Here is a 144179-nt window from a genome sequence, read left to right as displayed (position 1 = left end):
GGGAGCTCGTGTCGGCCGAGCTGCATGCAGCTCCGGCCGGGACAAGCGTGCATTTCACGACTGACCTCTGGACCAGTGTCAGTGGGATGCACGCTTCTTTCCTGGCCCTCACTGCCCACTAGTGGGGACCGGAGAGTGAGGGGACCTCCGCGGGCGATGCTTCCGGGTCCGGCGCGGCTCCCGCTGCACTACGGCACAGGTGGGCCGTCCTGCACGTGGAGACGATGGACACGAGGCACACCGCGGAGGAGGTGGTGGCCGTACTCGACCGCCAGATAGAGGAGTGGATTGGCGGGTGTCCACACCTCTCCCGCGGCTTCATTGTCACCGACAATGGAGCCAACGTTACCGCCGTTGTCGAGACAGTCATGGACTGTGTGAACATACGGTGTATGGCACACACGCTCCATCTGACCGTCAGGGACGCCCTTGGCCTTAAGGAGCTGAAGGCGTCCCAGGAGAAGGGGGCCCGCCCCATCCCAGCTGCTGTTGCTGCCACGGCCACGCTTGTGGATAAGTCCCGCAAGCTGGCCGCCCACTTCCACCGCAGCGAGAAGTCCAGGAGACTGCTTCGCCAGAAGCAGGATGACCTTGGCCTTCCTCGCCATCTCATCCCTACGGATGTGGAGACGCGGTGGAACTCCACCTTCCTCCTGTTCCAGCGCCTGTTGTAGCAGGAGAGAGCCCTTGTCGCCCTGGCAAGGGACGAGTCCTTGGATGTCTGCGACTTCTCGAACGCAGAGTGGAAGCAGATGTCCGAGGCGGTGTCGGCACTCGAGCCCTTCCAGCTTGCCACGAAGAGCTTGTGTGGCGACACCACTCCCTTGAGCCAGGCGCTGCCCACAGCTGTTGGTCTCGAGAAGCTGATGGGTGGACTCCATATCTCTCTGACCACGCCAGAGGGTCGTGCTCTGGCTGGGAGGCTGAGGTCTGGGGTTGACAAGCGGCTCGTTGATGTGCTGGGAGACAGGGAGGAGTATGTCCTCGCTTGTCTCTGTCACCCAGCCCTCAAGGGCAATGCCGTGAGTGCCGACGACTTGCCCAGGTGGAAGGGCATCCTGGTCGAGAAGGTTAGGGAGGAGGAGGCCACTAGGGCCCGCAGAGACCAGGGTGTTGGTGGTGGTGCGGGGGCAGCCCTCGCGGCCCAACCCGCACCCAGCAGCAGCATGGGCGGCCAGCCGGCATCAGCTTCCCCTTCCCCTCCCTCTTCCCAGTCCAGCAGCGCGCATCCCAGGCGGCGCCATCGCAGCAGCCATTTGCTACCGACTCGAGATCCGCCCAGTGGTTTCAGCGGTTCTGCTATGGCGCCATGCCTGGTATGCGGGAGGCTCGACCTGCCAGGCCCCCCTCCAGTGCTGAGCAATGCGTTGTGCAGTACTTGGAGGAGCCTGTGGAGGGAGACGGCGTGGACTGCGCACAGTTCTGGGCGAGCCGCCGCCAAGTCTGGCCGGACCTGGCGGTGGTGGCTGTGCGCCTCCTCTCCTGCCCCCCAACCAGTGTCCAGAGCGAGCGGGTGTTTTCACGTGCCGGGGACATGGTGACACCCTCTCGCTCCTGCTTGGACCCTGGTCTGGTGGAGCAGCTGGTCTTCCTTAAGGTGAACCTCCCCCTGTTGGGCTACCCCAAGCTGGAGTTTGAGCCGGGCGAGTGATTACCGTGGGTTGCCCCATGGTTGGTCACCTGCCTGGCTCGACCTCTGTGCTTATCCCTACCCTCCCCCCTTCCACCTCTAGCTGAGCTGACATGACAGATGCTGAGCCGTGCCAGCCAGTCGCAGCGTGTAGTGTGCCCACACAGAGATGCAGTTGTAGTAGTAGTTGTAGTGCTGCGACTGGCCAGATGTTTACAATGCGCACGCCCACCTAAAAAGAAACCCAATGCTGACCAGCACAGGCCCTTTATCTATCCACCTGTCAGCATTTGGGGACCTGGCGTGGGCACGGCACACCCCCCCAAAGTAGCACAGCCCACGGAGTACTAGACTTAGCGGCAGCGGCGGGTATACGTTCTAAAATGCAGTGTAGATATGTAAATACTGTATGTAAATAAACATGTAAATAATTTTTTCTTTAAAAACCCCATGTCAAAATCAAGCCTCAAAATTATGCAAAAGAAAGAAAAAAAGGTGACAAAGGGAGAACAAAATGATGAATGCCAAATGAATTGATTTTATTGAAAATGTTACCAGAAATCATGTGTGGGGGGCTTGGTTTACATGGAGAAAATGATTGGGTGATTTTTTCAAATGAAACGAATGAATTATTATCATCTTATGTTCATCTTGATTGTGGTCACTGTTGATGTTGGCTGATGGCAAAAAACCCAAAACCATCAGAATAGCAATGAACTGGCTGCCAACACAACATATTGATTGATAACTGTGCAGGGGGGGAATTGGGTCTGTGTGTGTGTGTGTGTGTGTGTGTGTGTGTGTGTGTGTGTGTGTGGTGCAGGCTCAGTCTGTCTCTTCCTGTTGTGTGTCTGTCTGTCTGTCTGTCTGTCTGTGTGAATGGATGCCTAGCACTGTCTCTGTGTGTGGATGCTTTCTGTGTGTAGTGTGGTGTGTGTCTGTCTACATGTTTTTTTTCCTCCCCCCCATGCCTCCCTCCATCCTTCCCCTCTCATCCTCTCCCCTTCCTCTTCACCACCTTCCATCCTCCCTCCCTTCCAGCCCACCACCGCCTCACCTGCCCCCAACCCCGGTCTGGCAGATGATGAGAGTCTGGTCTCTCCCACCGAAGCACACACGTGAGCACGTGTGTGCACAAATATGTGGCTGACCAACTCTGAGCCGGACCCTCCCCCCTTCAATCCCCTCTACATCCCTCTCCCCCTCCCCTTTCCTCCCCCCTGCCTCCCTGCCTCCCTCCCTGCCTCCCTCCCCCCTCCTAGGTAGCAGCGCACACATACACACACAAAACACCTGTGGTGGCAAACACCACCAGCACACATGCACTCACACTGGTGCCACCACCTCTGCCTTGGGCCTCTGTGTCCTTGAGCAGATATGTGGTGGTGGACCAGAGAAGCATTTCTTTCCAGCAAGGCAAAAGGCATGCACTCACTGCACACACACACACACACACACGAAGAGGTGAAAAGACGAGAAGAGGCAACTTCTAGAACCAGCAGCAGCAGGTGAGTGTCGTGTAATTGTGTTGCTTCCCAAGGCCACTGCCCATGCTCAATGCTCAGTCTGCTGAAACTAAAGAACTAGCTACAATCACCCTTCCTCACACGCAGCTCAGCTCAGCTCAGCTGCACAGCACACTGACTAACTAGACACTACAGCTGGTGGTAGAAAAAACAGAAGTCTAGATTCTAGAAGATGTCCTGGTGGATTTTAAACTTTCAAATCTGTGCTAGGATTGCCTCGCCCGCCTCCTCCTCCTCCTCCTCCTCCTCCTGCCTGTAATTGTGCCCTCTCCCCTTGCAGTTGCGCCGTCGTGATGGGTTGGTGATGTGCGTGCGCCGTCTACTTGTTAGCTCTCTCCTCCTCATGTTGGCTGGGCTTGCCAGGCACTTGCTGGCAGCAGCTGTTGGCTGTGTGCTAGGCTCAGGCTGTGGCACGCGTGACTGGACTGGGAATGTTATTGTAGCGGCAACACTGGTTGTGGTGGTAGCAGTAGTAGCTGTTGTTGTTGCTGGGCTGGTGGCTGCTGGCCTGTGCTGACTCTGCGCACTTGGTCTGGTCTGGTAATTTGGATGCAGATGTAGGGTGTGTGTGCATCATCCATGGGGAGCAGCAGAGCAGAGCAGAGCAGGTTGGCTGGCTTCTGTCTGTCGGGCCTAGTCAGTGGCAGGCACTGAGTGAGGCGGTGGTTTCTTTGGGCGTCACATCACCCATCATGCAGAGCGGCAGGTCTGCTGCTCTGCTGCTCCGCCTCCTGCTTCTTCTCTGTGTGTGCTGCTCTTGTGCTTAGTGTGCTTCTCCGCTGCTGCTGCTGTGCTGGCAGGCAGCACAGCAGTGGCCTTTTTGTTAGATCAGAGAGTGGGTGTTGTCTCTCTGAGTGTCCTCCTCTTACTTGCTTGGATAGGGGTGGTGGTAGTAGGTAGGCATTAAGATGGACTGACTAGGTGTTACGTGTTAGGGCGCCCAGAGAGAGGGGCCAAAAAGATGGGGTGGCAATTGTTGGGTTGCTCCTAGTATTATTGGTGAATTTTTGAAGAAAATTTTTTTTCCATTGGCTAGAATGGGGGTTTGGGGCTGCCCCAGACCCGCCTCTGTGGGGTGGCAGCACCGCCAAAGTGGGTCCGGGGCCATGGCAAAAATGCCCTCAGTCCCTCCCAGCAATCCCCGTAGAGATAGGAGTGATGGTTCTGTTGTTTTTCTGAGGTGTTCTGAGTGAGTGTGGATTCTGTGATAGCAAATGAGAGTGGATTCATGGTGTCTCATTGGAAATCTCATTAGCTATCATAGAATCTACACTCAGAACACCTCATAAAAACAACAGAACCATCACTCCTATCTCTACGGGGATTGCAGGGAGGGACTGAGGGCATTTTTGCCATGGCCCCGGACCCACTTTGGGGGTGCTGCCACCCCACAGAGGCGGGTCTGGGGCAGCCCCAAACCCCCATTCTAGCCAATGGAAAAAAAATTTTCTTCAAAAATTCACCAATAATACTAGGAGCAACCAATTGCCTTGGGATTTTTGGGGTGGAGGACACCCATGGGTGGCTACCACCCACCCCAGCTTTTTTTGCCCCTAAGGGCTCCACATTGTGAGTTATGGGCAAGAATTAATTTTTTTAAAAAAAATTTGTAAAAAATCAGAGGAAGGTCCAATCGACTTGAAATTTGGGTGGCTGGTAGAACACAATGTCCCCTTCAAAACCAGCCACTTTTTGTGATCCGAACTGGTTCGGTTCGGATCCGAACCGGTTCGAAACCGGACCGGACCGGGGGGGTGGTCCGGCAAAACCAAAACCGAACCTCCCCGGTCCGGTCCGGACCTGGTTTGGACCCGAACCGAACCGGGAGAACCGGTTTTATGCACATCCCTAAAAGTCTCTTGTACTTTGTGTTCCATCAGTAGAGTTGCACTAGGGCCAGTTGTGGGGCAGGTAGTCACAAAGTCATTGTTACTGTTTTCCCAGTGTGTGAATACAATTATTATTACACTGGCTGACATTCAGACTAATGAAGCACTGGTACAATGGCACAACTTTACTTTACTGCAGGAGAAGAACTGTTGCTTCTGAAGAGTTAACCCCTGCTAACTGGGCCAAGAGGCACTTTTTAAACATGGTGATTCTCTTTATTTAGTAGGGGAAGAGCAACCGGCCCTATCTATCCCCAGCACAACATCCCTCCAGTGGCTGTTGCTGGTGTTTCTCTTATGTTTCTTTTTTAGGCTGTGAGTCCTTTGGGAGCAGGGATCCATTTTGTTTGTTTGTTTGTTATTTCTCTATGTAAATCACTTTGGAAACGTTTGTTGAAAAGCGGTATATAAATATTTGTTGTTATTGTTGTTGATAAACCAACTCAGCTCCACCATTCATGCAGCAGGGTGTGGGGGAAAGGAAATGATAATAACATAAAAACATCCCTGCTGGATCAAGCCAAAGACCAAAGGGTGGTGGTTACTTTTTTTTTTTTTTTTTTTGCCCCAATATGCATCACTTTACCCTTGCTTATTTTGAACTGCATTTGCCAGTTTGTCACCCACTCACCCAGTTTGGAAAAATGCTTTTGGAATTCACAATCTGTATTGGATTTCATTCAATCCCCTTCTCCTCCTTCTCCTCCATCTCTTATTGCCTCCATGCAATGCTCTTGCCAGAGTTTATGTTCCTTCCTGTTCTCTTCATTTGGGCAGGACTTCCATTTTCTGAGAGAAATCTTCGTCCCTTTTATAGGTTCCCTGATTCTACATGTCAGCCACGCTGGCGTCCTCCTGAATTGAGCTGCTGTTATCATAGTTTTAAAGAAATTCCAAGCTTCCTGGATTGATTTAACCCTCCTAACATTTCTTTTCACCTTCCTTTTTGCCTGTCCCCTCATTTTTGAGAAATTTCCTCTTCTGAAGTCCAACAGATCTGTGTTGGGCTTCCTTGGCAATGCTACACTTGCACATAAGATAAATTGGATTATACTGTGGTCACTGATCCCCAATGGTTCTACAACTCTGACATCTTGCACCAGTTCCTGGACACTACTCAGGATTAAGTCTAAGGTAGCCTTCTCTCTGACTGGTTCCATGACCAACTGTTCTGAGGCAAAATGATTTAGCATATGCGCTGAGCCTCTTACCTGCCGTTGGTATGTGCTGTCTCTCTTACCATTATTTGACCTTTTTGACCAGCTGTCATGTGCTTCAATCTACTCTACTCCTGGTTCTACCCTGTGCCCTTCTGGTTTATCTGAAATGTTTGCACCATAAGGAATTTTGCTTGCTGAACCAGATACCACCCAGTTCCTGTCGGCAATCCCCCAAGTGTCATTTTAAAAGCTGCTCTGCAACCTTTTTTATTTTAACCACGAGCAGTCTGGTTGCATCTTGATTCAATAAGCCTTTTGCACAGACTTCACTTGCCCCAAAATGTATCCCAATTCTAATTCCCTGCCCCTAGCACCTCCATCCTATCCACCCATTGAGACCTCTTAGCACCGTCTGTCTCTCTGGCCCTGCACATGGAAGAGGTAGCACTTCAGAGACTGATACCCTGGGGGTCCTGGACTTCAATATGCTACCTAGCAGCCTAAATTGGGCTTTCAGGACCTCACGGCTGCATTTCACAACATTGTTGGTGCCGACACGCATCATGACATCTGACTCCTGTCAAGTACTAATAGCCTATCTAGATGCCACATGGCATCCGCAACTAGATACTTCTTTACCAGTAGAGATCCGAACCGGCTTGCTTCAAACTGGGACCAGTTTGGTTCCAACTCAGAATGTCTGAGGGCAGTCCAGTTCAACCCTGAACCTGTCGAGCCAAGCCTGCTCTACACTGAGCCTGGCTCAAACCAAGCCGGCTCACACACCCCTATTCTTCAAGTCTGCCATCTTGGCTTCGAGAGATCAAAGTTTTTCCCTGAGTGCCAGGAGCTCTTTGCAACACTGCTTCACCTCCCTGCACACTTCCCTACTAAACTCCACACAAAATTCCTTTGATATGTATTAGCAAACTCCTGTTCTCAAAGCTTTGGGTAGCAAAAATCCCCTGTTTTAAGCCTTGTCTTCTCAAGAGCTGCTTCCAAACTGAACCTCCTCTGGAGGTTCAGATGTTGACAAACTCCCTTTCCATTGGAAGTGCTCTGTAAAAATATATTGCAAGCATAGGTGCAGAGGGTTGCAGGATCACACCAGGTGGTTGAGACAGAAGTCAAGAGTTCAGAAATATAGAGTCTAGAAAGGGTCAGCGAAGCAGGTCCATCAGAGAACCAATCGGTTATTAAAGGCGACAAGGTCAGGAGTGGGCAAGAGGTCAGAACTGATGGTCCATCAGATCAGATGGTCAAAGTAGAGCCCGTAGTCAGAATCACATCAAGGGTCAGCCAGGTTGGAGAGTCAGTGACCAGTAGGAACAGACCGGAACCAAAGTCAGGAGACAGACTAGGAGTCACAACAGAAGCCAGGAGCTAGAGTAAAGACATGCACATCAGATTGAGAATCTTGATATTGAGGCAGTGAGTCCTCCTGATAGGAAGTCTCTTATCCTATTTCTGCCTGTAGAGGATCAAATGGCAGGCCTCCATGAGTGAGGTCAACAAAAAACTTGAAAGCTTGGAGAAGCTTCAATATATCAGATTCCCTCTGGAGGCAGTAGAGAGTGTGGGGTCTGGTGCCAGCATTTCTGACAGTCTCTGGAGGATTTGAAGCCCTCAGGGACATATTTTCAGGTGGCACAGAGTGCTTGCAGGGGAAGGGGAAGTTGTCAACCCCTGCTCCCATACAAGCACAAGTGCAGCATTAGTCTAGAACTCTTTAGAAGCACTGGTGACAATCTAGTGCATCTCCCAGAGGACTGCTGCTTCATTAGTCTGGATGTCAGCCCCTGAGCATGAGAGAGGAAGAAAATAAAAGCAAGGCATGTCATGTACTACACTTATTTCATTATTTGGTATAGAAATAGATATTGTGTGGCTGTCCAATGATGAAATAATTATATAGTTAGCATTCTCCTATACCACACCTCTGTCATGCCCTCGCCCATGGAGAGCAATGAGGAGGGGGAGACTGGCAAACCCCCAGCAGGCAAAGAGGCACCAGAAGGGGAGAGCTCAGTTGTTGGTCCGCATGAGGTAGTTGAGATGGGCCAAGGTGAAGGTTCAGGACAGGTAGGCCTGTCAGGAGCAGAAGAGACGAGGGGTGAAAGTCCAAACCCTGAGCCGGAGGACGATCAACCATTAACCCCCCAAGAGCAGAGATGTGCAAAACGCCAACAGCAGGTGCAGTGATTCAGAAGAAGTCAGCGCCTCCTGGGCAGGCAAGATAAGCACTGAAATCTCTAACAGCTGGCTGGGGGAGGTGAGCAATTAAGCCCAGGACTATAAATCAGCTGGGAGGCAATGAACAAGCGGCTGGGAGCAACATGTGGGTTGAGCTTGCTGCATACCAAGCCTTCTGCTAAATGGAATTCTCAGCTTTGTGGTGGAACTCTTGAGTCCCAGGCTTCCCCTACTTGTAACCTGATTCCTGAGTCGGGTACTGGACAGCTTCATCGGCTGCTGGAGGAGATTCATCACCGCCTTGATATCTCCTGTGGTGATGCCTTGGACCCTGGGCACAGGACATTTGGGGTCTGGTGAGCGACCTGGGTTGCGGGGGACTCACTGGACTAGGTACTCGGTAGTAATTTGTTATTTTGTGCTTCTTTACAGATGTGGAGCGACTCCCGAGCTACCAGCTTCTCTGATAGAGACCTGGGACCAGACTATGGACAGATAAGCTCGTGACAATCTCTCACCTTTATTTTTTAAAAATACCTGTTTTTATTTGAAGTGATGAAAGGGTTTCATTAACAAAAGACATCCCTCCTAGTGATAAAAACTATTTGCTGCACATCTTTATGATTGATTGATTTGATTTGATTTGATTTCTATACCGCCCTTCCAAAAATGGCTCAGGGCAGTTTACACAGAGAAATAATTAATAAATAAGATGGATCCCTGTCCCCAAAGGGCTCACAATCTAAAAAGAAACATAAGACAGACACCAGCAACAGTCACTGGAAGTCCTGTGCTGGGTCGATAGGGCCAGTTACTCTCCCCCTGCTAAATAAAGAGAATCACCACGTTAAATGGTGCCTCTTTGCCAAGTTAGCAGGGACTTGATCTTCCCACTTGATATGAATTACTAGAGCAGTCCAAAGAAAAGGAAAACAAGATCCCCAGGCAGTCCCTGACTACTCTATTCAACATTTCTGTAGAAGTCTTTATATGGGTTAACTTCCATGCAAATCTACTATGCACTTCCATGTGTATTTTATACTGTACTTTACAAAATACTGTATTTCGCAAAATAATGGTTTCTAATAATACTCAAGACAGTAGTTGAGTTGCAAAAAGTACTAGTTAATGATGCCAAGAGTTTATCCAACACTGCAATTGTCAGCAAAATGAATTGCTGCTTTGGTAACCCTCAATATTCTGTCCCACATGAGGTCAAAACAAATGCAGAAGTCTTTTTAAATCGTTTAAAAACTAAACAACAAGTATACTTTACTAATCCCATTTAGGTGTTAAATGTACTTCAAAGTAAGTCATAGAAACATCAACCTGGGGGAATTACCTTGTGCAGGACACCAAATTCAAAGAGCAAAATCAGCCCTTCATAAAGTATTATGCACAAAACAGCAACAAACGATAAAATAAAAATAAAAAAGCAGGAAAAACATTGGGGTCAGTAATTGTGATTTTTTTTTGTACAAACAAAATAAAATGAACAAGTGCACAGCAATTTCAATTACACATTCTATGCAATTAAGGTCCCAGCATATCAGAATATACACTAGCCTGATCCAGACATATGCTGTACTGTACAGATGTCTTTACATTTGTACATGTGTTTGTGTGGAAGACTGTACCTCTGTTCATTTTAAAAGTGAACCTGGATATAGGCCTTTCAAGAACATAGTACAAATAGGAAGTGTACTTGTGTTCTTGCATTCAACAGGAAGTGTGAGTGACCGTACCTGTGTACAGATCTGTACCTGTGTACATGGCACATGTGTTGTACAAGCATTGCACATAATGTGTGCATGGGTCTACGGTAATTTACAAAACATGACAAGGCAGTCAACACATAAAACACCACATGGCAACAGACTTCATAAGATTTGCAGGATACATGTTATATGGAGTTGTAAAAGGCTGAATAAAATCAATAGTTTATTAATTTTTGTCACTTCTTTGGGTCAGTTTTTATCTGCATATGCACTGCACACAGGATAGCTTGAAATAATTAATCTATTGATCACCTGTGTTTATATTTACCAATCAACCAAGCAACCAAGTTGGGTAGTTGTCTCACATCTAACTTTTTTATTGAATAATATCAAAACATCCAGAAATCACAGGGAAATGTTTCCTGTGTTAAAACATATATTTATTCTCCTTTTGAAGACGAGAGTATCGTTTTTTTGCCTGGAGTTATAGAAGCATTTTCCATTGTAATGTTCTTCTTCCTGTACCCAAAGCTTGCCACATATAATACTTACATAATTTATTGTTTTACATGAAGTATTTAAAGATTTTTAAAAAAACACTTAGTAACTGTTTATACCAAGCCAGACTAATTAAGAGACTCTGCCTGCCCACTTGGCTGATGTTGCACCTTACCTACTTTCTGCACCTCCTTGACTTAACTACTTTCTCCTTAACTACTTTCTGCAAGGCCTTGAACACACATGATCCATAGGAGCTCACCAGCTTATGTGCCATCCCTAGAACATGAGATTCCCAATTCCAGCCCCCAGAAACCCTGACACAGTTATATCATAGGCCAGGAGTTCTCAGACTTGAGTCCCCAGATGCAACTCCCATCAACCCCAACCAAGATGGCCTTTGATCATCATGACTGGAGATGATGGGAATTGAAGTCCATGAACATCTGGTGACCCATGTTTGAAAATGCCTGTTACAGGCACCTGCACCATATCAGCTGCTATTCTGATCCATCATGTTGAATATCTGTACAAGTTGCCTGAACTTTTGACATTTCATTTAAGCTGCTTTATCAATGTCAGATCCTTAGCGAAAACTGCTGTTGGATGTGGAACCATAGTTCATTGAATTAAATGGAACAAAAATCCTGCTGACTTCTGTGTACTTTGGATTAATGACCTGTTTGGGCAGGTGCTTGGAACCGAAGAAAAACAGCTGTTATAACCTTAAGATATATAGAAGAACTGGTCATTAAAAATGGCAGTGAAAAAAACTGAGTTAAGTAATGGACTTGAATAGAGCTTTTTGAAAAGGCATCCTTAACCATTCAACCCCATTGTGTAGAATTCCTTTCTTGGCAAAACAATGCATAGAGATAAAATATCAATTGTTCACTGAAGAGTGTTGGTTTACTTTATATGTGGTTCTTTGTGTGTGTGCATTTCTTCTTCTGAAAAATTGCTTCCTTTGTGTGCATGTGCATTTCATTTGAAATACTCAACAAAAAATCAAATACAAATGAATTTAGGCTAGTCAGGTGAACTAGTCAGGTGAATTCAGGCTCATCAGGGAACTCTAAATCCAGATGGGTAGATAGGAATGCCCATTGGTTGTAGATGGGTTCCATGTGAATGCACCCAAGGAGCAGTTTACATTTCTTGGTATGTAAACCAGGGAATATGAACTACCTCCACAGATGCATGGACTTGGAACCCATCTACAACCAGTGGGCATTCCTATCAACATCTCTGGGTTTAGAGTTCACTGGTTTAAATCTCACCCCTGCCATGAAATCACTAGGTAGCCTTAGGCAAGCTTCTCCCTCTCAGCCTCATCTTCAGCTCTTTAGATAGAATGCAAGGATAATAATAATACTCACCTTGCGGAATTGTTATAAGTATTCTGTCAAGGTCCAGAATGAATGAATAAATGAATGCATGAATAATACATAATAATCTCCTTCTCCACCACCACCAGGTTCACCAATTTATCTGATTCAACACTGGCTGACATTCTGCACAGCGCCCTGAGAATCCAAGAGCAAGTGCACACACTGATTCCGTGCTATTTCAAACCCTGCCTGCACTGCTATTTCGTGCAGAGAGGCTCCATGGCTGCTAAGGATGACATCATTGCTGTAGTGATAATTTCCCCATCATTCCCACTGGGAGAAACATCCTATAGTGAGGAAGAAATGCTTAGTAGTGCTAATATAACAGCTCCTTGGGTCTTGGCAAGACCCCGAGCTATGTTTTAGGCTTAGGTGGGGGAAATAGCTATTTTAAATGGCGCAGTCCACCTTCATAATAGTTTTGCTCACAGCTTTGGTTGCGGAAAGCACTGAATGGAGAGGTACTCCTGCAAACTAAGCAAAGAGGAACCTTTTTGAAGTGGTGATTCTCTTTACTTGGCAGGGGGAGAGCATCTGGCCCTATCCGTCCCCAGCACAGCATCCCTTCAGTGGCTGTTGCTGGTGTCTATCTTATGTTTCTTGTTTAGATTGTGAGTCCTTTGGGGACAGGGAGCCATTTTTATTTATTTAGATCTATGTAAACCACTTTGGGAACTTCTGTTGCTAAGTGGTATATAAATATTCATCGTATTCATAAAGTTCAAAATAAAATGAGGCTTGTTGGAGGGTTGAGGGGTACAGGGAGAGAGAAATAATGGTTATTAAGCAATGATATTCAACTGATATAGACTAAGAAGTTACAAAGACTAGGTTATGGCTCACAAGGAGTTGATTTGGCTTGAGTTTTCAAATTAGGTTCACTCAAGGCTGGCTAGAGAGAAACAAACAGATCTGGATTTTAGGAGAAAGGCAAGTAGTGTTTTAAGGACAGATTTTCACCTTCCAGGAGAAATGCTTTAAAAGCTTGAAGCTCAGTCTTTCCCAAGAGGCTTTTCTTCTCCAGGGCAGGAAGGCAGCAACAGGGATCCAGAGACCAGGCAGGGGTCCAAGAGCCAAAAGTCAATTTTTAAAAAATGAACGGGATCTTGCAGCCACGAGTGCTGGGCAGACCGGGTTAGGAAAAACCAGTATGGAGGTGTAGGTCAAGGCAGGACAAGATGGAAGCGCCAATGCCAAGATTTGGGGAAAGAATGTGGTTCCGAGGTACAGAGAAGGCACTGGTTACCCAGAAGACACACTGATTGATGGTGTCTGCACCAGTTATAGCCAAATTCTTGCCTGAGGGTGTTATGCTAAACACACTTTACAAAGGCAGACAAAACAGACAAAGCACAGGACGCACCATTGTGCTTTTCAAAAGTGAAGAGTAAACTTTTTCTTGGACAAAAGCTGCAGAAGGTCTTAAAGACCTCTGTTGTGCGAAATACAGTAAGGGGATCGGGGGATATCTCATGTCTTTTAGAATCTATAGAGGCGACTAACGTTTGCAAATAAGCTAGCTTCCTGTGCTCAGAGTGGGCCATCAACAAACCCGTTAGCAAAGATGATGCCTTCTACCTGCTCTATCAGCTCTTCCCGAGTAACTGATAACATGACTTAACCTTGTTCTGACAGCATAGAGGCTTTCTTTGAAAGAAAGATGCTTGATTCTGTCATATCTGCTTTGGCATTTCTCACCTGGAGGCAGCCAGGGAGAGATGCACAGAGATACCCTCTTTCCAGTCCTGAAGTAGAACCTTGACCTCAGAGCAATGATCCCAGGCAGCACACCGAGCGTTATGCCCTGTAAGTTAGCTAGAAGTGAATTAAAAATGGAGATCCCATGGCCTCATGAGCTCTTGAGCAATGCTGGTGGGCACTACATACAGCCCCGAAACTAGGCAGAGAGGTACTCTGGGGAGCCCCCAAACAGACTTTCTTTGTAACAGTAGATACATAACTTCTTTGCACTCACATACAGCATGGATTGGCTTTGGAATAACATGGAAAAGCACATGTACCCCGCTTCTGGATTGATGGGGCGCTCTGCAGAATGACAGTCAATGTCTTTATGAATGTTTGTAAGGGCGGGAACTTAATGGTGATATGAATATTATATATTGCTCTTTTGCCTCTTTTTGTCTTTGTTTTTGCCTGAAGGTCAAACAACACTTTATATTAAGTCCATTATTAAGGGATGTGTTTTATCCAGTAAATAGCTTTGTTGAAAAGTGGCATATAAATATTTTGTAGTAGTTGTTAACAAAATATTTATATACCACTTCTTTAGTAGCAGCAGCAGCAGCTACAGGGGCTTTGTGTGTACATTTGGTTCAAGCGCCTTGAACTGGATCAAGCTCCGCTTGATCCAGTTCACGACTGCAGCATGGGGGAATGATTTTTGGCCCTCACCATGGTCTCAATCTCTATTTGCCCTGGAAGGAAAGCTCCCATTGGCTCCACTAGAAGCTTTCCTCCAAGGTTAGCTGTAGTCATGGGGCCAGTCTGGACCAAGACTGTGGCAGGGGGTAAATAATCAAAGCCCTCTCCTTTTTGATGTGTTCCCAAATTGTAGTGAAATTGAGGCAGTTCACATGCCGGGTTAAAAACTGGGGCTTGGCATGGGGGCAGTGGTCGTATTGGGCTTGAACCTGACGCTTCACATGCGCAGCCTAGCCTAGGCTGCGTGTGTGAAGCGTCGGGGTCGAGCCCGATCCCAGCTCTGGCCCAATACCAAGCCCAAGTTTTTAACCCCGGCGTTCAGCCAAGGTTAAGAGAACCTATGGTTCACTTAACCTCAGCTAGTGACTGGGCGATCACCACTAGGTTAAATTACTTCCACCCGACCCACCACCATTTCTGGCAGTGAGCCTGGGGAAAGGAGAAGCTGTGCTGAGTGTGGTGGCTACTCTAATGAGAGCAGCCACTGTGCTCATGCCCAATGTACTCTGGGATGCAAGAGGGGGAAGTCCTCCCACTCCCAACATTTCCCTTCACCGCACCACTGCTCATGTGGGCACCATGGCATGGCAAAGCGAACACCACCACTTCTCATCTGTGGAGCAAAGCAGGTGAGCTCCTGCCTCCCCCCAGAGTGGGGAGCACATGGCTGAAGTGGTGTGCACAACCTCATTGACATTGAGCCTTTCTAAATGAGAGGGGGTTTTGCACCATGATCAGTAGGCTGGAGCATTTTATTTAATCTGGAGGGGGTGTGGGCTGAATACTCACTCCACATGCATGTGCCCTGTGTAATCCTGGCAGGTACTATCCCCCTCGCCACTGCCCTGGTCCCTAGCTTACCAAGGGGGAAGAGAGCAAGAGCAGTGGCGGCAGGAGTGCATCCTCATCAGGGGAAGAGGAGGAGGGAAGAAGAGAGAGAACATGCTTCGGGTGGCTGTGGCAGCAGTGGCTGAGGGACCAAGTGGAGTTATGCATTCGATTCAGCAAAAACGGTTTAAAAATAATAATTCACTTATAGCATGGATTTGGGGGCCATTTGTGACAGAAAAGCAAGTGTGTCCTATATTTGGGCCACAACCTCCATTGTAATAAGCATTGAAAATGTTTCAAATTGGCATTTAGAAGTGCTCTTTGTCAAGTTTATTATTGCTAATCAATAGCATCAGTCCACAAGAATCTTTCTCCTCATTCAGAGAGTATCACCTAACTCCCAGAAATATGTTTCCATCTGGATTAGCAGCATCTTTTTTTTAACCTTGTTCTTTCCCCCCACTCCATGACATTTAAAAGACTGAACATTATATCTCCACTATTCAGAAGGTACAAAACACTTTTTATGCAACCAACCCCCTCAAAAGTAAAAAATAATGAGGGAAACAAATCTAGTTAATGCATGAAAAAAGCCAGTAATGTTTTAAGCAAGGCAAAGATTTACCAACTAATATATATTTTATGTCAAACAATTTTGATTCTACCTGGAAGCGTCTTGTCAAAACAAAATCCCAATTTTATGGGATTTCACTGGATATGCTTATTAGTTTGGGTTATGATTGTGCTGGGAAGTCTATTAAACAACATATTTCTGACACTGATTTACAGTTAGAAGTTGCCAAAATCCCAAAAGGTGTTTACCTTGGAGATCAGCTTTTCAACACAAAACCCGCTACATACTTAAATAATATTTCTTTTTCCAAGTTCAGACGGGCACTATCTTTAGCTCGATTAAATGCGCTCCCTACAGCAGTGCTCCAAGGGAGGTTTAGGGGGGTTCCTTACGCATCCCGACTTTGCCCTTGCGGTTCAGGCGATATTGAGACTACTGAACATGTTATTTTACACTGTGACCTCTACAAGAATGATCGATTAACACTTATCTTGCCGTATCTTGTGATGTTTCCTGGTAATCCAGATGAGTCACTCTTAAAAATTTTATTGTCAAATTTTAATCATAAATACACCAACACAGTGGCTAAGTTTTGTTATATTTTATGCAAATTATGTTCTGTTGTGTGTGATAATGTTTCTGGTCAATGACCGAAGTAAAGTATGTTCTGTTCTATGTCAAAGTCGTCTTGGTCATTTTATGGACCCCTGCCTAGACCCTGGCCGCATTCACACATAAAGCAGAACTGCAGGTCCAATGGACCCATGGTTCTACTCTCTCCCCACTCTCCTGTCTGAATTTGGATGTAATGGAGAGCTCCCTCTCTGCATCAGCGAGACTGCAGAGAGGAGCAGGACTTGGCTGCCTGGACTTCCTTCTTGACTGAAGGACAGCCCCAGCAGCCAACAGCAGCCAGAGCAAGGAAGGAGATTCCTCCCAGTTGCAAAACAATCAGACTGTGGTGCTGTGTTTGGATGAAATGCTGGCACCGCAAAATTGGAGGTCAAGGTGGTGCAATTCACTGCAAACCAAAAGTAAAAATCAGAACCTGGGGAGGGAAATCATGAGTCCATTTCTCTTGTAATGGCACTTATCCACATTTGGACATTCAGAAATTGTAACCAGAGGCCGCTTCACCTCCAGTTTCATATGACATGTGAATGCAGCCATTGCCTTGTTCAAATTACAGGTGGAGGAGGAAACAGAGGAAACCCAGCCCCTTTACTTTTTGTGCTGCCCCCCTTAGCTACTGGGTCTTTAGAAGGCTACAGAGGGGCATGCTTTGGCTAAAAGCCAAATTGGGGAATATTCAGTGGTCAGCCCCCCCACACACACCAATTCCCTCATAATCTCAAATCTCAAATCTCTTTATTTCCTTCCCTCACAATTAAAGCACTGAATCCATGCTTGTTTTAATGCACTCTCTTTTTTAATAAAAAGTCCCTGGAAGTGAGGGAGAGGTGAGACCCTTTGAGACAGGAACCATTTTCTCATTTCTTTTGCTACCAAGAATCACGTGGGGGTTCTGTGGAAAGGTTAAAATTTGTTAAAAATCTCCAGCATGCCCATTTCTTTGGTGGGTTAGGTGGTATGCTGCACCCATCATGCCCTACCACACAACCCACCTTAGTGTCCCTAGGAGCTACCCATGGGGAATAATGGGCTGTTCCCAGCTTCCCCATTGTTCCCTATGGCTGAAACACTCAAAACATTTTGAGTTTGTTCCATCAAAACAACTGTCCCTGACCACTGTTTTGACTGAACATTTCAGCCATTTTGCATTTTGTTTTGAATTTGAAACAGAATTCAAAATCCATTTCGTGCACATCCCTAGATGCTAACCTTTCTCCTTTCGGCTTGATTTATACATTTAGTCATATTTATCGAAAAGAAGCATGTACTATTTGCTCAAAATGTAATTATGTGGTTGTCATGATATTGGTCATCAAAAATCCCTTTTTATAACATTTCTTTACTTTTCAAACATTGCCTCTAGGCTTCCAGCTGTCAGCATTCTCTAAATATTTTTATCCTAAATTAAAATACCCCAAACAATTTAGTCTTTCCTCATAGAGAAGGGGCCTCAATCCCTTGATCATCTAGTTGTCTTTTTCTGCCTTTTCTGCTGTAGTATCTTCCCTTAGGTAAGGTTGTTAGGCATACTCACAACCAGTCACTTTGTTGGCCTGACCTTGGGCTGGAAGGAACAGGAGAACTTGTGCGTGCTCTTGTCAAAACTTGTTTAAGAATTGCATCATTTTCTGCATTTGTCGAAGATGCTATTATCATGTCATCTGCTATCATGTGTATCCCCAATATATCACCAAAACACTCATAGTTTTTCTGCTGGAAAACTTCACTTGCGGATTTAATTCCAAAGGGTAGTCTATTAATATGGTAATGATCCCATGGAGTATTGAAATCACACAGTTCAGAAGACTCTTTATCAGGCTGGACCTGCCAATAACTATCTTTTCCATCTGAAATTGTAAAAAAACAACAACCACAACCCAGCTCTTTCCCACCAAATTCCTCTGCACATCTTCTATAGTTGGGATAGAAATATGTTGCCTTTTAATAGCCTTGTTCAAATCTCTAGGATCAAGACAAAGGAGAAGTGAGCCATCATTTCTTTTTTAGTTATGACAAGGCTACTGACCCATTCTGTTGGCTTTGTAACTTTAGAAATAATGCCTATCTTATTCAGATTGTCTAAAGTATCTTTAAGTTTGGGCAGTATGGTATATGGAATCTTCCAACACCCATGAATCACTGGTGGTACCTGAGGATTTACATAAATGTGACAAGATCCTGGGAACTAACCAAGCCCCTCAAAACCATCAGAGTATGTTTTCAACAGGTCATCCTTAGTGGCCACTATAGGAGTTACTTACTTCATGCACTTCCCTTACAAGATCAAGTACTATGCAGGCTTGCCTGCCTAATAAAGGTGGTTCATCATCTAATGTGATATAAAACATTGAATTAGGATCATGATAACCAGCCTTGTAACATGCTGTAATTGTGCCACTAGGCTTGATCCTGGATCCCCCAAAGGCCACTAGGATCACATCCATTGTACTCTCTGAACACTTGAAGGTTAAGAGGAGAATATATTTTCAGGTATGGTATTTGTTTTGGCTCCATTATCACGTTTACCTGACACAGTCACACCTGCTATGTCAATAGCAGTGAACCATGGTAGTTGGGAGTGCTTCCCAACTACAACCCTGTAGTTGGGGGTGCTGCTACCATACCCACAAACAGGGAATTTAAAAAAAAAATTCTTGTGGAGGTCACCTTGTACACATCTTTGCAAAATGATTTCGCCCATCACATTTGTAGAATGTAGCTCCAAAAACTGGACAAGCCCTAGGCTTATGCATGCCTCCACACCAGTTGCACAAATAATTCGCCATTGAAAACTTGAGGCTATTCACACGTATGTGCAAAACTGGGCTAAGGGAGCCCAGCCTGTTTTTGCACATGTGTGTAAACCACCAGGATCGGGCCTGATCCAGGTGGGTACATGGTGGCAAACCCACCTAAGCAGCCTCCCATTAAAATGAGGTTAAGGTAACGAGTGATCATGTGTCAGCAGCCGCAGCTAGCACACTGGGGGAGGGGAGGGGGATTCCAATAATGTACCGCCCCAGAGCTCTTCTAATCAATCATGAGAAGAGCTCCCCTGTCTCTTAAAGCTGTTTTCTTTACTGACGGCTTCCTTGCCTTCTGCAATAAAGCATTTCCTTCTGGCTTACTACATGCATGGGCATCGGAGTCTCGGTGGCCATCACAAGTGCTTGTGCACGAGTAAGAGCTTGAGCTCTGCAAATATCTATTGCTTGAGAGAGCACAAGATCTGAATGCTCTAACAATTTCCCTTCGTTTTGCAATCAGGAATACTGAAAACAAATTTATCGCTTATCATCAGGTCTTCTGAGGCTCCAAACTCACAATTTTGTGTTTTACTTCTTAACTGGGTAACAAAACTATCAGTTCAACATATTTGATCTGCCAGAATTGAACACTGGATTTTTCTTTGGCTCAGATAAGTTCTAATAGCTCTCAAGGCTTCTTCCAAGGTCTTTCTGGCAAAATCTACATAAACATTCTGCATATTGTTATATATTCCCAATGCCTTATCACCAATACAATGCAGAAGAACTGCAATCTTATACTTCTCGGGTTTATCCTCTGAATTAGTCAAAATCAGATACAGATGAAACTTTTGTTCCCATCTTCCCCAATTCCCCCCCATGTTGCCAGATTAACATAACTCATAAGGGGGCTTAAAACTTCCATTGTTATCATGTTTCTCCAAGTCTAGGCCTCCTGTGCAAAATACTCCAAGCTTGCTAAAGGTACAAGCAGAGACGCTCTTGAAGTCCAGGGCCTCCACACCCTCTAGGGGCCCCCAAATCATCTTTAGTCTGTCCTGGGTGATGTGGTTTGTGCCCTCAAGAACCTATATGTTTAAAAAATGATGCTTAATTTGCAGCGGGGTTGGGTGGGGGGGCTCCATAGGCCTTTAGGTCCTGGCTCCAAAATTACTTAGGTGCACCTCTGGCTGCAGGGCAGCCCACTTCTGACACCATGTAGTATCTTCCCTTAGGTAAGGTTGTTAGGCATACTCACAACCAGTTACTTTGTTGGCCTGATCTTGAGCCTGAAGGAGCAAGAGACAACATAAGTTCAGAAGACTTCTTTATTCAGGCAAGACTGCAACAAACTCTGGGCAGCTTGCATTTAGAAAACAGAAAGGTAAGCCACACCCAACCAAACACAACCTATTCTAAAAGAGGCAGGACATATATACTATACCCCACCCCACTGCATTTAGCTCAAATCAGTAAGGACAAGTGTGTGTGTGTGTGGGGGGGTGACTCGTTCTATGCTTCATGCTCCTTAACCATCTATTGTTCTATAAAAGTCATCTCATCCCATGACTGCTACATTTACTCAGGAGCATTTGGTGTGGGATTTTCACAAAAGCTTTTGGAATTCCAAATATACATATCTTCTAGTGAGGCCTAAAGTATATACCTTTTGGTAAGGAGGGCTGTTTAGTGACCAGCTGCATATTTTTGTTAGAAGACAGACAATTTCATTTGTGAGTTCTTTACACTTGGGTATATGCAGCTGAGAACATGCCATTTAACACCATGTCCTGGGCACCACTTAGGATAAAATCCAGGATTACCTCTGCTCTCATCAGTTCCCTGACCAATTCTTCCAAGGCACATTTATTTATTGTATCTAGATAGTTTGTCTCTTTGTCATAACCTGAACGTGCATTTAGCCCATCAGTGTGATGGTAAGTGAAGTCACCCGTTATTACAACACTTTCTTCTTTGTCTACCAGCCTGCATCTTTTTCCACCCTCAAGGTCACCCTCAGACTTTCGGTCAGGTGGGATGTTAGCATGATTCCACTATTGAATGATTATTCACACCAGATATTCCTACCTATAGCAACTTTCTGAAGTGTTCCTTCCTCCTAAGTCTTCTGGTTTATTGAACTCTATGCCACTGTTGACATTATAGTTAGAGCACATCCACTGTGCAGGTTCTTCAACTCTTGGTTCAACACACTCAGCCAAATGCCAGAAGCAAGTCTGCTGCATGAGTCAGGCTTACACATAGAGCACTGGCTGTGCAACATGTGGATTGGAGCCTCTGACAGATGAGGATTACAGAGCTTGGACCTATCAAATGAGCCATACCAGTCCTTAAAAAAAAAAAAGAAGCCATGCAGACATGCCATTACGGGCAGGAATTACCCATGTTTCATCACAATCAGTTCCAAATGAGTTTGCATGGAGAACAGTACTTGGCAGCTTACAGCCTTGAGTTGGAGTATGGAACCAGCTGTGACCATGCAGAAGTCTAAACTTTATGGCTTTTGACTTCAGCCAGCTAGAACTCGAATGCGAAGCATGCAATTAGAGCATAACGTGATTACAGTTTGTTATGGGGTGGCTAGCAAATAAAATGTATTATTAATTTTTTTTAAATGAATGCCATTTTTAAAGAAGTGCTTTACTGAACTGAAAAGAAAACATCTGCCCATGAATATGTTTTGTGGTTATTAATTGAAATCATCTTGCTTGCTTTCACTCAGCTATTACAATGCATCTCCGCTTTCATAATTGTCTTGGAAAGAAAAATGAATTCTGAAGTACACTTCCATTTTCCTGTTTCTGACAGTAGAAGTCTAGAGGACAGGCCTTGGAGAGGGAAGAAGATCGATTTTCATAACATAAGGCCAAAAATTAGCTGGTCCCTCCTGATCAGCAAAGGCCAAAGTTCAACTTGTCCCTAGCCTTTCCAAATGGATAAGGAAGTTGTTGTTAAGGCAATAGAAGTCAAGGATGGCCAGTGGGGGGCACCTTATTTTTCATGAGGTCTATACCTGCTTAGGATTTCTTCTTTAGGAACATTAAAAACACACCATGAGGTCATATAGCTCTAAACCCTCCCTTTTCATAATATATGCCTACTTACCTACAGATTGTGTTTATGAGTGCTGCCAGCCAAGACACTGGTCTTTGTTCATTGTTCACCTAACAATTATCTGTTGACATTGAAAAACTGATTTAAAAAGTAAAATATAAAACTGATAAAATTTAGGAACTCTAGGGGTAAGGTTGAAGGTACCAGAATTAAAATAAAGACAGTTAGATAACTTGCAGGATGCAACAGGCCTTTATTTGATTTTGTACAGGGGTTTGGGGTTTTTAAAAAAAAACTTTCATATTGAAGATCTTTGGTACATGAGTTTGGAAGAAATATATTTTCATTATTAGTGCTGGCTTGACTGGGACAAGTGTGTTTATGAAGGTAAGATAAGTTGTACTATGTGGCAATGATCCCAAGACTAGTTTCCTGCCATCTTTCAAGGTATACATATGAAACTAGTCTTGGTCCTCTTGCCTCAGACAGTATCCAGTGCCACAGAAGGAAGACTGGAGCCTACCAAGTAAGCGCATTCATCATTTTGGGAGGGCAGACAGGCCACCGGCTCTCACAGCTGAGGGGATGTGGCCTAGCCCATTGCCATGGTTGTGGAGATTCCAAGTGCTTCCCTGTCAAGCCTCAAATGTCTCCCCAAAGGCAGGAAGATAGCAGGAGACATGCAAGGCTTGCCACATTACTAACTGAGGCTGGGAAAGGAGCAGCTGAGAAGGACCGCAATTGCCAGAATCTGGCTGGTGACCTTGATGTCCTGAGGACACATGGGTGAGTGACCTTTGAATCTCCAAATATGCACCCATACATCATTTGAGTTTCATAATTTCACATGACTTAAGAGGATCAAAAGATACAGCTGTTTTTGATGTTAAAAGGTTCTGGAAGTGGAGGCAGGGAGAAGGAGGGAAAGACAGGTCCAGAGAAACCCAGAGCTGGAGGAATGTTTCTTCACCATACAAGCAGAGATGGAAAGAAGCTTGGACACTTCATAAGCTGCAGCATATGGCCCCCAAATGGTCATGCTCCCTGTGAGATTAACAGGGAATGGGACGAGACTGGAGGACCAGCAGACTGAAGAAACATCCCTGAGGAAATCAAATTAGAGGAGAAAAGTGGGGAGAGATAATGCCTGGAGGCTTAAGCAAAAAGAAAAATGAAACAAACCAATCCCAGAACTGAATGTCACAAATAAAGCTGAAAGAGTACAGGTGGATCTGTGGGCTTCCCTTCTCCCCTACTACTATGAATACCAAAACCTTGGATACCGAGGCATTAAGTCAATGGGAATGGGGCGGGGCAGTGGGGTTAGGTTCCAGGAAGCTGGACAAACGGGCAAAAATCAACAAAAAAACACTCCCACCCCAAAAGGAAAAAAGTGGTCTACCATCTCTGGCTGTCCAGGAATGCCCCACTCCCAAGTCCACCATTTTTCCATGAAAAAATGACAGAAAAAACATGTTTTTAAAATAAATGAGCCACAAAATTGTTCCTTTTCTTAAAATGGAGGCTAGAAATGACCTCTGAGGTCATTTTCAGACACCCTGACCCTGACATATGCCTAGGTTGCATGTCAATTACCCAACCACAGATACGCAAATCCGCAGATGTCAAATCCATGGATAGCGAGGTTCTGCTGTATCTGCAGTTACAGTGAGTCTGGTCTCTTTGTTGCTCTATATTCCCAGCCAGTATCCAGCCCTTTTGATATTGAGTTGCCCCCCTGGGTTGACACAAACCCTCACACTGCTAAACTGTCTCCTTTGAAAAGAGCATTGATGGTGCTGCATAAATATGCATTTTTCTGGCCATTTCCATGCTTATATCTAGATGACAATATATAGTCATAACTGGATATAGTGAGAAATGTCAGCACTGAAGGGGAAAAAAAAAACAATCAAAGCCAAATAGTAACCAGCAACAACTTCACAGGGAAGTTATTTTCATATTCTCAAACTATTTTTCTTCTCTCCCCCAACACAACCTTTTTGATGAGAAAATATTGTTGTAGAAATAAATGATAGAATTTTTTCCTAGCTCCCACATTTCTGTTTGTCTAACATTTTTTAAAGTTCCTATAATTAGTAAAAGTCAATAAGTACTCTCTGAGTAGTCTGATGAACAACTTTGATCCTGATTCATTCTATTTAACTAATTGAAAATTTAGCAACAGTTGATCCTTGCAACACTCATTCAGTGCTTGTCATAGCCACAGTACCTGAGAACTGTGAGAAAACATTAAATATCATTTGCCTAAGTTGCATAAAACAGAACAATATATGGAATTATTTCCAGGTCAGAGACACAACATGGAATTATAACAATAGTAAAGTAAAGTGTGCCGTCAAGTCGATTTCAGTAGGGGTGTGCAATTCGGTATTTTTGGTGTTTCGGTTCGGACCCGAACCGAAACACCCCTGTTCTGTTCTGTGCCCGAATTTTGCTCACCCGAATCGGTTCGGATTCGGATTTACCCGAATCCGAATCTGAATCGATTTGGGTAAGAAAACAGGGTCCTGGGGCCAAAAGAGTGGGGTGGTAGTGCCCAATGGGTGGAGGCTACCACCCCAATTTCAGGGGGATAGGGCAGAGGGCTGATTTTTTGGTGAATTTCTGAAGTTTACGCGTTTTTAAGGTTTTCCCCCATTAGGTAGAATGGGGGGTGGTCGGCACCCTATGTGCACTACACCACCACTCGCTATGGGCCACCCCAGCACCCCCCAAGTGCACTTATGGGGCTGCTGAAAGCTCCATTCTATTATAACTTATGAGGAAAAACCTTAAAGATGCGTAAACTTCAACAATTAACCAAAAATCAGCCCTCTGCCCAAATCCTTTGAAAAAAATTCAGGTAGCTTCCTTGCCCCTACCCGGCACTACCACCAACCCCACACCGCTCTAGGCCACCCCTTTCCCCCCGACGTGAAGCGATACACCCCCCATTATACTTAATGGGGGAAAACCTTAAAGACGCATAAACTTCAGAAATTCACCAAAAATCAGCCCTTTGCCCAATCCCTCTGCAATTGGGGTGGTAACCTCCACCCATTAGGCACTACCACCCCACCCCACTCTTTTGGCCCCAGGACCTTTTCAATTAAAGTAAAAGGAAAGCAATTTCTGCATTGAAATCAATGGAGGCAAAAAGGCGGGAAATTCAAAGAGACGTCAAACTGAAAACGGAAGGGGAAGAAGAAGACAAGGCTGGCACTTTTCTAGGGCACAAAAAAGAGAACCAAAACACCCAAAAAATTCGGACCTGGAACAGGGGTGATTTGTTTCGGGTCCGAAAATTATCGGGTCTCATCATGGGTGATTCGGTTCGGCTCCGAATCACCCGAAATTGGTCGTTTTGGGCACAGATCGTTCTGTGCCCGAAACGTTTTGCACATCCCTAGATTTCAGCCCTCTGGCTTTCTTTTGGTAGAATACACCAGGAGTTTACCATTGCCTCATCCTGCGCAGTATGAGATGATGCCTTTCAGCATCTTCCTATATCGCTGCTGCCCAATATAGGTGTTTCCCATAGTTTGGGAAACATACCAGCGGGGATTCAAAACTGGCAACCTTCTACTTGTTTGTCAAGCATTTCCCCACTGAACCATTTAAGGTGTTACCAAAATAATCACATAGGACAGGATCTACGATTTGCCACTATTTTCACTAAACAACAAAATAAAATATTTTAGATATCCGTCATCAGCATGTAGATGAAATTAAGTAAAAGTCAACGAGAAGGCTATCCATCTCATCAGGACTTCCATAGTCCAGTGTTTAAGATCTATGACATTTCCATGTAGCATCAAAAAACTGCCACTTATCTGACCAAACTAAAAAAAAAAACCATAAGAGATGGAATTCATTTCAAACCAGAAACTTTCCTATGAAGATGAAGATCTTGCTGGCTGCTATCATACAGCTGATACATCAGTGACACCCATTTCTGGAGGGAAATGACCTTAAAACAGTAGTACATATGCTGGTGACCTCCAGGCTTGACTACTGTAAAATACTCTACTTGGGGCTGCCTTTGTATATAGTTCAGAAACTACAACTGGTATAGAATGTGGCAGCCATGAGGGTCTTTAGTACAACATGAAGGGACCATATAACACCAATTCTGAAAGAATTGTACTGGCTGCCAATATATTTCTGAGTGAAATATAAAGTGCTGGTCATTACCTATAAAGACCTGAATGGCTTGGGTCCAGGGTACTTAAGAGACCGCCTTCATTGTAATAAACCCTGCCACCTGTTAAGATAATCTGGTAAGTTCCAGTTCCAGTTGCCACCAGCTCACCTTCTCTGTGGTTGTCTCAGGGCTTTGGAATGTACTCCCTGTCAAAATAAAAGCTCCTCCATCTCTGATTGCTTTTTAAAAAGACCCTTAAGACACACCTGTTTTCTCAGGCTTTTAATTACAATTAATTTAAAACTGTTTAATTGTTTATATCCTGTGAAATTGTATTAATTATTTCACTCTGTAAATTGTTTTTAATTGTTTTTATTCTGTGAAAGTATTTTAACTGTTTTTATTTTTATATTGTAATGTGGATTGTGTACACCGCCTAGAGATGAATATATCAGGTGGTATATAAATATGATAAACAAACAAATAATCCCATGTACCAAGAAAGTGGTCCAACAGTTTCTGGAGCTGACCAGCTACTGTTGTCAGTTTATCCCTAGCTTTTCCATTAAAGGTGCTCTCTTAGGGAACATGATAAGAACCAGCATGCCATTGCCTGGATCCTTGCTTTCGAAAGAGCCCTTAAGAAAAACAGGCACAGCCCTGTCTTGTATAAAGTGGCTCATCACTGTTCGTAGGGAAGGACTGTAGCTCAGTGGAAGCACATCTGTGTTGCATATAGAAGGTCCCAGGTTCAATCCTGGCATGTCCTGGAAATTTTTCACATGGGCTGCGTGTAAAGGTCCCAGGTAAGGCTGGGAAATACCCATCTGAAACCCTGAAGATTCATTGCCAGTCACTGCAGACAGCTAGATGAATGAATTGTATAAGGCAGCACCCTATGTAATTATCTAGTCTATACAGATGTTTTAGCAACAGGGTTACTATATTGTCACCAGACTTCAAGATACAAGAACATCCCATCTAAGCCAAAAACACCCACCCCAGAAAGGGGCATAATTTGCTCTAGAAAGAGAACATGATCAAGCCATTACTGTTCTGAAGCACTATCTATGGAGAAGCCCATTTACTCAGCTTATCTACACGGGCAAATCTGTTTGAAGGATTCTGCCCTTTGAGTTACCAAGTGTGACTTGATCCTGCAAATCTGTTGCTTCCATATCACATAGGTGGCAGCAGAGCTTATGCTTATGGTTCCGCTGCTACCTCTCAGATAGATTCCAGATAGTGTCAATTGGAAACTGTTGCTCTTCAAAATCTGAGCTTAAGTATGGTGTCTCTCAAGGTTCTGAACTTTCTCCAATGCTTTTTAACATCTACATGAAACCACTGGAAGAGATCATCAGGGGGTTTGGAGCTGGGTGTTACCAGTATGCTAATGACACCCAGATCTACTTCTTCATGTCAACTTCTTCAGGAGCCAGCATATCCTCCCTAAATGCCTGCCTGGAAGCAGTAATGGGCTGGATGAGGGAGAATAAATTGAAGCTGAATCCAGATAAGACGGAGGTACTTATTGTGCAGGGTCAGAACTCTAGAGATTATTTTGCTCTACCTGTTCTAGATGGGGTCACACTTCCCCAAAAGGAACAGGTTCGCAGTCTGGGAGTACTTCTGGATCCACACCTCTCGCTGGTTTCTCAGGTTGAGGCGGTGGCCAGGGGTGCTTTCTATCAGCTCCGGCTGATATGCCAGCTCCACCCGTTTCTCGAGATCTCAAAACAGTGGTACATTGGTTGGTAACCTCCAGACTGGACTTCTGTAATGCGCTCTACGTGGGGCTGCCTTTGTACGTATTCTGGAAGCTTCAGTTGGTTCAGAATGTGGCAGCCAGTTTGGTCTCTGGGTCATCTCGGAAAGACCATGTTACTCCTTTACTGATAGAGCTACACTGGCTGCCAATAGGCTTCTGGACAAAATACAAAGTGCTAGTTATAACTTATAAAGCCCTAAATGGTTTAGGCCCTGGGTATCTAACAGAGCGTCTTCTTCACTATGAGCCCCACCGCCCATTGAGGTCACCTGAGGAGGTCCATCTCCAGTTACCACCAACTCGTTTGGTGGCTACACAGAGGCGGGCCTTCTCGGTCACTGCCCTGAGATTGTAGAATGCACTCCCTGCTGGGTTGCAATCCTCCCCTATCTCTGGCAATTTTCAAAAAACACCTGAAAACCTATCTTTTTGCCCAAGCTTCCTCAGCTTCCTAAATTTTGGGGGTTTTAATCTCTGGTTTATTTTTAAATCATTAAATTGTTTTAAGTTTTTTGTATATGTTTTTAACTGGTTTTATGCTATTGTAAACTGCCCAGATATCAAAGTTTGGGGCGGTATACAAATTGGATAAATAAATAAATAAATAAATAAATACATACATACATACATACATAATGCTTTTTTCTTCTCCAAGCATGGGGATAGCACCTTTGGAGAGAGGAAGGACATATGATTTGCCATGGCTGTACACAACCCATACAGCTTGTAACCCACCACGCCAACACAATCCACAAATCACACATTGTGGCGTACCCCATTTTTACAATCCCAGGAAGGCAGAGGCAGCAAAACCCAGAATTTTATTGAACACTTGACACCATCATTGGTGGTCAATGGGCTGCATTTGGCATGGTAAGTGACCAGCTGTGCAGACCAACAACTAGGGATGTATATGAATGTTTGGGTGGGGCAGGGAGCGGTCCCTTTAAGCATGAGTGGAGAAGGTCTTTACCTGATCCTCTGCCACCTGGTCACTTTTCTGGGTGCGCCATTGCGCTGCTCAGAAGTCCGCATGCAACTGCAGGGCTTCACCCAGCAGCCTGAATGGAGCAGCAGGACACACATGACCATGTGAGGACTTCTGAAGGGCACAGTCCCATGCCCAGAAAAGTGGCAGGTCAGTGCAGGAGTGGGTAAAGACCTGCTTTACTCATGCTTAAAGGGACCACTCCCCACCCTGCTGAAATTATTCAGTGGGCCACACCAAATCGATTCATGTACATCCCTACCTACAAAACATACATTATAAAATAATTGGTCAATACACTACAGAATAACCAATTAGAAATATAGTTTATTTCCAGAAAGGCAGTAAACTCATGTGATCCAAATAGGTGAGAGGCCTATTCAAATACAGAAAGAATAAATCTGTATGTAATCATAGAGCAATTTGATGGTCATTGCTGTATAGTTCCTTACCAGAATTATGTTGTAGGATTACATCAACTCTCTTGCTTTTACCAGTTCAGTAAAAGGCTGTCCGTGGCACGGCTCTTCAGTTGAGTCAGCTGGAAGGGTTTCTGGAAACAACTGGTTAGAGTTGGATCTGTCCTGATACATCTTTTGTTTGCTTGATATTTAGGGTCAAGGCAGATGGTGACGTGTCCAGCTCTCTGCAGTTAAGAGCATCTGCATTCTAGCCCCTTTTGCTATTCAGTATCTTCCTTGCTTCTGTGTTTATTTATACCTTCAGATATTTGGATAAAGGCTTTTATGTTTGCCTTAGGACAGAGAGTAAATTGTTCCATCTTCATTATCAACAGTCCAAAGCAAAGATCTTTGAAGAAATTGTTCAGAAACATTTGCTAATCACTGTGCTCTTGCTGTCTGTACAGAAAATTGCTTCCAGACTGTTTTCCCCCCACATGCTTGTAAAACATTTCTCTTTATTGTGATTTCTCCTTATTGTGAAGGCAGATGCATTATACAATACCTGTTCTTTGAACACTGGGACTCACACAGGCCAGAGTACGTATCAGACAATGCCCTTGTTTCCCCCTTCTAAAGAAGTCACAAGTGGGGCACTCTAAATCAGGATCAAAGTGTGCAGTGATGGGGCTTTAACACTTTGCCACTTCCATGGTCCCAGTCTGGATTTGAACTCTCCATGGCTGCTGTTTGCCCTGGGAGGGAAGTTCCCATTGGCTTTCATTGGGACAAATAGAAACTATGGAGGGCCCAAAACAGATGAGGACTATAGAAGGAGCAACGTTCCCCCTTCCCCCACACCATGTCCTGATCTATATGCCCCCCCACCCCGCTATTGGGGGAAAGAAACAAGTTTACAACTGATAAATACATTCTTGCTGTAAAGTGTAGTTTGGCTCGACAGTTAAGAGTCCTCTTCTTGGAAGAACCCATATTACGTAATGCATTCCAAGCTGATGAAGGGCACAACTCCCAGAAAGTTCTCTTGTATGAATCTCAGGCTGCCAAGGAGCAACGAACTGGACCACCTGCAGAAATACAAAGGGAAGGCCACCTGGTCACAAACTGCCAAAACTTCCAGATCAGTGCTGGATGTTGGAGAGTGCCCCCAATGTTTTGCAAAGGGTAAGCGTTAAGCAATGATTTGTGATGATATATCTCAACACACATTACCTATAGCTAGCCAAACAGGAAAGGAGATTCATAAACCAACTTTCTCACCGATGTATAGTGTATGTGTGGTTAAATGTTCTTCGCAAAGACATAACAGTACTGACATATGAGAATCCAAAACTGTAATATATCCATTTGGAAATCTAATATTGGCAGCCCTTGGAAATATCAAGGGACATTCCAACATTTAAAGATTTTAGAATAAGGGAGTTGTAGTTGCAAAGGCAGATCTGGCTACAGTTACCCACGCCTTAGTCACATTATGGCTGGATTACTGTAACATGCTCTATGTGGGGATGCCCTTGAAAAATGTTTGGAAACTGCAGCTAGTGCAAAATGTGGCAGCTAGGATTTTATCTGGAGCTTCCTGCTGGGATCATAATACACCCATTTTGAAAGAGCTACATTGGCTGCCAATTTGTTTCCTGGTCCAATTCAAGATGTTGGTTTTGATCTTTAAAGCCCCTAATGGTTTGGGCCCTGGATATCTGAGGGACCGCCTGCTCCCAAGGGTTTCTATCCCCTTGACAAGGTCATTGGAGGGGGCTCTGCTCCATGTGACAACAATGAGGAAGACTCCACTGTCGTAGACGTGGGACAGGGCCTTCTCAGTTATTGCCCCTAAACTTAGCAATGCTCTCCCTTTGGGCATCCACTCCTCAGTCTCCATTACCATTTTTAGAAAGCAAGTGAAATCTTGGCTTTTAACCCAGACTTTTATATGAATATTGTTTTTGTTGCTGTTGCTCTGTATTTTATGATCTCATTACATATGTTTTTTAAAAAAACTTTTAATTAGATTTGTATTTTATATTCCAATTTAATATTTGTATTGTATAACTGTTTTATAGTTTTATACTGTTTAAATGTTTTGTAAAGCACCTTGAGATTGCTTTAATGAAAGGTGGTATAAAAATCTAACAACACACAAACAAACAAAGGCCATTTATATACAAAATTATTAGCCAATTGTCTTCCTTCACTAGTTCTAACGTACAGTAATTGGTCGGTTTTACCACAGTCTCTTTGTTCTATAATTTGTTTAACCATTTATGTCAAAATAGAGGGCCAGGGTTTTCCTAGATGCTGCTGATTACTGACTTGGTTGCTGCCAGTAATTGAATGCCTAATTCTCTATTCTCCATTAACACAATTGCTCTAATATCTCCAAACACAACAATTGATGGGTAGATTAGATCCCATCATTTCTATTATGCTATTAATTTCCTATGTCCAGAAGAAATCTATTTTTAACATCTCCAAAAATATGTATCATATCAGCTCTCATACTTGTACATTGCTTTTTCTTCTTCTGTGTGTTGTTTTTATGTGAAGGCTTCTCTTTATTGTTATGTGATCTTTTTAATTATTTTGTTGTATGTTGCCTTGGGTATCTTAAGATGGGAGGTCGCCACACACACCTTTTATAAATAAATAAATAAATAAAAACATCCATAATAATAGTGGAGAAGGAAATACTTAAATGAGAGGATTTTATTTCAAACAGGATAGACCACACAAATCTTAGACTCATGTATCCTCAAGTTACACTACACAAAACTGTGCAAAGCTTTGTTATAAAACACTAACCTAATTCTACTCTTCCTTGATGAAATATAAGAAACTGTTAGAACAAAACTCAGACCTCAAACACAAGACACTTTAGTTTTAACTAGCCTCAATACTTTAATTATAAACACAACTCCATGTTGTGGTCTCAGTTATGGGTTAGTTCTATTATTTCACAGGAAAAGCAATAAAAATGATTCCATACATCTGCCCGAAACTTCCCTTTGAGGTCCAAAGAGTATTTTCGCCAACACAGAACCTTTCTGCTGTCTCCAACATACTAGGTGGAAACATTTTGGATATGTTCTACAGTGTTAACAGTGCTAGCTTCACTTCCTCAACATTATATGAAACATACTTAAGGCTCTTCCTAAGAGGGTTCTGAAGACAGCTTTCAAAGAAGAATTGAAAAATGTTCCTTGATATAGATAAAAGGCCTGAGAAACTAGATGAAATGAGGAGCAATCATCAAGAAAGTTTCTTTCTGTCCTCCCAGCTTCTATCCAGGGGCATATCTAGGGTGGGGCAGGCAGGGCACGTGCCCTGGGCACCACTCTAAGGGTGTGTGTGTGTGCCATTTTTTAAAATTAAAAAAGGGCTGCCAAAAACAAAATGACCACTGCATATGCTCAAATGGCCTCTGTGAGGCCTTGCAGAGGTCATTTGAGCATGCGCGGTGGCCATTTTGTTATTAGCAGCCATTTAAAATTTTTTTTAAAAAAAATGGCCACTGCACATGCTCAAATGGTCCCTGCAAGGCCCTAGAGGCCAGCGCAGGGAGGGGTTTTGCAGACCCCCCACCCACAGCCTTTAGGAAGCCCCCCGAAGCGGCTACAGGTGTGTATATATATATATATATATATATATATATATATATATATATATATATATAAAAATAACTGTAAACATATTTAGTTTGGCACTATGTATAGAGAATCAGGGCTTGTGAATACTAAGCTGAAGCTGATGAACTAGGATTGTATTAATTTGCTCTTACTTTGTTTCTTGTGATAAGTGAGCTAAATATGATGTCTTAATAATATGGCTATTAATGGTGAGTTTGTCTTTGAATCAGTGTGAAATCCTTAGTATTAAGGCCCACTGGGAGTTTCTTGCTCTCTTTCTCTCATTTTAACTGTCTTTCTGAAAGACTAGAATATATTCCAAGCAGTGACACAGTTTTCTCTGCATATCCTTTAATTATTTTCAGAGTATCTGGGAAAGTCAAATTCTCCATTTATTTTTAAAACTTATGTAATAGTGATGCTACAATGCATAGTAGAGAATTAGACAGGCACTTCTGTTTAGTTTTCTAAGTACACCTCCACATAGTATTTGGGTATTTCATGAGCCCCAGCATACTGAAATGTGTAGTTTTCCAGCATTTTTTGGTCTGGCTACGTCCACTGCTAAATAGTTTTTGAAATATTAAAAGTTGACCGAGCTTGACTTGTATTTTTGAGCTGATATTATGGTAAAGTTATCTGAAAAATGGGTGTCAGATGTTTGGACAGGGGGCACAATTTCAGTGTTTTCCTTAGGCGCTATTTTCCCTAGATACGCCTCTGCTTCTATCTGATTTCCCAAAACATCAGGCCAAGGCCTATCTAGTTCATCCTGTTTCCCACATGAGGAAAAATCCTTGTTTCTTTGGGAAGGCCACAAGCAGGAGATGAAGGCACACCTTCATGGCAGAGCCATGGCTGAGGCCTGGCGGCGGCGCTGAAGCCGGGCAGGGGGAAGAGGCGGCGGGGGAAGCCAGCCGAGGCCTGGTGGCGCCGTCGGAGCCGGGCGGGGGGGAAATTTGGGGCCTTTGCCCGGCCGGGGAGACCGGCCGCGGCATGGAGGCTGCCAGCGGCGGCGACAGTTGGTGGTTGCGGGGCTGGACGCGGAGGCAAGTTGGGGGGGGGGGGAGTTGCTAGCGCCCATTATTTCAACGGGCCTGAAAACACTAGTAGGAACATAAGAAGCTTCCTTATACCGAATCAGAACATTGGTCCATCTAGCTCAGTATTGTCTACATAGAATGGCAGTGGATTCTCCAAGGTTAAAGGTAGGGGTCTCTCTCAGCCCTACCTTGGAGATGCCAGGGAGGGAACTTGGAGCCTTCTGCATACAAGCAGGCAGCTGCTTTCCCCAGAGAGGTCCCATCTCCTATGGGGAATATTTTACAGTGCTCACATGTAGTCTCTCATTCAAACACACACCAGGACAGACCCTACTTAGCACAGAGGACAATTCATGGTCGCTAGTACAAGACCATGAGGTTAAAAAGAAGAGTAAAAAAAAAAGACCATGAGGTTAAAAAAAGAGTAGCTTCAAAAGCATTTTTATTTATTATTATTAATTACATGTTCATCCTCCCCTTTCCCCAAGGTGCTCGGGACATGGTCCTCCCTGTCTTTACAACAATCCTATGAAGTAGATTAGGCTGGAAGATATGGTCACTCCACAAGTTTTGTGATTGTGTTAGGATTTGCCACCATGCCACCGCCAGTGTGGTGTTGGCTACCAGCCTGGGAATAGATTAAAAAATTTCTCTGCTGCATTGCTTTTTTATTTTTTTGTTGAATTCTGAGAAGAAATCTTATTTTCACCTCCTTGAGACCGAGAGTCACTGCCTGTCTGTGCCAGCAGCCCCCAGCAGCCCCAGCCACTGTGGCCACTGGCCACCTGGCCAGCCATCCCCCTTTCCCCTAGAGTTTACAGGCTTTTGCCCCAGCCCCCCACCCCGCAAAAAAATCTGAAGATTGAAGAAGGAGAAGAAGTCAAGAAGAAGATTGAAGAAGAAAGAGTAGACTCAGAAGTGGGCAACCAGACCACAGAAGTGGACAACTGGTGAAGCCCTAGACTGAGTGAGTGTCCTCCATACTCTCTCTCTCTCTCTCTCTCTCTCTCTCACACACACACACACCCCTCTGGAATTCTGTATTCTTGGGATTTTTCCTGTTTGAGAGAAGGTTTTGGGTTGCAATTGAATTTAAAAAGTTGTGTGTTCTTTAGTTTAGAAGTTGTTTAAACAGGGATTCTGCGTGGGAGTGATCCCTGTTAGCTAGTACTAGTAGGTGGTTAAGGGTAGCGTAGCCTTGTGTTTTTAAAAAACAATTATGTCTTTTTCCCCATTCCAAAGATTTTCTGGGGGGCATTTTTTAAAAACAAAAGCCTGTCCTCTTCATGCACTCTGCCCCATAACTTATATATTAATATTCTCTGCCCAGCAGCCTATTGTATCTTCCCTATTCAGTTCAATCCCTAGTTATAATTGTATCATTCTGTTATTGTATCTGTTCCCTTGGTGCTCCCCATCTGTTCCTTATTGTATCCTAGTTGCAATGTATATATACATGATGCAATTTAAATGCCTTGGATCATTTGTTGTTGTGCCTGTATTTTGGGGACCTCATGGATGGGCACAGGACAGGTGTTCTCTCTCTCTCTCTCTCTCTGGTCTTCTTTGCAATGGAGATTGGGTCATATTGTGACTTCTATCATCATCATTTTTATTCAAACTAGATTGCTTGCTTCTACAATAGGTTGTGTGGTGCCACAGGCACTGCTCTGTGGTAGAAATGTCAAAAAATGTGCCAAAAATTGTGTGTCATTGTTGTCATCATCACTCTTCTACTTGTGTAGGTGGGAGGTGGCCTAGACCTCGCTGTTCCACTGGCAGAATGTTGTTTTTTGCACCCTTCATTTCTTAACCCACTTTTATAGCCGGGTGCCACAGATGTTGCTGTGTCTCTGTTGCTTGTGGACAGAAAATGCTTGGGGGAGGGAGGGCAGGACACATTTGATGCTGTCGTTGGCCCTAGTCTTCTGCATCTGTGATATCATACTTATTTTGGAAACCTGGTTCTTTGCAAGGCACTGTTGTTGTTGATGTGTGCTGTTAATGTTCTTTGGGGCAAATTAGGGGCAGAAAGGGGGCTTTGAGGGCAGAAGTGTGGGGTGGGTGGTAGTGCCCCAATGGGTGCCTGCCACCACCCAGATTTCAAAGGAATTGGGCAAAGTGCTGATTTTTTTAGAAATTAATGAAGTTTGCATGTCTTAGAGGCAGATTTGGGGCAGAAAGGAGGCTTCAGGGGCAGAAGAGTGGGTTGGGTGGTAGTTCCCCAATGGGTGCCTGCCACCACCCAGATTACAAAGGAATTGGGCAAAGGGCTGATTTTTTTTAGGAATTAATGAAGCTTGCACATCTTTTAGAATTTTCCCTATAGGGAATAATGGAGGTTTCAGCAGCCCCATAACTCCACTTGGAGGGCACTGGAGTGACCCAGAGCAAGTGGCAGTGTAGTGCACATAGGGTGCCAACCACCCCCATAACCACAAGCCCATTGGGTACAGGTTTTGTTGTTTCTGGGGTGATCTGAGTGTAGATTCTCTGGTAGCATATGAGATTTTCAATGACAAACCATGAATCCACTCTCATCTGCTACCAAAGAATCTACACTCAGAACACCTCAGAAACAACAAAACCCAGTACCCCATGGGTTAGCAGCCCATGGGGGTGGTTGGCACCCTGTGCACTACACCACCACCCTCTCTGGGCCATCCCAGTGCCCCCCAAGTGGAATTATGGGGCTGCTGAAACCTTTATTATTCCCTATGGGGAACATTCTAAATGATGCGTAAACTTCAAAAATAATTTAAAAATCAGCTTTTTGCCCAATGCCCTTTAAATAATTCGGGTAGCTTCCTTGCCACCATTGGGCACTACCACCAACCACAATCCACTCTGGGCCACCCCTTTCCCCCTGACATGAAGTGATACATTTGTTGGAATGGGGTGGGATTGCACAACTCACCCACCGGGAGTGTGCATTCGCAATTCCCAGAATTCTATAGGCCACTCATACTTATTTTTTGTCATCACTTGAGAATCAGAGCCCTCGATTTCAATCACAGTACTTCAAGCAGGTGGAAGCGATGTGAGACTGAACAGCAATAATGGCATAACTTCATAGTGATTACAGCTTACATGAAGCTGCTTGGAAGCTTGCTTGTCTTGTAGAGTGCAGCATTAAGGCTGAAATCCCATCAAAACCATAGGGTTTGCCAATTCGTCAATACAAACTAGACTTGGAAAAGTTTATTTGCTGATGAATTAATTAGAAACAAAGAGAATACTTCAGAGAATTATTCTAGCCATTCTATTAAATGCATCGGAGAATATTCTTTTCCAAGTCTACTACAAACCTCTAGTTTTGTGACTTTCTCAGGAGCATGAAGTACATCTAATATGTTGCAAAACATACTAGATGAAAAAGGCCAATGACCAAATGACTCCAAATAATGACTGGCTGAATCAGTATAGAGAAATATCTCTCTATCTCTCTATCTCTATCTAGATCCTACAATACATATTTTTCTACTGACAGTTTCCACCACATAGTCAGCTGGTACAATGTTTTGACACATTTCACATGAAATGAAATTGTGGCAAGGTTGACGAAAGTGATTAAATCAATGGGTGGTTGTCTGTACATTGGAAAAGCCCTCAAAAGAGTCAGGGTGTTACAGTGGTGAACCTTTGCACACGTTAAGTAGGGGTGTGCACAGAACCAGCTGGCCGGGTTCAGTTCTAGTCTGAACCAGACCCAAACTGGACCGGGCCAGTTCAGTCCGGCACCCCCTCAAATCCCCTCCTGGTCCAGTGGTGGTGGTGGTTTGCAGACCAAATAGTTTTTTTGAAAATTAAAAGATTGTTTTCAACTTACCCCCTCTGGAGAGGCTTCTCCAAGTGGGGGGGGGGACTGTGGAGGTTCCCCTCCCCCCTCCAGGCTCTGTTATTGCAGCCATTGCCTGGTTCGGGCAGTCTGCAGCCCTTTCTGGGCCTTTCCCTCAGTGTGACGGCCATTTTGACCCAGGCCATGCTGGGGCCATTTGCGCATCTGCGGTGGCCTCCAAAATGGCCACTGCACCAGTAGGGGGAGGGGGAACCTCCACACACATCCCTCCACCTTGGAGAAGTCCCCTGGAGGGGGTTAGTTGAAAAAAAGTATTTATTAACTATTTGGTCTGTGAACCCCTTGAATGGCCAGGGTTGGTTTGGTCCAGGGTCAAGCCAAACCGGGGCTGGGTCGGCTAGACCCCTAACTGTCAAACCAAACTGGCTCGAAGTTGAACCAGTTCAGTTCTGAACCTGTTCACACACTGCTAATGTTAAGTAAAGATTAGCTATGGATTAACTGGATTTCTGATTTCATAATTTCATTTCTATAAATACATGAAATGGGATCTATTTATTGATCTATTTCAGAAGACAATAACAGCAACAATGAAAAATAACTGTACTTCACAGGGGGATGTGTGCATCACAGAAATGAGGTCTGTGTGTTTGCATGTGTCTATGTATGGGTTCGCACAACCACTGGCATGGCAGTAAGCTGGTAAAATGTTGGGAGATGAGAGCATGTACTCCTGGCAGGTATGACATCTGAATCCACTTAAGTCCAGGTCATGTGCCACATTACTTACATTTTACCAACTTCAAACTGACTTCTGTACCAGGAATTGAAGCCAATTAGACGTGGATATCCAATTCCATTTCCAATGACCAAGTGGATAAAATGTTGGTAACAGTGCATTAACTAGACTTTGAAAGATTCAGATGTCATGCCCACCAGGAGTGCACACTCTTGCATCCCAACATTTTTCTGTGATGTTACTTGCTCACTGCCATACCTGCAGTCATATGAACCTGCCCCCCTCCCACACACACACCTTTCAATGGCAGTCACAACAATGTATATAATTGTTCTCATTTGGGGACATTAAATGATACAAGACATCTATCTTCAAGGGGACAATAAACTCTTCCATATACTTCTTTCTCTGGACTGCCAAGGAGAGAGTAGCTGATAATAATAATAATAATAATCCAGAAGGCTCTATCATGTGGAAGAAAAGAGAAAGTGGCAGTCAGAGGTGTAGCAAAGTTGAAGTGGGCCCTGGGACAATAAATGAAGAAGAGACCCTGTGCCTCACCTTCTTCTCTTCCTCCTTCTGTCTTTGGTAAACTGTAAAGACATGGTGGAAAACAAAATATTCTTGGCATGTCCTTTCTGTTGCATCTGTGCAAGTAACATCACCCATTCCTTATTAGGGTTGCCAGGTCCAGATGATGAGAAAAGTTGATATTCATCACCAAAAGAGGACATTTTCCACCAAACATCTCCAAAAAGTCTTCTCTTTGCATAAAATTTGCAAATGTTTATTGGTATTATATGTGCATAGTTTGATTCAAATTGGAAAATTTGAGAATAAATACAGTTCATTGCTGTGAAGCTGATGCCCAGATAGGCTGTCTGCTCAGCTGCTGTCTAGGTGCAGAGTTCTCGAGGTCCTTGCTTTTTAACTGTTCAGTTCAATTAGCTTACCTTTTGGTCAGGTTCCCAATTTTCAACAATAGATTATATGGTGATTTCTCCATCTTTGCTCTCACATTTTACCAAATTTAGAATAGCTGGATGCCCTGAGAGTGACCCTCTGCCAGGGGAGCTACTGTTAAACTTTGATGCTAAATCAATTACTGCTGATTTGACTTATAGCCCGGCCTTTGAATTAGAGGTACGGCCCTACCAGATTAAATGGTCCGATAATCTGGGTAAGCAAATTAGTACACTTTTGAGTTCTCCAAATTTGGTGCATTCATGGACCTTGGTATTAACTAATGAATTGGACCCAAGTGTTTTATTACACTACCATGGTATCGTTCAGGCTTTTCAAGCCATTTTAACTAAGGTAAAGAACCAGGGCACTAATAAGGCCAATTTACACTCTAAACGTTTGTTTGACAGGGACTGCATGAATGCTAAAGATCAATTTATTTCTGCCTATCAGTTTTATAGGTCTGCTTCATCATCATCTTCCCTTGATTATGCCATTAAGCAAAAGAAATATTATAAACAGCTGGCAAAGCAAAAAGAAGAGAGGCTATACGAGCTGACAGGCAGCAATTGATAGTTGCTGCTAAATCCAAACATTCTTTGGTATTCTGGCACTTGATTGCCTCTCATCCCCATGGTTGTTTACTGAGATTGGATTATATGATTCCTTTGTCTGTATGGGAGGAACACTTTTCTCAGCTTTATAAGAAGGCTGAGGGCTTTGATTATATCCTGACGGATGATTTCAGACAGTTACCCCAGTGGTCCCCTGTGACCTGTGAGGAAATAGGTGCCTTAATTGCCCAATTAAAACCGGGCAGGGCTCCTGGATCTGACAATATTACGGCAGAAGTCCTTAATAACAATTTGGAATGGTGGACACCAATCCTGGCCTCCCTAGTCACATTTATTGATAGGACTGCTTGGGTTCCTAATGACTGGGGTGTGGCAATAACCATCCCCATTTATAAGAAGGGGGATCGTACGTTCTGGGCAAACTACCATCCTATTAGCCTGCTCAATATTATAGGCAAGTTATATGCTAGACACCTATTGAACAAACTACTAGATTGGTGTGATGACCATGGGATACTTAATGAGCAGCAATTTTATTTCCAGTCTGGCCGTTCTGTAGTAGATCCTGCTTTAGTTAACGTGATTTGGTTGCACAGTACAACTCTGACCCAGGGTGAGCCCTATACGCAGCTTTTGTGGACTTTAAGGTGGCCTCTGACATGATTCCTAGGGAAAACTATGGATCAGGCTTTCGAATTCGACAATAGACCGCCGCCTGTTGTGGCTGATAATAAGTCTACATAATAACTCACTAATAAGAGTCCGCTGTAGTAAATATGGCCATATTACCGTTTTAACTGTAAATTCATCTCCTGGTTAGGATACACAGTCCTAACCACACACACAGTCCTCTGGCCTCCTCCCCCATGGCTCCCCAACCCTAACCCAGCCTGCTCTCCCCAGCCAGGCCAGAAACTTCACCTCTTGGCTCAAGGCATGACAGCCAGCCTCTTTGCATGCAAGTGCTGTGGTGCAGGCACAGTCTCCAACTCACTTGCTTTTCTCTATGAATACAAACATTTATATATGGCTTTTCATCAGAAGGCTTCACAGTGGTTTTCAAAGAATTTTATTTTTAAAAGATGCTCCCCGGTCTCCAAATGGGCTCACAATCCAAAAAGAAATGCAAGGTAACACTAGCTTCATCCACTGAAGGAATGCTGCACTGGGGTTGGATAGGGCCAGTTGCTCTCTCCATGATAAATAGAAAAGATTCACCACTTTAAAAGCTGCCTTTTTACTCAGCTAGCAGGGGTAGTTGCTAATTGAATAAAGTTAGTTAGCTAATTGCTAACTGAGTAAAGTTTTATGGTTTAACAGGATAACTTTATTATGGGCCTGAGATCCGTCAGGCCGTTCACACAGACCTCAGAGCAACAACAATAGAGCAGATCCGCTAAGACAAGATACAGAACTTTCCTAAATCGTAAAGCATGGAATAGCACCACCTATTGTTCGGCAGTGTTACTCATACAATCATTACAGATAGCGAACTGTTAACTTCTCACTGCCGCCGCCACCACATGAAGGTAGGAAGCGGCACCTGTCAGGCCCACCCATCCGTGCTCCTGCATCATGTGGCTCTGCAACCTGCCACTGAAGCAGAAGCTCCCCTCTGGCTTCCACATTGGATGGATGGTCAGTAGGAAGGGGAAGAAGACAGAGGGAGAGGAGCTGTTCATGTGTCCTGAATGAACAAAATGTCCTAGTTGCTCCCCAGAACTTTGGGCACCACAACACATGCAAAAATGTTGCTTGGTTCCCAAAATATTCTCTATTCCCCCTAATTGGGGTGGGGGGTGGGAAACACCAGAAGGTTACTGTTTGGTCCTCCAAATAGTCACATGTCCTCTATAAAAGTTCCTAGTTGGCAACCCTACTCCCCATTCATAAGGACAAAGAGCAAGCTGTCAGGCAGCCAGTGGACATGCCTCCCCCACCTGACCTCAGGGGCTCAGGAACATTTGTTCCACCTTGTTCAATTATAGCTACACCCCTAGTGGCAGCCATTCCATTCCATTCTGAACACAACTTTCTTAAGCATCCAGTAACAATGTTACTCCACCTACTGGTGGGGAGGTTTGAAACTTCTTAAATCCGTCCTCCCAGTTCAGACCCATCCAAAGAGACTCTTTGTTCCTAGTTATGAGTGCTATGAGGATGGGTGAGGTAGGAGGGATGAAAAGTACTTGTTCCATCCTAATTTCTATTAAATAATGAATAACTTGCAGCTACAAACTATTTGTGTTTGTTTACTGAAGAATGCTAAAAGAGTCTGAAGCAAAAGTGACAAGGTTCAAACTGACCCACTGCCTGACCTCCTGTGAATCAAAATCCTAGGAACCTAGGAAGCTGCCAAATACCAAGTCAGACTATTGGTCCATCTAGCTCAGTGTTGTCTACATAGACTGGCAGGGGCTTCTCCAAGGTTACAGGCAGTAGTCTCTCTCAGCCCTATCTGGAGATGTCAGGGAGGGAAGCTGAAACCTTCTGCTCTTCCCAGAGCAGCCCCATCCCCTAAGGGAAATATCTTACAGTGATCACGTGTAATCCTTGCTTCAAACATTTCGAAGCAGCAGACATGGCAAGTGATCTGGATTTGAATCCCTGAAATTGCTGAGAAGTCATCACACTGTCAATGAACCAAATAGTGACACTTCTGAACAGGATTAGCATCTATTAGATGCTTGAAAAGCTAAGAGCACAAGTAATTATGCGCCTACAATGTCTCACCTGAATGCTTTGCCAATTATTGTTCTCAATAGGCAGTACAAAAGGAATATCAGCTCCCTGTAGCTCCTAAATTGATTCAAAGTTCATTTAAAATGGGTAAGTGATCTTCATTATGCTGCTGAAAGATTACTATGAGTAGCATGCTTTCTTTCACACAAACCCCTTGATTACAACTGTGTGCTTCAGTCAGTAATACTAAAAAGGGAATTGTTCTTAAATTCCACTTTAAGAATGTAAGGAACCTAATGAGTTTAAACCCTGGTTTTCCAGTCAGAAAAAGGAACTGGATAAGATTTAAAAGTATGAGTCAGTTATGAGTCTAAGAACTTACACTTCTCCTAAAAACTCTTCAGCTGTCTGTCTCTGCATTTGCACCTGGGTGAAGCCTGAGGGGACAGAGCATGGTACAAGTTTCAACACAGAGATGTCATAAGCCCACACATTTTATACAGGAAAGATAAGAATAGAGGAATGTTAAAGTAAAGTGTGCCGTGGAGTTGATATTGACTCCTGGTACCACAGGGCATTGTGGTTGTCTTTGGTAGAATACAGGAGGGGTTTACCATTGCCTCCTCCTGCACAGTATGAGACGGTGCCTTTCAGCATCTTCCTATATCGCTGCTTCCCGATATAGGTGTTTCACCAGTGGAGATTCAAACCAGCAACCTCTGGCTTGCTATTCAAGTCATTTCCTGCTGCACCATTAGGTACATGTGCTCATTTGACACCTGCAGCCCGATCCAATGAAAGTTTGCTCAAAAGTAAGTCACACTGAGTTCAAGGTATGCTCAGGATTGAGGCTGCTTACTGTAAGTGGGCTTCACTAGAGCTTTTGTATCACTTGAAAAGCCACATTATCATCACTATACAAAATATTTATACCACATAAAATACAGATCACAAAATCAAGGAACTTATGTATATTGGTGGTCACTGTTCTGTTTTATTAAAAATTGCTTGCTTGCTCAGAAGTTAGGTTTTGTTGGTTTCTACCACACTTCCACATATTCTTAAAATTGCTTGCATTTTTGCAGCTCAGATATAAAGCTAATGTATTAAACTATGACACAGACTATGTTAAATGCTTGTCTGATTTTTAAAAGGACAAAACATTTAATTATATGTGTCATAAAAACAACCCTTATTATTATCAGCATTTGCAGCTATAGTTTAGCCTAAGACTACAAATTTATTTTGTATTGTAAATCTGTATTTGGACTAATTTGAGAGATTACTTCCCTTCCCTTCCATTTTCTTGGGTTTCATCCTCTGCAAACATAAAAACTCTCCAGACATTTTTCTTCCAGTAAAGAAAAACATTCAGAGTTCTCAAGCCCTGTGACTAAATATGTGATTTTTGAAGAAAATGACATAAAGAAGGGGTAAAAAAAAAGGCATCAGACATCTGTACTTTTTCTGTAAAAGCACTTAGGATCCTGAACACATGCAAAAGAAATAAAGCAAAAGTGAAAAAGGGGGGCTGATAAAGTTTCTGGCTACAATACAGGAGACATATCATTACCATATGATCTACTGTGGGTGTCAGCCTGGATTCTGTTCATTGAGAGAAACCTTTCTTTTTTAACTGAGCTGTGGAATAGCAGAAGCAGGAGGGTTTTCTACCAAGTGACAGTCACTGAGCAGTAAGCTACCCCCTCCTCCTTTCCACACCTGCACAGTCCTCTGCCTGGGTCGAATATTTTAGTTTTATTGCATCTCAGCTCTGAGGGCGCCTGCTGCAAATCCCTGGATTAAAAGGTAATGGCTTTTGATAATTATCCTGAACTGTGCTACAGTACAGTAAAACTTCAGTAAAAGCTAGGAGTCTAAGGGGAAAGTATGTACCTATGGTTATATCTGCATTATTGAGAACATTCTCTAGGACTATGGATCTTTCTTAGCATGCCTTTTACATTTGAAACCTTTTGTTTGTCTTTTCATAAGTACTGGTATGTTCCTTAAAACGTTTTGCCGCTGAGTATAGTCTGTCGTAATGTAAAACTTGTGGCATGTGATGTTGTGAGAGGAAACAATGTCAAATCCTCATGTTTTAAGTTTTGGAGTTAGAAAACTTTGCTGGTAATTTTTTGACATTAAGGGTCAAAATGCCTTGCAGATATTTTCCTAACCATTTCAGAGTGGTGTATTAAATATGTAAACAGTGACTGCATAGTTAAGAAAGAGGATTCTTGACTGAAAGAACTGAAGGTAAACAAGCACAGCTATACTCTGGTAAAAGGCTACACACCATGTAAGCATACATTCATGTTGTTTTAAACTAAATAAATGTGCTTCCAAACCTTTGCATGGTCCCAGCAAAATGTATCATTTACCTCATCAGTTCTTCTTGAATGCCTGCTAATGTATCTGAAATGAAAATAAAGGCAAGAGATGAGTTGCTTGCTTTGAAGCTTTTTAAAGGTAATTTTGGATAGGCATGGGACAACCAGCTTTGTTTGGTAGTTTGCTCTTTTTCTTGAAATGCTCTTCTCCTTGTCTCCATTTCCCTCAAGGCAATATGAAGGATTGTACCTTACAAATCAGTTAAGCCAAACGCTCCAAGGTCTCTGGCTCAACTGATTTATGGATCAAGATGTCTGAGATGTATACTCTTGGATAGAAATACCACAGCATAATTCAGTATGAAATTAAAGCTCCCTTACTTAATCCCAAATAATCTAAATGCATTATTTCACAAGAAATGCTTCCCAATATGATTGGTAAATTTTGATGCTTGTTTTCTATATCTGTATTTACTGTATATCTTATAGCTGTTCTGTCTCAGTTTACACACCTTTGCCTATTGTGTGTGAGTTAATATGCTGAAATAACCACTTCAGCCTCATTTGCTTATTGTGATCAAGAAAAATTCTGTTCAGACTTCTAACCTAAAGCTAATATTGTGGAATATTATATTGACTAAAAAATATAGCAGTTACTGGAGGATGAGGCCCATTGCTGGTTAGCAGTCCCAGAGATCTTTACACATCTTGTACTGTCATCCTCAGCACCACACCTACCTGAAAAAAAAGTTCCCCTGAAATAAGTCAGAATGCTATTGTTCACTGGAGTATTATAAAAATGCCTTATATATTTCATGAGTTAAGGGATTTCAATAACATTTTGATAAATAACACAGTAAATCCTTAGCCTTCAAGCCATTAAAATGATGCTCCTCTTTACTACAGCAATACAAGAACACTGAGAAAAATAAATGGATGTAGCTCTTTGGTTGACACCGCTTTAAGATGACTTAATTAATTGCCATGTGTCAGTTGCACATTTCAGATTCATAATTTACTGAGTAATAGTTGGTTATTTGCCAACAAATATTACCTGTTATATAAAACCATTAACCGTTTCATTATAATCTTTTCCCCAAGGTACAAAACTGTTTTCACAGAATCAAAACATTTTAGCACTACAGGTGGAATAAAGGTCATATGAAACCATATTTCTGCCATGAATTATTAACCCGTTTACTTGGAAGAAAAAATAGGAGTCTATTAATATCATTTAGAGTTTGGGGTTTTGAATCCCTGGAACACTTGTTCACGCAATATCCCTCTATATTAGAATACATAATACATAATTAATCAATTCATTAGTATTAATAAAAGTATATGACAAGCTCTGAGACCAAGAGCCAGTCAGGTGTAGATAATTGAAGTTTGACCAAGAAGACCTTGGTTCAAGACCTTGGTCAGTGATGAAACTCAGTAGGCCAGTTACCATCTCACAGGGTTGAGGATAAAAGGTGAGGGGAGAACAATATATGTGTCTCCCAGAGGTTCTTGAAGGGTGAGCAAGGTGTTAGAATTATTATTTTTTTAAAAAAAATCCATAGCTTTGTTGTGTTGTACTTTAATTCTCATGCAATTGGAATCGAAGTGACTAATACCACCATGTTTACTTTGCCACTGCTTAGAATATAATAGTTAACTAGGGAACTGGATTTGTTTCTTTATTTGAAACGTTTCTGCTCCCCATCTCACTGTTCAAGGCAGGTCTCAAACATATAATAGTATAGAAGCACTGCTATAGCTAATTAGTGGCTTTGTCATCCTCATAATGTTGAGTTTCAAAGGTTATGCCATGTTGCATTCTGGGAGATACACTAGTCAATTAGGTATGCTGTATGGGGAGGCATAACTGACAATGATACATTGTCACAATGTTGCAACTCGTGGATTTTACGGTGTTTTGTTTCAAATGAAGTTACAATAGGCTTTACAATCAAGGTCTGACAAAGCAGGGTATGATGTCTACACGGCTGATTCATACATTACCACTACAGAATGGTTTCATGCCACAAGTTATACTGGCACAGCAGTGCCAGTATAAAGAAGAAGAGTGGTTTCAACGTTCTACTATAAGCCCTGAACATTCTATTGGTCATAAAATCAAAACCATCTGTGAAATCTACCTGACTGCATGCAGACATCAACTAGGGGTCAAGAGATACTACCCCTATTTGCCAACAGATAACATATCCTATACTCAAATGCCCCTTTAAAGGTTTTTTAAAATTCAAGCTTATGCTACAGGATAACCCTCTGTTGTTTTGTAAAAGATCAGTGCAGTATCTCCTGCATTATGAGCCCCTGACATTCCCATAATAATGGGTAAAATCAATGAAGGGCACTGAATGTCAATTTTGCTCACTGAGAGTTCTGCAGCCAGAGTTGGGAGGGGGAAATCTGGCAAGAGACTTCCTGGTTCTGAATGTAGCGGCCTGATGAGAGTTTAGGTGCACTCTGGCACTTCTGGAGCTAAACAGACATTCCCTTCCTTTCCTCTTGTGGACTTTTATATTTCCCTCCACTGGGGCAGCAGCAAGGGGCCTTGTCAGGGCATGCAAGGTGGGGCGTGGTGGCAAGTAAACCTAGGAGGGAATGTGAGGCAGCAGCAAGATGGCAGGGACCCTTGGAAGGTCACGCAAAGTGACGGCAGATGGCTTGTCAGCATGTACTTTCTACAGAGATGTGCTGCCTAGGAACATGAAGAGTCTACTTAGCCAGCATGGGTAAAAGCTATTAAGGCTCTCCACACAAGCAGTGTGGAGAACCGGAAGGGGTTTGGCAGGGAGAGCAGGCTTGACCCACTGTCTCCACAGACGAGCAGTAGCTCGTTGCTGGGTGGCCAGATGAGCGGCGGCTGTGGTCGGGTGCTCCCATGCCCAGCCGTAACTTGCTTGGGAGCTCCAGGGGGTCGGGGGTCGGGGAGCACCACCATGCAGCCCCCTGAGCCTCAGGAATGCACCGCCCAAGTGCGTGGTGCAGTCCCGGAGTCCCGCTCTCCTCTCCCCCCCACCCCGAGTGTGTCTAGCATGGCTGCAAGCAGCTGCGGCTGATGCACGATTATGAAAACAAGGCTTAATGGAGCACTTGCTCCATTAACCTCTTTTAGGGGGAGGGGCATTTAGGCTGTCTAGCCACCGTTGAACCACCAGGCCCGCCCACAAGCCTGGTGGTTCTCACAATCAATGGAAACTGGGCTTAGCCCGGTTTCCAGCAGTTGTGAGACTAGTCCTATTGTTAAACTTCCCTTTCCCACAGTCACAATCAGTAGTTTTCTCTTCAAAAAGCCTGCAAATTCAGTCATCCAGAAACCTTCAGTTTAAGATGAGAGTTAAGATGCCTTCAATTTTCATTCACATTCTAAAAAGCAAGGTGTCCATCTTAACTTCAGCACCATATAATCTGTAAAGACTGTATTGTCTCAAATAGCTCCACCTGCCCACACTTTGCCTTGGTCTTTCAGCTGTACATTGGGCTGAAGAGGGATGTATCCAGGCATAAATTCTACAAGTCCAGTTTCTCCAATTATTTGCTAGAGATTCCCCTGATGAATTTCTCTCTGATGCATCTTTACAGGGCACAGTGCTTCCCAAAAATGTCCAGTCAGAAATTCAAGAGGTCCCCAATTCAGCCATAACAACTTAGTACAGATATACCTGATGGTTTTCTGTTTGATGCATCTCTACAAGGCACAGTTCTTTACCCATGTTATGTAGTATAATAGGGCTTAGAGTCTTTACACATGAATCTTTACACAATCTTTACTTGTGACTAGCTCCCATTCCCTTACTCATGAGAACCTTGCAAGTAAACATTTAGCCTTACTTATGTGTAAGCCTTCCAGTCTTACGTGCCAGTAGTCCCTCAATGTTACTCATGAGTAGACTTGAATTTATTTGTGGGTAAGTTCAACCTTATTTGCAGGTACTCATCATATCCTTATTTATGAGAAGGCACCACATCTTATGTCGGAGTAGACCATAGTCTTTCTCATGAGCTGATCCCCAAACTTCCTTGTGAGTGGACAGTGCATCCTTGCTTGTGAGTAGCCCCTAACCTTTATGAGTAGGCCTTACCCTCACTTGTGAGCAGTTGCACTCAAGAAAGGCTGTAAGGTTTACTTCTAAGATTGCGGTTTTACTTACTGTGGTGTTTTTTGTTAACCCATTCCTTGATCCAGGCCAGCTTTTGAATTGGGCCTTAGTTACTTGTATTCTAGTCCTGGAATAGAGGAGTGGCTAACAAACAGCCAGCAGCAAGAGCACTAAAAAGCAGTCTGCACTTGCCTCTTTGTACAAAGTGTCTATTTTATTAAACTATTAATGTTCCTGATTCTACTCCACTGCCTTGACCTTGCATATCACAACTCTTTCTCTTGGATTCTACACTGTCAAGTAAGAGTGCAGTCTACTTGTGGGTGAAGGTGGGACTTTGCTAGTGAGTAAGGCTGTGTCCTTATTCACAAGTAGACAGTCAGCCTTACTCATGACTAGACCCTCAATGTTACCTGTGCATGTGGGGTCTACTAATGGGTAGTGGATGGTCTAAGAGATACAACAAAGAATGCAAATTTTCTCAGAATCAAGGTTGTGGATCCACTAACAAGTAAGAGCATAGGCTGTCCTTGCAAGTAAGGTGGGGGTGAGGTCTACTCATGTGTAAAGGTGTGGGTGCATGGAGTGTTATTTCTAAGGCAGCATAATATATGAGACTGTACGAAGTCTTCACAATTTATATGATGCAAAGGTTATGATAGGCATTTTAACTTGCCATTTCCATGCTTTTTAAAGCACGAATGAAAATTGAAACCATCTTAATTTATCATCTTAAACTAAGGTGACTGAATACTAATTATAAACAACAACTAACTGGATGACATAATTTCTATCCATACCAGTGCCATTCCGGCAAAGCTGGAGTGGCGAATACACTGTGCCATCCATTCATCTCATATGGTTTCTGTTTACAGATGTTACTGGCACAGGATAGGACCCAGACATCCACAGCAGCAACCCCACAATCATAACATATGACTTGGCCTTAAGTATACTGACAAGTAAACTTCGGTGGAGCCATATGGTTGAATATAACAAACCTACTAAAGTAAAACTGGAATGTTGAGCTTAAAGTTGATGTGTACTGATATATAAAATAGCAGAGATGGTCTAGTCTTTTTTGTTGGAGTTTAGTAGCATTTATGTTACTAGTATGCTTATGTTTAGTATGATGTTTAGTAGCTGCCCTTCAGGCCCCTCTTGGTGCACTTCTTGCATCACACAGCTTGAGAGATCTGAAAAGTCATGTCAAAGTCCTATGTCTCATCTAGATATAATAATCTCACTGCCTAGAGATTTCTGTATTAGGCGGTATATAAATTCAAGGGAGGGAGGGAGGGAGGACCCTTATTTGTATGGCTGCCCCATCATTATTATTAATTCTTGTAGATGTGCCTGTCCTGGATATGTGGGGATGTGTTCCGGCACTCAGTGGATTGGCTGGGCGGCAGATGTGCCGGACTGGCTGGGCAGCGGAGGCTTGCGTGCAGCAGGACTCAGGAGGCCGTTGAGCTTCTGCTAGGGGAAATGGTGGCAGGCTGGTGGGCCAGCGGCGGGACCAGCCATGGCAAGGAGAAGGAGGTGGTGGTGGTGGTGGTGGTGGCGGCGGCGGGCCCTGCATGGCCACTGGGGTCAGGAGGTGGCTAGGCCGCCAGGAAGAGGAAGAGGCAGTGGCAGGAGCAAACAGGCCGGCAAGCCAGCCAGAAACCATGAGTGGGGAGGGGGAGAAGTGGGCCAGGCGGGCGTCAGAGATGCCCGGGGGAGGAGAGTTATGGAGAAGGGGCTGAAGGGCGGGGAATAGTCTGGGAGAACTAGGGGCGTAGATGCTATGCACCCGGTCAGCTAGTAACAATTGTTCTCTTTATTTTTTTATAAAAATAAAGCAAAAAACAGTAAGATCATAAAACATATTCAAACTACAATAAGTTACAACTAAATACAAAGCAATAACATTTAAAACCATTTAAAGACATTTTAAAAGCCTGGGTGAATAAAAGGAATCCACAAAGTCTGGCAATTGGTTTAAAGGCCCCTTGTACTGTCATCTGCAGCCCATGGAAGATTGGACTTCACTGTCCAAGAACCAATATGAAAAGTAATCTTTTTTCTTTCTAATCTTATAATCTGTGCTTTAAGCAGCTGAATGTTTCTTTCACACAACTTTGCCAGTCTAGTGGCAGTTATATATTTTTTTTAAAAGAGGCCAGAAATATTATTATCATGTGTTTCGGAACTTCAGGTTAACCACCATAATAAAAAATGTGGGAATATGAGAATTGACCAAGAACTGGCAAATAGGAAATGTGGGTTTTTCCCCCCTTACTGTAGAATCTGAATACAGCTGCCTGCTACTAATAAATACAAGTAGAATCAGAGTTTCCAACCAGATGTGCTTATAATTGTCTCCATGTTCCTTTGTGAATCTATGGGCTTGTTCTCACAGCTGGCAGCTGGAAAGAAGGGGCATCCAGCCAGGCCTTTTGAGGTTTTCATGCTCCAAGAAATGGTCATGTGTCAGCAAACATCAAGCTATGATGATGGGGAAGTGATCATTTGCATCTTCCATCTGGGTAGGACAGCTTGGGAAGTGCTTCTCCTTCACCTTTGATACAGTGCTAGGTACATGGAACAGGACTGATCACCATCCTCTACCAGGATGTGCGAACTGGCTCAAATTTGAGCCGGTTCGCACTCAAACCAGTTCGGTTTGAACTGAGCCGGGAATACCAGTTTTGTGCACATCCCTGTTGTCTACCCAGATCATGGCTAGCAGCCAATTGCTTCCCCCTCCTCCTACCTCAATGTTTACTAATCCACAACCATTTATTGGGAGCATGCTTGGGGCTTGGAGCCTAGTTGCATGCTCCTTCTACTGTGATTTTGCTCTTGAGAACCAGGCCTTTGTTTAACAATGCTTACTGGTCTCCTGTATATATTATGTGACTGAAATGCTTTCTTTAAGATACTATTCCCTTATACTATAGTACTGACCCCCTGAAAACTGGTAGTTGTGTAAGAGATATGTGCCCCAGCACAATGTAACTAATGAGTAAATCTTTGGCTTCTAGATTCTTTGCTGCTTCCCTGGATACATGAACTAAACCATGAAGGTGGCTGTTTTCTTCCTTCTACTCCTGCCACACTGCTTGGCCAAACCATTCCATCAAAAAGGCCTGTTTGACTTTATGCTTGAAGATGAACCAGGTTCTGGTGTTGAGGATAAGCCAAGCTTTAGCCCAGGACCAGTATGTCCATTCCGCTGTCAGTGTCATCTTCGGGTTGTTCAATGTTCTGATTTAGGTAAGCTGAATGAAATGTTGCTTCATAAAATGCCTATGCTAGTCTACAATGAAAACTGAGTTATTTTAGGGCATTATCACTGACATAGCTGCTGAGTTCTCCTGTCATACTATAATTTAGCTGGTGCTGCTAAGTATCATAGTCTCTGTATAGTAATCTTCCTAAACTTTTAGTTGACAAGAATGAATTATACATAGGTCAAAATGGGTCCTTTGTGGTGGTAGACCATGAAAGAAACAGTGGTCATTGGCTTTCTAGCCATTTTATCCTGCCTGCCATTCAAGACCACAGGCATTTCTCTTTTAGGAAAAGTTAGTTTTCCACATTCTATAAATTATATACAGAAATGAACTAAATATGGTGGGGTCATACAGTCCAAAAGTTATTGAAGAACATTAGAGAAATTCTAAATTTTAGGTACCAAATTCAACTACTCATCATTACATCAAGTAGTGTGTACTCAACAGCACACTTTACCTTTAAGCCATTAAAGGCTTTATAGGTAATAACCAGCACTTTGTATTTTGCCCGGAAACCTATTGGTAGCCAGTGTAGTTCTTTTAAAACTGGAGTAACATGGTTTCTTCAGGATGTCCCAGAGACCAATCTAGCAGCAGCATTCTGCACCAATTGCAGTTTCTGGGATACATACAAAGGCAGCCCCATGTAGAGTGCATAGCAGTAGTCAAGCCTGGAGGTTACCAGCATATACACCACTGTTTTAAGCACCACTTCCAGGAAAGGATGCAATTGGCGAACCAGCCAAAGCTGATAGAAAGCACTCCTGGCCACCACCTCCACCTGAGGCATCAGAGAGAGGGTTGGGTCTAGAAGTACTCTCAAACTGTAAAGCTGTTCCTTCTGGATCAATGTAACCCCATCCAGAACCGGAAGATCTATCCCATTTTCCGAACTGCAGCTTCCTACAATGATCATCTCCAACTTGTTTGGATTCAGTCGCAGTTTGTTATCCCTCATCCAGCCCATTACTGCCTTGAGGCAGGCATTTAAGGAAATTATGCCATTGCCTGATGAAGTTGACATGGCGAAATAGATATGGGTGTCATCAGCATACTGATAACACCTTGCACCAAATCCCCTGATGATCTCTCCCAGTGGTTTCATGTAGGTGTTAGAAAGCATTGGAGACAAGATGGAGCCCTGAAGGACACCATACAAAAGCTCTCACTTCATAGAGCAACAGTCTCCAAGTGACACCTTCTGAAATCTGCTCAAGAGGTGTGAACGGAACCACTGCAAAGCACAGTCACCTACATCCAGTCCCCTACGTCCAGTCCCCTCAAGCAATCCACAAAGACACCGTGGTCAATTGTATCCTTTAAATTAAAATTCCTTTAAATAAGGAAGCATTCTACCTTGCCTCAGAGAAGCAATAATTATCTCAACCAGGCCCTCTCCCTGCTTGACGATATAAGCCATGTTGGACAATGGTCAAGAGAACAGGTGGTAGGATGCATGGTTCCAAGCAGCTTGTTCAAATCCTCAGGAGTTACAAATGGAAACAGATCCAATTTAACCACACAAGAGGAGTTGCTAGATGCCCCTGCTAAAGACTCTGCACCAACAGTGGAATCCAGCGCAGCTCAAATATAAGAGATTTTGTCCACAAAAAGCTCATTAAGAGCTTCATAGCAGCTATTGGATGGCTTCAAAGCTAGAAAAGCTCCAAAGCTTCAGCAGTTCTGCTGGACGCAAACCTGCAGATGCAACACACACAACAAATGATTGCTTCTTTTCTGCACATATTGCCAGAGTATAGATCTTCAATTGTGTTCTGTGCTGTCATCTATTGGATTCGAGTAGAGTCCTTCTCCATTTGCACTCTAGTAATCTATCTAGCAGCTTCAGCTCCCTTTACTTGGGTAACAAGTAAAGTCAAGGAAGCTATAAAGGGGAGAAATAATTCTTTCAGAAATTGGAAGTCCTGCCCAAATGAAGAGAACAGAAAGGAACATGAACTCTGGCAAAAGAAATGCAAGGAAACAATAAGGGAGCCAAAGAGGGAGTTAGAGGAACATTTAGCTACAAGTATCAAGGGGAATAACAAAAACTTATTTAAATACATCAGATGCAGGGAACCTGCAAGGGAGGCAGTTTTCAACTTGTTCATAAATGATCTAGAAGTTGGGGTAAGCAGCTAAGTGGCCAGATTTGCAGATGACACTAAACTATTTAGAGTAGTGAAATTCAAAACTGATTGTGATTTGCTCCAAAAGGATATCTCTGAACTGGGTGAGTGGCTGACAAAATGGCAAATGTGGTTCAATGTGAGCAAGTGTAAAGTGATGTATATTGGGGCAAAAATCCCCAACTTCACATATACAATGAAGGGGTCTGAGCTGTCAGTGACTGACCAGGAAAGAGATCTTGGGGTCAGCGCATTGAAAATGTTGATTCAGTGCATAGCAGCTGTGAAAAAGGCAAATTCAATGCTAGGAATAATTCGTAATGGGATTGAAAATAAAAAATGCTAATGTTATAATGCCTTATAAAAATCTGTGGTGAGGTCGCATTTGGAGTACTGCATGCAGTTCTGGTCACCATATATTAAGAAGGGTATTGTGGATCTGGAAAAAGTGCAGAAGAGGGCAACCAAGTTGATCAGGGGCTGGAACTCCTTCCTTATGAGGCAAGGCTACAGCATCTGGGGCTTTTTAGTTTGGAAATGGGGAGTCATGATAGAGGTGTATAAAATAATGCATGTAGTAGAACGAGTTGTCAAAGAGAAATTTTTCACCCTCTCTCACAACACTAGAACCAGAGGTCATCCCATGAAACTGAAGGCTGGGAATTTTAGGACCAACTTTGGTTTTAGGACCAAAGGAAGTAGGAACATAGGAACATAGGAAACTGCCATATACTGAGTCAGACCATTGTTCCATCTAGCTCGGTATTGTCTTCACAGACTGGCAGTGGCTTCTCCAAGGTTGCAGGCAGGAATCTCTCTCAGCCCTATCTTGGAGAAGCCAGGGAGGGAACTTGAAACCTTACTTTTCCACACAGCAAATAATCTATGGAGTTATCTGCCACAGGATGTGGTGATGGCCAGTAGCTTGGATGGCTTTAAAGGGGGCTTAGACATATTCATAGAGGACAAGTCTTTCAATAGCTACTAGTCTGGAGGCTATAGGCCACCTCTAGCCTCAGAGGCAAGATGCCTCTTAATACTAGTTGTGGGGGGGGGGCAATAGCCGGAGAGAGGGCCACCAGATGCCTGTGGGCTTCCCAAAGGCAACTGGTGGGCCACTGTGTGAAACAGGATGCTGGACTAGATGGACCTTGGGCCTGATCCAACAGGGCTGTTCTTATGTGTTTAGCACCTTAGTCTTTCCCCAACAGGCACATACACCAGTTTAGAAATTATATGAGTTGTTGAATTTCATGTATGATTCCCCCCCCCCCCCACCGACTAGTTAGTTCAGTGTATTACTGTGCCCTGGGTATGCCGGAACGTTTGCTGAATTATCCTATCATGTCACAGTATTTTTATTCCTTACATGGGGTAGGCATGTCTCTGAATCTTTGTAGCTGAGCTGTTTGAAGTCATCAACAATCTCCCCAAACTATAGCTAGGCCTGCTATTAATTTTCAGCTGGATGGATTAAGCATTCTGTACAATTGCAAGGTTCTATACAGCCACAATTTATACATTCCCATGGCTTTTTTGTTTTGCAATCTCCATTGTTATTGGAGACAGTTTGGAACCTTATATTGTAAAAACACTTTGAGAGCACAATGTGCACACCCCAGCTTAACTGGACAAAAAGTCACCTTCCAAAATGATACCTCTAGGGTTGTCACATGTCCAGGATTGTCCTGGAAAGTCCTGGAATTGGACATCCTTCTCAGAATATAGGGAATGTGTTGCCCTGGAGGTCAAAGAATTTGAGCAAGAAGACTGTCTTAATTAATTGCAGTTTTAATGTGTGCTTTTCTCTAAGCATTGTAGGGTTAATACTTAACAGCCTCATATTATTACCCTTTCTTTTACACCAGTGCTGTCAACTAGGGATGTGCACGGAACCGTTCAGCATTCCATTTTGGGAACTGAACCAGTTCCGGCAACAGGCATTCAAACCAGTTCAGAGAGGGTGGGGGTTGCTTTAAGGGTCAGGGAAGGTACTGCATACCTGTCAGCCCCCGCCCAATGCTTGCCTCCCACCAGTGCTCTTCCAAAAAGTGGATGTGCGGGGCTACAGCATACCACCTTGCAGCTGGGAGAAGCATCGTCATGCAAATGGTGCCTCTCAGCTGCAAGGAGGTATGATGCAGCCCCATGCTTCTGCTTTTTGGAAGGGCATCAGTGGGGGCAAAGCATTGGTGTGTGAGCTGGCCAGTAGGTAGCTCCTTCCCTGCCCATTAAAATAACCCCAACCTCCTGGGAATGCATGGAACCAGTTCCATGCACATCCCTACTATCAGCTGGCTAGGTTGGTTCTCTAAATATGTCTCAATAAACCCTTTCTCCTCTTTTCTGGGTCATCTCTAGAGCTAGTGAGGATGATACTGGACCTCTGGGTTTAGCTGTGAAGTAAATGGACAGAGAGAGCCAACTTCTACAGTGGCATTTTGTGGGGTCCTACTTCTTCCTACTTCTTGTGGGGTCCTTTGTGGGGTATTCCCTCTCATGGAAAGGGAAATCCCAGATGTTCAAGCTGGTTTCAGAAAAGGCCGAGGAACAAGAGACATCATTGCTGATGCATCCTGGACAACTGAGAAAGCCAAAGAATACCCCCAAAGAAGTCAATATGTGCTTTATTGACTACAGAAAAGCCTTCGATGGCATCAACAATGTTAAGTTGTGGAATATCTTTAGGGAAATTGGTGTCCCAAAACATCTCATTTTTCTCATGAGAAACCTATACACAGAACAGGAAGCCCCAGTCCAGACGGAACATAGTGAAACAGACTGTTTCCAGATTGGCAAAGGAGTAAGACAAGGCTATATACTTTCTCCTTCTTTATTCAATTTATATGCTGAACATATCCTGAGAGAATTTGGATTGGAAGAAGATGAGCATAGTTTTAAAGTTGGAAGAAGAAATATTAATAACCTGCGCTAGGCTGATGACACCACTCTGATAGCTGAGAATGCAGATGATCTGCAAGCTCTAGTAATGAAAGTAAAGGAGCACAGCGGGAAAAAATGGGACTATGACTAAATGTAAAAAAGACTAAACTAATGACAATGGGCACAGCAACCAGCCTCAGAATTTATAATGAAGACATGGAAGTGGTGGATAGCTTCTGCCTTTTAGGATCGACTATCAACAATAAAGGATCCAGCAGTCAAGAAATACGCTGCAGATTAGCAATTGGTAGGGTTGCAATGAAGGCCTTGGAAAGGATATTTAGATGCCATGACATGTCTATACCTACAAAGATTAGAATTGGTCAGACAGTGGTTTTCCCCATGACACTCTATGGATGCAAAAGCTGGACTTTGAAGAAGCAAGATAGAAAAAGCATTGACGCTTTTGAACTTTGGTGCTGGAGAAGACTTTTGAGGATACCATGGACAGCCAAGAAAACAAACAAATTGATCATAGAACAAATCAATCCAGAATTTTCACTTGAGGCACAAATGACCAGGCTCAAACTATCAGACTCTGAACATATTATGCAAAGACCCAGCTCCTTTGAGAAGTCCATAATGCTGGGGAAAGTTGAATGAAAAAGAAGAAGAGGACGACCAGCAGCAAGGTGGATGGACTCAATTATGACAACAATGAATGCACCACTGAGAGACCTTAAAGGCTAAGTTGAAGACAGATCATCCTGGAGAGAATATATCTATGTGGTCGCTAAGAGTCGACACCGACTTGATGGCACTTAATCATTTCTCTCTAGAACTCTCATTGCCTGATTTAGCATCTGCAGTCTTGTAAAGACCCCTCTCAGCCAACAGGATGTATCTCCTGTATGGAATAGCAGGAACAAATGTAAGGAGTAATATGCCTTAAAACATAACTGTTATTTGTTGTTACAACACAAATGATGAAGTTCTGTAGAAGCTCCACCTCCAGTTACTGCTCCCGTAGCTATATGAGCTCCTAACCCTCTCCTGTGCAAAGAATGCTATATGGAATAGTGCACAAAACAGCTGCCGAACTCCAAAGCTGAACATGTGCGTGCGTCATGTCTCCGTGATGTGCGGGCGGGCAGCCACACACACACACACACACGTCGCAGAGACGTGATGTGCACGCGCAACATGCGCACGCACAAAAGGCTTCCTGAAGCCTTTTGTAGCCGAGAGGGGGAAGGGGTGGCAGGGAGGTATCCTGCCGCCCCAATTACTAACTAAAAAATGCACGCCGGAGGGGGGAAAGCACACCCTCCCCCCACCCTTAAAGGAACCCCCACCCCAGTCCACTCGAACCGCGAACCACCCATGCTCGGACTGGTCTGAAGGCCTGTAGAATGGCCTCCAGACAGGTCCGTGCACATCACTAGAGCTGGGGAGCCCTCAGGAGCTTGGTGGCCTGGGTTCTTTGAACCCATCTTCTCAATTATAGCTTCACCCCTGTGCGTATCCTCAAAGCATTCACACTTCATTAGTTAAGATGTCAGCCCATGTCTGGGGCAGAAGGCAGATTTTGTTTTAACTGTGTCCCAGATCATGGCCGGAGGTAGGTTACTTCAACTTGGGCCCCTCCTCGGAGGACCCAAGCTGTTCCCCCACAGGCTATTGACTGCACATCCCCAGCTGCTGCCATCTTTTTTTAAAAGCTGCTGCCTTCTTTAAATAGGGTGGAGCATCCCACGCAGCCTTTCTCCAGTAGGGTGGAGCATCCCTCACAGCCCTTCACCAGCCTTTTTTGCTGTCCCCCAAGTGTTTTCCTTTTTCCCCACATCCTTCCCAATTTCCTGTGAACCCTCTTCAGACCTGCCCATCTCTGTCCACCCTCCAGTCCATCCCTCCAAGCCCTGTTCTCTCTTCTTCCCCCACCTCTGTCTCAGCACGGCCCCAGCCCCTGATGTGGAGCTGGCTGCATCATCATGCCACGCCAGCCTGCAATGTGCTGCTCAGGAGCCTGCTGAGCACCCCTCCTGCTCTGGCAGGCCCTTGCCACTTTCATTGCTCCTGCCATGGGTCGCTGGTGGCTGCTGGCCACTCTTCTCATCCAGCTCATCCACAGCCCCTCCAGGTAATGGGGCTCTCAGGGTGAGGGTTATCCCTACAACTTGTTTTAACATTAATACTTCTTTCATGAAAATGAAAGTGAAATTTAGGCATTTATCAAAGGCACTTGCTTGGCTTGGAGATCTACCAATATATGCCAAGCTTTTTTCAGAGAATTTTAGAATCTTAAGAATGTTCTTTAATTTAAACATCCGCATTTGCTGAATTTCTGATATTTAGCATAATATGTAAATGTTTTCTGCATATCAATTTCTGATTTTGGTCACAGCAGCACATAAATATATGGACAAACTTTAGCCATAGCCATCAAGGTCAACTGGTTGCTTATAAGCAAATTTAGAAAAGCTCCCAGGATCTTCTCAGCATTTTATTCATCTTGTACTTATGGCCGACCCTTTCCAGTATCTCTGCGTGTTTCTTTATCCCACTCCCTCTCACATGTTTTTAAAACATGAGTCAGGAAATGAAATGTTCAAAACCCCTAATCAGAGTTCTGTATCTGAGTGTTTGTTTCAGTCCAGTTATGGATGGGATATGCAATTTTCAGATCTTTAACAATTTGAAGGGACAAATATGCCTCTGTATGTGGAAAAAGACAACATCAAGTTTCACTGCTAAGCAATCTCAGAAACACTGCAGAGACAAGACAGTTCTCAGGCATACTAGTGGAGTTCAACAGGTATTTGGTTGGAGTTCCACTGAAGAATGATGCTCTTTTGGAAGTTCTAACCCAGTTCAGTAAGATACGGTTTTATAGAACTTGCATATGCTTTGCATTGCTCACATCCATAACTGATGCTTGATGCTATATCACAAGAGTGATTTAATAATGTCGTTAGAACTTCATCTTCTGCTGTTTTCCACACCAATGCTTTAAGCCAGTTGCTGGAAGCCCAGAAGTCTGGCTAACTTAACTCTGCTATGCTGTAACAACTTGAGTTGATTCTTATCCAGACTTCGTATTCCCTAGTGTACAAGGGTGGAACAAGATAACATTGGCATGTCCTTTCAAAAAGCTTGTTACTGTTTATATTATTTATGTTGAAATTCCCTCTGGACTGAATGCTTGAATGTGAAATATGCTTGATTAGTCTGTTTGCCTGGGATTGTGAGCCTATGTTAATATCTATCTAAATGTTTAGCAATTTGGGTGGAGGCTGATTTTCATTCTTGGTTTTATAGCTACAGTGTAGATTTTGTTTCCCCAAGCATTCTTGCTCTGAAATCACTTTTTATTGTGCAGACAACTTTTAATTCCATCACGTTAAAACAAAAGTATATAAAGTTATATTCTGGTACATTCTGTTCAAATATTTTTGTATGAAAGGTTCCAGACCATCAGACCTGATTGAATCCAAGTTTCAGTCATAGAAAAGATGTTTCGAGTGCATATGTGCACTAAAATGCAACAGAGCCTTTTATCTCCCCTTTCTTCAGTTATTATTAATGACTATGACCTTTCCAAAAGAGGAGGTACTGAATGAGCAGTAACATGATTTGTGGAACCCCAAGATGTCCCCAGAAATCATGGTTCAAACTAGAGGCAGGAGAAGGAAAGGGAGAAACAGCTGGAGACTGGTGGAAACCGAAATGAAGCCATACATGAGATAATTTCTTTCCTCATCTTGAGAAGAATGAATTATCTACATGTAGACAGATAACAGTTTATGGAAACTCTTCTTAACAGCTTATTGCAGCAAACAATAATTCTGCAAATATTATTGAAAGGACAAACAAATAAAACAGCTTGAATCTTAGTTGAGAGGGGTAAAGGGGGAAGAGGAAAAGAAAATATCTTGAAGCTTAAAATAACCGAAAGGAATGCATAACCTCACATCAGTCTAGGTTCCTTAGAGACCCAAGACATTTTTCTCCCTGATTCCTCACTTATGCTATTATATTTTCATGGAAGTACACTTTATTCTAGTAGCTTCCTTGAGATGAAGTTGGCTACCCTGGAATCCCTAACATGCCATAACATAATTGGTCAGCGTGGTTCCAGCCCATCTCAAAACAACCATCTGGTGCTCCCTGACATGCTTTATTGTTCCTGCTTCAATTTCACAGTTAATTACAAGGAATTAAGGCCTGGTTTAATGGGATATTTTTAAACTCACAATTCTAAAATGCTTTCTAAGAGCAAAACAATGAAGGCTTTTTCAAATTAATGGTCACATTTTAAAACTCTTGCAAGTTTGCCCTTATTTAATTGTATTCAATTTGCCTAGTTGCTTGCCTTATTATTTATTTATTTATTTATTTATTTATTTATTTGATTTATATACCACCCTTCCAAAATGGCTCAGGGCGGAAATCTCAGGGATGAAATCTCTGTATTTCATCATGATCCAGTGCTAACCAACTATAATTTTTGCTTATTTCTTTTATATCTGCTGGACTTGGTCTGAATATTTTTTTAAAAAATTAAGCCGTATTCTTCAGCAAATGACCTATATGGTAAATGATCTCTGTATAACAAATTATTATATATAAGCTGTTGAGGAATTGAGAAAATGACAAAGAAACTTGTACTTTGTTTCAGGACTCTCCCAGTAGGAATGTGCACAAAACTGGTTTTCCTGGTTTGGTTCGAGTCTGAACTGAACTCAAACCAAACTGGGCAATGCACGTTCGGTTTTGGCATCCTGAATGAGGGGCCCAGCTTGGCTCGAATTCACGCTGGTTTGAGCCCAGTTCAGGGGCACCAGGGGTTTTGTTTTGTTTTGTTTTGTTTTGTTTAAATGGTGGACTTACTGCCTCCTAGGCCTTGGGGGGTGCTGCTGGCAGCCGCCGGGGTGGTGGGGGTGGGGCTGAGACGGCCATGCAAATGGCTCATGTGCATATGTGGCAGCCTCCAAAATGGCCACCACAAGCTCAGAGAGGGTCACAATGGCCTGGAAATGGCCTGAAATGGCCAGGGAGACTAGGGGGAGGCCAGCAGAGGGAGGGAAACCGATGGAGACACCACCAACACCCCCCACAGCCGCCGCCAGCACCCCACGAGGCCTCAGAGGTGGTAAGTCCACCATTTTTAAAAAACCCAAACTGGCCCCAGCCCAGCCTGTAGGTTCAAAGGTGAACCAGCTCGAGGTCGAGCCAGATTGCACATCCCTATCTCCCAGTAGCCAACATATCTGATTTTGTTTCAAACACTTGTTCTTGTTCCATTGTATTTCTAGGCCAACACCCTAGCAGTGCATTTAGAACTAGCTTGGTGTGCTTTTCATGGGAGATTCCACAGTTGCCACCATAGAAAAGTCCCTGTCTCAAGTAGATTTTCTAAACTCTGAGAATAAAGAGAGTAAAAATACAATACATGTACTGGCCTAACATCATGACTAATGGGGCATGCATGCTTCTAACAAAAGTTCCCCTTCTTCTGAAGTGTGTGCACAGGAATGTGGACTGTTTGCTCCAGAAAAACTGTGGAAACACATCCCCGAGGGACACACAGAGCTCAGAACATGTTTCCACAGGTCAAAGAGCACTCCTGGGAGTGCAGCAAAAATAGTCACATACCTGTGCATGAATCCCTGCACTTCAGAAGCAGGGAGGCTAGTGCTGCATACATAATTTTGTTAGAAGCATATGCATACCATTAGTCAGGCTGTTGGTCACTATATGTATTTTACATTTACTTTCTTTATTTTCAAAGTTTAGAATATCTACTTGAAACAGGGCCTTTCTGTGGTGGTAACTGTGAGTTATGTCATGAAAGGCCCACCAAGCTAATTCTGCTGAAGTTTTCAGGAAGTGGTTGGTGGATTCCTGTCAGCTTGACTTGAAATCCATACTTTATTTAAGTTTCCCTGGAGAATGCGCAAAGATCTATGTAGGTGTTCAGGTTTTCTGAGAAAACCCCAAAACAAATGCAGGAAGAATGCCCTCCTCACTTTTCCAATCGTCACCCTCCTTCCCAAATGAAAAATCATATCTTTGATTTGGGGAAGGGCTCACTAGAGACAGAAAGATCTGCTAGTCTCTTCTTGATTTGAAATGATGCTCCTGAACATTTTAATTTCCTTTGGGTCCTCCTCACCACTAGTTATCCCCTCCCACTCCTCAAAGCTAAGATGTTTTATTTGGCAAGGCGGGAGGACAAGTTAATAGAGGGGATAAACTGCTCTATTTCAAGCCAAATCTGTAGATGTCTGGACCTGATTCAAAATGGGATGAAGGTAGAGGGGTTGAGTGATTTGGGGGGGTGGGGAATAGATTAGGTTTCCATTGGAAATGCTGTGCTGTGCCTGGAAGTGTAGTTTAAAGTTATTCCTCCTCCCCCCTGTTGCCACATCATTGGGGCTGCCTTTAAAGTTTCACATCAGCCCTGGCAGGTCCTATTTATCGACAGGAAACTGTGCAGCATGTTGGCCACTGGTTTTAAATGTGCACTTCTGAGATGTAAATTATACATACATTGTACTTCTTGTGTCATTACCTGCCTAAGTATGTATGCCCTGACTGGGTTTGAAAGGCAGGATAAAAAATTTTAAATAAGAAATAAATAATTAACCCTCGCTAAGTGAGTGAATGAATACTTTATCAGTCTTTGACCCAACAACACCAAAACAACACAGAACATATTATAAGTAAATAGTACAAATACATAATGTCAGAGTCTTCATAGTACTATTAAGTATAACGTACACCACCTCAAACCTAACCTTACATGTAGCTGCACATAATTTGGCCACAAACAGTGTTATGGGTGCATAGCAATCAGCTACAAGAAAAGAGGTGTATTCATCATCCATTCTGTGAGGCATATTGAATAAGAGAGGGAAAATAAGAGAAATACGAATATCTCCATAAAATAAGAGAAATAAAATAAGAGAAATACAAATATCTCCATAAAATGAACAATATAAAAGAACATGGGTCACAGACTCAATGGCCTGCCCACAGGGACATCTCCGGCTGCTAAAGGGAATGTTTTGATACCTGTGCAACTCTGCGGATAGAAGCGTACTAAACCGTGCAAGGGGGAAAGCCCTTCTCTGAGACAGAATAATTAGTCTCATTAGATAATGAGCTGGTCTAGGATAAATTGGAAAGTTATCAGGAAAATTTATTGCTGAGCAGTCCCAACTTGCTCTGCTTTTCAATGTCCACTATTTGTTGTTTTATAGGTCCTTTGGTAGCATTAAGTCTCAATGGCATTAAAATTTGAGATGAGAACTCGTGTTTGCCCAGCATATCATAAAGGCATTTATGCCAACTAGACTGAAAACCATCTTCCAGAACAAGGGGAGCTAGACCTTTTGGACACCCCCGCAAAGTGAACAAAGAGGCACCTTTTAAAGTGGTGATTCTCTTATATTTAGCAGGGGGAGAGGAAATGCCCCTATCCAGCCTCAGCACAGCATTCTTCCAGGGGTTGTTGCTGATGTCTATCTTATATTTATTTTTAAATTGTAAGCCCTTTGGGGCAGGGAACCAACTAACTTCATTATTTATTTTTATATATAAACCACTTTGAGCACTTTTGTTGTAAAAAGGCATATAAATCTCTCTAGTCATAGTAGTAAAGTGCATAGTTTAGTCATTGGGGAATATTGTGAACCTGGCCATGGGATTCTTAGGGTTTTGCTTTTTAAATAATGCCACTTTGCACAAATAGAATGTAATGCATGGCATCACTTTCCTGTAGAAACTGTATGAATCCCTTGTGGGTTGTGGTCATGGCAATAAACTCATTTTGTAGGGCACAGCACACATGGGGTGGAGGAAGCTGCTGCCAGCCAGGACTTTCTGTCACATGTGAATGTTGTGAAAAAAAGCACATAAGAGTTTCCTACACAGGAGCAACTTGAGGAAAAAATAGATGAACATGTCACAGGCTAAGGAAAAGGTCGGGGGTGACCAAGAGTTGATGAAAGGAGGGCCAACAAAATGGGCAGGCAAGTCAACTGTGTTCAATATCTTTTTAACATCTCCATGAATCCACTGGGAGAGATCATCAATAGATTTGGTGCTGGGTGTTATCAGTATGCTGATGACACCCAAATCTATTTCTCCATGTCAACATCATCAGTTTCAATTTCTGTTTTTTAATTTATTTTATTTTGTTGTAAACCTCCCAGAGACTGACGTTTGGGGCAGTGTACAAATATAATAAACAAACAAACAAACAAACAAAACAAATAAAAGAACAGGAGAGGTTATATTATATCGATTCACATTGCAGGCTGTTGGCTCTTCTTCTTTTATTTGACAGCTTTTCAGTGCTGGAGGACTGTGGATCATCAAGCCAAAGGGTCATGAGACTGCCAAGGTTGTGCCTCTAGTCCCTTGCCCTTATAAGAGTTCCATATTCCACCATCAAGGATAGGGAAAGTCTCAGCTAATGAAATGCTTCCTTTTTATGCATCTCCCAAAGATACAAGCACCCTCTCAGTGTCTGCATTTGGAAATCTTACAGGAACAACAAGACTATCAAAAGGCAGTAAGGGCAGGGTCTGTATTTGAACTCCACAAATTCATGCTGAACTATGATGGGTCAACATTGCCGTGGAGGGCAGGATTGCTTTGAATTTTGAGGGGACTCCCTCAATGAGTTGTTCGGGGCATTGCGGTGGGCGGCAAGCTGCAGTGCTGGAAACAAGTTTCATTTGGCTTGCTTCATCCCTGGTGGTGGCAGCAGTGTCTCCTGTGAGCTGTCTGTGGAGAGGTTCAGATGCCACCACTACTGCAGGAGCTGGGCAAGTCTAGGAACAATTTGGGTTAACTGGGTTATCATCTTTCCTCCATCATTTCCTGCAGTCCCATAGCTCTCTGACAGCCAACAATGGCAATGACTTGAAGCCTCTAATTAATCTAACTATTCAGACTAGACTTGAAATGTGATCCTTTTTGTAAGCACGAAGGAATTCTCTTTAAGGGGTTTGTTGCCAAGAAAAGAAAATATCCTTCCGTTAATCTCTGGACTTTACGACAATTAAATATAATGGTCTTTCAAAAGAGGCAGAGTCTGCTAGCATTTGCAAAATGGTGTTTTTGGATCTGTGGATTTTGGCAAAGACTTTTGTTAGCAAATGCCTGGTAGTGTGCATCTGCGCAGCAAATCAAGAAAATGGTTTGAGACCAGAAGTGGCCAAACTGTGGCCTGGGAGCCTTTCATAGTTCTTGGGCATTTTAAGTGTGTTTTTCTGGCACTTCAAGAGTAAGACATATGATTCCATCAATGTCCCCTCTCTCAGGTTTATATGACAAAGAGGAAATATGGAAGGGGAAATGACATGTAGGAGAAAGTGGCAGAAGTGGTGCTTGACTGAGAATTATTCCAGGAATTGTGAGCTAGATTAGGAAGATTAGGGATCTTTGGCATAGGGTTATAGGGTTTCTGGCCCTATAAAGATTTTTTTAGTGGGGCTCAAGGCCAGGAACTTCACTTACCCATGGTCTTGTTTTGTTAATCCTCATTTTCTATGCCCAAAATATAAAGTTCAGATTGTAGGTAAAAAAAATATCACCATTCCAGATCCCTTGCAAAGCATGCTTGCAAAGCACCACACACAGGCTGCTGGGAGCAGCACTGCAGCCGCTTGTGGTCTTTTGGAAAGCGAGCCCTGTGCCCGGAAAAGCAGTGGAGGAGCAGGTAAGGACCAGCAGTGGGGCAGTGGAGCAGCAGGTTCAAGAAACCAATCTCCACCCCACCCCCAGCTGCCTGAGCCGCTTCAGGCACATCCCTACTTTCCCCTTCCTTTCAGGTGTGAAGCTCAGGGAAGGAACTGCATAAGCATGACTACATTGCCAACTGTGGGGAAGGGATAGATGTTTAAAGCTGCTCCTCCCTGTTTTCATCTCAGTGAAATGCAAAGGAGCAGCTCAACAGCTTGCGGGGATATAGCAAATACAGGTCTGTCTAGCTGGTTACTTTTTATGGAGACAAGGTAAGATTCCACCCCGCCACCCACCCCGCGCCACTGCTAGCTGAGCTTTAAGTAAGGTGTTTTTCCCCTTCATCTGCTTCACACTGTTTAGAGATGCTGAGAAGATTTAGTAGATATGCAGGAACTGTATGAGAAAATTATTTCCTTGGGGAGAATTATGAAATGCAGAAAATTTTCATGTTGGAGAAATTTCTCCATAACTTCAGGTCAGCATGGCTGACATCATACCTGTGATCTATCCCACTGGTAGAATGTAGCAAAAGGATAATGAGGCATTATACTGGGATTACATAAACTGATCTCTTTAGGTTTACTGACATGAGGGAAATTGGGATGGAACTTCTTTTGGGCCATGGTAGCCTTGTGGTCCTCAAAGACTTAACAGCTGTGAGATGATGTGGCCAGGAATCCCCTTGATACTCACAAGGAGTTTGGCAGTAAAAAGCAAGGATAAGCCTACAGCTGGTGTAAGGCTTGCAGTCAGGGTAGGGTTGCCCAAACAATGATTACAGCAGAGTTCTTATATATCTAACTGAAGATCTGTTTCTTAATAAATACAATTATGGTGTAGAGGTAAGTGTAAGAGGTAAGACTAGAAATGGAAAGATTGATTTTAAATCCCTGTTGCATGAAGCTCATTGGATGACTCTGGTTCTGGGCCAGTTCTCAGTTCACAAAGTTGTTGTGAGGATAAACATAATCATGCAGATGACTCTGGTCTCCTTGGAGGAATAATGGTATATAAACATAAAAATAAGATAAATAAATATCTGCCTCATACCTTCATTCCAGTTGTAGAGACATTGTTTTTATTGGTTCACATATGTATGATTTTCCTCAAAGATTTGAAGGTCGCATTTGCGAGCCAAATCTTGAATATTGTTAAGAAACAGGCATTGATTTTCGATGTAGGAAACATTCGCATGAAGAAACTAAGAGTATGGGCGGGTACTCATGACCTGCCCTGTGTCACCTTACAGTGAACTGGGAGATTCATGCAGTGCACTCACTCTCAATTTCTGCTCATAAGAATTCAGAAATGTTGTGGCAATGTTGGTTTGACACCACACCAACCCAAAATGTAACCAGGATCAGTAATCTGCAACTTGATCTACAGTTGTCAATTCTGGTTACACGTTGGTTTGGCATGGAGTCAAACTGACATTGATGAAAATTCCTGGGTTCTTACAATAGGAAATTGGGAGTGCATGCACTGCAGAAATTTCCCATTTCCTACCATAGTGGAAAAGGAATAGAGAACCTGCCCTCCAGCTGTTTACACTAGAGGGACAAATGTTCTGCCGAGGGACCTGTGGTCTTGCAAAGTAATATGTGGCCCCTCTGTGCTATATGGATGTTTTGATCAGGCTGAAACCAGGATCACTGGAAAATAGAGGTTATACCAGTTTATACCATTTCATCTGGCTTGAGGTCAGACAAACATTTTCAAGTACTTTCTGCAAAGCAGACTTGCAAATTAATTCGCTATTGCTTATTTTACTATTAAAAAGCATTTTCAGCAACCTGAGCTTTGGAAATGATGTTAAAAAACATTAGAATCAAAGGTCTGATTGTAACACAAGGGTATGTCATGCCCAAGTACATTCAGCAAAAGATAAAATAAACAAAGGGACCAGGAAGCTTATATATCCAATGGCTCAGACTGAATCATCTATGCGAGCAATGAATATTGTACTATTCCAGGAAATCAGTCACTGCCATATGGCTTCCTGTTGCTGGATCCATTTTTTAATGTTTTAATTTGCTCAAATTCTAGTGGGGATTTGTTGGGAAATTGTCTGTGCAATAAGATCTATTGCAAAATAAGATTTTTTTTAAAAAGGAAACCTGTAGGGATGAGGTACTTAAACCTAAAACCTAAGTACTTAAACACGCATGTGTTTCCCAGTTTCTTAGACATTTCTAGGTGGTTCTGCAACAAGCAATCTATAGCATGTTGCTTTGAAAATAAGAACAAGGAGTGTATGCTTGATCTAGAAGCATGTAGAAGAGGTTTGCACAAAACTGGTTTGCCCAGTTCGGTTTGAGTCTGGACCGGAATAGAACTGAACCGAGCATGTTCGGTTTTGCTACCCCAAAACTAGAACCCTGGCTTGGCTTGAATTCAAGATGGTTGGGGGTTCTAAAGGTTAAAACAAATGTTAACTTATTGACAGGTTCAGCATCCTCCAGAGGGTGTTGCCACTGCTGTGGGAGAAGGGGTCTCTGAAGGCTCTCCTGCCCCTGCCAACCCCTCCCCAAAGGCCTCCACTCCCCCTGCATGTGTGGTGGCTTTCAAACTGACTGCTGCAAGCAGAAAGATGGCTGAAAAGGCCTGAAAATGGGCCTTGAAAATGGGCCTGAACAGCCAGAAAAAGACTCAGTGGAGGCTGGTGGGGGAGGGAGAACCTTCAGGCAATGGCAGCAACTCCAGTGGTAAGCTTTAAAAAATTAACCTTTAGAAATCTGAACTGGCCCTGAGCCAGCCCGGGGTAGGGGGCGGTCCAGCTTGAGCCAGTTCGCACATTCCTAGCATAGAAAACCAATGTAGGGATTTAAGGAGATCACATGGTTTATATGACATGAGAGATGAATTGTTTTGGTAGTAGAATACTGGATAGAAGTGTTGAAGAGAAAGGCCAGAGAAAAGAAGGTTGCAGTAGTCAAAATAAAAGATGACTAGAGCATGAACCAGAGTTTTTGTAATACGGACAAAGAGGAAGGCCGATATTTTTGCAGTTTCCCACTGAGGAATGGCATAATTTGTTGACAGACTGAATATGGTGAGCAAAGGAAAGGGAGGAATCAAAAGCCATTGATTGACTTCATCCCCAATCAGTGAGATGGATGGCATCAGTGGACTGGTTCTGACATCATGCAGAACGATGCTTAAAGTTTTATTCTGCACAGCATTCCTGAGACTCAGAAGTCTGCACTTCTCACCCATGTGAAATTTCAAAGAATCCTACTTCTGATTTAGATTAGAAACAAACCAAGATCTGTCATGGCATCCAGACTTATTGATCTTCATTTAATCTAATCAGCTTCCCTAAAATTGGTTTGAAGTGAGTTTCATATTTTGGTTTATATTAAGAGAGTTGGTTAGAAACCAAGATTGCTTGGTTAAGACCATAATAACATAAGAATAACCCTGCTGGATCAGGCCCAAGGCTAATCCAGTCAAGCATCCTGTTTCACATAGTGGCCCACCAGATGCCACTGGAAGCCACAGTCAGGAGTTGAGGGCATGCCCTCTCTCCTGCTGTTACTCCCCTGCAACTGGTACTCAGAGACATCCTGCCTTTGAGGCTGGAGGTGGCCTTTAGCCCTCCAGCTAGTAGCTGATGATAGAGCTCTTCTCCATGAAGTTATCCAAACCCCTCTTAAAGTCATCCAGGCTGTCGGCTGTCACCACATCTTGTGGCAGAGAATTCCATAAGTTGATTATGTGTTGTGTGAAAAAGTACTTCCATTTGCTGGTCCTAGATTTCCTGGCAATCAGTTTCATGGGATGACCCCTGGTTATGGTGTTATGTGAGAGGGAGAAGAATTTCTCTCTATCCACTTTCTCCACACCATGCATGCTTTTATAGACCTCTTATCATGTCTCCCTGCAGTCGTCTTTTTTCTAAACTATATAGCCCCAGGTGTTGTAGCCTAGCCTCATAAGAAAGGTGCTCTAGGTCCCGATCATCTTGGTTGCCCTCTTCTGCACCTTTTCCAGTTCTACAATGTCCTTCTTAAGATAAAGTGACCAGAACTGTACACAGTTCTCCAGTTGTGGCCGCACCATCATTTTGTATAAGGGCAGTTTTATTTTCAATCCCTTTCCTAATGATCCCTAGCATGGAATTGGCCTTTTTCACAGCTGCCGCATATTGAGTTGACATTTTCAACAAGCTGTCCATCGCAACCCCAAGATTGCTCTCCTGGTCAGTCACCAACGCCGACAGCTCAGATCCCATCAGCGCATATTTGAAGTTGGGGTTATTTTGTCCCAATGTGCATCACTTTACACTTGCCAACACTGAACCGCATTTGCCACTTTGTCGCCCACTCCCCCAGTTTGGAGAGATCCTTTTGAAGCTCCTCACAATCCGTTTGGGATTTCACTACCCAAAAGAGTTTGGTATCATCTCCAAATCTGGCCACCTCGCTGCTTACCCCTACTTCTAGATCATTTTTGAATAAATTAAAAAACACCGGTCCCAGTACAGATCCCTGGGGGACTCCACTTCTTACTTCCCTCCATTGTGAAAACCCTCCATTTATACCTACCCTCTGTTTCCTGTCTTTCAACCAGTTAGCAATCCACACATGTATTTGTTCAGACATTGTAACTGTTCTTGGTTTACTTTTAACAGATATGGTTTTAAAAATGAGTTTTAAGTTAATATTTTAACTGTTTTTATTTTGTGTTTTATGTTGTATTTTAAATAGGCTGAATTTTTGCTGTAAAGTGCCCTGAGCCACACTAGGATCGGTGGTATATAAATGTAATTAATTAAGGATTGATTGATTAGAAGTAGTTTTTTAGAGGTTCTCATGGCCAGGGGAGGCAGGAACATGCATTCCTGATACTCGGGAACGAAATTTGAATTGTGGTTATGTATGAAGTCTGAATTGGCCTGATAGGGATGGAGATGATGAATATATATCATTTATTTATTTTTTCTTATTTACTTACTTATTTTTACATTTATATCCCGCTCTTCCTCCAAGAAGCCCAGACAGAGTGGTGTACATGGTTATGTTTATCTTCACAACTTCTTGGTGAGGTAGGCTAGGCTGAGTTATATCTGACTGGCCCAGAGTCACCCAGTGAGTTTCATTGCTGAATGGGAATTTGAATTCTGGTCTCCCTGATGCTAGTCCAAAACTCTAATCACTACACCACACTGAGAGGAATGCTTAGAAAAAAATATGAGAAGTTCAGTCTTGGACAGATTTGCAAATATAAAAGAAGCAATTTCTAATCGGAACATCTTTCAGGGAATTAAACAAAAACTAAAGAAAGATAGAGAAAGATGTGGTGATTTTAAATTTTAATTCAACAAGCATGAAGCAGAGTGTTGGCACTCTTGACAGCTGGTGCACATCACCCTCCTTCATTTTGCTTCTGAACATCTTGCAGTGAAGTGGTCATCTTTACCACTTTTATCTTTACTTCATTGTCCAATTCCCTTCCTGCCTCTTACTGATATACCCTTGCTAACCGTGAGGGTTCCATTCTGGCAAAATCTCACTGTTGGCAAATTCACAATTGGCAAGCAATTGAAATAAATGGGAATCAGGGGATTATGGGAACTGTAGTCAAAAAAAGACCAAAAAATCAAAGAAACAATACCAACAAATTTGCCCCAAATCCCCCCAAAATAGATTAAAGGCATTTTTGAACAAAACCCCCCACTCAAAGTAACTTTAAATAGCAATAGCAATAGCACTTACATTTATATACCGCTTTATAGCCGGAGCTCTCTAAGCGGTTTACAATGATTTAGCATATTGCCCCCAACATTCTGGGTACTCATTTTACCGACCTCGGAAGGATGGAAGGCTGAGTCAACCTTGAGCCCCTGGTCAGGATTGAACTTGTAACCTTCTGGTTACAGGGCGGCAGTTTTACCACTGCGCCACCAGGGGCTCTTTAAATCTTTAAATCACCAGGGGCTCTTTAAATCATGAGGAGTTGGCAGGTCAGCAAGAGGAATGAGTAGATTGAAACTCTGAACCCCCCAAAATTGTGGAACTGTACCCCCATCACTAAAAAATCTTGCCAAACCATGGATATTTGGGTTGCTGTTGGCGAGACTGGTCACAATTTCCCAGTCGCAGGTACTCAAAAGTGTGATTGGGAAAACCGCTGTTGGTGAGGGTTAGCTATAGTTTCATCTTCATCTTCAAATAGTAATCCAGTTTATTTTCTTATCTAACATAAATTGTCAATTTCCTATAGTCTCCCCAATCTGTTCCCACTCCTGACTCCTGACTATTCATACTTTCCATGGACTTTTCCTGTGCAGATGATTACCACCAACTAGTCAGCTTGGCACCGACTAGCTTTTATGATTTGTCACCCAATACTGATGGAATGACTTTTTGTAGTCTACTTATTTGTATATTTTATAGATTGCTATACCAGTGGTGACTAGTGACAATCAGCTGAGGGAGCTGGACAAGCAGTACCTGTATTGCGCAGTCTCTCTTTCTACCCTGTCCTGGCTGCCTGTGTGGTTTTCCTTGTGCCCCAACCCCCAAGCCATGTGGGCTGGTCATTTGTGAATGTTCTTTCTCTTGTTTATGAGGGTTTTAATATCAACCACTTTGGTTAAATGTACTTTTAGAAAATTGCTTTAGAATTTTTTAAAATAAATACATACACACACTAAAGACTGGTGAAATATCATGTTGGGCAGTATGCATGTCTGCATAGTCCAAACCTATGCTCCATTTGATAGTCACATTGAATGTGGGGCAGGGGAGAATGTCCCTTGTAGAAAGGGTCACTAAAAACAAATTGTATGCTCTGGCCAGAAAAGAAGCTGACTGTAGATTATTATTATTATTTCTTGTTTACACAGTCAGACAGGTGTTATTGACTGGTTTGTTTTATCCAGACACCTAGTCCTTCCCAAGGACCTGGGATGGCTGAATTTATTATTATTATTATTACATTTATATCCCACTCTTCCTCCAAGGAGCCCAGAGCGGTGTACTACATACTTGAGTTTCTTTTTCACAACAACCCTGTGAAGTAGATTAGACTGAGAGAGAAGTGACTGGCCCAGAGTCACCCAGCTAGTTTCATGGCTGAATGGGGATTTGAACTCGGGTCTCCCCGGTCCTAGTCCAGCACTCTAACCACTACACCATACTGGCTCTCATGGTGTATCAAGCTATATCTTGTTAGATATAAAAGATTCACTCTAACTGTACATTATTAACAGCAGAGTCAGAATTTCAGATTCAACATCATGATTGATTATACAGTCAGGAAAAAGTATACACAATTGAAATGAAAAAATATTTTGTTAAACTGAGTTATAGCACAAAAGCAAACATGAAGGTAGCTGGTATTATTTAATGCTACATCATTTTAGTTCCATTGCTTCATCTGGGCTCCATATTAGCCCTCACACATGGTTGCACATATGTTTTTATTTTAAATGGCCTGATGTTCTGAACTTCAGGCCTTCAGAGAAAGGGGAGGAGGAGGGGGAGGAGGAGGAGGAGAGATATCTGTTCTTCAAAGAACCTTGACATCGTTTCAGTTTCAAAAAGAAATTGAGTGGAATTTGATTATGTAATGTCATTAGAAACCTTAGGTTTTTTACATCAATAATCTGAACATTTTAGAAATGATAAATATGAGAACATCGATATGTATAAAATGCCTGAATTTTAAAATTGTACTAGACATTTTCCTTAATCATATTCTGATGTTTTTTCTCATTATAATCAGTGATAATTTAGCTGTGGAAGATAATTTTGTGGAAGAAGGATACCAATGAAACAAGGCATGTTTTTGGTCTAACTGTACTGATTATATACAATTTGCTCTCTTCAGTATGACAAGAAATTGAATCCAAATATGACCTTCCTATTTGCTGAAGTCAGGCGAACATGGTATTTGGAAAGTTTACAAAAATCAGTCCCTGACCATCATCATGAGAGAATTACAGCTTAGGGTTTAACTGACTATACTGTAATTAGAACGCAGAGGATTTGAAATATGAACAAATGCATTTAAAACTTGACTTGACATTTTATGAAGGAGCTGTTTGTTTGAATAAGAGATAAAAGGAAAACTAAGAGGCCCTTGACCTTATGCAATAACTTGGGTGAAATGTAAAGGAGGATGGCTTCCTAATGCATTCACAATATGAGAATGGATACCATTCAAACTGCAATAGCAGGAACCATAATAATTAGAATTCCTTCTGTGGTTTGTAGAACTCATTGATGGGGCATGTTGTGAAGACAACGAAATTAAATGAAATAATAAGATTTAGAACAATTAATGGAGTACAGGACTATTAATAGTTAATCAAGGACATGAGGTAGCAAAAATAGGTAGCAAAAAAGGATTCCCTCTATTTTCACACTTGATGGTGTATCTACGTTTTCCTTGTCTATCTGAATAAGAAAGAAATACTGCATGAAGTAAATTAGAGGGAGAACTGGGGAGGGATCATTCTCAATCCAAATTCTCATTGAGGACCCTGACCATTATCAAAGACAGGATGCTGAGCTAGCAGCTGATCTCTTAACTCCACAGCTGATCTAATTTTATAGATCATAACTTTTAGCTATGAAGCTCAGAAATTAGCTGCTCTGCTATACAAATATGGATATTTCAAGCATATGTATTCTTTAGTATGTGAGACCATATTTTTCTTTTTCTTTATTTCCCCATCATAGGTCTGGAACAAGTTCCTAAGGATCTTCCCTCCGATACTACACTTCTTGACTTGCAGAATAATAAAATCACTGAAATAAAGGATGGGGATTTCAAGAACCTGAGGGATCTTCATGTAAGTTACAATGGAAATAGACATTCCATCTCAGTAGTCCCCAATATATATCACTGTTGTTCATATTTGTATGAAACATGGAGATTGACTTGGGAATAACATCTAACTTACTGCTGGTACTATAGAATTATTAAGTAGTAACAACAGTAGTATCTTATATTGCAGTTGCTTCCACAGCTACCACCTGATGAATTTAAAAAAAATGCTTTTAATAATCACCAAGTTTGTAAAATACAATCTAAAGGCTGGGGTTAAAAGGCAGGCTACCCACAAGGGAAGTTCCAGGATCAGGCTCAATCCTGGTGAGGATTACGGTGCTATCCCCCCTTCCCCCCGGGTATCCCTCAATGCACTGTGCTCATCGCAGGGTGCATTGTGGGTTATCCAGAGGCCAGGACACATCATCCTGGCCTCCAGAGATCCATGCTGCTTAGAGTAGCATGGATCATTTGTAAGCATGAGCCACATTCCCAACAGGATGTGCTGGATTCTCTGGGTGGGGGGAGGTGAATTGGACTGCCTCCACCCCCCCCCCCGGTCCTCCTGCACAGTTGTGTGAATAGCCTTAAAAGCTCCCACCTGAGCTCTGTGGAATAACTGTTTCTAATTATTATATCAAAAGCTTCAAGGGGCTGTTTGAAAAACAGACGTATATGACAATCCATTGCTCCTGATGTCTGTGAGAGCCAGAAAATGAGTGTTTAGGAATGAGTTCTTTAGGAATGCCTCAAAGGCAGTTTGATGGACAGGTTGGCACTGGGGAGAAGGGCAAAGCATCTAGACTGACTGCCCAGATGAAAAGCAACATATGTATACCTCATATAGAGCAGAGGCTTGATTATATTTTCCCATCCCTGCCAGGCTGCCACCATTGGTTTGCAATTTTTAAAGATCAACAAGAGCATTTTTCATAGCTGCCGCCCCTTCCCATCCCATAATTACTACTGGCCAAACCCTTTACTTGTAAAGGAAATTCCTTGCAAGATTCCCCTTTACAATTATGGTCCTTGAGCCCTCGAGCCAGCTTGTGAGCTGCCTCGGGGGGCTCAATGGCCGAACAGGACCAGAGGCAGCTCAATTGAGCCTGAGCTTCCTGGTTGAGTTCGAATTCAGCTTGAATTTGATCCAACCCAAGAAAACCGGTTCCGTGAACATCCCTAGTAAAGGCAGGAGGCTCCACAGACTCTATCTAGAAGAAGACAGAAATAGAGAGAAGACAAGATAAATATGGTGTTGTTGTGAAGATACAACAGTGTGTATGGACTATGGTATGGAGCAGGAGGGATAAATGTCCCTGGGCCACAGAGCACTCCCTTGGCCCCCTCACTACACAATTGGAATTTACACCTCTGCCACACATTCCATGCCCACTGCCAAAGGCTGGGCAGGCTAGCCCATGCTAGCCATGCCCCTTCCCCTGCATGAGCACACCAGCACAGAGAAGCATGGCCAGCACTGGAAACAGCAGCAGCCCCTCACCCTCTCCAGCCAGTGAAGTGCTTCATTTGCCAGCTGGATGCTTCCTTTTTCTCCCTCTTTAAGCAGCCAGTCAGTGAAGAAAGCATTTTCCTGGCTGGAGAAGGTGAGAGGTCACCACATACCTGTTCCCGGGGTCAGCCACACCCCTGCATCAGCAGGCTAATGCAGAGGAAGGAACATGGCTGGCATGGGATAGTGAGCTTGGCAGCAGTCCTGGTGGCTTGTCCATTGATGCCAGTCACCTTGATCTGCCTCAGGTTACAGTTGGGGTGGGGGAACCCATGTGTGCTACCCTGGGCTCCTTGGAAGAAGCTGGAATTAAATGTAGTACACACATTCTGTATCTTAGTGGCCAACAGAGAAACTAGTCACAGGAGAAGACAGTTGCAATAGTTAGCATCTAGGGTTGCTAACTTCGACTGAAGTTCTATTTCCCACAATATCAAACCATTGTGAACTCCAGGATTGCTTTCAGGAGTCACTGGGAAATTGATGCTGATTTCCTGGAGACTCCAGGGCATTTTTCACACAGCAGCCTTTACCATGAATATACTGCGAGGCTTTATTGTGAGTTCGAAGTGGGGGGGGGGAATCACCAGAAACAACGCAAAAGATGCATGTTTTTTAACCCCAGATATAAATCTGGTGACACTCTAATGTGCAGTGAAAAACCTGAATCATGTGTGAAGTGCTCCCCAGTAGCTCATAGGGACTTAGGGGTAAATCTGGCCAATATGTGAATGTACACCCTCCATTCCAGAGGTGATGTGAACTAAAAGCCCTGTGTGAAAAACGCCCAGTCCAAGTCCTAGAGAGCTGGTAACCCTAGTAGGAAGAAGAGAAGAAAGGTGGACTATAAACATAATAGATAAGCTGTTTATGATGGAATGGTTTTGCCTCCTTGCCAGGGACTAGACACGGTAACTAGAAGTTCACTCCCTGCAACACGTTGTTTTTCTATTCTGCTTTTATTCTATTTTATTATTTTCAGAAATGCTATCCTGGGTTTTCACACAATTAGCAACACAAAACAGCTCCCCACCATATAAAAACATACAACAATAATCAGAACTATAAAACAATAAAATGCAGTTTAAGTGGTGCAGTAGAAGTACCATTAAGACACTGTATATTATGAGTTAATTATTTCAGAGAAGAAACAGATACAAACTAAATGTAATGTTGGCACACATTTGGTACCTCCTTCAGGCAAGACAGAACTCAGGATGACTCAGCCAATTAAGAATACAAAATCCAAATTCTACAGGAATTCTGTCAAGACTGTTAATCTGAGGGAGAACATTTGTACTAAGAGAATACTTGAACATTGCAGAAGAAAAAATTGCAATAAGAATTTGGTAGGGGTATGCATGAACGGTTTGCAGCAAACTAGTCCACCATGAACTGGGCAGGTTTGAGTGGCTTGATTGTGAGCCGGACTGGCCTTCAGGAAGGCCGGCCAGTCTGTGAGCGAACTTAACTGAGCTTGGTCCATTGCAAGAGGTCATCTCCTAAAGTAGATGTAAGGGGCTTACCAGTCTGCCAGCAGCCGCGGGGTGCAGGTTAGTTCCAGACAGCTGCCACTGGACTGGCAAGCCCCTTACGTCTACTTTAAAAGGTGCCCTCTCACTGCACCTCGGTTGCCTTTTAGAATCCTTTTCAGGGATTCCCCTTTTCAAGCATAGCCCCTCGAACCACTGAACCGGTTCGAGCTGGTTTGGTCAAATGGGCTGGGCCAGCCGGTCAGTTCAAGTGAGCCAGTTTGGAGAATCACAGTTTCATCTGAAATCAGTCTGAATTCAGACCAAACCGCAAAATAATAATAATAATAATAATAATAATAATAATAATAATAATAATAATAATAATGGTTTGTGCACACACCTGGATTTTGGTACACAGTCAAAGAACTTTATAATTTTTTTAGCGGTCATTACATTTCGTAGTGTGATCATACTATAGTAAATAATGCACTGAAACAACATACCAGAATATTGTGTTAAAACATGGTAAGATAGTTTCAGTCTCATGACTGAACATAATGGCTCACATACTGCACTGGGTAATGCAGAAAATTCAGCACCACCTAAACTGTGGTGCTGTGTGTGTCTAAAACTCCTCCCATGGTTTATGGAACAGCCCTGTTCCAATGCGACTTATAATTGCACAATTGCATTTGTGTGACACTACTTCTATTGGAAATAATGGCATGGCATCACACAACTGTGATTGTGCACCATGGGTGGTGTTTTATACACTCACAGCAGTGCAGGGGGTACTGAAGCATCCACGTTACCCTGCGCAGCATGTCAGCCAATATTAGGGGTGAGCACGGAACCAATTCTGGTGGTTTGGTTCAAGTTTCAGCTGAACTTGAACCAGACTGCTGGACCGCAAGCCAGTTGGAGCTGAACCGGCCCCAGGTTTGGTCTGAAAGTCGAACTGGGCCAAACAGTTTGGAACCAGTTCAATTTGGCTTGAGGGGGTATGCTTGTAAAGGGGAATCTGGTGAGGATTTACCTTTATAAAGGATTCCCCTTTACAAGAAAAGGGGGGAACCCTGCCTACCTTTAAAAATATCCTAATGGGGTGGTGAGAGGGCACGTAATATTCAGAGGCAGTACAGCCCCTCCGAACTCTCTGGACCAGGCCTGGTGCTCCAGCGTGGCCTGGTTTCAGGCTCCACACACCCACAGAGTTTGGAGGAGCTGTGCTGCTGCCACCTTGCCCCCACCTCCGATAACAAGGTGACCTCTTGCTGCTCCTATTAGGATTTTTTTAAGGCAGGCATGGTTTCCCCCTTTGCTTATAAAGGGGAATACTCACCAGATTCTCCTTTACAAGCATGCCCCCTCGGACCACCAAACCAATTCTGAACTGGTTCCATTAGAACCAGAGCCAGTTGGGCTCGAATTTGGACTGCTACCCATTTTTGGGGTCCGGTTCAGTTTGAGTCTGAACCAGTCAAACTGGGCCGGTTCTATTCAAACCAGGTTCAAATAGAATGGATTCTTCACATCCCTAGCCAATATGCATTACGTATAATGAAAGACTCAGTCCTGTTGTAGTGTCTAGCATTTTCTGTCATGTAGAATTTGGCCTGCAAAAGACTATGAGCTGGCCCTTGGGGTAACATCAAGATAGGAGGAGTTGGAATAATCCTGCTTTCTCATCCCTCCCTCCGCACTGTCTTCTAAAAAAAAAAACTTTATTAAAACAAATTTACAATGTTAAGCAATATTGATCCAAACACAAAAAGCAAAACATAATATGATAAACCCCAATTCATCAATCCAGCCACACTCTAATATTGTCTAGGGTAAGAAAACGACAATAATTTTCCTGATTAGTATAAAGAATAAATTTGACCAAATTGCATAAAAAGAATTATTTGTTGTCTGGTTTGAATGGGACTGAATAATATGAGTTAGCTTTTCTAAGATGGTGATATGCCATTGGTTCTTGTACAAGATGTCCATCGGCATGGTTTGATTTTTGCAGTGTTTGGTAATGCTAGCTAGGGGCATAATCCTATTTTCTGGTTTGTAATCCCGCTCATCTCTGTGAATATGTCTGTCCAAAAAGATGAGACCCTAGCACAGGTCCAACAAAGATGAAAATAGGTTCCCTTCATCCCACAACCACTCCAGCAAAGTGGAGAGCTGTCTTTTTGGATGTATGCTATTTTTACTAGGGTCAGGTACCCTCTATACACACTGTCATTGCTTTAATTTAAGCTCCAGTGGGAGAAACCGCTTAACTTTCAATTTGCATTTTTCTGGCCTGAGTTGGTAAGTAATGTGATGATTAGAGTGTCAGACTAGAACTAGGGAGGCCCAGGTTCAAATCTTCACTCACCCACTGAATGATTTTGAGCTGGTCACTTTTTTTCTCTCACCCTAACTTACGCCACTGAGTTATAATGAGGATAAAAAATGGGAAGAACTCTGCTGGTCACCTCCAGACTTGACTACTGCAATGCACTCTATGTGGGGCTGCCTTTGTATGTAGTCCGGAAACTGCAGTTAGGCCAGAATGTGGCAGCCAGGTTGGTCTCGGGTCATCTTGGAGAAACCATATCACTCCTATCTTAAAAGATCTACACTGGCTGCCAATATGTTTCTGGACAAAGTACAAGGTTGTGGTTATAACCTATAAAGCCCTAAACAGCTTGGGCCCTGGGTATTTAAGAGAACTTCTTCACTATGAACCGCACCACCCATTGAGATCATCTGAAGAGTTTCGTCTGCAGTTGCCACCGGCTCTTCTGGTGGCTACTCGAGGATGGGCCTTCTCCATTGCTGCCCCGAGGCTTTGGAACACACTTCCTGCTGAAATGAGAGCCTCCCCATCTCTTACAACTTTTTAAAAGACAGTCAATATGCATACGTTCACTCAGGCTTCTAATTAGATATTGAACCAGGTCTCACGATCAGTTCAGCAGGGTGCGCGGGGAGAGCGGGCTAATCCCGCTCTCACCACACACGAGTTGGGAGGGAGCCCTGGGTGGCTGGATCAGCTGCCCACACGATTGCTGGCTCCATGATGGAGCCAGCAGGGGCTGGGGAGCTCGGGGGCTGTGCGGCCCCCAGGAGTCCCAGTATGCCCTGTGCGAGTGTTCAGGGCATACTGGGGAGACCCCCCCGAGCTGGGAGGCAGCTTTTCGCCTCCCCCCTGGGGGTCTACTCATGAGTAGCTGTGATGTGGAGCCGTGCTGTGGCTACTCATGATCAGATAGTCTGGGTTTGCGGAGTGCTCGCTCCGCAAACCCGGGCTAAGGGGAGGGGTACTTGAGCGGGTTACCCACTCTAGAACCACCGGGCTCACGGCTGAGCCTGGTGGTTCTCACAATCAGCAAAAATTGGGCTAGTGGAGGCTAGCCCGATTTTTGCTGATCATAGGAATAGCCCCATTGTTTTAATTGTGTTTTAATCATTTTAACATTTAAAATTTTAATTGTTGAAATGTTTTAATTTTTTTATTGGTTGTTTTTATTGTTTTGTTGTAAACCGCCCAGAGAGCTTGTGTTTTGGGTGGTAAAAAAATGTGTTACATACATGCATAAATACAGACATCACCCTGAGATCTTTGGAGGAATAGTGGATTATAAATGAATTAAATAAAATGAATGGAGAGTAAAACAGGGAGAAATCACACATGGGCTTGCTGCACAAATGCATATCCCTATTGTAGCCATGCTAACAGGAACCTTTCACCAAATAACCTGCCTTATCAGTGTCGTGTAGTACTGGAAGGGCTGATCAAGGACACGCAAGAGTGCATGGGTGGGTGGGCAACCTGTGGACTTGGTGTAAACATGAAGCAGACCACTTCAGGCATCATATGGTGGGCCAGTTATCCAGAGCAGAATGGAATCTAATCAAGCCACCTCCTCAAAAGTGGCATAGCTGCAATTGAACACATGTTGGGGGACAAATGAGGGAGGGGGGACCTACTGGCTGGGTGAGAGCTTGCTCTTTGTTCTCCCACTCATCTCTTTCTGGAGAAGAAGATGACAGGGGAGCAGGCGCCCATCTTCACTTTTTATCGCAGGCCCACTCCAACCTTGCTACACCCCACCAAAGATGGTCTGCAGAGGAAATAAGGCAAAATGGCACCACACTGCTTTTTCTCTTCCCTCCCTATTAGAAAAGGAAGGTGGGGAGAGAGATTTGTAAAACAGAAGGTGCTGGGGGTGTGATATCAAGTGGGGAGGGAGGGTACTGCAGCATGCTATGGGCCAGCATGGGATTAGCCTGCTAACCAAACTAGTTGCCAACCACGGCCCCACACAACCTTCTCTGAAATTCCTATTACTTGGAAAGGCAGAATTGAACTGTATGGGTTTGTGCCAGGGGAAAATGTTTGGCATGCTTTGCTTGTGGATGAAAAAGAGATGTTGTAAAGTATCAGTTATTTTCACCGGTTGGTATTAGAGTAGACTGGTCATTCGTCTGTTGGGGCAGATCTTGTATCTCTGAACTGAGAGTGGAAAATATGGCTAAATAAATAGTAAATGTTTCTAAATGCTTTTTGAGAGAAACTTCTTGCTTGTTATGCTGAACTATGGGTGACCTCTTCCGCTTGCAGATCTGGCTCCTGCTGGCTTGTGTACAAATTGAAACCATACAAATCTATCCTATACACAGTGGAGCCATCTGCAAAACATACTTCTTGTTTCACTGATGATGAACAGGAAATCAGATACACTGGGGGAAAAAATACACAACACATTCACTGTTCAAAATGATAGTTTCTCCTTTTTTGCTTTTCCTTTATGCTTTCCCTACACACTTTCCCTCCTTGCAGATGTTTTTGTATTTTCTGATCTTTCTAAGGATCCAGTTTTTACTCCCACTAGTTTTAAAGTTAGCTGACATAGATTTAATTAGGAAAGGATTTAGGATGGCTAGATATCAAAACACAGAGAGGCGAACCATCTGTTTTTCCACTCTCGCAAACAACATGATGTATTCAGGGACCAAAAATGCTCTCCAGCTGTGCTCTACTGATCGAAATAATAAATAAGGAAGTTTTACTCAGAAATAATTATTTCTTTCCAAACATCTTGAAGCATTTTGCAAACAGAAATGTCTTTAATCTCATAATATCTGAAATATCATCAATTCCTCATTGATGAGGAAACAGGTAGACAGGAGGAAAAGAGTAAGATTCACAGGACGCAGAATATGTTCACATGACATCCCCTGTGGTCCAGTGGCGAAGGTCTTGGCCCAAGACAGGAGTTCAGCTCTCTAGGTGGAAATAGGAAAGTCAGTGGACCGGGTCTCACAATCCATGAGACCCGGTTTGTTGCAGTGAGTGGGAAGGGAGCCCTGGGTGGCCAGATCGGCCGCCCACACGATTGCCGGCTCTGAGACGGAGCCAGTGGGGCCTGGGGGGAGCGGGGGCCGTGCGCCCCCCGGAAGCCCCAATATGCCCAAATCTGTACATGTGTACATCACACACAGAAGATATGTGCATTGAATATAACATGGGGATACGCTTTATATTATATTCTGATTGTAGTGGTGAAGCCTTGCAATAAACAGTGCATGTGTCAGAGAGGAAAGAGAAAGAAAGAGTGAAATAGAAGATTTGGAAGATGAATGCTGCCACCTCCCCTATAGCCCACAGATTGATTATCTAAGTGCAGAGGAGGACGGTGTTTGAGAGACAGAGCACACCACTGTTAAATGTCCCTTTGCAGTTTACTTTCTGTTCTTATGTAAGCTGGGGCATAACTATAATTCAACAAGGGAAGAGGACATGTGCCCCCAGGCCCCTAAGGAGAGGAGGTCCAGCACCTGAATGACAGCTGGTTCTTAAGTCCTCCCCTCCTGCTTCTCTGAAGAAGAAGACAAGGAGGTAAGACAGCAGGGACTCATCTTCTCTTTTTGTCCCAGGGCCCACTCCAATCTTGCACCATCCCTGCACATAAGCTCTCCTCATCTCAGCAGAGCTGCTTCCTCTCCAGATTTATTTATTTAAGGCGTAACTTAAGGTGTAATTTAAGTAATTCTTCAGTGAAACTATCAGAGTGGTGTACAGTAAATTAAGAACAATAAATTAAATTATATAAAATCACAATTAAGTGCCAGAGTACACGTGACATTAAATGTGTCAGCATGTAATTAGTTTAACTTCATTATCTCTCTTTCCCCCCAATTTTCTTTTTGTTTATTAAGAAATGTAAACCTCCCTGAGCCTTTTGGAAGGGCGGTATAAAAGTTTTAACAATAATAAATAAATAAATAAATAAATAAATAAATAATAAAAATAATTCATATATTATTATACTTCATTTGCAAGTAGATTACATGTGAATATAAGAACAGTCCTGCCAGATCCCAAGGCCTATTTAGTCCAGCATCTTGTTTCACACAGTGGTCCACCAGATGCCTCTGTGAAGCCCACAGGCAAGAGCTAAGGGCATGACCCCTCTTTTCTGCTGTTCCTTCCCTGCAACTGGCATTTAGAGGCATCTTGCCTCTGAGGCTAGAGGTGGCCTATAGCCCTCAGACTAGTAGCTATAGATAGACCTGTCCTCCCCAAATTTATCTGGAGCTTGCAGGGCTGAATTCCGAATAGGACCACAGCATGGAGGTTGGTGGCACTGTGATTGCACAGCATGATGGCAGCAAATGCTTAATTTCTCTAAAAAAAAGAGGTGCTGGGACCATGCCTGTACGGAAGGCATGCAACCCTTCATTAAGTGTCTGTGAGGAGATTGTTAGTTGTTCAGTGGTGAGAGAAGTTCACTTTGGTCTCACATATACTAGGTTGGCTGCCAATCTTCCAGGTGTGGTCTGGAGTCTCCAGGAATCAGCATCAAACCCCAGGTGACTCTTGAAAGCAACCCTGGAGATGTTATTGACCTGATATTGTGAAAAAGACTAGAAAAAATATTGGAAAAGGATATCTCCAGGGATAACTTCAGTCAGAGTTGGCAACCCTAGTACTAGGACTTGGTATAGTGATATTGAAACCATGTTCCAGGAATGAGCCCAAGCACACATGAAGCTATGGCTGAAAGCCATTTTCTCTGAGGTTTGGAACAGGATTTTGTTTGTTCTGCACACGAGATATTTGTGTGAGAATGTGAATGGTATGAACCTTTGTGTGTGTGTGGGGGGGGGGGTTTGAAGTGGCACAGACACAGTCATTATTCACTCTGAATTCATAGCACATGCCAGAGGTTTTGTAATCACTATATGTTAGATTTAACAGATTTTTATGCCGTGAAAAACTAGGTATGCCATTTATCCTATGGAGTTTTCTGTACAGGGGCAAATGCATATTGTATATCTTCATGTATGAAGTATGACAAGGGCATCTATCTATCTATCTATCTATCTATCTATCTATCTATCTATAATTCGCTAAGGCATACCCATGGCTAATTCCATGCATGGCAGTTCTTGTGAGAGTTCGCGAGCAGAAGCACCTGATTGGGCAGTAGGAATTCCATATGCAGAGAGGGAGGAGGAGCCTATGGGAGCAGAAGCACCATGGTGATTGGGCAGTGGGGATTCCATATGCAGATAGGGAGCAGGAGCCTGTGATGGTTAAGGTTAGTTGGAATGCAATTCTTTCTGGTGGGAAGATGTTCTTGAGTTTACAGGAGAGGAATCTATATATACTAGCTGACCCCGCACAGAGCATCTATGTGGTGCTTTGGGGCTGGCTGTTTCCCCGCCCCCCCTCCTCCTGCCCCATCTCTCCTCTCTTCCCCTTCCCTCCAGCCCTGCGCTCTCCAGCCCTCCTAAGGATAGCGGGCAAGGATCTGTGAAGAAAGGGGTCGTGAGGGAGGAAAGAGCCCCTTCAGGAGAAGGAGGCTGCCATTGTGTAAATTAGATGTGGAAACAAGATGAACAAAATCTGTTAACTCAGGAAGGGAGGGAGGGGAGAGAGAGAAAGAAGGAAGAGTGAGGCGTGGGCCCGAGCATGTCAGCAGCCTGAGGGGAACGAGCAGACATGGCGGTGTCTATTGGCAGCAAGGAAGGGCGCAGTCAACCATGGCTGCTGTTTGGGGCTACCGAGGCCATTGGTGGAGGGGGGCAGACAGGCAAGGGGTGGGCCCAGGCCTGTCAGCAGCCTGAGGTGAACGAGCGGCCATGGCGGTGGCAGAAGCAAGGAAGGGACCGGTCAACTGCTGCTGCTGCTCTTGTGAGAAGGAGCAGGGCTCAGGTGAAGGTGGGGAGCTCATTGGGGATAGAGGGCTGCAGCTTGGCAAATAGGCTGCAACCAATAGGGGTGAGGGGGATGGAGTAAAGGGATGGAGGATTGAACAAGAGGGGTGATGGGGGTGGAAGCAATGGGATGGAGGACTAGGAGCAGGAGTGAGGTGAGGGTGGGGAGATATCTGAGGTGAGGTGGGCTGCGGCTGGGGGTGAGGGGAACAATCAAGTACTAGTGTGCAGATGCTCTGTGTGGGTTAAGCTAATTTATTATATTGTAAGTACATTGTTGCTCAGTTTCAACATGACACTGGATATGCACAAGAAACCCATCTGTGTATCATTCTGTATGCCTGGCCAAAAAACCCCTAGGTTGCCTTGTCTGTGCATTTTTGGTAGCCTCCTACTTGCTCTTGAATATTTTGTTTTTTATTACATTTGTAAACCCCTTTGTAGCTCACTTTGATGCACCATCTACAGCATGATTTATCTCTTTCATATACAATGATAAATTTGCATGGATGGATCTGTATATTTATTCATGCCAAATAAGAATGAATTAGTTTCTTACCTTGTAGAAGCTTTTTTAATTTTAAGAATAACTGGTGCCCCCCCCCCCCGCCACCAAGCCCCAGCACCTCTGGTCTGGGTCAATTGCCCCTAAATCTGGTCCTAATGACTTTACTGCATCAAAGGCAAAATGTAAACCAAGCCATACAGAACTGAAGAACTAGCATTTTAGTGAATGTTTACATCTTCCCTCTGATAGTATGCCCTGGAGCTGCATTAACATAACTGCTTTGCAATTTCTCCTTTACAGGCATTGATTCTCGTTAACAACAAAATCAAAAAGATCAGCCCTGGAGCCTTTGCTCCACTGACGAAGCTGGAGAGACTTTATCTTTCCAAGAACAACCTGAAGGAACTTCCAGATAACATGCCCAAAACATTGCAAGAACTACGGGCACATGAGAATGAGATAAACAAATTAAGGAAATCTGTCTTCAATGGACTGAATAATGTGATTGTTGTAGGTATGCATTGCGGCTTATTTATGAGGTTTATGAAAGTTGATTAGACTAAAGATGTCAGCGCTGCCGAATTTGACAAAATCCAGATTGTGGAAGAGCACCTTAATTAGATTATTGATGCCAGCACTCTCAAAGGATGATACAATGGTGGGTGGTTCAAAAAGTGAGGAAATAAAATTAAGTGTGTCTATGCAGATGCTCATGAAGAGATCAATAAAGTGCTGAACCATACATGGAAACTGGAGTCCCCTAAACATGTTTAGCTTCTGCCTGTCCATTATCATCCCCTTTCTCCTTTTTTGCTGGTAATGCTTAGACAAGACAAGAAAGGGCTCAGTAGTGATGAGTTACATCAGGATTAGGATGAGTTACATCAGGATTACCCCCAAATCGGAGGTATAGAGGAAGCTCCTCTGATGGGCTTCCCTCCCATTGGCCAGTCCATCCCCTTTGCTGGCTCCCAGACATAAGAATGCAATCATAAGTTTACATTCCTCCTCCATCCCTCTATCCAGGTGGGATGGAGGCAAATTGTGGGTCCATTAAACAGTTTGCCACTGTGTATGAAGGGGACCCAAGTGTGCTAACTGATTCTCTGGCATCAGACTTAAAATCTTTGAAAACTGCAGTGCAGCAGCCAACTAAATACAGTTGGAGATGTGATGAGGAATATTAATCTATTTAACCACTTTCTTTTCTTTTTTTTAAAAAGAATTGGGCACCAACCCTCTAAAAAGCTCAGGTATAGAAAATGGAGCATTTCAAGGGATGAAGAAACTCTCCTACATCCGTATTTCAGATACTAATATAACTAGCATTCCTAAAGGTAAGAATACTATGGGAAACATTACAGTGAATCATAAATGATGGAAAAATGTGCTGTGTCAATTGTGAATTCTGTACTCTTAGGGGGCTAGTTTTTCCCACAATAAAGCAATGAGTGACATAAAGAGTGTGTATCCTCACCCTTTAGTTATTTAATATATTTTATACCATGCCATCTAAGTAGCTCTCTGCAGTTTATAGGAATTTCCCCTTTAAACTTGAAAGGTTAATTCCATCTTTGTGCACAACCAGTTTTACTTATACTCCACCTACATTCTGCTTTTAAGATGTAATAATGTTTGTACACAATGTAGACGCATCTGTAGATGCGAGGGAACTCTACAGATTGTACAGGGTGTACATGCAGAGTAGCCAATGCATAGATGACCTTCCCCTTTCTTTTATAAAGTGCCCACAAAACCAGTCTGTCGGGGTGTGTGTGTGTGTATCATAAAATCTGCAAATTTAAAAACCAGGGCCCAGGGTTCTGTCACACCTTAGCATGGCCAAGAAAGGGAACCCAGGGGTACCTGTTCAGACAGAAGTAACATGTAATGGACACCTGATCTCAGTATACATGGGGAAAAATCAGCCACAAAGGGTTAAACTCGCATATCCACAGGTCAGAGGTGGCCAGAAATGAGGTTGGAGGTCATTTCCATTCACCGTTTTGACTTCAGAAGGCGTTTTATGGCTCTCTCTTTTTTTAAAAAGGGGAAAACATAATTTTCAGTTGTTTTTCAGCAAGTGTTTTACTCATGGACTCCTTGGAGTCCTGAAGGGTAGTGGTAGAGCACATATATTTGGCCTATTTTGTCATTTGGGGGGTGGTAATTTGGAGGCGATTTTGGGCAGTGCAGGAACCTAATCCACCAATTTACATTGACTTTAATGCCCTGTTATTCACAGATTCACTATCAGCACCCCCCCATGGAATGGAACCCCCATGAATAACGGGGTTCTCCTGTACTCAAAGCACTTCACATGCATCACCTTGTTCTATTTCTTATAATAACCCTGTAAGGCCTTAATGGGTCACCAGTAAGTCAACAAAATGCCTACCTGGCCCCCACTAAGAAAAAAAGGGAAAGGAGGAGGATGTACGTGCAAAGGGGAGGAGCACTGGGAGTCCTGTCTCCCATTGTCAAGACAGATGTCTTGAGCAAGCACTGAGTGGCTCAGTTCCCCTTGGGATCCCATGCAGGGATATAATACTGCATATCTCTGTAGTTACTTTTCTGCTCATGGGCATTTCCAAATATAAGCCTCTGTCCATATACTCCTTACCCATCATAATAACAACATCTGGTAGTACATAATGCCTTACATGAGTCATTAAAATCTCCCATGCAGAGACGAAATTTAAAATGAATTATTTTTTTGTAATCTCCCCCCCCCCAGTTTCTTTTAAATAAAAGTTTTTTAATGATTACATTTTAACTTTTGCTCAGTCATACAAAAACCACTCCAAAACTAAACAATTAAAACATTTATTCTAATACCTCCAAGTGCAATTTTCCACATGGAAATTTTCCAGTTTTCAATGGGAAAAGATTATTGGGTTTCATCAGAACTTTTGACCATGGCTGTGTTGCAGCAAGAATTGAAAAGAGGGTACACATTAGCCTTCACTCCGTGTGAATCCTTTAGCAAATTATTGCTGAAGGGTTCCAACAAGAAAGATTGTGCATCACTGCAGTGCAAATGCACCAGCAGTACAGGTAACACAAGCCAACTGTGCAGTGTTAAGTGCTAAGGCAAGATACAACTAAGTGGTGCCAAGCCAACTAATCAGAGGAATTGTGCCAGTGAAGACAAAATAATGCAAGACACAGAAACTACTCACACGTGCAGGCAAAACTGGGCTAAGGAAGCCCAGCCCGATTTTGCCTGCACGTGTGATCAGGCCCAACCATGGTGGCGTCTAGGCAGCAAACTCTCCTAGGCAGCCATCCTCCAAAACAAAGTTAGGAGAGCGAGTGCTCTCCTAATCCCGTTTCTGTGACTGTCTGCCAGCCATGGCTATTTGTAGCCACGGCTGGCAGACTGCAGAGGTCCCAGGCAGCTTTGGGGAAGGGAGGGGAGATCCTCATAATGCACCATCCACTTGCATGGTACATTATTGGAGCTCCAGGGGTGGGGTGACGTGGGCTGATGTGTCCTGGCACCCTGGCCCTCCAAGCTACCGGCAGAAGCCGGTAATCATCTGGGCGAGTGATCCGCCTGCCAAAGAGGATACTCTCGATCGTCTGCAAGGAGGTAAGCTCTTTAGGGCTTTCTCCTCACTAACCCTCTTGCCCTTTCTCACTGCTCATGAGAAAAGGGTCATTATCTTGAGGATAACTAGGACCAGTTGTCTTGTTGTATCGTATGTGATGAAAAATTTCGTTTGGTGCATCCTTTTGTTGCAGGTCTTCCCACATCTCTGACCGAACTTCACCTTGACGGCAACAAAATTAACAAAGTCGATGCGGACAGCCTACATGGACTTGCCAATTTGGCTAAGTAATGATGGTTTTATATAACTTCCCAGTCTTATGTAAAACTGGTAGCCCACAAATTGTTTAAGAGCCAGATGTCACTCTGTTCATAACGGGTTTCAGGCTGTTTTGGGTTGGATCATGCCTAAAAATTTTGGCAAGAAAAAACAGCAGTATTGAAGATCAACAGTATTAAATTAATTCAAGAAAGCAGACATTTCTCTAGTCACTACTAGTTGTCTAGCTTTGCATGGTTTATTGTATTATTATTATTATAAAGTTATAATAATATTATGGTTTATTCTATTATTATCTCTTGTTTACACAGTCAGACAGGTGTTATTGACTGGTTTGTTTTATCCAGAGTCCTTCCCAAGGACCTGGGATGGCTGAATTTTATTGTCAATGTTGTTGCTGTTGTTATAGATATCGTCACATAATATAGGCTGTTCCCCGTAAAGCTGCTTTTTGTAATTGGCTGATGGTGATTTCTGTGGCCCCTATGGTGTTGAGGTGCTCTTCAAGGTCTTTTGGGACTGCACCCAGGGCGCCAATTACCACTGGGATTATTTTGGTCTTTTTCTGCCACAGCCTTTCAATTTCAATTTGTAGATCTTTGTATTTGGTGATTTTTTCTATTTCTTTTTCTTCTATTCTGCTATCCCCTGGTATTGCTATGTCGATTATTTTCACTTGCTTTTCTTTCTTCTCGACTACAGTTATATCTGGTGTATTGTGTGGCAGATGTTTGTCTGTTTGTAGTTGGAAGTCCCATAATATTTTTACATCTTCATTTTCTTCAACTTTTTCAATTTTATGGTCCCACCAATTTTTGACTACAGGTAGCTTGTATTTTTTGCAGATGTTCCAGTGTATCATCCCTGCTACCTTGTCATGCCTTTGTTTGTAGTCAGTCTGTGCAATCTTTTTACATCAGCTGATTAGGTGGTCCACTGTTTCATCTGCTTCTTTACAAAGGCGGCACTTGCTGTTTGTCGTGGATTTTTTGACTTTTGCTCTTATTGCATTTGTTCTTAGTGCCTGTTCTTGCACAGCCAGTATTAAACCCTCTGTTTCTTTCTTCAAATTGCCATTCTTAAGCCATTGCCAGGTCTTGGTGATGTCTGATTTTCCACTTATATTGTGCAAATATTGACCATGCAGTGGCTTATTTTTCCATTTCTCTGCTCGGTTCTTGACTTGTTCTTTCTTGTAGGCCAACTTTCTTTCATTGGTGTTGAATCGTTTCACGTTATTGACCATTTGAAGTGCATCTTCTTCACTGTCCTTGATATATTCTTCAAGGCCTCTTTTCTCCTCCTCTACTGTTTGATGGACTTGCAGCATTCCTCTTCCACCTGAGCTGCGAGGGAGGTATAGCCTATCTACATCACTGTGGGGGTGCAGAGCATGATTGATGGTCATGATTTTCCTGGTCTTACGATCCAGCATCTCTGGCTCTGCCTGGGTCCAGTCTATTATTTCTGCAGTGTATCTGATAACAGGTATAGCCCAGGTGTTTATGGCTTGTATGGTGTTCCCGCCATTGAGTTTGGACTTGAGGATTTTTCTAACTCTCCTGATGTATTCACTTCCAATTTTTCTTTTAACTTCAGTGTGTGCAATGTTATCAGCCTGGAGAATGCCCAAGTATTTGTAATGTTCTTTCTCTTCCAGGTTCTTGATTTTGCTTCCATTGGGCAGTTATATTCCTTCTGTTTTTCTTATTTTTCCTCTGTTCATTATTAATGCAGCACACTTGTCTAGTCCAAACTCCATTGCTGTATCACTACTGAATATATGGACAGCTTTTGTTCATGAAAGGAGACCTCTGCTTACAGAAGGGATCCTTCCAAAAGTGCTGGTCTCCTTCCATGAGCAGAGCAAATATTTATATCTACCATGTTTCTTTAGATTTCTATGAATTTCAGTCCAACTCAAGCTTATACTGAATTTTTTCTAAATCAAGGTTTAAAATGGTTTTATACATTGGTATTTTATAAACATTTGTACAAAAAGAAGACAGTAAACTTCAATTCTCATAAATATTTATCTTGCTGGTTTCTCCCATTTTCCACAAACAGTATAACTCTACACTGTTCTACACAAAACTAACATAAAATAAAATAAATCCCCCTCTTCTGTACATTGATATTATGGTCAAACAGGTCCCTCTAGCTGCAGCAAAATGTACACAGATATTCAAATCTTATCTGGTTCTAAAATCTAATTTCAAATGTAATCTGGTACTAAAAGGCATAACATCATTCAAATGGTAAGAGGCTAGACATTCATTCATTATATGTTGCCAACAACTAAAATCAATATTGTAGGATGAGAGCAAATGATAACAACCTTATGGAGACAATTGTTTGCTCTAACAAAATGTGTTTCATACCTTGAGTGGCATAACACATTCAAGAGAATAAGGCCAGATGACCCAAAAATACTAGAGGCTAACAGGAATCTAATTTGGCAAGAAAGACATTTACAGTATTTACCTGAAACCAGTACTAGGTGTTAGAAATTGAGGGATTGTTTTAAATTCAGAGTCCTGTTGCTTTTGGACAAATACAAGTATAACCTGTATTTCATCTCTATTTTTAAGGAGGTCATCTTTTCTTTGGGTAAATACAGTGAGGCACAGAGAGGCTGGTTTCACGAGCAGCTCTGCCCAGGCTTGGGCAGCCCTAGGTGGGTAGGCAGAGGCGCTCTTAGCCCTGGACCTTGGGGGCCACAGGGCTTGCGACACACTATTCCAATTGCCCAGGCACACTGGAGCACCTCGCAGTTCTCAAGGGCCACTCGGCTGAATGGTCAGGCCCAGAGGCTGCTCCCGCTCTGCCCGCTGCTGCCACCACCACTGGGGTGGGGGAGGCGTGCTCGGCTCACCCCCTACACACCCTGGCTGTGCACATGGCGGCTAGAATTCTTGAAGTTTTTGGTGCCACGGGCAGCGGAAGGGTGGCATGGCAGCAGGAGGCCCCTCTAGGCCTTTGGAGGCCCCCTGGACCTTTCCGCACCACGGTTTGGTGCAGCGGGACAGCGACAGCATTCCTATGGGGAGGCCCTCCACTGGAGGCCTTTGAAAAATGCAGGTTTAACTTTTTACAAACTTTAACTTTTTAATTTTATCTGGTGTGTGTGTGGGGGGGGGGGAGCTGCAGTCTTTCAGGTCCGGGCACCAAAATTACCAAGGTGTGCCCCTGTGGGTAGGGCTGCTTGCATGAAGCACTAGGATCTTGGCTGATCCCAGTGCTACCTCACGGGGTTTTACCTGGGTAAAAGCTTGTGTGCATACCCTTTTACCCAGGTCCTCAATTGTGTGTCTGCTCGGGCTCTACACAGCCCAAGCAGATTGATCTTGCCTTCCCCCCGCACCCTCCCCACTGGGCTGCAATGGATGTGAGAATGACCTTAGAGAGTTGTGGCACCAAGGAAGGTTTTTTCAAAAGACTGTAAGAGGTCTGCAGGAAGAATATACATTGGAGACTCCCCTGGCCCACTCTCTTCTCTCTGACTGACATCCCGTGCACTGTTGTATATGCAGCAGAATGTAATGTATGCACCACCACACAGGAGCACTGTTGTGCAAGTGCAAAAATTGCACAAATGGAGTTGCACAACAGAGAGGTCATGATATATAATGGCATCACTGTGCAACTCCACTACCACAATTTTTGCACAACTGTTTGGCCATTATATATCATGGCTATGCCATCATGTAACAATTTTAATGTATGCGCAATGGCACTTTTATGTAAATGTGCAAACATTACATTCCAATCCATGTGTTACATACACCATGTGTATAACATGCAGTATGTCAGCCACTGAATCCTATGTCTAACATATTGCAATAATGCTTGATCTGGGATTATATTTTAATTTTACATTCAAGTTTTACTGCCTTTAATGAAAAGAACGTATTTGATAATTTCAATATATTGAACCATACTCTTGTTGAGAACTCCGTCCATCGTGTGGGCCCCAGGGCACCAAGTCTTTGGAACTGTGGATAGTTCCCTTCTTAGTTCATGGAACCAGCCTTGGAAAAGCATGCAAACTGAGATTTCCAGGGTTTAAATAGTATCATCAAATTCTGTGTCTTTGTTTTCTGCTCGATTCACATTTTGTGTGTGCGCATGACTGACACAAATCCATTAACACACACAAAAAAGCACCATATGGTTTTGAAAGGCTTATGGATTATTGATATGAAAAATAATGGCTTTTAAGATGTCGCTAAACAGCCTTAAAAAACATGCATGCTGACATCCTAGGGCCTTGGTGAGGAGCTTCACTTTTAGACTGATGATTTCAGATGGCCTTTTGGATCTTTTTTTTTAAACTGCATTTCCCCCTGTCATTTAGAATTGAGTTTTAATTTGTTCCTTGTGACAATTTCTATTATTCTTGTTTGATCACTATTTCAGGTGCTGCTTTTGGGAACTGTGAAGAATTATAGGAAAAATAATAATAATATAAAAGCAAGCCGTTAATAATCCTGTTCCCTTTTCCTGCAGTTTTCTAACTGGTTGATAGAGTCACAAAACGTCATCCAGAACATGCACCCCTTGCTAGCCTCAGAAAGAACATATCATCAGTCTTTGACAGTTTCTGGATCGCTGATATGGCTTGGGTTTGCCAGTATTCAGCAATGTTATTGAGTCGACCCCTGTTTTCAACATCAACCAGTTTAGCTGGCTAGTACTAATAGTGGCCAATCCAGATGGGGCAGGTGGAATACAAGCTATAGGTGTGGCTTGTTCCCACTTCTCATCTGCCCCAACTGCCTCAATCTCCATCTCCTTGCCCCACCACCAGGCAGTGAGCAGGGCAGTCGCAAAGTTCCTCAACCCACAGCTTATTTTCTGCCCACCCTGCCCCCTTGCTAGAAGGGCCAGCACTGGGTGGTGCTTCTCACTGATAGGCTCAGATTTTTATAGTAACTGTTCCCTGCTAAGCCACCAATTTGACATTTTGGCTACATTGGTTGTGATAATATATAATACAATCATATACATTCGGATTGAAACGGAGGAAAATCAATTTCAGAACAAGACTAAACAGGAACAAATTTGGCCATATTCATTTTATTTTATGTATTTATACATTTATATCCCACTCTTCCTCCAAGGAGTCCAGAGCAGTGTACATGGTTATGTTTATCCTCACAATGACCCTGTGAGGTAGGTTAGGCTGAGAGATACGTGACTGGCCCAAAGTAACCCAGTGAGTTTCATAGCTGAATGGGGATTTGAACTCAGGTCTGCCTGGTCCTAGTCCAACACTCTAACCACTACACCATACTGGCTGGCATATGAAAGTACTACAATGGAATTAACTGCAACTGTAATACATATTTATATGTATAGTATCTTTTGCATTAACTTGACACATTTGTGAAGTAAAACTAGAGAGTACATATAATATAGAACAAATCCAAGAAAAATCAGACTAACTTAAGGAATTTAAAGTGTGTTTTATGAATCTTTGGCAACAAACACTTATCTATGGTCACAGTTATTTAACTAGTGCTTTTCACTATATTTTTGTTCTCCTTTTAGACTTGGCCTCAGTTTCAATAACATTGCTAGTATGGATAATGGCACTTTGAACCATGTGCCTCATTTGAGAGAGCTCCATCTAAACAACAATGACCTTTCCAAAGTACCTGGTGGCCTGGGGGAGCACAAATACATACAGGTAAAGTACACCATATTTAATTGGCATGCAACATACACTGGGCAATATCCGGACTAAAGAAGTGTTTCCAATGAATGCTTGACTAATGCAGCATGCATGCCCAAGAGGGGATTTTTGCCAGTCTCCCCTGCCCCTGGAATTATTCCATGTGGGTCTCTGTAGGGTTTCTGAGGTCTCTGAGGGTTTTGCGGCCTTCAGGAACCTACTTCTGCATTGCAGTGAGTGCTTCTGGGGCAGAGGAGAGCAGCAAAAACTGCCCTTTCTGCACACACAGTGGAACTGCATTGGTCTGCAGCACAGCTGCACCATCAGTTTGAGAAAAATGCTGGTGCTTTCTGAGACTAGATGCCGGCTACTGCTGGTAATTCTTCTAGCAATTGCCTAACAAGGATTCCAGGGAAATCAAATTATGCAGTAAACTGTATGCTTTCTCATTCATGAAGTAATCTGTAATTCGTAACTGCAGCATGTGATATTGAAGATTTGCCCTTTAATTAAATGAAGTAATGTATAAACGTGTGGATGAAAGAGTCTGAAGCCATTACAGTAACAACACAACCTTCCTAACACTGAGGAAGTCTGGATCTTATCAGCACCTGGATGGGAGACTGCCAAGTAACCAGATGTGCCCTGCTTGGGAACATAGGTAGGAACACAGGAAACTGCTTTATACTGAGTCAGACCTTTGGTCCATCTAGCGCCATATTGTCTACCAAGACTGGCAGCGGCTCTCCAAGGTTACAGGCAGGAGCTCCTCTCAGCCCTACCTGGAGATGCCAGGGAGTGAACCTGAGACCTTTTGCATACAAGCATGAAGATCTCTCTTACTGGGCTATGGCTCCATTCCCTAATGGGAATCTTTTACAGTGCTCACATGTAGTCTTCCATTCAAATGCAAACCAAGGCAGATCCTGTTTAGCAAAGGGGACAATTCATGCTTGCAATCACAAGACTTCCACCTTTACATTTCATCTTGGAAGAAAGGGGGATATAATGTAATAAATGAACAACAGATCACATAAAATATTTTTAAATATTAGAAAAGGGCAAACCGATATAATGTTCATATACAATCTTTAACACACTGTGCATAGCTATTGTGATGAATGTATCAGAAGACTATTTATTTTACTTCATGCTGTAAAAATAAACTCTAGAGTCTATTGTTCTAATCTAGTGGCAGGGAATACACAGGGCATCCAATATGCACAAAAACCTCCACACAAGCAAGGTCTGCCCCTTTATTTTCAGTCCCAGCAATTGCTCCACATGAACAACAGGAAGCATTCCTAATGCTTAAGAAATTGGGGTTGGCAGCCCCTAGGCAGCAATCTTTGGCCCCATTCAGCCATTACATTGTACTGGTATTCACATATCTGTACACACGTGCATATTTTGGTACATGGTGCTGTGTGAATGACTGTACCTATGTTCATTGTAAAAGTGAATCCATGAACAGGATCCTCAAACGTATAGTACAGTCAGATAGCACGCTCTTCCTGTGTTCAACATAAACCTGTGAATAACTGTACCTGAGCACTGATCTGTACTTGTGTGCACTGTACACTTGTTGTATGAGTGCTGAACATAACATGTGAATAGGGCTTATAGCCTTCTTCAGTTGCTATGGTACCTGGGTAGGGGAGGAAAAGGAACACACCAACTAGCCCTGCCAGAGTACCAGGGATGTGCATGAATGGTTCGTGCACTCCCTGAGGTGGCCGGGGCATGCCTTTTAAGGTAAGGAGCACCTTAGCTGCTCACTCCCACTGGTGCTTTTCCCCGCTGGCGCTCCCCCGCCAGCACTCATGGTATGCTGACCCTGCAAATGGCCAGTGTGCATGTGCCCCAGCCATGTGCGTGCCAATGCCGATCAGGGCCACCGGAAGCAGCACTGCAGTCTCGCACGTTTCTTGAAAAACCAAGCGCCAGTGAGGGGAAAGCGGCGGGGTGGGGAGTGAGCTGCTAATGAGTTCCTTCCCTGCTCTTTTAAAGGCACACATGGACCCTCTGTCAGTCGAGCTAGTTCAAATGCAGTGTTCGAGCCAGTTCGGCGCTTTCTCTTGGAAGCGCCAAACTCATGCACATCCCCACAGAGCACTGGGGCACTCCATAGTTTTCCCTGAGCACAGCATTGGTCTGCAGAGAAAAACACTGTCCAGTGTTCCAGATCACGGAAAGCAACTCAGTGTTCCAGATCACGGAAAGTACAGCATATGCCTCTGTGAACAAACTTTGAAGATGGGGAGAGCAGGGGGCATGATAGTGGAGCATGCAAGTTTGTATGTGTGTGTGGAGGGGGGGCACTGCTAGGAGCATAGGAAGCTGCCTTATACCAAGTCAGACCTTTGCTCCATCTAGCTCAGTGTTGCCAATGGCAGCAGCTTCTCCAAGGTTACAGGCAGGAATCTCTCCCAGCCCTCTCTTGGAGATGCCAGGGAGGGAACTTGGAACCTTCTGCTCTTCCTGGAGCAGCCTAAGGAGAATCTCTTACAGTGCTCACATGTAGTCTCCCATTCAAATGGAGCCAGGGAGGACCCTGCTTAGCAAAGGGGACAATTCATGCTTGCTACCACAAGACCAGCTCCCACTATGCTCCCTCCCATTCCTTACTTACCACCCAGGTACAACAAATGAAATCGACTTTGAACATCTATGAAGAGAGAGAGAGAGAGAGAGAGAGAGAGAGAGAGAGAGAGAGTGTGTGTGTATTACACACACAATTATATTTCAAAGTATTTCACTGTATGGGAAACCTCAATGTAACATCATGGAGGAGTGATGAGAAGATATGGGGAAGCCCTCTTTTCTGGTGGTCCTGCAGCATGACAGAGAGGCCAGAGGGCCAGGGATGATGTAGCAGATTCCTGTTCTGAGCAGGAGGCTGTACTGGAATATCTTACAATATCTGTAAAGGTCTATGATTACTACATGAAGTATACAGTGCAAGTATTTGTGAATGCAACGTAAAGACAGAAGGCAGGGAAGTTCCATTGGTTTTTCTCCTCATTGGGCAAAGTGTATTACAAGATTTGGCAGAGGCTTTCTTCTGCTCTGATTGTAGTGAGCTCATGAGGTGAGCTTTCGAAGGGAGTTTTTTGGCCCCAAAGTTTGGAAATCTGGGCACAAAATAACAATAAATGTTCCCCATGATTGCAGCATGATACTTTGATTGCCTCACTTCTATAATCTTTGTGACTTTCAGGTGGTCTACCTTCATAACAACAACATTGCTGCTGTCGGCCCCAACGATTTTTGCCCTCCTGGATACAACACCAAGAAGGCCTCTTATTCAGGAGTGAGTCTGTTTAGTAACCCTGTGCAGTACTGGGAAATCCAGCCATCCACATTCCGATGTATCTATGAACGATCTGCTATACAACTTGGAAATTACAAATAGATGCACAGTTGCATTTCAGCTATAAATACCCAATGCCTGTTAAAATTGTTCAAAACTATTAAAGCAAAATACTGGAAACTTAACTGCAGAGTGGATATTATTAAATATGTAAAAGACCTAACAGTTCATTCCAAGAAAAAATTGCTAAATTCACTTTTGCTTTCACTTCATTGCCAGCATGTAGTATACAGTATTTCTGTGGTATCTCTCAATTAGCCAAAGTGTGATAATGTCAATATTCCACTGTGCATGAGATTTGGGGTAAATATTTTTCAAGCTTTTCATAATTAAAAATTATATATGATGTTCTTTACAGCAACACAAAGAAATTACTTGGAGGGAAAGGAACTTTTCAATTTATATATATATATTTTTATTCTTGGGCAAAAATAATCAACCCCATAGGTTTAATATTACCTGCTACATGTGTAAAGCCTGAGTGTAGGTTCTGATGCACCTATATGGCATAAGCAATATTAAAACATTGCTTTTGTCAGTATTTTTGGTTAAAAATACCCTTTTAATATATATGCATTTTCTTTTCTAAATATGTTTCAAGTCTTCCCAGATAATTCTATGCAAGATTAGGAAAACATTGTACTGAACAAAATAAAAAACTGAGATATCAGATATAATTATTGTATCCCCAGATGCTACTATTTCTGGCTTACAACAGCTAATTTTGAAAAGAGCAAATCATCTCTCCATGGTCACAGCAGATGACCATTTCTGTTAGTCATAATCCACTGAGCAATATTCCCATATAACTTCCATGAATTACAATAGATATGCACAGGAAAACCACTCAGTGGGTTGTGTCCAGTAAAACTGCATACATGTGTAAATTAAACAGGAGTTAGCCTTCTATGTTAATTCATGCCCTTGAATGCAACAATATAAATTCATCGATTTTTAAAATGGCATTTCAGTTTTAACAGTATTTTCAAATACAATGTAGAGAGAGATACAGGTTGCCTGTTGAGTAATACCAACAGATTTACATCTGGGAACAAGGAAGTGTCAACATGCCAGAACTAGGAAAGCATATTTTCTAGTTCTTTGTTAGAAGCCATCTGAAAGCAAACCTTCTAGATGCAACTCATAACTGGCTTTAATTAGTAGTGAGCATATCAAAAGAAGGCTGTACATCTAGGATCACTGTCTTCAAAGTTTAACTGTATATTTTTCCACTTCACATTAAAGCAAAATTTGGATACCTCTTAATTGTCCAAAATACAATCTTTTCAATGTATGTATGTGTTTTTATATTAAACAGTACTGGCAAACTCCAGAATCTTGGTGTGTGTTATATAGGCTCTGCTATCCAAATCAATGTCAGCATAGCTTCAGAAAATTAATACACATTATATAAAGCAACTAAATTAACTAAATTAAATTAATGTATGCGCTTCCTTCATAAACAGGGATACTAGAAAGATTTTCTCAACAGCAAATTTTATGAAAAGTATTTTTCATTGTATAGTTGTTAGTACAGTACCAAAAGAGATCTAAAGAAGGAAGAAATCAAGACATGGGATATGATGGGTGGGGGACTGAGGTTTATGCTTGTATAAACTGGTACTTTTTGTCTCTCCATATGAGCCACAATCTGGTCACTGTCACTAGCATGAACCTCAATCAATCACTCAGTGCTATATAGCACAAACAGAAGTTTTAGAAACGAACAAAAACCAAAGGATATTTAGAAAATATGTCTGCACTTTGAAGAAAAATTGAATTTCTATGAAACTGAGATTATCCATCATTTGCGGAAAACCACCAACCTCTTCACAACTATTGTATTTGAAATTCTGCCTGAATCAGAACAAGAACACTAATGATGTTCTTAAACTCTATTATTATCAAAGTAACCAGAAGGTTCTGGAGACTTTAGACAGCCATATAGAAAATGGGAGTTTATTGGGCTGAAGGAACTTACCATACAGATGGCTTACCTATAGAAAGCTATAGATGCCTTACCAGATTTATAGGATTTTGGGAGACCTGCTGAGGAATAAATTAGACAAGATTATAGAGGTCTGATCTGTGATCTCCCATTTCTTTAAATTTTGGCAAAAGTAGTCATGTAAGTGTTGAAATTAAATCACAGTGCCAGGGGATGGGAGCCTTACCCTTTCCCTCCACACTATCCCCTGCTTATACCAATATTAAAGGTAAAGGTAAAGTAGTGTGCCGTCAAGTCGATTTCAACTCCTGGAGCCGACAGAGCCCTGTGGTTTTCTTTGGTAAAATACAGAAGAGGTTTACCATCTTCCTGCGCAGTATGAGATGATGCCTTTCAGCATCTTTCTATATCGCTGCTGCCCAATATAGCAGCAGCGGGGATTTGAACCGGCAACCTACTGCTTGTTAGTCAAGCATTTCCCCACTGCATCACTTAAGGTGGCCCTCCCTGATATTATTGCCTAATTAAAGAAAGAACACATGTGCACATAGTCCAAATCTTCCTCCACACTTGCCGTTTGTGAAAGGATGGTGAGACAGGAGATCCAACCAGAGGTCCCCATCATCTTGTCTAATATGATCCTGAATCTAGCTACTTAAAGTAGCAACAGTGTAAGTGTCTTTGGGAATGGAGGAACAGCATTGGAGACCTAATCATTTTATGAGAAGAGAAAGATAACATCCAGCAGCCCTGCTGGATCAGGCCCAAAGCCTATCAGGTCCAGCATCCTGTTTCACACAGTGCCCTCCTCAGAGATGTGAGGGAATTAGGAGCCTTCATGATAAATCTGAGGCAAGGGAGATAGGAAAGTGGAGAACAGCTGGAAGGTGGATTGGGAAGATTTATGTGTAACAACAAGGCAAAACAGTGCCACCCCAGCCATGCCCCTTGCATCTGACGTCCGATGGCCCTGAGTCGGATGTCAGGTGCAGGGAGCATGGCCACATTAGCAAACAGGAACTTGCGCCTCATTTGGAAGTAAAATTTGGCCAGTGCTGCCTTTGCAGCGTGGCCAGGATGGCTTCTCCCTGACTTGGAGAAGCCATCCCAGCCACACTGAAAATGCTGGACGTGCCGAATTTTACTTACAAACAGGGTCTGCAGCCCTGTTTGCTAATGTGGCCATGACCCCATGCTGGACGTCAGATGCAGGGGTGAGGTTGGGGTGCCAGGGTGGCCCCTGGGACATGGCAGTCTGGGTTCTTTGAACCCGCTCAATGGCTGCTAGGCCCCTGGATCTGGGGAATATAAAAGGTTTAGGATCTAGTAGAATCTTCCACTAATCAGGGGGCTGGACTAGAATGCCTCCAAGGTCTGGGGATTCCAAATCTAAAATTCTATGATTCTCTGAATTGACAAACTCTTGGTAGTGGGGAGAGATAATCTAAGGAGTTAATTATAGAAAGCTAGGAATGATAAGAGAAAATGAAACCATTGGATGGAGAGTTTGATGACCTTCATTCTTTCCCCCAACCCCCGTGATTATTACTTCCTGGCACCCTCACTCTTCTGACCAGCAAGCAGTCAGCCAGGCAGTTTGCACTATAGGTGTAACAGTGGCCTCTAGTGCTCAGTAGTGGTCGTTTCATACAATCAACACATTCGTGTTCAGGAAGCTCCAAATGGTAGACATTGTCAGGTTGCACCATGCACTGACCCTCATCTGCCTCACAGATAGAACAGTCCCTCCCTTCACATCTAGTATCATACAACCAGGATTTAACTAAATGCTGTTTTAAAGTTTTAGGTGCTCTACAAACCACATTGGCCTTAACTCCACGTCTACTCCAAGTTTCCTGTACCTGCCATGAGAATCTATCTGTTACAAAAGGTATTTTTTTAAAGCTGGCCATCCTTTCACAAACTTTACACCCCTACTCCCACATAGTGGAAGTTTATAGCCATTAATTTGAATCAACTCTTCAGCCTTTTCCCTAGATGTCACAAGCTGTTCACTAGAAGACACACCTATAGTCCTTTGTATTACATTCTTAACTATCTGCTCCTTTACAATTCTGGGATGTGCTACATTACTCTTCATTACAATCTCCTTTTCCATGGGCTTCCTATACCACCTAATTTCCACGTAGCCCCCATTAATTTGGATTTCCGTATCTAAAAATAACCATCCCTGTTCATTAGATTGTTCCCTCCAGGGGCAGAGCCACCACTGTGTAGGGGGTTCAAAGAACCTGGACAGCTGCCATGCCTAGGGGCCATGCCTGGTGCCCAAGCCACACCCCTACATCAGACATGCATCAGACGGGCAGGGAATAGGGATGTGCATGAACCTGTTTGGAGGCCCTTTTACGGGCCTCCAAACAGGTTCAAACACTGAAAGGTTCAACAGCTCAATGGCGGTGGGGGGATAACTTTAAGGGCAAGGGAGGGTGCACTTACAACCCCCCTCCCACTGTGTTTCCTCTGCCAGCACTCACTGAAAAACCGGTCTGGCGGGGCAGCAGCGTACCTCCCTGCCAGCATTGGGTGCATGCACATTGGGTGCATGCGTGTGAGCAAGTGTGATGTGCGCAATCACATGCTGACATGCGCATGCGCGCATGCTACTTCCTGTCACTTCCAGTCCAAGGAGCAAATGGGGTGGTAGGGAGCTATGCTGTCGCACCGCCAGACCAGTTTTTCAGTGAGCGCTGGCAGGGGAGATGTGGCAGGAGGGAGGTGTAAGTGCACCCTCCCCCGCCCTTAAAGTTACCCCCCACCACCACTGAGCCATCGAATCTCCCAGTGTTTGAAATGGGCCGTGAGGCACTGTTTGCAAATGTGACCCCTCCCGCGCCTGCCTGACATCAGGCACAGGGGGCATGGCTGAGGCAGCAGGAGCCACTGGCAGCAGACTGGACAGAGCCAGCAGCATTCTTGCTATGCCACTCGTCCTCTCGTTAATCTTACACTTCCTAGTCTATCGAGCTCCCCAAACTTTCTATCAGCATGATCTTTAGTTCTTGTAATCAAGATATCATCAATATACCTCTTGTACAATATTACATCTTGATCTATACACCCCCTCTCAGTATAATTAATATAGGGAATAGAAAGTCATGGTGGAAGTCGGTTTCCCAGAGCCAAGGTTCACTTCTGAGAGAGAAATATCTTTCATTAAATCTAAACACCTTACATTGTAAACAGACAGCAATCAAACCATCAGTATCCTTGATTGATAAACCATTTCCGTGTATTATCCCCAGCTTATTGTCCCAGACTGTGGAATGTACTACCTACTGAAATACGATCCTCCCCATCTCTGACAATGTTTTAAAAGCACTTGAAAACCCACCTCTTCAGCCAAGCTTTATAATTTTTTAATTGCCAACATTGTTTTAAGATTTTTGTGTATGATTTAACTTGTGTTATGTTGTTAACCACCCAAAGATGAAAGTTTGGGGTGGTGTACAAATTTGACAATTAAATAAATAAAATAACATGATAACATGGAGATGGTGTATGTGGAAAGTTTTGATGTGGAGGCACTATATATTAATGTTGATAATGAAAGAGCTAGGGAGAGGGTAAAGCAATGGTTATGAATTGAACATCATCTGAAGTTCAATTTGACAAATATTTAGTATACCTGAAGTACAGTCAGGCTGGGGTCAGGAACGTTTTCACTGTCATAGGATACCAGAAATGTTCTATAATGTTCTATATGAAGGATGCTTGTCGAATAAGTCATATTTTGAGAGATAGGGATGTGCGGACTGGTCCGGAGGTGTGGGGGTTTAGTCCGGAGGTTCGGGGGTTCGGGATTGAACTGAACCCCATCCCGGTTCCCTCCGGGCCAGAATCGAACCTCCGGACAAGTCCACGGAACGTTTGAATTACCCCCCACCCCAAATAAAATTAAAACAACCCTATAGCCCCTTCGAGGGGCTTCCTGTAGGCTGCGGGGGGTGTGTCAATGAAGGTCCCCCTCCCCCTGCTGGCCTCTTAAATCACCTCTGAAGCCTGGGTAAATGTTTGCTTTTGGCCCGTTCGGGTCTCCATAAGTGCGTACGGTGGCCATTTTTGCCACCACCACGGATGCGCAACTGACCTCTGCGAAGCCAGCATGTGCAGTGGCCAAAATAGCCACCACGGGTACTTAAGGAGGCCTGAATGGGCCAAAAGCAAGCATTTACCTGGGCCACAGTGGTGATTTAAGAGCCTGGCGGGGGGAGGGGGAACCTTCGTGGGAATCCACACCCACCCACCCCCCGTGGCCTACAGGAGGGCTACAAGTATTATTTTTATTTCATTTTAAAAAATTGAAAAATAATTTCGTGAAACCCCCCTCCCCAGACTGGTTTTATCAATGGGGGCTGGACCAAACTTGGCCTGTCTGGTTTGAGTCCAGTCCAAACTCAAACCGAACTAGGCCAGCTGGTTCCGTGCACACCCCTATTGAGAGATTATGTATTTGTGGTTCCAACTCAATTAGGATTTACCACATTATCTCCCCCACTCTTTCTACAATATTAGATGGTGAAGAATAGGAACATAGGAACCTGCCATATACTGAGTCAGACCATCTAGTCAGTCCATCTAGCTCAGTATTGTCTACACAGACTGGCAGCAGCTTCTCCGGCTGCAGGCAGGAGTCCCTTTCAGCTCTGTCTGGGAGATGGTGGCGGTGGGACTTGGGACTTGGAACCTTCTGCTCTTCCCAGAGCAGCTCCATTCCCTAAGGGGAATATCTTACACTGCTCATACATTTAGTTTAGTCTCCTATTCAAATGCAACCAGGGCAGACCCTTCTTAGCCAAGGGGACAAGTCATGCTTGCTACCACAAGACCAGCCCTTCTCCTCCATGCAGAATGAGCTGCATGACTTAAGAACTTTTCCTTTGAAAAGTAGTATATCACAAATAATGCAGGTATCATCTACAAGGCTGCTGCCTTTTCCTTCCCTCTCACATCCTTCTCTGGCAGTGAAAGTGCAGGGGCAGGTGCTATGCACTGGCAGCAAAGGGGTAGAGTAAGCTGCCCCACTCAACAAGGGAGGATGATGTAACCACTGAGCATATGAACATACAAAGTTCTCATATCAGCTCATAGCAAGATCATTGATCCTCCTTAGAAAAGGTAAAGGTAAAGTGTGCCATCAAGTCGATTTCAACTCCTGGTGCCCACAGAGCCCTGCGGTTTTCATTGGTAGAATACAGGAGGGGTTTACCATTGCCTCCTCCTGCTCAGTGTGAGATTATGCCTTTCAGCATCTTCCTATGTTGCTGTTGTCCAATATACTATAGTGAATGAATGAATGAATGAATGAATGAACGAATCTTTATTACAGTCAATGACCCATAACAGAAACAAAAGAATACAACTCGTTTGACAGAATACAAAAAGGGGAATAATAATAATTTTTTAAAACCAAATCATTCTAATACCATTTAACCAAGTCATTCTAATACCATTTACTCAAACAATTTAGATCTAACCTTGACTACTGCTGCACAAAATTTAGCCACATTACGTGTTATACATTCACTACTGTCTGCTAACGGAAAAGAAACATACCCATCCTCAGTTCTACCAGGGTAATATACTGTAGGTGTTTCCCATAGTCTGGGAAACTTACCAGTGGGAATTCGAACTGGTCACCTTCTGCTTGTTAGTCAAGCATTTCCCCGCTGCACCATTCGGTGGCGATCCTCTTACAATACTTGCTTAGTATTGTCTACACTGGCAGGCAGCAGCTTTCCAGATTCTCATATAGGGGACTTTCCCAGCCCTACCTGTAGATGATAGAGGTTGAATCTGGGACTTTCTGCATGCAAAGTATGTGATCTACCACAAAGTTATTATGGGCTGTATATATTCTGAGCTCTGGCATTTCTGGCTTCATTCCCACATGCAGTCCTCTAAATGGGATGAAATGCCATTCCCACTTCTTTTCAGATGGACCTAAAAAAAAACCTCTCACTTCTTTTCAACTGATGTAATTTAGTCTGGCCTAATTTGAAACTAAACCACCCCACCCTTTTTTAGTTCCATTGTGAGCACTGCCCTCACATATTAACAAGGCTGTTGGGAGGATTCACAGTCAGCGTCCAACAATATGTGCATGACGACATGTATATGCACCAATGAATGGATTATTGTACTGTCAGCTCTGATCATTTAATTAGAAAAGAGACTGCATCCAGGCATTCCCTTCCCCGATAAGTTAGTGATAAGTAAAGCATCTGTATTTGCTTACTGAGTGTCTCTTATACAGTGTTCTCAGTTTTCAAAGGGGATCAAAAACAAATTCACTATTTAGAATGAAGTGGACCTATCCAGCAAGCTGTTTTTAGAAGTAACCCTTAAATCATTTCCTGCATCTGTAAAACAAATGAAAAGCCAATACTTACTGGAATCTTCATTTGATTTAAAAATAGTTTCCAATTTCCATCCAGCACTAAAACATTCAAAAGTTACATATTTCTAATCATGACAATCATGGTGCCACTTTTCAAACAACTTTAAGTACTGTACAGGTATATTACACATCTAGCTAAGATCTCATGGTATATCATGAACAACATCAAAACTTCTTCCTCACAATCATCCTGTATCATTGTCTGAATTTCATTGTCTATTTACTGATCCACCGCAGGATTGTTTTGGAATATGTCTTTTGAGTATGGTTTTACCAGCAATGTATTATAGTCATTCAGACTATAGTATCACTCAATCCTGTTTTAGCCAAAACTGAGTCAGCACAAGAAAAATATAGGCCTGGAGAATTCATCCTATTCTGCAAGCAAACTCTCAAGTGGTGTAAAATATAACAGTATACCAGCTTGAATAATATAGAACATCCATATATCATACTGACATAATTATAATTTATCACAAGCTGTAAATTAAATACTTGCCTCAGAATTGTTTGTGATGTGGAATCCAAAGCTAGGATTCCACATCACAAACAAGAGGATCAAATTCGACACAATGTCAGATCAGGTGTATTTTTACTTTAAAACACAAGAATTACTTTTACAGGCTTTATGTATTTTAAAACAGAAGTCATGGAGAGACCTGTCAGGACTACAACTTGGATGGAAGGGGTGGTTTACCTTTCAACTCTGTGTTGTTTTCCATCTTGTAGAAAGGAGGCATAGCTCAGTAACAGAGCATCGAGAGGGACTAAGGTTAAATCTCTGGCATCTTTAGGCAGGGCTGAGAAAATTTCTTGTCTGAAACTTTGGAGAGCCAGTGCCAATCAGAGTAGTCAAAACTGAGCTAGATGGTCTCATTCAGTATAAAGCAGTCATGTCAAAGTTGGTGCTGTCCTGCTGTGGGGTTAGGACTGGCCTTGTGGTTGCCACAAAAACTTGTAGTTCATGGGCTCCAGGTCTGTGCTGTTGGGCCTGGGGATAAAAACATGCAACAGACAATGAGGGAGTCCTTCTCTGCTCATGCCTCAGCTGAACGGGTCCTTCCAACCATCCCTTAACTATAGGGGTTCCCAACTTTGGGTCCCCAGATGTTGTAACATCCATCATCCCCAGCTGATGTTGCAGTTCAACAACATCTGGAGACACAAGATGTTTGGGTTGGTCTGCCTTAGGCAAAGTAGACATGCATTGTTCATTGACTGAGAGCTTTTAATGACATGGTGTTTGTGAGCTGGCACAGTAGAGGAGAACTGGTCTTGTGGTAGCAAGCATGACTTGTCCCCTTAGCAAAGCAGGATCCACCCTGGTTGCATATGAATGGGAGACTAGAATTGTGAGCACTGTAAGATATTCTCTTCAGGGGATGGAGCCACTCTGGGAAGAGCAGAAGATTCCAAGTTCCCTCCCTGGCTTCTCCAAGATAGGGCTGAGAGAGATTCCTGCCTGCAACCTTGGAGAAGCTGCTGCCAGTCTGGGAAGACAATACTGAGCTAGATAGACCAATGGTCTGACTCAGGATATGGCAGCTTCCTATGTTTCTAGCTTCCTATGTGCCTAAGTCTAATAATGTCAACTCTGTCTTGCAATGAATAATGTCAGTTTCTTCTTGTAGTCCAGTGGAGAGCATCTGCTTTGCATGCAGAAGGTTCAATCTTTGGCATCTTTCAGTAGGTCTGGGGAAAATCTTCCTGAAACCCTGCAGGCTGCTGCCAGTCCATGTAGACAGTACTGAGCTAGATGGACCAGTGGTATTGCGCTCTCTCTCTCTCTCTCTCTCTCTCTCTCTCTCTCTCTCTCTCTTGTAAAAGTAGGTAGGAGGAAGGGGGTCCAGCCCCTTCGCCTTGATGCAAGCATGCTTGGTCTCAGCCAAACCTCATGAGAAGAACCATCCATCTAGAGGAGAATTAAATCACATAAGAGATTGTGGCCACCTGGCTGGCCAGGGACTATTATAATCCATGGGTGTCCCATCACAGTGCTCTGCAATGTCTGGCTTTCATTTGCCGCAGCATTGGGCCCAGACAGTTGTGATTAGCATGGGACATAGGATTCATCCCTGATCTCTCCATGTCTGCCCATGCAACATGGAACCGCTCAAACATCTGAAGCAGCCTGAACTACTTTTAAATCCAGAAGGATTGGGTGGAAGGGGGAAAGTGCAGAGTATGAGTCTGATTGTTGACCAGTGACGCTGGGAGCCCCAAGATGCCGGATGCCAGCAACAGCAGCAGCCTCTAAAGCTGGAAGATTTACTTCAAGAGAGTGCAGTCAAATGGAGAACTAAAACACATTAGTGTTTCTTTTTTGTCTGGTGGACTGGCCCTCTCACAAGAAGGCTAGCCCACCCAACGAGCAAGCCAGCATGAGGAAAGCAGTGTTTGGGGTCTTTCTCACTACTTTGTCCATGTCTGCAAGTTTGGTGACACCAATGGTTACAGTGAACCAAACTCCAGGATCCTTTGCCACCTTACATATCCCCTCCTAGGAAGTCAATAAGATCTGTTCCTGGAGTACCCAACGAACAGCCCCGGCCCTTCCTTGGTCCGGCAGCCAGTATCTTCCTCCAAGATTTTCTGCATGTCCCTTAGTCTGGTCCCCCACCCTCACACCTTTCTGTACATTAAGACCAAAGAAACCACACTCCATTGATAAGACCCAAGAGTCCCAGGAATGGGGCTAGAAGGTCAATGAAAGGGATAGGTCAATGAAAGGGATAGGAATAGGTCAATGAAAGGGAATAGGTCAATGAAAGGGATCCTTGTACATGTGTCTATTCTCCTTTCATTGACCCTAGAATAGGTCAATGAAAGGGATCCTTGTACATGTGTCTATTCTCCTTCTTTTGATTAAAGTGTGCATTCCCAATTCAGAAACTGAAGGTATGTGGCATCCCTCTTGCCAAGCAGCGGCAAGAGGAACAAGGGGATAGCAGAGTGTGGGGCACCAGCTCCAAGAGGTGAGAAGTGAGAAATGCTGCTGCCCTAGAACGGATACATTTATGGGCTCCTCTAAGCTGGCCTCTCAATGGTGGCAGGAGGAACTTTCACATGAAACCCAGGTTATGGCAGGCAGCATAATTCGTACGACAGAATAGTTCTTCCTAGCCTCAGGTTTCAGCAGCGAAATTCACTACAAACTGAGGGTTCAAATTCAAGTTTGGAAGTGAAAACGGAGCTGCAGTTGGGTGAAAAAACCATGGCTTCATGCTTTCGGACAATCACAAACTCAAAACTGGCACATTTAGTTTTATGTTTATGTCAAAACAGGGCCAAAGAAAGGATGCAGCAGTGCTGGGATAGAGCAGCCTAACAGAACTTCCTGAATTATTACACAGTACAGTGAGGAAGGGGCAATTTTTGGCATCCTCCCCTTCCCTAGGAAGCCTTCTGTGCCACCTGAAAATACTTCTTGAAGGTTGCGCAGCCCTCAAGAACATATTTTTGGGTTGCATAGATGGCGTCCTGTGGAAGGGGAGGGTGGTGACAAAAATGGCTGCTTCTCCACTGCACTGAGGCAGTCAGTTGGGAAGTTCTGCTAGGCTGCTTTCTCACGGCACTGCTGCATCCTTGTCAGTCTCCCACCCACCCATTCCCAGTCCACTCTGTTGTGACTACTTCTGTTTCTTTTTATCATTAACAACACTGAAGGAAATGAAACAACAGATTCATGCCAACTGAAATCCTCATTCTATTTTGTTGTTGTAAATGGCTTGTTAATACAGCAAAACATTTAATACAGCCAAAAGCCATAAGATGTAACTATTAGTTTCACATGCATGAAATATGAAAGACAAGGACTCAACATAACCTTTGCTTACCCTTCAGTGCACACTGTCCAGTGCATGGGATTTTCTGCTGTTAAAAGCCTCCCCACTCCCGCTTGTGGACCACTATTTGCAGATCATTCTACATGCAGGAATAAATGGGATCATCCTCTATTTTTTGTTTCTGCTTTGGTCACATCAAAGGACAGATCATGAGGTCATTCACACAATTAAAAACTGTGTTCTACCCAGGTTTGGGAGTTGTGTGTACTCCCAATTTTTGGTTGTGTGGAAACAAGGTAGGAGGAAAACCTGGATAGAAGTGATTGTGTGAAAGCAAAGTAGAGGGAAAACCTGGGTAGCTTTTCCTTCTACCTTGCTTCCACATAACCAAAAAGCACACACGGATGCCAAACCTGGGTAGAACATAGTTTTGGATTGTGTGAATGACCTCATTGTGTCAATGTTTTCTAGTAGAACTAATAAGGGGTCCTGTTTTTATAAACATTGTGAAACTAGATAGTAATAAGAAACAAGAAGAAATGGAATTAATGCTGGCAAGTTCTAAACATTTTCAAGAAGGAAGCAATGAAGCACAGTGAGTAATTCTTCTGAACTCTCATAAAAAAGATGCAGGGATAAGATAAACGCTCTTGTGGTCCGTTAATAGGTTGTACCAGGATTACCACTTTGTAAATCTCCAAAGCTGCCATTTCCTTTTTAGGAATAAGAAGCAAGTCCTGGATTACCACAAATTCTGTAAGGCTTATATTATGTTCCCCAATACTTTCCATTTGAAATAAAAGTAAAGAATAGAGGGCAGACACACAAAACAACAGATTGGGGGCAGTCACATGACAAAATAATGAATGGCTTACACTATTGGAGACAAATTGTTTTTCATGAAACTCATTTCATATGAAACAGGGTTCTAAAAAGTAATTGGGTTCCAAAAAATTAGATTGCTGAAGAAGAGTAGAGCCAATACCATCAGTTCATACAACAAAGCATGTGTATTAATTTTTAACAGATGTCCTCAAAGCTCCAGCAGTAATTCTCAGTTTTGCAGATTCAAATCCCATTTATTTCTCTGTGTGTGGAACAGCTGGAGCATTTTAATGAAGACCCATTGTCCATCCTACAGCAAAACCAATTCTCCATTATATAGACTACAATGGGTGTTCTGGGCAGTTGCTTGGAGTAGTAATATTGTCAGGGCTGCCAGTGAGATATCAAGGTGATGCCAAAGCAAGCATCTCAGGTGGTAAAATTGTGCCATCGAGTTGGTGTTGACTCCTGGTGACCACAGAGCCCTGTGGTTGTCTTTGGTAGAATACAGGAGAGGTTTACCATTGCCTCCTCCCACACAGTATGAGATTATGCCTTTCATCATCTTCCTATATTACTGCTGCCCGATATAGGTGTTTCACATAGTCTGGGAAACATACCAGCGGAGATTCAAACTGGCAACCTCTGGCTCACTAGGCAAGTCATTTCCCCACGGTGCCATTAGGTCTTGTAGGCTGGCCAAATGTGTTGGAGTGATTCAGGTTATGAGAGTGATCATGGAAAACTGTCATAAGTAGAAAAGGGTCTAGCTGCCATCTCCATGCCATTGACTGCCCATAATTCATGGAATAAATTCTTGATGCATTTCTCACATTGTGTTGAATCATCTTGGGGCTATGATTTTTCCCCCACACAGAAGTCATTCATTCAAGCAAGCAGCCTACATCTGATCCCAGATTAACTCTTCATTTTCCAGTGGTATGGCAGAGAAACAGAAACTCCTAGGATAAGCTTGAAGGCAGGAATGACAAATTCCTTTCTCCTTGGCTACACAGAAGGAAAGGGCCTAGCATAGCTCAGAGGCAGAGAGATGCTTTGCAAGTAGAAGGTCCTAGGCTCAATCCCCAGCATATCCAGGTAGAGCTGGCAAAGACTGCTACCTGAGTCCTTATTTGTTTTGTTTTTAGATTGTGTGAGGACTGAGTGTGGACTTCTCAGGACTGGCAACAGCTCTCAGGAAAGACTACCAGCAGTCCACATTTTTTTCAGTGAAACAAAGCTTGATATGGAGATGAAGCAGACATAACCATTGTGTATTTCTAAGAGAGCAGTGCTAAGAAAGTATTACTAGTACAGTCCTTGAATCAGTCTCTACCCTTCCTTGAGAGCTGCAGCTGGTCCATGCGGACAATACTGATCTAGAAAGACCAATGGTTCAATTAATAAATCAAAGGCAGCTTCATATCTTCAGAACATAGATGCTATCTTCTCCACAATGCAGCAGTGGCTGAACCCCACACACTTCTTACCACCACTCATTACTGTACAACACACTTGTGGGCCAGTACTGAATACAGGGGTGGAGCCACCATTGAGTGGATGGATTCAAAGAACCCAGGCCGCCGCACCTCAGGGGCCGCGCCTCGGCCCCCCCCCCGACACGCCCCCCGTGTCTGCTGTCAGATGCAGGGGGCATGATTTATCTTCCAAATGGGACCATGGGGCCACATTCTTTGGCTAAATCGGCCAGCACTGCATTTGCAGCACGTCTGGAGCAACTTTCTCTGCCTTTCAAAACAGTGCTGGCTGATTTAGCTCCCAAATGGGGACACACCATTGCGTTTGGGAGCTAAACCACACCTCCTCATCTGAAGCCAGATGTGGGGGCATGGCTAAACCCTCCCTGCATCTGACATCAGATGCAGGGGCAGGGCTAGGGGGCCGTAGCGGTGGCAGAACCAGGGCCGCCTCAAGCTTCCCTCCACTCATGTCTGAATAGAAGGCAACCACCTACCAGAAAGCAAATATAGTAATAGCTATTAAAACATCAAATCCTAGTGCAAAATAAACATATTTTGTTCAGTTTCTGTGGAGATGTATTCCCATTATTTTAAAATTGGATTTATGCTGGTACATGGGTATTTTTTTAAAATGCAGATTTCTTAAATGCAATCCTCCAGTTCCAGAGCCACTGTCACTGACCCTGGGGCTTCCACTTTGGCATCCTTGGACAGCCCTTTACTACTGAAAGGATTAGCTGTGGTTGTAGACATCTGTGGAGCATTAGCTCCAGTGTGCTATAGCATGGAAAAACCAAGCATGTGATTTGGCCTTTGCTAATTCTGATCCATTAAGAACTGACTTGGCTGAGAGCTATGTATTTCACATTGTCCTCTCTTACTCTCAAGAAACACTGGGCAGCAGACTGAATTACTCCCAAGCAGACTGAATTACTTCCTATTGAAATTAATGAGTTCTATGGAGTAACTCCTCATTAGTACTACTGAATAACTATAGTACTAATTAGTACTCTAATTAGTACTATAGTTACTCAATTAATACTATTGAGTAAAAGAATTTTCCTGTAGTAGTAAGAATTTGAGTACAATAATAGAAGAATTTTGCTTTTTCTTAAACCTGAAAGAATATTAATTTTAAAATATATTGAGCAATTCAAGGACTGTGCCAGAAATACTTTCTCAGCACTGTTATCTTAGAAACAAGCGAAGGGATATATTATATCTGCTCCTCCATTTTCAAACCCTATTTAATTGAAAATAGTGTGAAAGTGGATATAGGCCACATTCACACATAATGAGGAACTGCGGGTCCAATGGACCCACAGTTCCCAACCCCCATGCCCCCCCCCCCTCCTGTCTGAATTCAGATGTAATGGAGGGTGATCTCTCTGCATGACTGCAGAGAGGAGGATAACTGCCTGTGCAAAGTGAACTGCCTGGCACGGAGGAGTGGGTACTTGACTGAAGCACAACCCACACAACCAATCATGACCAGAGTTGAGGGAGGAATTTCCTCCCTCAACTCTGGTTGAAGGGGATGCAACCAGCAGTTCTTCATTCGGACGCAATGCAGGCTGAGTCCAACCTCTGGTTGTGGTGACGAAACTCACTACAACCTGAGGGTTAAGATTGGAGTTATAAAACTGAAACCTTGGGTTTATCACCATGCCAAACCACATTTGCATGCATTCAGACATAACACTTTGAGAACTTCTGGCCCATTCAACTGTGGTTCTGTGTTATGTGCGAATGCAGTCACTATCTTCCTTGAGAACCCTTGACTAGTATTTTGATTCCCATTATTATTATTAAGAACATTTATATATAACTTTAAGTGTTTTTAACAAATATTAAAACCATTTAATATATATTTAAATTATATAAATAAAAATTATATATCACTTTAAAGAGACCAAAGTGTTCTTACACAGCAAATGAAATACAATAATGGTTCCTTCTCTCAAAGAGCTTACACAGTCTAAGAACAAAAAAGACACAAGGGAAGCACCAGCAAACAGCCATTGGAGAAAATACTGTGGTGTGCTTAATAGGGACAATTGTGTTGTATTCTATCTTGCAACCTTTCATGTTATGTTAATTAGAAATTTGTCCAAGCGGAGATCCTGCAGAGGGTGTGGCAGGGTGGAGTCAGAAAGAAAAGGGAGGGAAGGGAAGAGATAACTGGAGTTGTTTCAGAATAAAGCTTAGTTAAACAAACATAATATTGCTTTATATTTATGAGGGAGGCAGCTATAAAACGTTTGGTGATAAGATTTTGAAACCAGCTATGCGTGTGAGCCTGCAAAGTTTGTGGAGGTTCCTGCATCCATTTCATTGTATTACTGGGCCTACATTCTTGAACTGCTGGATTCTACTATTGCTCCTGGTGATTATTTCTCTAGCTTCCTGACCTGCACAGCTCCTGAAGTTACTTTTTCTTTATCAGTCCTGGACTCTGCTATTCACTGGATGCCAACTGCAGCATGGCTCCTATCCAACCACCACAGTTTTTCTTGCTCACCCCAGGAAACAACAGAGGTTCTATTTCTGCAATAACCTCTGCACTACAGACCCAGTTTTACACTTGCCTTTCATGGCTTGTTGAATCTAGTAGGGAGGGAATTTTTAGCCGTGTCCAGGTGGTTCTAAATGCCCCATTGAGGGAAGGAGTGGTCCCAGCTCCATTGAAGGAAGCTATTACTTGGTCACTCCTAAAGAAAGCCAGTCTAGACACAGAGGATGTAAACAACTATAGGCCTGTGGCCAATATTCCCTTCCTGGGCAAGGTGCTTGAGCGTGTAGTGGCTGACCAGCTCCGGACACTTTTGGAGGAAATAGATTATCTTGCTCTATTTCAGTCAGGCTACAGGCCTGACTTTGGAACAGAAACTGCTTTGATCGCCCTGTGGGATGATCTGTGCAGAGAGAGAGACAGGGGGAATGCAACCCTCTTAATTCTCTTGGACCTCTCAGTGGCTTTCAGTACCATTGAACATGGTATCCCTTGGGATAGGCTGGCCAAGTTGGATGTGGGAGGTGCTGCTTGGAGGCAGTTCCACTCCCACCTTGAGGCCTGTTTCCACAAGATGGTGCTGGGGAATTGCTGCTCAACCCCTTGGCAGTTATGCTTTGGGTTTTCACAGGGTTCCATTCTTTCCCCTATGCTGTTTAACATCTACATAAAACCACTGCAAGAGGTCATCCGGATATTTGGCCTGAGGTGTCATCAGTATGCGGATGACACTCAGTTGTATCTCTCTTTTTCTTCAGACACAGGTGAGGAGGTGAACGTCCTGAATCGGTGCCTGGATGCAGTAATGGAATGGATGAGGGCGAACAAACTGCGACTCAATCTAGAAAAGACAGAAATACTACTGGGTGGTAGTTCCTCTGCCTGGATGAATGATGTTCAGCCTGTTCTAGATGGGGTTGCACTCCCCCTGAAGGACCAGGTTTGCAGTCTGGGGGTGCTCATCGATCCAGCACTGTCTCTAGAGGCTAAAGTGGCCTCTATTTAGTTGTTGTTGTTATATTCTAGCAAAGCAGAAGGCTATATTGCTTCATTGCCTGGGCCCTGAATGCCAAATAATATATACTCATTTGCCCTTTCCTACCAACTTGGAAGGGGAAGAGCAACTTGAAGCTGCTCTTGATCATTTCATTCCTACTTTGAATGTGATTGCTGAATGCTACAAATTTGATTCTATAGTCCTACTGCCTGGTGAATCTATTGATCAATATGTCACTGCACTGCGTGCCTTAAGTGTAACCTGTGAGTTTGCCAACTTTACTGATGAAGTGATCAGGGATCAGATTGTTATGAAAACAAACTGCTCCAAACTGCATGAAAAACTGCTACTGGAGCAGAAACGTCCCTTGGATAAAGTTATAGGGATGGCTAGGAAGATGGAAAATGCTCTTCACGGTGCCAAATCACTCTCTTTGGTACCCCAAAACCAGTTTCCTGAAATCAGGCTGTTGAGACTAAATCCTTCCAATCCCATCTAAGACATGTAAACTACAACATGTTGGTGGATTGTCATCCATTATCTAATACCAAAGAAATGCTGCTTACTCTGAAAGAGGCCTTTCTGTTCACAGTGTTGGACTTGTCTTCAGCCTATCATCAAATTCCTCTGCTCAGATGTTCTCACAAATATACAGCCTTTATTACCCGAGAGGGTCTGTTTCAGTTCAAAAGACTAGATTAGCTTCTGCAGCTTCGCATGCCATTTTTGGGATTACAGATGACCTCACTTACTTTCAGGACAATATTTTAGTGTGTGGCAAAACCATTGAAGAGCATGATGCTAAATTGACAGACATCTTTAGAAAACTCTGACAACATGGACTTACTATATCTGCAGAGAAATGTTTTGCACACACTCAGTGATCTTCTAATCTAATCTTCCATTTAGGTGATGTACTAAATTCTTTTTTTTACAGGTCCACTGATCTTATATCCGAGCTCTTGTGTTGTTATTCTTGCTGCACTGTACATTAGTTGGTTTGTTTCTTGCAAATTCTTGGTTGTTATTTCTGCAAGTGCAGCATTGACATCTTTTAATGCCTGAGCAAGTGGTTTTTTGGCAACTGTTTATAGAGCTGGAAGTCGAACCCTGGTGGTTGTTTGGTTCATGTGCTCAGTTATTTTTTGCTTTAGTTCGTGTTGCTTTTCTTTTAAACGGCATTCAGGTTTTTGAGTTGAAGGCTATGGGGAGGTTGCCTGGTTTTGAATTTGAAACAGTTCAGCAACAGTGGCATCCTCGATTTCCAACACCTCCTCCACCTGCACCTGAGCAACTGCTTCCATTGGTGGTAATTCTTCTTCCATATCTTGAGCCTGTGTTGCTCTTTGCAATTCTTCCAGCTCAACTCCTGTGAATACTTTATTTCTTATTATGAATCTTCTCTAGTCTGCTAGCCTTTGTTCTGTTATTTCTGTATTTGGATGCTTCTCTTTCCAAATTTGGTACATTCTTTTTAAATAACCTCTTCTAGTTGGACTAGACTTGTAATAGCAGATCATTATTTCCTTCTTGTCATTTTTTGTATATTTTTTCTGGTTAAGTGACGTTTCTTCCAGTAACCTTGCAGTCTCCAGCCCTGGTTGCTCAACTGAAGATCCTGAGTCCTGTCGCCCACTTGCCACCAGATGTCCAGGGACTCCAGCACCTGGTGCAGCCCTTGTTGACCGGGGCGATGACCGATCCGGTATAGATTTATTAAAGTTACGTCTCACCATATTGTTGATGGGAGAGGCACTCTTCGTCTGGCTCCTCTGGTGAAAACTTTCCAGTATGGTTGGACCTCTGGCATAGCTCTCACCTTCCTCAGAGCATGCAAGCCCCACAACCACGCCAAGGTAGTGCCTCACTGGGGGATGATGATGATGATGATTATTATTTGTATTTATATCCCGCTCTTCCTCCAAGGAGCCCAGAGTGGTGTACTACATACTTAGGTTTCTCCTCACAACAACCCTGTGAAGTAGTCTAGGCTGAGAGAGAAGTGACTGTCCCAGAGTCACCTAGCTAGTATCATGGCTTAATGAGGATTTGAACTTGGGTCTCCCCTGTCCTAGTCCAGCACTCTAACCACTACAACATGCTGGCTCATAGTTATTTTTATATTTTGTGAAGGGGAATCAGTGGGCAGGCAGGTGGAGCCTTAGGAGCTGAAAGGCTCTGCCCGGGCTTGCTTTGCTCACTTTGCAAAGAGACAGCTGCCTTGATTCCCCCGCCGTAACCCTCTTGTTCAAAATCCACCTAATCCCCAACTCCCCTGATGTTTATCTAGGGGCCCTCTCTGCCTTTGTGTGTCTGTTTGTTTTGCTGGGTTGCTCATGAAAGGGTGCAATGCTGGAAGTAAATTCTCATTTTGGAGCAGCGCTTTCCCCACCATTTGTTTTTTGTTGGGTTTTTTGCTGTAGTGCTTGTGCAAGGGTGCAATGCTGCAATTAAAATCTCATTTTGGAGCAGTGTTTTCCCCTCCACTGGTTTTTGTTTGTTTGTTTGTTTTGCTGTAGCACTTCCACAGGGGTGCAACCCTGCAACCCTGCAATTAAATGTTTGTTTTTGTTTGTTTGTTTGTTTATTCGATTGAATGTCACTTTCCTTGATGGCTTTGTGCAAGGGAGACACACAGATAAATTTTTTTTTAAGCTATCATGTCATCCCCCTGCCTCCTCCATGACTCCATTGGCCCCAAATGGGACAGGAGGAGGGGACAGATAAGGAGGTTCAAGGAGTATATGGACACCCCTAGCCTGGAAACCACAATATGAATGGCCACCAGCCTACCACAAAGCATTGGACAACCCTTTACTCATGGTTTGAAACCATTGCATCATTCTGTCGCACTTTGCAACACTTCTACCAGCACAAAGCTCAATATCTGGAAAACGCCCTTTGGAGGAACCCTGAAATTCTCTTTAAAATTTCACTCTGGAGAATGTTCAGTTCCAACTCTTCCTCTGCCTCTTTTTGTTACAGCTTCTCTCTCAGTCATTAGATGACCCAAAATTAGTTAATGTGATTACCTCAGGACACCATCACCAATCAATTTTAGCCAAGAGGTGACATGACTGAAGGAAAGCACAAACCTCACACTGTTCTTTGGGGTAATGGTGGCAGAGAGAAACATCCTTCCTACACTGCTGAGGCAGCAGGGCCAGAGCTCCCTTTCTTGCCATGCCATGCTCCATCAGTTTGATTTGTTTCGTGGTGCAGCATGGCAAAACAACATTTGCCTTAGAGCACAGCATGGCAAAGGAGGGAGGATTGGCCTAGTTGCCTTCGAAACATGGGGATGAGTTCCTCTCTTCCCTTGCTGTGCTATGAATTTGAGCAATGCTGTACAGCTCACCAAGAAAGCGGGTTTTGGCCTATTTGAAAAAATGCTGGGGTGAGAGGGGGGCAAGAATTGCCATAGCAACCATGCATGGAATGTTGGGAGGAGGGTTTGACTAAGATTCAGCTGGTGACAGTTGGAGAGTTAGTTAGGAGTTGGTGAGGTATTGAGTAGGACTGGGGAACAGAAAACTCTAGCTCATGACTAAGAGATGGATTTAGAAAAAAGGTCACACTGTGTTGAGACTAGCGGCTGACTTAGTTGGAAGCATTGCAATAAAGGTTATGTGCCCTGCTTTGCAGAGATCCTTATTTCATTCTTATTTTTATTTGTTTTTACAATTTAAGCTTTGTTTCTTTTTTTGATGCACTGAATATATATGCCTATCATGCTCTCATGATTTGCTGGTCAATGACCGAATAAACTTATAAATCTCTTATGCTCTCATGAGGCTACATGACCAAGAGGTTGTTTATTGAGAGCAGGGTAATAGACAATCTTGGTGGCAAGAAAGAACTTACTAAATTCCACGGTGACATAACTGATATAAACAGCACCAAACAAATCACCTCCCTGGACTTGGAAGGGGCATCTGGGTGAGTCCCTGACAGCCTGGTTGCCTTGGAAATGGGGATGGTCCCACAAATGTTTTCATGTCATTTGAGCTGTTCTTTATAAAAATCATGAAGGCTATGCGCAAGGGTAGCTCTACCCAGGTTAGGAAAACCCTGTCTGGGTAGGGCTGCTCATGTGCAGCACCGGGATTGAACCCGATCCGGCACTGCCTCCCCTGCAAGCCCAGCTTGTGTATCTAGTCTTATACCTGGGTTAAAGGGCACAAACACACCCTTTCCCCAGGTACGGGGTCATGTGTATGCTCAGGCTGCACACAGCCTGAGCATAAACAGAGAAGGACTCTTAGAGTACCCGTCTCATGGGGGTATCCTCCAGTGTTCCATGCTCATCATGTAGTGCATTGTGGGATATCCAGAGGCCGGGAAGCATCTTCCCAGCCTCTGGAGATCCATGCTGCAAGCTGCGCTCCGAACAGCATTTCCTGGATCATCTGTGGGGGATGCTAAGTTGGACCCTGCCTCCCTTCACACCCTCTGCTTGCCTGGTTATGTGAATAGGCTTATAGAGTCATAGAATCATAAAATGTTACATTTGGAAAGGGCTTTAGAGGAAGTGCAGAAAACTGCTACTCAGTGCAGGAAACTGCTATAGCATTCCTGACAGATGGCTGTTCATTCTCTATTTGTAAACTACAGTGAAAGAGAGCCCACCACTGCACAAAGCAAGCTGTTCCACAACTCTTACCGTTAAGAATTTCTTCCTAGTGTCTAGCCTAAATCGGCTTCCTTTTAATTTCAACCCATTGGTTCTAGTCTTGCCCTCAGAAGCAACAGCAAACAAGTCAACTCCCCCTCCTATGCAACAGCTATTTGAAGATAGTTATCATATCTCCCCTTTGTCTTCTATTCTCCAGGTTAAACGTACCTAGCTCCTTCCATCATTCCTTATACGACTTGTTTTCCAGACTCCTCACCACCTTTGTTGTCCTCTTCTGAACCTGTTCCAGTTGATTGCCAAATATCACCAAAAGAGAAAGAGCTTTTCAGGGGTGTGAATTTTATTGTGACAATTCACACACACGTTTCAACTCATTTTCAAATAGAATCTTTCTTTCTGTCTTTCTACTTATATCCCACTCTTCCTCCAAGGAGCTCAGAGCACTATATATGGTTACTTTTATCCTCACAACGCTGTGAGGTTGGTTAAGCTGAGGAATACAGCTTGGGCCCTGGGTATTTAAGAGAACGTCTTCTTTGCTATGAACCACACCTCCCATTGAAATCATCTGGAGAGGTTCATCTGCAGTTGCCACCAGCTCGTCTGGTGGCTACTCAGGGACAGGCCTTCTCCACTGCAGCCATGAGGCTTTGGAACATACTTCCTGCTGAAATAAGATCCTCCCCATCTCTTACAATGTTTAAAAGGGCAGTCAAGATGCATTTGTTCACCCAGGCTTTTAATTAGATACTGTTTTAATTGTGTTTTAATTGTTTTAACTTTTTAATTTTAATTGTTGAAATGTTTTAATCTTGTATTGGCTGTTTTTATTGTTTTGTAAATCGCCCAGAGAACTTGCGTTTGGGCAGTGTAGAAATGTATTAAATACATACATACATACATACATACATACATACATACATACATACATACATGACTGGCCCAGAGGCACACAGTGAGTTTCATGGTTGAATGGGGATTCAAACTCGGGTCCTCCCAATGCAGGACTTGGAAATTATGGAATTATAACATACTAGGCCAGTTCCAGAGGTTTCTTTACAAGGTCTATGGTAAGCTTAACTGGCAGTGCTGCTGTAGATCAGAGATGCCACAAGCATTCAAGCAAGGGTACTTGCAAACACCCCTGATTGATTGCTCACAAGAAGGAAGACTGGGGCAAATACTGTCCTAATTGTATCCTGCTACATACAGGACCATGTTCACCATGGTCCTGCAAGCTGTCTCCCTCTCTCCTTTTCCTTGCCCCAAAGTTCCCTAGAAATTTACCTTAGGACAGAGGGAAGGAAGAGGCAGCAGGCACTCCATAATCTCAGTGCGAGTGGTACACATAGCAGCACTTTCCCACTGGGGATCCTGGATCTGCAGTCTCAGTCCATTCCCTGGCAGGAAAAGACACTGCACAAGACCTGGAGTGCCCACTTATGCCACTACTACTTCTGGCTTCCCCCTCCCCCCTTCCCCAAGGTAAGTCTCTGGACAATTTGAGGCAGGGGGAAAAGGAAGTATTAGTGACTGTCGGCAATTTATGAGCATTCCATTGGAATGCATGAAGCTCCTTGGCCCTTTTCAGGATAAGAGGTGGGATGCTCATGCATTCCTACTGCAGATGCTTTGGGCAGATTACTAGGGCAGGATCTTGTCAGAACACACAGAAACTTTCTTTCTGATGAACATCATCAGAAGATGATCTTTGGACAATCCCTAGACCAAAGCTATCACTAGTTCTCAGGCAGAAAACCAGGTCATTAGGGATGTGCATAGAACTGGTTTGGCCGGTTAAGTTTGAATCCATACCAAATTCCCTGCTAAACTCTCAAACTAGAACCGGGCTGCAGCCGGCCTGGACTTTCATTCAGGATGATGGCAGTGGGCTTGGAGGAGACCTCACCGCTGCCTCTGATGTCTCTCCACTGCCTCTGCTGCACCTCTAAAGGTACAGAGGAGTACCCATTCTTTTGCCCCCTGGCTACCTTTAGGATAGGGATTAAAGAATGCCCCCTTTACAAGTATCCCCGACCAGCCCATGAATCGGTTTGGCCCAGTTCAATGCCCAGACTGGCTCAAATTGAGCCGGCTTAGACACCACTACAGGCCATCAGCTGCTGCTTGTTGCAGCTGTTGTTTTTGGCATATACAATTGATAGGTATACAATATTTAGAAATGAATCAGCCAAACAAGCAAAATTAAGCAAACTAAGCAAAAGATTGATTAAAATACCCATGACATTTTGACATGTCATCTGCCATCCATCCATCTTTTATGTATTGCAGTAATATAAACTCTTTCTAAATCGCTCTAAGCTTCTTCCCCGTCACCTACCAAACCAGTTATGTGTGACGATGGAAATCTTTCAAAGGACCAGTGCATCCTATAACAATGGAAGGTCTTGGTGGGGAGTTTCATAGAGATGTTACAACCAGAATGAATATGATAGTTTTGCCAATAATTTCCCTTCTTGTTTTTATTACATTATTTTAACATTATTTTTGGCAGTTCTTTATTTCAGCAATGTTCTCATCCAAGCTTTAGGATGCATTCTTGAACAGCATCCATCAAATAAGAAACAGACAGCTCACAGTTTATTGATTCCAGATTCTGGAGCTCTTTGAATCCAAAGAGTGACAAAAGTTAATATATTTCCAGGACACTGTCAAGATTTTATTTCTCACCTCTGAACTGTTGTATTTTCAGTCATCATTTATGTTATACAAATATTTAGGTTAATCATTCTTTAAGGATGTTCAGACCTTGTGGCATCATATGTGTTTAACTATAAACTCTGAACTGAATCTTCCTTTTTCCTGTGTGAAGAATATTTTCTTCACACACAGTGTGGCAAAGGAAAAACTCGTGTGGTTTTACCACTGGCATTATTTTCCACTGCAGAGGCTTTTATTAAGTTATTATGTACATAACTTAGCAGAAAGAAAAACAAGAAAAAAATGAATGAGTCATTTGGCTAAAGAATTGAGACAACACTGGGGTTTGAGTGCTATTTGTTAGATCTTGCTAAAGGCTATAAAATAGTTTGGGAAAATGCAGTGTCTGTTTGCAATTTGTGCATTATTTTTGTCCCCCCACCCTTTAGAATGCTGTCGTTCATGCCACGGTAGGCAGCCTGAACTTTCTCAGGTTGCTTCAAGGGGTTGCCTTCTGCACCACAGGGAGACCAGATGGGTTGTTCTTTACCATTTGCAGTGTCCACCTGCTCTTGATTAGGCAGCAGCAGTTTTACATACCGCACCACCAGAATACCATGATGACATAGCAGCTTCAGAGAACAGCGTGACTAGGATTTTTTCCCCCCTTGTATCACAGAGGATCTGGCAGCCAGCTACCTTCTGACACTGTTTATAGCATATATTGGTCGACCCAGTCCCTTCCTGCATCTGCTGTGGGAATTAAAGCGAGCAGCTTCAAGTCAGAAAGGTAAGCACTCTCGCATGCTTTAATGCTAACAATCAAGCAGCTGAATGAAACAATTTTGAGAACATGTCAGGAGAACTTTGCCAATTTGCAAACTGAACATCCAACTGTTGCTTTTGTGCATTTGCCTTCACAGTTTGTTTAAAAATGCTCCACATGTGTTGTGGGTTATTGTTGCACTTTTTTGCAAAACATGTTGGCTTCTAAAGGAAGGGTCATTCACTATCAATGGCCAAGCCTTGGAGGAGAAAAGCAAAACCCACCAAATATAAACTTCTGCTTATCCAACTATTGATTAGTACAAGCTTGGATATTAAGTTATTGTAATAACTCATTTCTTAGCAGATGAAGTTAGATATTCCAGTAACTTGAAAAATCAATTTGCTGTTTTAATATTTGATGTTTGGTGACATTATATTAATGAAGACTATCCAAAATATTTATACAGTATTTTTGTGTAGCAATATGCTCTTTGATTCCCCTCTTCATTGCAACTATACTGAGATCTTCACAATGAAACATTTCAAAATAATAAATTTAAAAAGCTCTTTGTTTGCCCTTAATGTAAGAGAAGGTTTCTATTTGAGGAAAATGCCAAATGACACACAAAGTAACTTTTAAGCATATCTTTGTAAGGGTATTTTAAATAATGTGATTCAGAAAAGTACCCTTAAAACATAATATGAATTAGCTGGTGATCCAATGAGAGTTTACATTCATAAACAATAATGCACAGGAGCACAAAGCATAATGAAATATTTTGTCAATCAAACTTCTAAAATAAAAAATCTTGAAAAGGCAAGGTCACACATTGACACTATACATGGTTTATATTTCAACAGGGCAAGGTTTAGATTAAGATTGATGCTGTCCATATGTCATCCTTTATTTTCAAACATTTAATATAAATCTGTATATAGTTTTGAATATTCATATACCAATGTTCTTCACATCTTCAAATGAAGTACTATAGTGCTTTCCATGGTTTAGCTGAATGAAGCAGTCCACTTTTTCAGAAATACATTTGGGGGCAGATTGCATACCAAACACAGCACAAATGTCTTTTAAAAAATGCAAGGCCAAGGTGTGCCAGTCCAAATTCTGACTTTCTGAGTTTTTAAAGTAATTGTGGCTATGTACCTGTTTGGTTGCTTGACTTGCTTCAACCTTTAGGGAAAGTCTATATATTAACTCTGATCAATTAATGTACTCTGATCAATTAATAGCCTGTAACAGCTACAGCTCAAAGCTATTATTTGGCAGTTGATACAGTATGTTCTCATACAAACAGTTTTACTGTGCAGTTCAGCTCCATAAAAATCATTGTCTACAGTGGAAGCTTGGTTACACCCAATGAATAAACAAATACCTCATCCATATTTCTCCCATCTCCCTCACTCTATTCTGGCAGTGGCCTCTAGCTTGCAAGTATTGACTGGGCACTTAAATGAATTTATAAATGTATTTAATTGCCTAGTCCTAGCAGAGATACTTATGACTCAGTGAGTGATCAGAACAATTTATAGCACATTACAGCCTTAGTATAGCCTGCCATTGTTTTCACCAAAAAGACTGCCTGAAGACATTTTACTTCAAAAGAAACTGCTATAGGTTTAAGGTCCCCCCACCCCACACACATGTTATGGTGTTAGGTGTGATATTTTATCATTTTTCTGTGAGAGAGAGATCCAAAGGTTTCAGGCTAAGTAAGATTCAAGGATTTAAAATATGTATGGTGCACAAGTAATTAAATTTTTATTTTTATTTTTCACTTATAGGAAACAAAAACAGTGGCTGACATCCAGACTAATGTTGCGCTTGTGCAAACACTTGCACTAGTTCAAGAACGTTGCGTCAGCAAGAATTTGTTCTAGCTAATTCAGCTAAATCAAGAGCTTGTGTTCCAGGCTAGTTTTGCACAACACATTGCACAACTAGTTGTGCAACAAGTTGCACAACCTTGTAGCGCAATCTTGTATATGTCGCCGAGGAGGTTGCTGCTGCTAGTTTAACAACATGGCAGAGCACCACAGCTTCAGAGCTCTGCAAATTCTTGAGTGTGTGCAACTTCTCTCATTGCCCTAGCACCACACTTGTTTGGATGTTAGTATCTGTTCCATTATCCTACTTGCTCAAGTCCATTGCTTGAGTTCCATGGATTATGCAGCTGTGAGCATCTGTACAGATTCTTGCATGTGCGTGACTTTGATCATTGTGCTAGCACAACACTATTCTGGATGTCAACCAATGTGTTCTTACTTGTATGAGATATGTGGGGTTACTACCTGCAAATCCCATCCTGCCCTTCCAGTGGATTGTGCAACCGTGAGCATCTGCACAGCTATGCTACCTTTTAGCATGTGCGCGACTTTGTTCATTGTGCTAGCTCAACACTAGTCTGGATGTCAGCCAAGGTGTTCTTACTTGTATGAGATTTATTGGGGTTACTGCCTGAAGATCCCACCCTGCCCTTTCATTATGATATAGCTAGGCATAATGCAGGGTAAAGATATGAAGAGGCATCAGACTATTCATTGTAGAATGATGACACACAAAGATCGTTCATATGACTGATTCCGCTGGGCCTTACCTTCTTCCCCCCAGATGATCCAAGGATGCCACCAGCTGCTGTAACTCACACATCCACACAACCACTGTGCAAGCAATCCCGGCGTGCCAAAAGGGAGTGGGGAAACCAGGCTGCATCCTCTGGTACCCCACAATGCACCATGTGAGGATGCACTGCCTGGCTGTTTCTGTCCCCCAGCTCTATGGAATCTTGGGGGCAGCTGCTGGCAGCCTGAGCTTTCACATGACCTGTACATGAGGAGGAGGCTCATACGCACTCTCCTACCTCACTTTTAGCCTGGTTTTGAAACCTGGGGTACCCAGAGGAGGAGCACTGGGATCAAGAGAGATCCTGGTGGTTCTCACAACCAGCCCTACCCGGCTACAGATCTCCTACCTGAGTAAGGCTGGTCCTGAGAATGGGCTTTATTTATTTATTTAAAATATTCATACCCTGCCCCTCCAGTACACTACTGCTCAGGGAGGCTCACAACAATAAAATAGATACAATGTAAAATAAAACTAATGAAATTGATGAAATTAAGTAAACAAGTTAAAGGTCCAGGCTAAAGCCACAATTAGAATTAAGTTTCAAATAAAAAGTTATTCTAAAAGCTAAAAATTGAGAATTATAAAAACTACATGATCCACACCACACGTTAAGGTCATGTGAGAAGGTCCGTCTCCAGTTACCACTGGTTCGTCTGGTGGCGACTCAGGGGCGGGCCTTCTCTGTAACTGCTCCTGGGCTGTGGAATGCACTCCCGGCAGAAATCCATAATTTGAGATCATTACTGTCCTTCAGGAGAGCCTTTAAAACCTATCTGTTTGGCCTGGCCTTCCAGGGTTTTTAAATGATTGACAAATGGTTTTAAATTGTTTTAAATTAATGTCCTGATTTTCCAGGGTTTTTTAGCTGTTTGAATTGTTTAATTGGTTTTATTCTCTTTTTATAGTTTGATTTTAACTGTTAACTTGTTTTAATTGTTTTTACCATGTTGTAAATCGCCCTGAGCCATTTTGGAAGGGCGGTATATACATCTAATAAATAAAATAAATAAAAACTATAGAACCTACCAGATATAATTTCAGGGCAATCCTGGACAAACTAGTTAACTAGCTCTTCACCAGAATAATATATCCTGGTTAAATACTGGTTAATTGAAGTAGTTTGACAAGAATTGCCTCGAAATTCCGGGCTCACACAATGAGCTCTGCTGGGTGATCCTGATTAACTTTATAACCAAGATCCATGTGGTTGTGTGAATGCAGCCTTATTCATTTTTTTGCTGATGCCATCTGCCAAGTCATTTGTTTATTTTTTCTGATGCTAATTATTATAAACACAATACAAAAGCCTAAGCTTACCCCCTTCTGCCTTTCTCCCTTTTTTATATAACTTTGTGTAAAAATGTGAATTCCCAAACAGAGACCAATTCCAATTATGTGTACACACAATACAATAGAGAATAGGGATGTGCACAAAACCAGTTTTGCCAGTTCAGTTCGAATCTGAACTGGATTTAAACCGACCAGGCCCAGTTTGGTTTTGGTTCTGGATCTACCACCAGACCAGCTCGTGGACTAGTTCAGTGGTCTAATGGTAAAGGGGAACCCGGGGAGGATTCCCCTTTACTAGTAAAGTAGCAGGGGGGGGGGGTTCCCTAAGCCTGGAAGGGGTGGGAGGGGAGTCATTTAGTACTTACAAGTACTATTGGCAACGGCAGAGGAGGTGAACTGACCCAGCCCAGTTCAGTTTTGGTTCCAGTTGAACTGGCCCCGGTATCGTTCAACCTCCAGACTGGTTCAAACCAGTTTGTGGACTGGTTACCAGTTGACTGACTAGTGGTAAAGGGGAATCTGGTGAAGCTCCCCCTTTACCAGTTAAGGCACAGGGCAGCTTACCTAACCCTAGAGGAGGTGGGAGAGGAGTTATTCAGTACTTACAAATTGTGTGGTCAAGCAAATGGCCTCTGTGCATGCATGGAGGTCAATAAAATGATCTCCATGCATGTGCAAAGGCCCAAACCAGGCCAGTGGCGACCATGGATACTCTAGTTACTCCGCGGGAGGTCGGTGGGGGTTGAGGGAGCTTCCTCGCCACTGACGCCCCTTGCCAATGGTACTTGTAAGTACTAACTGACTGCCCACCCTCCCTCTCTAGGCTTAACGAAGCTCCCCTGGCTTCACTAGATTCACTAGAAGCCTCACTAGATTCCCCTTTACCAATAGACCACTGAACCAGTTCGAATCAGGGCTGGTTCAGTTCAAGCTCGGACCAGGACACCCCTTTGGGAGGCCGGGCCAGTTCAAACTCAGACCGCTTGGACTGGGCCGGTTCAATGACAAGCCTGGCTCTAATCAATCTGGCTCACAGATCTCTAAGAAGCTCAGAACAGCATACATAAGCTTATCCTCATATGATTAGAGAGGTTAGAAAGATACCGATTGAACTAAGATAATAAAGTGACCTTCACGCCTGTATGGGGTTTAAATGCACATAACCACATTCCATGTCCAACACTTTAGCAGCTAATTGTCATTCATGCACAAAAATTCATTATACTTTTATACTTTGCCAGGCCTTTGCCCTGTAGTCCATTTTTCTGTTTTCTGATAGTTACTTTAGTTCTTTAATAATTTTTAATTATTAATGTAATGTAATTTTTAATGTTGCCTGTTTGCCTGTTGTTGTACACCGCCCAGAGTCTTCAGAGTGGGCGGTATATTAAATTTCTCTAATAAATAATAATAAATACTTTGATTCATTTACCATACTTATGTGTTTTCTGTGTTACTGTTTTATATAGGTTTTTCAACTTCTAAATAGAGATATTTTGTTTTTATTTTTAATATCTGTACTCCTTGTATTTTAATTGTGCATTGTTTTAATTATATTATAAACCACTTTGGAATTATTTTAATGAAAAGCAGTATAGAAATGGAAAAATACATACATACATACATACATACATACTCCAGTATCAAATATTTCTGATGCATATCATTGTCCAAACTGGCTTCTTTTCAGCATGTGGCCATTATTTCAAGAGGGCCTTACATTTATTGTCAACTGTATTACTCACAATAGTGTTACTGAACAAAATTATCAGCATTTGATGTAGCAAAAATTTATCTGTGGCACAAAAACCTACATTCCAGTGCATAATACAATGCTACTACAAACAAAGAATCTTTGTTTACAAAGAATCATACACAATGTGAACTTCTATTTTTATTCTTCAGACATGGTTCTTTGTAATGGCCATTGAGGTAATGATATGCCTTTTATCTCCCTCAACAGAAACAACCCACACTGCAAAGATGCATCTGAATTCTCTTCCTTTGTTCATTTTCTTGATCAGTGGCATCTTCTGTCAATATGATTATGATCCTGGATATTATCCTCCTGAAGATTATGGTTATGCTCATTCAATGTCTGAGTTATCTACAGCAATCTGTGCACCAGAATGTACTTGTCCTATAAGCTATCCATCAGCCATGTATTGTGACTATCTTAAACTGAAGAGTCTACCCATTGTTCCTACTGGAATTAAATACCTATATCTCAGAAATAATATGATCGAAGGCATTGAAGAAAATGCTTTTGATAATGTAACAGACCTGGAGTGGCTTATTCTAGATCATAACCATCTGGAAAATTCAAAAATTAAAGGCAAAGTCTTTGCCAAATTAAAGAATTTGAAAAAGCTGCATATAAATTACAACAACTTAACTGAAGCTGTTGGGCCTCTTCCTAATACTTTGGATGACCTGCAACTCACTAATAACAAGATTACAAAAATCAACCCCAATACACTAGAAGGACTAGTGAATCTGACTGTCATTCACCTACAGCACAACCAGCTCACAGAAGATACACTTTCTGGGGCTTTTAAAGGCTTAAATTCACTTTTGTACCTTGACTTGAGCTTCAATAAACTTTCCAAGCTACCTTTGGGACTGCCTCCTAACATACTGATGCTGTATTTTGACAATAATCAGATTACCAATGTTCCTGATGAGTACTTCCAGGGCTTCAAAGCACTGCAATATTTACGTCTATCTCATAATAAGTTGACAGATTCTGGAATACCAGGCAATGCTTTCAACATTTCTACCCTTGTTGAGCTGGATCTCTCCTATAATCAGCTGAAGAGCATCCCAACAGTAAATGAGCATCTCGAAAACTACTACCTCCAAGTCAACCAGATTAACAGTGAGTAATATTTGCCACTTTTGAAATTAAACGAGGACACTAACAAGACCATTTAGTGACAATGACAAGGCAAGACAAATTATCAATGAGATTTCCAGAAACAGGACAGGAAATGTGACTAGAAATAATAATGGAAGTAATAATATTACTGCCACAATGCATTCATAAACTGCGAGCTCCACAAATAGATTGTTATTGTTCTACTGAGGGCACCAGAACAACCCTGGAAATGGAGTACCAGTCTTTGTCTTGTCCTAATGACAACACTATGTATAGCTCTGCTAACATACAGGTCTTTCTGCAGAATAGGGATGTGCGGAACATTTCGGATACAAAATGTTTTGTACCCAAAACAGCCTGTTTTGGGTGTTTTGTATACAAAACAAAAGACCCATTTTCCAGATCCAAAAGTTTTGTATACAAAACAAAACGTCCCTGTTTCAGCTACAAAACGTTTTGTTCTTTCGGACCTCCATTTTGTGGTGATCTCTGAGTCAGTCTCCATTTTGTGTTTGACATCTCTTTGAATTTCCCACCCTTCCAGCCTTCTGATCAGTGACCTAAATCATGGGCTGACCTGCTGACAATTCCCTCCTTCTTCCCCATTGGCTCTTTTGCTTCTTGCCACTCTTTACTGACCCCACATTGGCCAGGGGAAGGGTTGCTAACCCATGGGGTGCTGGGTTCTGCTGTTTCTGTGGTGTTCTGAGTGTAGATTCTCTGGTAGCACGAGAGTGGATTCTTGTTTTTCACTGGAAATCTCATATACTACCAGAGAATCTACAATGAACACCTCAGAAACAACAAAATCCAGTACCCCAAAGGCTTTTGGGTATGGGGGTGGTTGGCACCCTATGTGCACTACACAACCCTTCGCTCTGGGCAACCCCAGTGCCCCCCAAGTGGAATTATGGGGCTGCTGAAACCTCCATTATTCCCCATGGGAGAAATCTTAAAGACACGTAAACTTCAACAAATCACAAAAGATCAGCCCTTTGCCCAATTCCTTTGAAATAATTCTGGAAGTTTCCCTGCCCCCATTGGGCACTACCACCCACCACACTCTGCTCTGGGTCATCCCTTTCCCCTTGATTTGAAGTGATACATTTTCTGGAATTCCCATTATTCCCTATGGGAAAATTCTTAAAGATGTGTAAACTTTAAAAAAAAATCACAAAAAAATCAGCCCTTTGCCTAATTCCTTTGAAATTTGGGTGGTAGGTTACACCCATTGGACACTACCACCACCACCCACTTTTTTTGCCCTGGGACCCTTTTTAAAAATCCAAATCGATTCGGATTCAGATTTGGAAAATTTGGCTACGAAACAAAACAGGGCTGATTCGGATTCAGAAAATTTGGGTACAAAACAAAACAGGGATGTTTCGATTCGGATACAAATTGAAACAAGAAAATTCCAAAATGCACACCCCTACTGCAGAATGGAATCAAATATGTTAACAGAGCCCAAATATGCACAAAGAGAATGGGGGAGGGAGGAGAGGGATAGAGAGAGTTGCACATTGGGATGCCTGACTTGCAATCCCCAAAATCAATGTAAAAAACAATGCAGGCATATGAAGAATGATATAAAGGACTGGAATTAAAAACAAGAGTATCTGAATTTTCCTTCATAGAAATAGTTTTCATTGATAAATAAATTTTCCATGTAAGAAATCAATAGAAACTCCAATTCACAAATAGGTGTCTATTATTACTTTTTTAAAAATACACTTCCATCCACTAAGAAGTACTACTCCCAAATAACAAAAAAAAATACGCCTCCATCCACTAAGAAGTACTACTCCCAAATAACAAAAAAAATACACCTCCATCCACTAAGAAGTACTACTCCCAAATAACAAAAAAAATACACTTCCATCCACTAAGAAGTACTACTCCCAAATAACAAAAAAAAAAACACCTCCATCCACTAAGAAGTACTACTCCCAAATAACATACTCCTCCTAGTTTATCTGGCATAATGCTCTGCATTTTATCTCATGCCCCACTGTTGCTCACCTTTGTTCAGTTCACACCTCTCAGAAGACTTCTAGTTTTTAAAGCTTTGCTCGAACTGGTTTCTGCAGTTTCTTTAATTACTCTGTCTCAGCCAATTAGTCTCATGAGGACCAGAAAAAGTGTTGGCAAGCATGCACTTCTCTGTCATGGTTAGTCAAATGTATTGGAGGAGATAAGTGGAGGCACTTTGCCCCCCAGACTTCAGGGCACAGATCCAGTCCCTACAACCCCTGGGGCCCCAACTGTGTTGATATAACCAGCACCGCCACTCGCTTGCCTGCGCCACTGCCCATCCATGCTGTGCCGGGCGGCTAAGTGTGAGTGTGCTCAGGGCAGTGAGGGCTGAGTGAGGCCAGCCCTCCAGCAGGAAAACCACCAGCCCGCAGCCTGCCCAATCGCCTCTAGACATAGTCGTGGGGCTGGGCCAGGCGAGCAGCCTTCTGAGCCAACAGCTTCATTCCACCTGGCCAGTGTGCACACATGTGATGGTGTCGGGCATCCTAAAGCAGCCTGCCTGAGCCATGCAAGGAGTGAACAAGCAGCGAGGCAGGGCAAGCTGCCTATAGGCAGCCAGGAAGAAAGGAGGCAGAGTGGCCACACTGACTGCCCAATAGAGCACTGTGCACACCCTCTGCCCTGCCCTGCCCCCACCTACTGGTGTGCTGAGCCTGTGCCTGCCTCCTCTCAGACCTAGTAATGGAAGGTATGCGATTTCCATTTTGTGGTTATTTACCTCCCTTTTATATTTATGGAATGGCTTACCATAGGGCTTTGATAATGGACACAGATATAGGGCAGGGTGGGAGGGCTCTGAACATATAACAGATTGGTCAATCCATTGATTTTTAATATTTTTTGAATTACAAAAAAATCAAAAAGTCCTATTAGTGGCTTGTGTCATGGCAGAAAATGACAAAAGCTACTTGAACTGAAGCACCCCCTTGAACCACCCTTCCATTCCCATGTGGAGGAATCTGCCCTTTGCAGCTTAAAGAGTAAATCACACCCCACTTTGCTCCACCCTTTAGATCTCCTGGAATAGCTTGGCATAGGGCGCAGGTGTAGGGCAAGGTGGGAGAGCTCTGTGTATTTAGTTTGAAGTGGATTGGTCTATCTTTTGGTTTTTAATTATTTTTTCTTTACTGTAATAAAGCTTCCAGAAAGAGTTATCTCTATCCATAGAGAACTTCACAACTAATGAAAGTGGAGCTAATTGTTAACATCCAAATAAACAAACAATATTTTTTAATAAATGTACTCTACTCAAGTTGGTTTGCAATCCAGAACCTCTGAGTGACAACTTGAAGCAAGGGGCATAGTTTTAGCTTTCCCCCCTTACAAATACACTACATGTCCAAGCTGGTTTGTGATCCAGGTGTGTGTTTGAACTGTGGAGCAAGGGACATATGTTGTGTCCCAGTTGATCTGTGAATGGTCAAGAATCCATTGAAGGTTATGCTGTCTTTTTTTACAAATGCACTCTGGCCCAGACCTGTGGATTTGTGATGAATGATCAAGAAGGTGTGTGGATCCTTCAGCTGTTTGGCGGGTGGGAGAAGCTGGCTGAGGCAGAGTGCTCTTTGCACTGCTGCCTCAGTCTGTGTCTGCCTTCCGGTTTCTGCCTGCCCATGCCAATGGGAAGCTGTGTGAAACCATAAGGCTAGGGTGGGGGCAGGGGGAGAGGATGCTTATTTTAGGGGGGGGGGGCACTGGGTCCAGGTTCCAAAATTACCTAGCTGCACCTCTGGAGCTAAGAGTTGGCAGAAAGAGACTAATTATGGCACCATGTATATAATGTTAAGAACAGAGTTGTCCCTTTTGCTGGAAAAGGTCTTGTCTGTTCCAAAAAACAAAACAAAACAAAACAAAAACCAAAAACTTGGGTGGACACAGTGGATATTCCCCATACGTGCTCAATGGGGAAAAATCAAGGTTTGTAGATCCTGTCTTCAGTTCATGATGTGATATGGTCCTGGTGCTAATCTGGTGCTAATCTACAATAGTTTCAAACAATTTAAGGAGTCTAAATCAAAACTGGAGATTACTAGATTTGTATCTTTTCAGCCTTTTGTTTTAATTGTGGCAGACTCAACATAAAATACCATATGAAAACTAGGGTGGTGCATTAATCATTTTTTTAAATTTGAAGTTGTACCAGAATCGAATCATCCTGATTTGATTTGGGTCAGAATCTGACCCCCTGAATCACCCCTGATTTGATTTGGACTGGGGAGACCCGAGTTCAAATCCCCATTCAGCCATGAAACTAGTTGGGTGACTCTGGGCCAGTCACTCTCTCTCAGCCTAACCTACTTCACAGGGTTGTTGTTGTAAAGAGAAATCTAAGTATGTAGTACACCGCTCTGGGCTCCTTGGAGGAAGAGCGAGATATAAAATGTAAAAAATAAAAATAAAAATAAAAAAATGTGGGAGGGAAGGGGGTTCCAGGGGAGACAGAGTGTTTGGGGTGGTAGTGCCCAATGGGTGGAAGCTACCACCCAAATTTCATAGAAATTGGGCAAAGGAGTGATTTTTTAAACAATTTTTTGAAGTTTGTGTGTCTTTAAGCTTTCCCCCATAAGGAATAATGGGGGTTTCAGCAGCCCCATAACTCTGTGTGCGTGGTGCCGGGGTGGCCCAGAGTGGGTTGTGGTGTAGTGCACACAGGGTGCCAACCATTCCCCAAACCACAAGCCCATAGGGTACTGGGTTTTGTGTTATCAATTTTTGAGGTGTTCTGAGAGTTAGTTCTTTGGTGCAAAATGATAGTGGATTCTTTGTTCATTCATCATTTTACTGTTCATTCAAAATGACTCATGAACCCCTGGTTCATGAGTTCAAGAGGGTGCCTGACCGAACTGGCCCAGTCCCGTTTGGGTCCAGTTTGGACTCAAACTGAACTGGCCCAGCTAGTTCCATCCACACCCCTACTGAGAGTCAGTGATTTTGCTAGGCCAGGGTATGTCCTCAAATATAATTTATTTATTTATTTATTTATTTATTTTATTTATATACCGTCCTCACAAAAATGGCTCAGGGTGGCTTACTGGGCAGTTTAAGTGGCTTAGGGCAGTTATCACCCTCCTTGCTGCACCGCCCCCCATCCTTCCCCTTCAGCCAATGTGGGCACAGTTGCACCAATAACACTCTGAGTGGCATGAAGGCAAGCCAACTGGAGTAGAGGATACAGCTGGCCAATCATAGGACAGTGGCAGGACAACCAATCAGGCATCATGACACATTGTGTCACAAAATGGCCACCACCACTCACTGTTAAATGGCTGCCCACTCAAACTATTGAGCCACATGAGCTGGCTTGAATAGAACTGGACTTGGCTAGGTTCAAACTCAGACCAGCCTCATTCTTTATGGGGCTGATCTAGTTGAAACTTGAGCCTGTCGAAGCAGGTCAGTTCAACCTCAAGCCAGCTTGAATTGAGCTGGCTCACACACGCCTAATAATTGGTCTTGCCATTCCAACACACACACACAAATTGGATCATGGACTTCATGGAAATGTGAAGGAAAGGTCATTTATTATGTGTGAAAAGCACCTCAGGGAGCACCTTATAAAACATCAATGTTTGTAATGGCCAATCTAAACTTCCAGTAGAAGTTCTGGTTTTGGAACCCAGGGTCACCACCAAATGATGGAGGGAGGATGCAGAGTGAAGGGACTTTGGACTGGACCCATTAGATGCTTTTTCCTTGCAAGCTCAATCTCGAGGCAGGCATGTATTTGCCACAGCTGAGGGGAAAATCAGCTGTGGGAGAAAGATGCAGAAGAGAAGCAGTGGATGGGAGGAGGATTAAGAAACTCTTTTGCCAGTTGCTTCTCTCTTCCAAAATCACCTCCTCCTTCAACAAGTTTCCAGTTGTTCAGCAGTGATCTGGATTCCCAGGCCTGGATTAGAGATGTGCAAACAGGTTCAACATCAAACATGTTCGACATTGAACCTGTTTGGTTTGATGGTTCGGGGTCAAACTGAACCATCCTGTTCGGTCCGACCCCGGACCGACCACCCCCTGACTGTTCAGGGGGGTTGTGGACTTTTTGGTTTTTTTAAATTAAAAAATTTTTTTTTACTTAACCCCTTTGGGGGAGTTGTTGGAGGCAGTGGTGGGGGGTGTCAGTGGAGTTTCCCCCTCCCCCCCACCGGCCTCCCTTTTCACCACAACCGGCCATTCGGCCAGCTCTTTGGCCCATTCGGGCTTTCCCCCTCCAGCGCGGCAGCCATTTTGGAGGCTGCCGCGCCTGTGCAATTGGCCTCTGCATGGCCTGGGACATAAAATGGCTCTGCGTGGCCATAAAACTAAGATCTGTAGATTTTGCATGTCTAAAGATACCAACCAGCAAAAAACTAGAATGATTCCAAATTGAACCCCTGCCCAAGGAAAATATCTTCTAAATTTCAGTCCTTGAAAAAAGATAGCATGGACCACTGTGCAAAGCAAGCAGAGAATAAGATGGGGGGGGGGGAGGGGAAATGTGGCACACCACATGATATACACCTTTCAGACCCCAGCCGGCCACAACAGAGGTATCAGACTGGAAACCACAAGCTACCCTTTAAAAATTTACTCTGTTTTCTCCTAAACCCAGTAGAACCCATGTTTTAGGGAGAAAATTCTAGAATGTTTAATCTATAGTCACGAAAAATACTGTTCAGAATGTCAAACAAAATGTTTAAATAATACATTGATATTCACCCTTTTGAAAAAGCTCTCTGCCCATTTCAATTTTTTAGTGCCTCTGCAAAATAAATTAAATATTCTTCAAGCTGTATTTCAAGTAAGTAACTTCCATCTTACTGTACAAGAAGATATAGGGAAATATATCCATATTTCCCTATACTTTCTTATTGCGAATGCCACCTGAAGCAACCAAGATTTGGATTTGCCTTCTGTGCAGCAACATCAAATTGGTGGTATATGAGCCGCATACACACACTGTGTTCTACATACAAAGTGTGTAGAGATATGTACACAAGTATAGTTATTAACATATTGTTTTTGGTCATTTATAGTAGTACTAGTGGGCCCGGGCACAGAGCATCTGTGCCTCTAGTGCGGCCGGGCCCACCACCGCCTGCGCTGCGGCCGGGCCCGAGAGTGCCGCCGCCGCCGGGCCAGAGAGTGCTGCTGCGGCCGGGCCCAGCCAGGCCCGCCGCCTCGCCTCCGCGGCCGGGCCCGCCTGGCTCCCTGGCCATAGCCGCCACCGCCGTTCTCCTGGGTGTGCTGCCAGCCAATCAGGCGCCTCCACAGCCCAGCCAATCAGCTGGGCTGCCGGGACACATTTTCCCTGGGCACACCCAGGAGAATTATATATATATAGATACTTCCTACTGGTAACTTGCATTTGTGGGAGCCTGTATCCAGATTCACTTTCAAAATGGAATATATGGCTGTTCACAGAAAAACGTGTACATGGCTACATACACCTGTAGACATGTAATGCTGAATAAGGTTATGGCTCCTACTGAAATATACTTTTGTATTCTCACTGCATAAATCTAAACTCTGACAGTGGATTATTTTATTGGCTGACATCCAGATTTATGCTGTACCATGCCAGCATTTCCTGTTGCACAGTTGGGGTGCACTCGCATGTTCCCTCTGAGGTTGCCTGCGCCTCCTGAAACCATGTCCCTCAGAGTTCCCCAAACCCCAGGGACATAATTTTTGGGAGGCACGGGTGACTTCAGAGGGAAGGGGACATTGACAAAAAAGAACCCCTCTCCCGCTGTGCAACAGAAAAGGCTGCAATATCACTACAGCATAAGTTTGGATGCCAGCCTCAGTATCTTTTAAGTCCCAGTAAAGGAAGTCTGATCATCATTTCTGCTGATATTCAAAATCTGCTATAATTCCTGGCATTAATGATGTTTGCAAACTAATGTGCTGAACAGGAATACTTTTGTGTCCTTTTACTAATAACGTGTCATTGACATTACAGAATTTCCAGTGAGCAGCTTTTGTAAGGTTGTTGGAGCACTAATCTACTCCAGGGTCAGACACCTGCGTTTGGATGCAAATAATCTCACGAGAGCTGATCTGCCTAATGAAATGTACAACTGTCTCCGTATGGCTTCTGAAATCTCCTTGGAGTGAGTTGTGCCTCCCTCATTCAGAGGTCATCTCTATTTTCCTGTTTTACACCACAGTAACACTTCAAAATAAAATGTCACCTTGCCTATCTATTGTGTTTGTTAATAATCAGCATAATTTTGGCCACCTTTTAAAAAGTGTGTGTATTCTACTAAGTCTGTGATGCTAAAGTTTTGTAAAACTATGAAGTCCCATAGATTGTGGACAAAGTTGTTCTCATGTTTATTTCTTAACTGATTCAGGTAAGGCAATAAAGCACAGCCTGCATTTTTAAAAGTTTTAAAAAAGCACTGGTGTACACTCATAATAAACATACATCACACTCCCTGTGGGTGTGCAGTCCTACTCAGGTTTGCAGAAGTCAGGCATATTCTAATCTTGATGGAGTATTTCGTACGTTGGGGCTGGACCATATATGTACATTATTTCCACATCTTCAAATCAAATTTCTGTCCTATCTTAGATTTGCAGTTATAATACACAGAAGAGCCATAATCCATTATCACTATATTAACTGATAACATTACATTTGTAGGAAAATATATTTTAAGAACCCAGTTAAGTGTTATTCATGTTAATGAGTAGGAAAACAGTAAGAGTTTCCAGGTTTTTATTTGTCAATGCCTTCTATGTTCATTCAAACAAATGTTGTGGTGTGTGTTTTTAAAGGCTTAAAACAAAAATGTTATTTTACAATGAAGCATGTACACACCATTATTCCTTTTCAGTTATTTGCATGCTATATTTAACATATTTGTAGAAAATAAAACATAGCAATTAAAAATATTGGGTGCACATTATTGTCAAAATACATTTACATTTGGAGTTTTTTTTAATGAGTGCAGATAAAATCAAACAAAAAGAAGCCTATTTTATATTTTGCTGAATTATTGTAAGGTTGCAAGTCCATTCAATAAATTGTTTTCTGTACTTTGCGGTTTTAAAGGTTCTTAAAGCACGACTTGTCTTAATAATCACTGCCATGTGCCTGGAACCTAATCCAGTGGGTGAAAGTATGGATCATTAAAGCTTACCCTCACAATTAGTTTATCTTCGTAAAAGTACCATGACGTGCATATTAGGGATGTGTGAAACAATTTGGGTATAAAATGATGTGTACCTGAATCTGGCTGATTTGGGTGATTTGTAGACAAAAAAAATCATCCCTCTGCTCAATTGCCCAGATTCGGGTACAAAACAAATCACCCATATACGGACCTGAAAAATTCAGAGAGTCAGACCTCCATCTTGTGGCCAAAGTGGGTTGGTTGGTAGTGCCAAATGGGTGGAAGCTACCACCCAAATTTCAAAGAAATTGCACAAAGGGGTGATTTAAAGAATTTTTGAAGTTGGCGCGTCTTTAAGCTTTTCCTCATAGGGAATAATGGGGTTTTCAGCAGCCTTATAGCTCCGTGTGGGGAGTACTAGGGTGGCCCAGAGCAGGTTGTGGTGGGTGGTAGTGCCCAATGGGTGCGAGTAAGCTGCCACCCAGATTTCAAAGTAATTGGGCAAAGGGGTAATTTTTAATTTTTTTCCGCAGTTTGCGCATCTTTACACTTTTCCCCCATAGGGAATAATGGGGAATTTCAGCAGCCCCATAACTCCACTTGGGGGGGCACCAGGGTGGCCCAGAGCGGGTGGTGGTGTAACATAGTGCACATAGGGTGTCAACCACCCCCAGAACAACAAGCCCATGGGGCACTGGGTTTTGTTGTTTTCAATGTCTGAGGTGTTCTGAGAGTAGATTCTCTGGTAGGAAATGAGAGAATCCACTCTAATTTCCTACCAGATAATCAACTCTCAGAATACCTCAGATATTGAAAACAACAAAACCCTGTGCCCCATGGATTTGTGGGTTTGTTGTCCCCCTATGTGCACTACACCACAACCCATTCTGGTCCACCCTGGTGCCCCACATGTAAAGTTATGGGGATGCTGAAATTCCCCATTATTTCCTATGGATAAAAAGCTTAAAGACGCACAAACTTCAGGAGAAAAAAAAAACTAAAAATCACCCCTTTCACCAATTTCTTTGAAATCTGGGTGGTAGCAGGCACTCATTGGGACACTACCACCTGAGACACTCTTCTGCCCCTGAAACCCCCTTTCTGCCATAAAGACATGCCAACTTCAAAAAATTTGTTTGCAAAAACCCTTTTGCCCAATTTCTTTGGAATATGGATGGTAGCTTCCTTGCATCCTTTGAGCAATCCAGAGGGGATAGTGAACACACAGGTAACAGGAAGCTCCTAGACCAGGAGACACCTGTTTTCACCCTCACCACA

General features: G+C 43.1%; 2 protein-coding genes and 1 non-coding gene across 6 annotated transcripts; all 3 read left to right on the top strand.

Annotated features, from left to right (window-relative positions):
- Positions 1-44625: 44625 nt before the first annotated feature.
- DCN (decorin) lies at positions 44626-102260 on the top strand. Its single transcript, XM_053255957.1, has 8 exons — positions 44626-44871; positions 52537-52768; positions 76250-76362; positions 88342-88555; positions 89265-89378; positions 91789-91882; positions 97428-97566; positions 100772-102260. The coding sequence occupies exons 2-8, from the start codon at positions 52573-52575 to the stop codon at positions 100964-100966; spliced, it is 1065 nt and encodes a 354-aa protein (XP_053111932.1). The 5' UTR covers positions 44626-44871; positions 52537-52572; the 3' UTR covers positions 100967-102260.
- A 7919-nt stretch (positions 102261-110179) lies between these two features.
- Positions 110180-110313, top strand: LOC128328601 (small nucleolar RNA SNORA5). Its single transcript, XR_008309326.1, has one exon. It is a non-coding gene; the product is annotated as a small nucleolar RNA SNORA5 (small nucleolar RNA).
- Positions 110314-122385: 12072 nt separating this feature from the next.
- On the top strand, positions 122386-142824 carry LUM (lumican). 4 transcript variants are annotated; one of them, XM_053255961.1, is made up of 4 exons: positions 122386-122517; positions 126870-126980; positions 132850-133764; positions 141743-142824. In XM_053255961.1, exons 3-4 carry the CDS (start codon positions 132870-132872, stop codon positions 141895-141897), a joined length of 1050 nt encoding a protein of 349 aa, XP_053111936.1. In that variant the 5' UTR covers positions 122386-122517; positions 126870-126980; positions 132850-132869; the 3' UTR covers positions 141898-142824. The 4 variants fall into 4 exon arrangements, with proteins under 4 accessions (XP_053111936.1, XP_053111935.1, XP_053111938.1 ...); XM_053255960.1 differs by having other exon boundaries at positions 126750-126980; XM_053255962.1 differs by lacking the exon at positions 122386-122517 and adding an exon at positions 122527-122832.
- The last annotated feature ends 1355 nt before the right edge of the window (positions 142825-144179 follow it).

This window comes from Hemicordylus capensis, chromosome 5, assembly GCF_027244095.1.
Source record: "Hemicordylus capensis ecotype Gifberg chromosome 5, rHemCap1.1.pri, whole genome shotgun sequence".
NCBI lineage: Eukaryota > Metazoa > Chordata > Lepidosauria > Squamata > Cordylidae > Hemicordylus > Hemicordylus capensis.
Note: the sequence above shows the minus strand (reverse complement) of the source record. Positions and strands in the feature narration are given on the sequence as shown.

Excerpts from the sequence above, each read along its gene's own strand:
- LUM (XM_053255961.1), top strand. The coding sequence starts at position 132,870 with ATGCATCTGAATTCTCTTCCTTTGTTCATTTTCTTGATCAGTGGCATC. Across the intron at positions 133,765-141,742 it reads CCAAGTCAACCAGATTAACA|AATTTCCAGTGAGCAGCTTT; the intron begins GTGAGTAATATT and ends TTGACATTACAG.
- DCN (XM_053255957.1), top strand. The coding sequence starts at position 52,573 with ATGAAGGTGGCTGTTTTCTTCCTTCTACTCCTGCCACACTGCTTGGCC. Across the intron at positions 88,556-89,264 it reads GAATAATGTGATTGTTGTAG|AATTGGGCACCAACCCTCTA; the intron begins GTATGCATTGCG and ends TTTTTTAAAAAG. Across the intron at positions 97,567-100,771 it reads GGGAGCACAAATACATACAG|GTGGTCTACCTTCATAACAA; the intron begins GTAAAGTACACC and ends TGTGACTTTCAG.